At 37.6% G+C, this 144179-nt stretch overlaps 1 protein-coding gene across 1 annotated transcript; it reads left to right on the plus strand.

Annotated features, from left to right (window-relative positions):
* The first annotated feature begins 7690 nt into the window (after positions 1 to 7690).
* Positions 7691 to 91429, plus strand: LOC149213081 (inactive UDP-glycosyltransferase 79A6-like). The gene is made up of 4 exons (XM_089388913.1): positions 7691 to 7757; positions 68960 to 69094; positions 74154 to 74221; positions 90677 to 91429. The coding sequence occupies exons 1-4, from the start codon at positions 7691 to 7693 to the stop codon at positions 91427 to 91429; spliced, it is 1023 nt and encodes a 340-aa protein (XP_089245039.1).
* The last annotated feature ends 52750 nt before the right edge of the window (positions 91430 to 144179 follow it).

A 144179-nucleotide genomic window follows, 5' to 3' on the forward strand; every position in this document is an offset into this window, starting at 1 on the left:
CCCCATTCAGTACTTTGAAGCTTGCATGCCTCAATGGCAAGTTTCTCACTTTCGGTGATAGGTTTACGTCAATGACCTTCGACCGAGAGATTTTGTGTGGTGTTCGACACCAAGTCCTTTATTCACACCACATGAATTGTACTGCAGTACCTTGAGGATCATTATCATTAACGGTGATTCCTCTCGCGCTTGTTAACAATTTACATCATTGACTGGTAATCAAGCGATGTCTTTCCATGTTCGACTTCAAAACATTTCTCACATGGATCGACTTGTACTTCGAGTGAAGATCAGATGAGACTGAAGACCCCGGATGTAGTTTCATCCATCCAGACTGTGATATATATTTAGGGAAATAAAGACATTCAAATGTACAGCATTGCAGCACAGATAATCATCCTACCAAAAGGATGATGGCTCTATCAGAATCATCAGTCTACAATCAGACGATTGTCTGTCCTATGTACATGAAAATGAATTTATAAAGCTAAGCATGGGAATGCCCGCCTCAGCTAGATCATGAAAACAGTATGAAGATAATGTATTGTATTGTATCTTATTACAGGTCTCCTCCCAGCATTGAAAGGACTTCGGATCCTCATAATAAAGCATTTCACCCGATTAACGACCTCATACTTTAGGGGGCAACTGTTATAGACATTTTTGTGCCTTACAGCTCCAAGCATGAAATGTCCATAAACCAAGGGCTCCTAAGTCCCTAAAAGTGTTGTTCTAACCCCCAAAGGAACAAGGTCAACAAATTACAGCTTCTCCCAGAAGTTCTCCACCAAAAACTGCTCAGAATAAGTCAAAACAAGATCATTTCAGTTGATCCACTGGCTAAGTGTGTTGCATAGCACCTAAATCCACTGGCTAGGTGCGTTGCAACACACCTAAATGCACTAGGAGGGTGCGTTGGGCAAGAAATGACAAATGGAAATGTCATTCCGCGAGGTGGAGAGACAATGGAAGCTTCCAGAATCTTCTCGTATGACACTTGCCTCACTAAATTCGACCAAGGATGAGTAAGAGGCCTTCAGTCTCCAAGTGGAAGCAAGAACTGACAGAGAGAAGACACTAATCAAATCACAAGCTGACTCATCCTCCTTACACACATCTATATAAGGATTCCTCATCCCAGAGATCCAGAGGCTAGAATTTTGCACATTGTAAGGAATTGTTGTTGGTTTTGAGACAAACATCAAAGAATTGGGTGATCTATGCTTTGTTGGAGGTGAAGAGGGGCTTATTTGCTGGGAGGTTGATGCTGGGTCAGGAATCATCGGTTGTAACTCCTCCTGGATCTTCTTGTTTATCAATAAAAACTATTTGAGTTTCTCCTCCATGCTTTTTGTATCATTGATGCTTGTTACATTTGTATGGTTAACTTAAATATGATCCTAAGTTATTTATGAATATAGATCCATGTATTTGTATAGTTTTCTTCTTCTGTGATCTTACAGGTACTTGGTGAAGCTGGGCAAGTAAGGGAGCAGGTAGCTGGAAGCTGTCAAAGAAGAGAGGGATTGGATCAACGGATTAGCGCAAGACACAGGTTGGTTCTTTCTATTCCTCTCTATCTGTAGTTCATAAAGGAAATACAAAAGTAGTTTTCTTTGTTTGTTTCTAAGACAGCTGTCACACCTTAGTGGGATAGAGCAGTTCTAAATAGACACATTTCCCGGTAACAAACATAGAAATGTTTTCCAATCTAGATGAAAGTGTCAAATCTGAAGTGACATTAGGGACTGAAAGCAAAGTCTCTGTCATGAGAAAAGGAAGATTTAATATCCTAACAAAGAAGGGGGAGAAGAAGTACACCTCAAATGTTTACTTTGTCCCCGATCTGAAGAATAACCTCATAAGCATTGGACAACTCATGAAAAAGCGCTACAATGTCTTCTTCGAAAATGATGTGTGCACAATTTTGGATAGGCCTCCAAGTAGACAGATGATTTCAAAGGTTCAGATAACAAACAGTAGAATATTTCCCCTAAATATAAGATTAGATTTGATGGACGAAGGTGCACAAGCACAACTATCAATGAACTCACAAGAGGATGGAAGAAAAGATGCAACTGTCACACATGTAAACTTTCAAGCGGAAGTTAAAGATTAGATTCAGTTATGGAATTTGAGATTTGGTCATCTCATGATCTAGGTGGATCTCCAAACACTAGTGGCATGAAAAAAGGCTCAAATTTCAAAGTGGTGGAAAGTTGATTAACCTGACATCAGATCGAAGTGCTCGTCGCCCTCATTCCAACAACACTCCAATCCGAGTATGTATGAAGAATATAGAAGCAGTCAAAGTTTAGGGTTGACTTACTCATGTGGCAGGCTTAAGGAGGGTGCAATTTTGCAAGAATTCGGCACCAGAACCTGACTATTTTTTTTGGCGAAATTATGGGTCCATTAATTTGTCTAATATCCCCTAAGGTTCTAGAAAATTTTTAAATTGGGGGGCAGGCCATGAACCCCGCTGCCCTTGGTGGTAGCAATAACAAAATTATATTAAAAAAGGGGGCTGGCGTCCATGACCCCGCCTCCCCCGGTAACCACACATCACACACACACACACACACACACACACACATACATATATATCTATATCTATATCTATATATATATGGTGGGCGAGCTGTTAAACCTATCGTCCATTCATCATTCACCATATACCACGACGGAAATAGGGGGGGTGGGCCACCGGACTGACAAACCCATCACCCATAACAATCAATTAACTATTATCTAGTAAAAAAGGGAGGGGCGGGATTTGATACCCCAACCCCTCGGTAACCACTCTACATTTTTAACAAGCGCGCCACCGATTCCTCATGGGATATCCACCCGAAATATATATATATATATATATATATATATATATATATATATATATATATATATATATAAACCTTCCTGCACAGTGCATTGGGGGAGAGAGAGCGATGCGTTTTTCGAGGCAGATGATTTGCAGGAGGCAGAACCATGAGCAGGCATATAACAGAGGGCAGAAACTTGCTTGAGCACATTTTCCAAGGGGTCTGTTTTCGTTCAGTGTCAGAATTGGGCAAGTTTTATATCGATTTTGCACCTTTTGTTGACAGGAACTCAATGGTGATGCCAATTTCTGCAACATATCTCTCCATTTTCAGCCTTTTTCCAGATTGGAGGTATAAGACTCCTTTTTGTATATGTTGAGTGTACTTCTTTTTTCTCATTCCACTTAATGAATGAAGGCCTCCCCATTGATCGAGCAAGGCCTGAAGACGTAGTCCAAATTGGATTAACTTCGTTATCAAGTCTCTTGTCTTCTTTTCATGCTTTTATGCGTTTCTCCTCTTCTTTCATATGCACATTAAACTTCTATGGTTAAGCTACAATTTATCCATCTAAGAAACCTTTCTTTAAATTAGATGTCAAATTTGATCTTCCCATGTATAACGCTTAATGTAATGCAGAAAATATTAATAACTGGATTAGGAAGATTGAAATCTATTGTAGGATTCAGTAGATCAAATAGGACGAGGAAAAGATCTACTGAGCCTCTCTTCTTCTGAGTGGCACCGCTCTCGTCTTGTGGGATATTAAATTGCGAAGCAGTAAGAGTGCGGGTAATCTTCTTTCCTCATGGCCCAATTATATTTCTGCATTAAAGGAACAACTTTATCCCTTGGGTTATAAGCAAAAAGACTTAATGGATTGGAAATACTTAAGGCAAGGCAGAGGTCAGGATGTTCAAAGCTTTAGAGAGGAATTTACAAAACAAGCACTTAATTTGGTCATTGGACTTGACTCACCTGAAGTAGTAACTAAGTATAATGGATCATTATATAGTTACATTAGGCATTCATTATTATTGTTTGAACCAACTACTATTGACTCGGCCAGTGTAAAGGTCTTTCACCATGTTAATAGGGGAAAAAATGAAAGAGATGATCATTCCAAGAAACCATGTTTCAAACCTCCAAATGTAAAATACAAAGTGAAAGGAAAGTGAAAGGAGATGAGGACAACATCAACGAAGAAAGATGAAGGAGAAAGGCCTTATTTCACTCTCCACAAAAATTAAGGTCATGACGATGATCATTGTTGGAAATTGTACCCAGAAAAGAGACCAAATAAGTATGGAGGAAAAGGAAATCAGAAGACAGTGGCAACTGTGAAGAAAGACCTTGGATCCGATTCTGGAGATGAAGCATTGAGCATGACAGCAAGAACAAATTGTACTCTTACACCTCATGTTAATTCTGAATCACATGAAAGCACTAGTTCAACCAATGAGTCTCTTACTAATGAATGAAAGAGAATTGAGTGATTTCATATTAGATTTGTCATAAACAATACAAAAGTGGAGAAAAATGGTAGCAATAGGAAGCAAGATCAGTCAGAGTTTGAACCTGATTGACAACAACAAGAAGAAAGAGAAAAAGACAGCAGAAGCAAAACAGCAACAAGGGAAAAAAGCATGTGGACAGTTACAAATGTTCAAAGTGTGGGATCCAGGAAGACAAAGATCAGAAGACACATGATCAGGAGATCAAGAATATTTTCTACTTTGGGAGTCTGATGCAGTAGCATTCACCCAAGAGAAAATCATTGTAATTAAGTAGACATAGGTGGCTCATGTATCTTAGGAAGTTGGATTCCTAAGTGATAAATTGATGTAATTTATTTTTTTAAGTGAATTAATAAGATAATGGGAGGAAATTGTAAGTGCTCTCGAATAAATGAGAACATGAGTGGCAATAATGACAAAAGAGCCTAAAATCAATTAGGACTCTTAGAACAGTTCATGATTCGAGGAGCTAATGAGAGACTTTAGGAATTAATTAATTAGAAGTGGACATAACAGACAACGGATTTAGGAGTCAGTTCAGTAGATATAGGAGTCGAACCAGGACAGTTCAACAAAACTCCTTGTATATATGTAAGCCTACGGGCAGAGTCAAAGGGGAGAGGCCACGATATTGAAGAATAGGCCTATGCAAGACTTAAAGTCTCAAATATGTAATTGACTGTTTATATTTATATATAGAGGTGTTTATTCCTGACTGTGTCAACGTATTGAAGAGTATTTCATGAATGATTTACTATGAATTTGTAGGCTCTATAACAAGTTGCAGGCATAATTCTGAAGGACGCAGAGGAATGAAGTTGATTCAGAGGAATCGTAAAAGGATCCTTGAATTAAATTGAGGAAAAGAGCGAAGCTTTGGAGGGAAATCGAAGTGAGATTTCACAGAAGAATAGAAGCTCAGAGGTAGCTGAGCAGCCGAAGCAGAAGGCAAAGTTTTAAGAACTATACAATGAAGAAGAGTGAGTTGGAGGATCACAATGGATCTTTGCCATTTGAGAAGATTAAAGCCAAGATTAGGAGGAATCATGCATTAAACCAGCAGAAAGGCTAAAATCTTCGAAGAGGAGAAAACCACAGAAGAATTGAGGAAAACACGTAAAAACTAAGTAAAAAGGGACAAGCGAAGGAGTAAATTCAGTGCTCAGTGTTCGTGGGATCTTTAAGATCAATGGTTTGGTTTTAATCGCATCAGCGGAACCCTTTTTAAGTCATCGGGAGGAGCCATTGTATTATAGCGATAGCGATCATCCGATTAAGTGTGGATCGTCAAATCAAGATTTAGATCAATGGTCCATATCTAATCGCTAATCGCATTATAGGTGGTTTTAAGTGGAAGGCAAAGTGCTATGACCAACCGATTGTGATCATGTGAATAATCGTCGACCGTTGAATCACGATTCTGATCGACGAGCACGATTTAATCGGCCATCGCATATCGGAGAAGCGGAGATTGGAGCGATAGTGTGAAAGGCTCGAAGGAGACGAACCCGACGATAAATATAGTCGTGAGTTTAATGTTTTTGAGTTCCATCCTTTGTGTCCGGTCGGGTTTTCCTTTGTAACGAGATAGTGAAGAATTAAACATTGATATTGTATTCCCCGACTTTAAAGGGAAAGTCGCAAGTCAGATAAGGGATGAGGCATACATGTATGTATGACCCGCGAAAGCGCCGATAGCCGATTGCGATAGAGGTAGAGCCTCGGGATCTGTGCAGAAGTCGTACGGAAGGCGGAAAAGGGTATGTTTGCATAGATTTCCTTTATAAATGGTTTTATAAGGAAATTGCGCCAAATGAAGGTTTTTATGTGTTATATGTATATATATATATATAGATATATATATATATATATATATATATATATATATATATATATCTATATATATATATATATCTATATATATATATATATATATAGATGTAGATGTAGATGTAGATGTAGATGTAGATGTAGATGTAGATGTAGATGTAGATGTAGATGTAGATATAGATATATATATATATATATATATATATATATATATATATATATATATATATATATATATATATATCTGAGGCCGATGGGTTTAAAAAGGCTTAACTAAGATTTAGATGGGTTTTCGAGTCAAGATAAGGAATATTTGTGGAATGCTTTGATAAAAGGGAAAATGAAAGCTTGAGGATTGATTTAACTCTCAATAGGAGGTTTAGGCGGGGTGATTGGTTTCAATAACAAGGAATTGTGACTAAAAAGGGCCTTAACAGTGTATGGTTGGAAGTTTTGACTCCTTTGTGAGTCAAATACCTGGGACATATGTATTTATTGCATTGCTATGCACACTGTGGGTATGTGCGGGGATTTCACTGCACCAAAATTCTAGTTAACACATCATTATAACTTTCAGACCTTTTTTATGCTGTTGATGCATACTTAGAAATATATTTCAAGACAACATAGCGAGAAAGCCCTCAACAGGCAACCCTTCATTATTAGTTGCATTGATCTCAGATTCTTCAATATTGCAATCAACAAATTTAAGCTTGGAGGAGACATCTGTTGATCTTTCGGGCAGAGCATTCATTGAATCATAGTCAATTACAACATCTCGATAATATTTATCATGTTGGATTTTGAAAAGCAACGTAGCCATCACTCGAGATATTTTGACATAACATTCATAATATTTAGATTGGGCGTCTTGTCTCCTCAGAATTAAAAAGTCAATATCTTCAACATGTCGGGGAAGACTTTATACAATTGTAGAAATATCTTGAGGAAAGCTAATAGTATGACCGCTATACTTATATTTCCCACCTCGAGCATGTGTCACTTGCAAAATAGGATTCATGCGTGCTATTAGCATTTCTTCAACTTGAGTAAGAACTCTTAAAATAAGACGTTGCTCACCAGTATCCATGTTATTATATCGACAAAAATGATGGGCTCCTCTTTCACTCTTACATCATCTACAAAGAGGTCTTGAGAATGTCACAAAACCTGGATTCCATGATAGGACTCTTGGCAAATGTGGCACATTTGGACAATTGACACACTATCTATCTTTTCTCGAAAGATAGATAGGACCGGGGGCTTGTCATCCACCGCTGGGTACCGCAGGCACTGATCCTCTCGCATTCGTCGGTCCGTGGGTTTCTGAGGCATGGAGGATGGAGCTCCACCATCAAATCATTGAGCTTCAGAATACCCCTCATCTTCCTCCCAATTCAATATGATCAGGGTTTCAATGCCCGGCTAATAGCTACGGAATTGAAAGCGGGGATCGAAATCGAAAGGGGAGAGGATGGCTCTTTTCTGAGAGAAAAAATATCCAAAAGACTAACAGCAGTAATGGCGGGATTGGAGGGGGAGAAGTTGAGATCGAAGGCGGCCAAAGCCCGCGACATCCTAGCGGCCAGTAAGAAAAGTTATAATATCCATGATTTCATTGAAAAGCTTGAAGAGTTGGGCGAAGACTACAGGAGAAAAAACAAATGCAGTGTTGTTACTGAAAAAGCACAATAGATCAAATATATGAAAAGTGTGAAGCTTTTAAACATAATAGATAAAATATATGAAAAAATATATTAAAAGTGTGAAGATTTTAGAAGTGAAATGGTATGGTACATCAGTGCTACTAGCACTATTATCAACGTTTTAAATGGCGCTTACATTAAAGGATTTGAGGCTATAGCATTACTATGTTTCATCTTCTTCAAATTTCTCTGAAAGTTGAACGCCTGAGTTGTTCCTGCAGCATATATTGATTCTACGAGTGATTTTCTGCATATGTATACTATACATGATAATAAAGAACGCATTCTCCTTTACGTGTGAACTTCTTGAATTGATGATAGGAACAAGTTTATTATCTAGGCACCAACAGTGTGTGACAGAAGCTTTTCATCCGAAAGTAGCGATTCAACGTTATGCTGCGTCTGGTTTTTTTGTAATATATTAATCCATATGCCCACTCATTCATACCACATAAAAAACCGTTAAGTAAATACGCTAAAGTGGATTGATGATAGGAATTTCCTATTCATAACACATCAAAAACTGTTAGGTAAATATGATAAAGTGGATTGATCATAGGTAAATATAGATCTATTGTTATTTTTTATATTATTGAATTTAGAGAATCCTCTTTCACAACTAGTAATGCTCGCACGAAGAATAAGAACAATTAATCGTGAAAAATTTTCATTTCACCTTAATATTTTTCTATATCAATTATGGGTTAGACAAAGTCTAGATTTATCATATTTTTTAAATGATTCAAACTTAGAAAATCATCTTTCAAGAAGAAAAAGAATAATCAATAGTTAGAACTTTTCATTTCACCTTCACATTTTTGTCTATCAAGTAACATCAAGCACTAAGTAATTTTGATCTCTTGAATGTTAACAAATTTGTAAACCTATCATTCAAACAAAGAAAAAAATAAATATTTAATAAATATTTTATCCCAGTGAACACGATCATGCATAGTACTTGTGCTAAGTGAATTCGGTATTGGTTCAAATCTTAATAGATGCATATGTGAAGCACCTGAATTATTAATAACTCTAATTTTCACGTTCTATTTTTTGAATAAATATTAATATTTTTTTCGGAATATTCTATTAAGATTAATAAGCACATTTAATTACGTACAAATAGATTTTATATCAATATGCACAGCTTGAAATGGTTGATTAGATTACTTAATTCTTATTTTAGAAAATGAAAACAAAATAAAATTTGAAATATTGTTCCCATTCCTTACAGTTGCATACAAATAGATTTTATATCAATATGAACTTCTTGAAATGGTTGGTTTAGATTATTTAATTCACATAAACCATCTTTTCAAAACTGAATAGAAAATTAAACTTGAAATATTGTTCCCATTCCATACATATTTTGATTATCAAGCTTACTTTATTGTAATAATGATGACATGATTATTACAAGCCTCTTCATCATCACCTCTCCTCTAGAAAGCCATCAAATTCGATGAAATTGAAGTACTTGCAATTTATCAATTTGAAATGTGTCCATTAAAGTTTTAAGTTCTCCATGACTTTGCTTGCAGATTTTCACAACTAAAAATATTCTTTATTGGGGCTTGTCAATATAATCAAATTTTGAAACAATTTAAAGCATTAATTGCAACTAGTTTCTCACTATGTGCTACATAATGAATGCATAACAAATTATAGACTTCATGAAGTAATTTAGCTAATCAATTTCATGAATATCTCTCATAAATGAAGCTCCATCTCACTTAAATCCTAACATTTTATATTTTGACAAATTTATATAATGATTATACATTGATTGTGTAGTACCATTCTTAATCTCAATTTTTTTTTTTTTTTTTTGTGGATAAGACTCTTCCTCCATCTATTACATATATTATATAAAATAAAGTGCTTTTCCATTATTGTATGTGTTTCATTCCCAAAAATAAAATAAAATCAACTAAACAAATTCCTATTTTCCATCTTTACCAATAAAATATTTTCTCAAGGTAATATTAATATATGAAAAATCATCATGGGTTATAGGCATATTACATTTTAAATTGTATCTATCAAATTCAAATAAGCATTTGTACAAATTCCATCGCAATAATTATTTGGAATTTCTCAACATCCAATATAAATTCAAGAGGCTTAGTCATGGATAAAGATTATTTCTTTGATTCAATATCCATAGTTGAAATGAATGTTTGCGGGCCTTAAAAATAGTATGAACATTTAATCCACTTAATCGTATTACTACTTTTCGTGCCTATGGTGTATCATGTTTGAGTGTGGTATACAATGAACATTGATGAGTTCTTAACATACAACCTATTATAGGACACGCCCTATTTGTGTATTAAGTTCCACGTTTAAATGATTTTATAATTTATATTTTAAGTTTTAATTTTTGTAATAGATTGTTCTGCAATATTAATTTTGGCATCAAAATCAATATTCTTTTCAATAATAGTCTAATTATCTCGTGGCAATTTAAATGCATCAACTATTGTTATTTACCATCCATAATTTTTATACATTTCTTTTAGATAGATTATGTTATTTTTTTAGGAAAAGAAATTAAGAAATAAATAAAATACATTATATTATATATTCTTCTTATAAATAAAAAACTTCATATTAGTTTACAAAATCAACGATACATCAAATGGAAGCGAATATCTTGAGGGAGGAGGCATATTTCAACCTCTAACGTCTTATGATTCTATTACAAATTAACGAAACAAGGCACATATATCCCAATACATATAAATTAGGGAAACATGATAAGCCTTCAAAAAAACTTGAAGTGAGGCCTGCGCAGAAAATCCTATTGGCAAGCCCAATGCCTGACACCACCATCACACAGATACACAAAGGTAGGTGGTATGTATGCTAGAAAGGAAACCATTAGCTAGTAAGAGGAAAATATGTTCGGACCATCCCATATACTCATCATCGACCCAAAATGATGCATGCCAACCACTACATGCCTTAACATCAAAATCCAGTCTTAAGGCTTGAAGCCTAGAATCATAGGAAAAATATTAGAAGCACACAGACATGAAACACATGTCTCATATTCATGTCTCTATCATCTATTGAGAGGAAAAGCCATCGCATGGGCTTAATATGACCAAAATAAGCATCGATCGATCAGAACCCTGAGCAAAACCAACACTACCACCACCCGCTATTCATTTTCAAAAGAGGAAATATTGGTCAGGACATTAACACTAGATCCAGGAAGATCCATATGCTCTCCTCCATCAAACTATGTGGTTCTCGGCATGCATCAAATGGTTCCCTATTTTGTCCACAAAAATCCTAAGGTTCTTTAACATTCCTTTCGCATCTTGAAGTATTATATTTTTTCACTTGTTCTTCTCTTAATACTAAGCTCAATAGCATTTTCATTTTACAATGGAGTGCGACTAAGTTTGAATATTATTTATGCCTTCCCCTTGTGTTCCCTGGGTCCATAAATCACATTGAGATAACTTCAAGTAATTCTAAGTCTTAGAGAGAATTTCTCTCTTCATCCATTTTTATCTCCAATTCATGAATCTCTCAACGACTTCCCAGATTAATATCGTTAAATTAAGATGCCACAGAGTCACGGTAAAAGATATTAGCATCCCCACTGTCCTGGTTCAGATCTACCCCTCCTGTCCTCCTTCTCCCCTCTACCTTGGCATCATTGTAGATTCACAGGAAGGTCCTACGAACTCTTTGAAGGGGTTACTTCTATGTGCAAAAGGACAAAAAACATGACTTGATCCTACCTTAAGAAAACTGTGGTGCCAATAAATGATCTCGTTACAAAAACACTATAAGGTTACTTCTATGTCCAAAAAGACACAAAAAAATGACTTAATCCTATCTTAAGAAAACCGTGGTGCCAATAAATGATATCGTTATAAAAGCACTATAAAAAATACTCAACTTTGCTAGAGAGCCCACTAGACAAGGTATTGGACAAAGCTTCTTCTATAAGGTTCTTTGGTTTTTTTAATTATATAAACAAAGTTTTTGCAAAGTGTATAAGTATTTCTTTTATTCTCGCATATGACTTCGAAGTTTCTTTAAGTATATATTGTTTTCATTACAAAGTTGTATACAATTTTTTTATACAATTAGGCTTGACAATTTATTTATAAAATAATTTTTTACATAATTTTTATAGTATAAATAAAATTATCTAACAAAATTACATATTTTGATTTTCTAATTAAAATAAGTGAAAGTAGATTAGTTATTTTTAATTGAAATCATATTTACTCTTAAATTATTAATAGCGGAAATTAAAAAAAAAATTAAATAGAAATGAGAAGGTAGGGAAAAAGTAAAATAAATATTTCTTTTCCATATTATTAAAAATATTAATTTCTTGGCATTCAAATGTGGATAAAAATTTTGAAAAAATATATATAGTATTTTAGAGAGAACGTTTTCACAAATATTTAAAGACAAATTTTGTTTTCCTTTAAATTTTTCATATTAAAAATAATGTTAAACAATATTAAGGATATAATCCTAATATAACATTTTCTTTTTTATTGATTAAAATATTGAATAATAAGTGACGGATTAAAAATTAAATCATTATGAAATCTTCATTTAAAGTTTTAATGCTAAATCAACCATTTATGTATAAAAACTTTTCACTTTAATAATAATGACTCAAGAAATACATATATGAAAAACCACTAAAGTCAATAACAAGATTTTTAAAAATACTATTAAACTATTAATTTTTAGGCTCTAGAAAATGAAATGAAAAAGAAAAGAAAAAGATGCATTATATCTAGTGCAATAAATTAAATATTGAAAAGAAAATCATTTATTAATTTTTGTATTAAATTATAAAAAAATGAATTAAATCATTAATTTAAATTAATATTTTTCCAAATTTTTAGTAATATTTCATTGCTCCGTATTAAATTTCAGAGGCCATATTGTTAATTTTAACAAATTTAATTCAAAAATATATAAAATAAAAAATTTGTTTGAAAAATCATTTCTATATATGGAAAGATATTCGTTAAGCTTCAATCATATTTTCATATAATTGTTCTCTTTTGCATACAATTTTAATTGTTTATAAAGAAATAATACAGGAACATTTTTTTTTTAAATTTTTTGTTATTCTCTGTACGTCTTTCTGTTGTTTTTTTTTTTAAATCTAAAATAATCTGTAACTAGTGAAACTTATTCTAAATAAACCCAGAATCAAATCCAACTGACTACCACTATAAACTTAATTCTGCTATTATTAATAATCTCAACAAATTAGTCTCTTTCAATTGTCAGATCCTCCCACGTGGAGATCTTTCATTATTGCCCTCGGGTCTAAGTGGCCGCAGCTCCTTCGGGCACCACAATTCTGTTATTGTTAATAATCCCAACAAATTAGTCTCTTTCGATTGTGAGATCCTACCACATGGAGATCTTTCATTATTGTCCTCGGGTCTAAGTGGTCGCAGCTCCTTCGGGCACCACATCTCGCTCAAAAACACTTTTCCCGTTTTCATAACAGCTATAGCTTCGTTTCGTCTCTTCACAGGTTCTGCCCCCACGTTCGGCTTTTTTCGTATGTGAATTGTTAAGCGTTAGTTTTCACTGTCAGCCTCTGGTTTGTCGACCTTGGCGGACGCAATGATTGAAACGCGTCCAATAGAACCACCGAGAACCTGCTTTTTCGTCTTCCCACTCACCTGAGTAAAGTCCCTCATAACAGACAAAAAAGTCCATGTCTATATTGGCAAGAATATTTGTGATGCAATGGCACTAATAAATTTTCTTCCATATATATGATAAATTAAACCACGTAACTAATAAATGATGTCACTATAAATTAAAGAGGGTGAAGAAAAAAATTTACACATCTCACCAATAACATATTACTAACCCCAATCCCTTTTCTAATACACTAAACCATGGGACTTCATTATTTTTTTTCATGGAACATTCCTAAATTACATATTACTAACCCCATTACATATTACTAACCCCATTCCCTTTTCTGAAACACTAATCATTATTTGTTTTCATGAAACATTCCTTTACTCAGGAGGTATTGGATAGAACTATGTGTTGCCATTCCTTAGATGTGAGCTAATAGATACATAAAGTGCAACATTAAACTTTAATTTATATCCTTCAATTAAAAAATATCTCACCAATAACATATTACTAACCCCAATCCCTTTTCTAATACAATAAACCAGTACTTCATTATTTTTTTTCATGAAACATTCCTAAATTACATATTAGGAACCCCATTCCCTTTTCTAATACACTAATCATTATTTGTTTTCATGAAACATCCTTCATTCAGAAGGTATTGGATGGAACTATGTGCTGCCATTCCTTAGATGTAAACTAGTAGATACATAAGGTGCAACAATAAACTTTAGTTCATATCCCTACTTCAATTAAAAATATCTCTTTTCTTTAATATTAAAAAATATAGAAATTCCCCTTTCATAATATCTTAATCCCCATTTCACTTAAAAGGTACATAAATACCTCGTCTCTTTAACATTGAAGAATATATTAATTTTGTTTAATAATTGTAAAATCCCGTGAGAAGATATTGTTCTAATTTCTAGAAACCATTTTTAAATATTTGCAATTAAAAACCTTCTGATAAATAGTAGCTTGAATGTCTTCAATTAAAAACCTTACGATCAATGGTAGATTAAATGTCCGCAACTAAAAGCAAGTAAAATAGTAAGTTTTAAGAATTTTTGTATTGATTTATTTACTCATTTGCACCATAAAATATGATACTTAATATAGAGTGAATTTTCAAGAAATGATATATTACAATGAACCACATAAATTCCACATTATTAAGTATTTTATATTCATAAAATGGTATATTAAGTGTCTGCAAATAGTCTTTAAAAATATACACTTATATTATCAATTGCTAATTATTTATTTTTCAAATCAAACTCACCTATTTATAAGGTATAGTAACAACATCTATTATTTAGTATAATACAAAATGTTAATTTGTATAATTTAATACTGAATACTTACCCAAAATAATACAAAATGTGAATATGTATAGTTTAATACTTATTTAAAATCTTAATAAAAAAAATCCACTTAAAAAAAAATAAAAATCAATTTACTAATATAATTCATGCAATATTTCTACTTTTTACTAATATAATTTATGAAATATTTAAAATATATTTGTTTAAATTTAATAAATCTACAAATTTACAAATTATATATATCATATATATTTTTTTGCTTTAGTAAATAAACCCATAATTATGGCTGAAATTATAGAGTTTTATATATTTCATTAAAAACTTGCTAAATTTACTATAAATTTCTTATTGTAGATTTTTACATATTTCATTAAAAACTTACTAAATTTACTATAAATTTCTTATTGTAGATTTTTACATGTTTTATTAAAAACTTGTTGAATTTACTGTAAATTTCTTATAGCATAAACTGACATGTAACATTATCATTTAGTAACCATAATCTTATGCAATTTCCTAAATCGGAAAGGAGTTTTGAACTGTAAATTGGAAGCTAGAATCTCGATTAGAAATCTACAATAACATTGATGCATTAAACCACTCATTGATTACATTTAAGAGGTTCGTTGGACAAGCCTTTCACGAAATTATGAAAATGTGGGCTAGTACTAGTGTAAGAGTATAATGGTTTCTTTTTCTCAGAAGCAATGTCAGCACTAATTCCTCTACTTTCCCATTCCCGTCATGGGCGTGGATTCTTAATCTGTGAACCTAATATTCATTGCATTGTACCAAACCTTAATTGTCATATTAATTCGCAAATTGAATCAAACCAACGAATTTTCAAATTTTTTTTCGGGAGAACAGTGGAATTTGGTAACTATGGTATAAAGAGATGTGAGATCATATAATGCATGATCACAATGCGAAAAAGAAGCGCATGGTCACATAAATCCCTTTTTAGAAATGTCAAAGGCTCTAGAAATCCATGGCCACAAAGTCTCCTTCCCCTCCATGCCTCTCAACATTTCCAAAATGAGGTCTTTTGTACACCTTTACAAATGGCCATGCTGAATTGATCTGTTGGCACTGTCGTTACTGCCAACGGAGGGCCTCATACCCGGCGCAGAATGCAGCGCAGACATCCCACTAGAAATATTGTTTACTCCCTCCAAGGCAAACACCATGCATTCCCAGTTAACTACTACACTGTTGTGATTTTGTATGGTTGCGATTTTTTTTGTAGGTGAAAAGACTGAAGTTAGAACAGAAGTACATCATTGACCATTCCGCTTCACAACAGAGAATTTAAGGCATTTAATGTATTTTTGTAAATATATATGGGCAAGCATTCACTCTATGACTGTTGCCCACACTCCACAACACCTGCAAGTTCAAAAAACCAATTACTATGTAAAATCACCCATGTTGCATATTAATTATTTTCTCTATCATGTATTAATGTCAAATTTGTATGTTGAGATAAATATGGATGTAAAAGTCATTTTGTAAGTTGGGCAAGTTAGAGAGCAAGTGAGGAAAAAATGGTGGAGGAAATATTGGTGGATGCGTGAAAACCGGTTTGATGGAGGTTTACAAGAGTTTACTCTACAACCCCAGTGATGCGTAAATCACACTAAGTTGTTTTGTGTTTTTCACTTGGAGCTGCAGCCTCCATTTATCACGCCAATGCCAATGTAATTTCCTTATGTTTTGACATATAATATAAAGTGTGGCTAGTTGTGTTATGGTATTAATCTTTCAGAAGTAGATTTACCGCAACCTTTTTTGTTTTACTTTGTTTTGCCATGAATGACTTTTGTGCTTTAATTAAGCCCCTGTGTAGTTGTGATTTCCTTGCTGCAACTGAAGTTGACTCCGATGCAACCTATTTCTGAGTGAGACTCCTCTCCTCTGCCCTGTAGAATTTTTCTAACATGGTATCAGAGCGGGTTAAAATCTGTTAGTATAAAAACAAGTGTTTTTACTAGTAATTAAAAATTGTTTTGAGGGAAAAAAATTTAAGCATATTTATCAGCAGGTAGAAAACTTTTTTCTTCACCCAGAAATGGCAACATCAAGCACAAGCTTGACTAATCCTTAGGTACATAAGTTTAATGGAAAAATTTATGATTATTGGGCTATCACAATGAAGGCCCTATTTTCTTCTCAAGACATTTTGGATTTGGTGGAGAATGGTTTTCAAAAACTAGCAGATGCAAAATCATACAATTCCTTGTCTCAAGAAGAAAGAGATTTGTTGAGGGACAAAAAGAAGAAGGATTGAAAAGCCCTGTTCTATATTTTCCAAGCAGTTCATGAAATTATTTTCTCAATGGTTGCAACATCAACGAAGTCCAAGGAAGAATGGGACACCCTCCAGATAACCTACCAAGGCATGGAAAAAGTCAAGACAATAAAATTGCAAATGTTGAGAAGAGATTTTGAAACACTTTGTATGAAAGAGTCTGAGAATGTAGACTCATTTTTTACACATGTAATTGGGTTGGTTACTCAAATCAGCTCTCATGGTGAGACACTTGAAGAAAGGAGAGTAGTTGAGAAAGTTTTGAGAAGTTTTCTAGCAAGGTTTGATGCCATAGTTGTGGCCATAGAAGAAAAAAAGGATCCCTCACAGTTCTCAGTGGATGATCTTCATGCATCATTGGTTTCTCATGAACATGTACTGAATAGAGCAACAAGCTCCTCATTGGAGCATGCCTTCAAGACACAAGTTTTATTTGGTCAAGGTAGAGGCAGACGAAGATCATATGCTAGAGGAAGAGGAAGAAGCCCACACAGAGGTGGAATACGCAACTCGTCAAGCTCAAGTGGAAGGGGCAACAATCAAAATCCAAGTCAAGAACCAAGCCAAAATCAAGCACAAGGTTAGAGGTATGATAAATCTCAAGTTCAATGACATTACTGTAAGAAGTATGGTCATTATGCAAATGAGTGTAGAAAGAAGCAATATGACATTAGTAATAAACCAAGTGTAAATTTCACAAAAGAAAATTAAAAAAATGATAGCATGTTTTTAGCTTGTAACATAGCACAAGAAAAACAAAGTGATGTATGGTATCTAGATTCAAGGTGTAGCAACCACATGTCAGGGAACATAGAAATGTTTTCCAATCTAGATGAAAGTGTCAAATCTGAAGTGACATTAGGGACTGTAAGCAAAGTCTTTATCATGAGGAGAGGAAGATTTAATATCCCAACAAAGAAGGGGGAGAAGAAGTACACCTCAAATGTTTACTTTGTCCCCGGTCTGAAGCATAACCTCATAAGCATTGGACAACTCATGAAAAAGGGCTACAATGTCTTCTTCGAAAATGATGTGTGCACAATTTTGGATAGGCCTCCAAGCAGACAAATGATTGCAAAGGTTCAGATAAAAAACAATAGAATATTTCCCCTAAAGATAAGATTAGATTTGATGGATGAAGGTGCACAAGCACAACTATCAATGAACTCACAACAGGATGGAAGAAAAGATGCAACTGTCACACATGTAAACTTTCAAGTGGAAGTTAAAGATTAGATTCAGTTATGGAATTTGAGATTTGGTCATCTCATGATCTAGGTGGATCTCCAAACACCAGTGGCATGAAAAAAGGCTCAAATTTCAAAGTGGTGGAAAGTTGATTAACCTGACATCAGATCGAAGTGCTCGTCGTCCTCATTCCAACAACACTCTAATCCAAGTCTGTATGAAGAATATAGAACTAGTCAAAGTTTAGGGTTGACTTACTCATGTGGCAGGCTTAAGGAGGGCGCAATTTTGCAAGAATCCGGCACTAGAACCTGACTAGTTTTTTCTGCGAAATTGTGGGTACATTAATTTGTCTAATATCCCCTAAGGTTCTAGAAAATTTTTAAATTGGGGGGCAGGCCATGAACCCCGCTGCCCTTGGTGGTAGCAACAACAAAATTATATTAAAAAAGGGGGCTGGCGTCCATGACCCCGCCTCCCCTGTTAACCACACATCACATATAATATATATATATATATATATATATATATATATATATATATATATATATATATATATATATATATATATATATATATATATGGCGGGCGAGCTGTTAAACCTATCGCCCCTCCACTCATCGTTCACGATATACCACGACGGAAATGGGGGGAGTGGGCCACTGGACCGACAAACCCGTCACCCATAACAATCAATTAACTATTATCTAGTAAAAAAGGGAGGGGCGGGATTTGATACCCCGACCCCTCGGTAACCACTCCACATTTTTAACAAGCGCGCCACCGGTTCCTCTTGGGATATCCACCCAAAAAAATATATATATAAACCTTCCTGCATAGTGCATTGGGGGAGAGAGAGCGATGCGTTTTTCGAGGCAGATGATTTGCAGGAGGCAGAACCATGAGCAGGCCTATGACAGAGGGCAGAACCTTGCTTGAGCACATTTTCCAAGGGGTCAGTTTTGGTTCAGTGTCAGAATTGGGCAAGTCTTATATCGATTTTGCACCTTTCAGTGACAGGAACTCAATGGTGACTCCAATTTCTGCAACATATCTCTCCATTTTCATCCAATTTCCAGATTGGAGGTATAAGACTCCTTTTTATAAATGTTGAATGTACTTCTTCTTTCTCATGCCACTTAATGAATGAAGGCCTCCCCATTGATCGAGCAAGGCCTGAAGACGTAGTCCAAATTGGATTAACTTTGTTATCAAGTTTCTTGTCTTCTTTTCATGCTTTTATGTGTTTCTCCTATTCTTTCATATGCACATTAAACTTCTATGGTTAAGCTAAAATTTATCCATCTAATTCTTTAATACATCTATAAGCAAAAGATCTTGGATCAAGTGGTATCAGAGTAGGTCTTTGTAGATGTGAATTATGTTTCTATGCTAACAAGAAACAAGCTACGAAGAGGTGAAGGGAAACTAAAGTCTTTTGATCCCAAAGTGGGGCATGCACATCAAAGGTGAAACATGGAAGATGAAGAGGCTCTTTATGAAGAGGAGCACAATTACTGCAAAACCTACTATACAATGGAAGAAAAGGTCGATCAGTTTCTTTCAAGGCTGGAGAAAGAAGAAGAGAGAAAGCTAGAAGAACAAGGTTCAGTGCATGGAAATGGTGGAGAAGAACCCCCTCTTTCTCCTTCCATGAGTGAAAGTTATTCTTCCCCTCATCACCATCATCATAGGAATTCAAGGGATGCATCTAAGAAACCTTTCTTTAAATTAGATGTCAAATTTGATCTTCCCATGTATAACGGTGAATGTAATGCAGAAAATATTAATAACTGGATTAGGCAGATTGAAATCTATTGTAGGATTCAGTAGATCAAATAGGACGAGGCAAAGATCTAGTCAGCCCCTCTTCTGCTAAGTGGCACCGCTCTCGTCTGGTGGGAGATTAAATTGTGAAGCAGTAAGAGTGTGGGTAATCTTCTTTCCTCATGGCCCAATTATATTTCTGCATTAAAGGAACAACTTTATCCCTTGGGTTATAAGAAAAAAGACTTAATGGATTGGCAATACTTAAGGCAAGGCAGAGTTCAGGATGTTCAAATCTTTACAGAGGAATTTAGAAAACAAGCACTTAATTTGGGCATTGGACTTGACTCACCTGAAGTAGTAACTAAGTATATTGGATCATTATATAGTTACATTAGGCATTCATTATTATTGTTTGAACCAACTACTATTGACTCGGCCAGTGCAAAGGTCTTTCACCATGTTAATAGGGGAAAAAATGAAAGAGATGATCATTCCAAGAAACCACGTTTCAAACCTCCAAATGTAAAATCCAAAGTCAAAGGAAAGGGAAAGGAGATGAGGACAACATCAACCAAGAAAGATGAAGGAGAAAGGCCTTATTTCACTCACTACAAAAATGAAGGTCATGACGACGATCATTGTTGGAAATTGTACCCAGAAAAGAGACCAAAGAAGTATGGAGGAAAAGGAAATCAGAAGACAGTGGCAACTGTGCAGCAAGACCTTGGATCCGATTCTGGAGATGAAGCATTGAGCATGACAGTGAGAAAAAAATGTACTCTTACACCTCATGTTAATTCTGAATCACATGAAAGCACTAGTTCAACCAATGAGTCTCTTACTAATGAATGAAAGAGAATTGAGTGATTTCATATTAGATTTGTCATAAATAATACAAAAGTGGAAACTCTATTTGATACCAGATCCCAAGAAAATTTAATTTGAGAGTCCTTGGTAAAGAAGATAGGCTTAAAAACCCAACCACATCCAAAAAATTACCCTCTTGGATGGATACATGATAAATCAAAACTGAATGAAACTAAACAGTGCCAGGTTAAATTTGTGATTACTTCTAAGTAGTGGATGAGGTAGAACTTGATGAGATACCACTGGATATCCGTGGCATGGTGTTAGGGAGTCTATACTTATATGATAGAAAAGCAGTCTTCTTCTGTCATGAAAACAAATACCAAATCACAAAAGATGGGGTAGAATATATTGTAAGGGCTCATCAAACTAAAATCAATTCCAACCTTGTAAGTGCAGGATGAATGAAGAGGTTGGTGAACTCTAGTAAGGGTTGCATGCTTATGGTTGTAAGAAGGAAAGATGAAGAATTATCCGATGCTTTCCATGGTTGTGATATTGTTTATAAAAAGGAATTATGTGAATTAATTTCTAACTATGATGAGATGTTTCAGGAACCAAGGGGATTACCTTCAAAGAGGGAAATCCAACATGAGATCCATTTGCGGCATGACGCTCCTTTACCAAACATTGGCATGCACAGGATGTTGACTATTGAGATGGAAGAGATCAAGAAGTAGGTGTAGGAACTATTGAACCAAGGGGTCATCAGACTGAGCACTTCTCCATGTGTCTCACCGATTGTGTTAGTGCCAAAGAAAGATGCACATGGAGGATGTGCCTGGATTATTGGGCACTAAAAAAATTCATGGTGAAAAATCGTTACCCTCTCCTGCAAATTGATGATTTACCAGATCAATTAAAGAATGTTATCTATTTCACCAAATTGGATTTGCGTAGTGATTATCACCAGGTCCAAATTGCAGACTAGGATATGTGGAAAACTACCTTCAAGACCAAACATGGGTTTTTTGAATGGATGATGATGCCATTCGGACTTTGCAATGCTCCAGCGACTTTCATGAGGGTCATGAATGATCTCTTTAGGTATTTCATTGGTGAATTTGTTCTTCTATATCTAGACGATATTCTTGTCTTTATTAAAAATTGGAATGAACATGTATTCCATGTAAAGAAAGTGCTTGATGTACTGAAAAAAAAAAGAACAAATCTATGTAAAATTGTCAAAGTGTGATTTTGGGAAAACCTCTTTGGTTTACCTAGGGCATAGCGTTGGTCATGGTAAGTTAAAAAATTATCCTTCTAAGTTTGAAGCAATTGTAAATTGGCCTAAGCCTATTAGTGTAACCGAGGTTTGTAGCTTTTTGAGTGCACTACAGTGTTGGAGGGGATTTATTGCTAATTTCTCTATTATTGCAACACCTCTACACACATTGACAAGAGTAAAGCAAGTCATTCAATGGGGAGGAAAGCAGGAGGAGTCCTTCAAAGCATTGAATGAAAATATCAACACCACACTGGTCTTGGCCTTACCATATCTCCAACAGTGATTCGAGATCGAGATAGAGGCCAGCGGATATGCCATGGGAGATGTACTGATGTAGCAAAGGAAGTCGATTTTTTACCATTAAGAGAAATTCTCTTAGGATGTGATAAACTATCCCACTTATGACAAGGACTTATATGCCTTTGTCGAGAGTGTGAAAAAGTGGAAACACTACCTGATCAGCAAGGAGACCATCATCCATATGGATCATCAGCCCTTGCAGTATCTTCAGTCACAAACGAAGTTGCAACAAGCTCGTCATTTTAGGTGGATGGGATTTCTTCAGCAATTTCATCTGGTAATAAAATATAAGAAGGGCACTAGCAACAAAGTGGTTGATATGCTATCTCGCCCTCCTATTTCTTAATCTGTTATGTTGCATAATTCTTTGTTATCTTTTGAAAGTTATGTTGAACAATATGCTAACGATGATGAATTTAAGGATATTTATCCAAAACTAACCCATGGTTAATAGGTGGACAGCTATCACTTGCAAGGGAAACTGTCGTATCACCTTGGAAAATTGTGCATACCCATAGGGGAAATGGTACATGTAATCCGGGAGGCCCACACCTCCCTTGTGTCTGGTGATTTTGGTGTTGAAAAAACCTTGTGTCATGTACAAAGATTTTTCTTTTGGCCTCATATGAAGAACATTGTGACTTGCTATGTAAAGGGATGTGTGATGTGTTCTATTTCAAAGCCCTCTAATAGAAAACTCGGGCTCTACACACCACTCCCTATTCCGAGTCATCCATTGGTAAGTTTATCGATGGATTTTGTAGGAGGTTTCCCTTTGTCTAGAAAAGGTTACGACTATTTGTATGTCGTCGTTGACCGTGGGAAATGGGCAGAGCCATTCTTTCGGGTTGTAGAGACCTCAACCTCCCTCTCTTTCGTAAGTGCTCATCATTGAAGCACTGATCTTGGAGATAGGTTTACACATTTATGCATTGACCTCTCATATAGGTTATCTACCCAAAAATAAGAGATCTTGACAAACGAGATATCTTTGAAAGGGGTTACCTCTTCAGGAAGACGGCCTGATCACCAACTCTTCTTGACCTTGTGGACGGGTCAATATGATTCGGGATAAGGGACGGAGTCACTCACTATTCATATGATGAGGGTGCGTTAGTAAAATGTGTATTTTAATGCCTTGTAAAAAGCATATCACTTCAGACAAAGCTTCTTATCTTTTCTTTCAGCATGTTTGGGTCCAGGGTTGCCCACATTGATTGTGTCCAATCGGGACTCTCGCTTTCTCGGAGAGTTTTGGACTAGCTTGTGGAAGATGGACACCAAGTTGAAAAGAAGCACAACATCTCATCCACAGACTGATGGGCAGACAAAGGTTGTCAACCACACCGTGGTACACTTGTTGCGAGGCAATTGTGGAAAACATCCTAAGTTGTGGGATGAGCATCTTCCATATGTGCAGCACTCCTACAATCGAGCGGTGCACTCATCTACGCATCATTCACCATTTGAGACATGTTTTGGCTACCTACGCAAAGATTCTTTTGATATGGTCTTTGGAAGGGAATATGACTCCAGTGGACGAGATGATAGGGATAAAGCACAATGGTTCATTCAACGGATCTAGTTGATTCACCAAGCAGTATAGTAGAAGTTGGAGAAAAGACAAGCTCGATACAAGGCTCAACATGAGGAACACCAAGTCGACAATCAATTTCAAGTGGGCGACAAAGTGTGGTTCCATATCAGTAAGGATAGAATGAAGGGAGAAGGGAAGAAGTTGTGACCAATCTGATATGGTCAATTTACCATCTTGGAGAAGATTGGAGACAATGCCTTTTATCTCGATTTGCCAACATATATGCAGATGTACTCCATAGTGAATGTGGAAAACTTAAAGCTTTATGAGCCCCCATTGATTATGAACACCGAACATGTGGAATCAATTCCTACAGTTGATGAATTTTCACCAGAGTATCTCGATGAGTTGCCTAAAGATATCATCCTTGATAGAAGAACCAGGACTTCACGACGAGGAGATGTCAATTACCTTAGAGTTGGTTTCAAAGGGATGCACCCTAGCAAGGAAAGATGGATGGAAAAGGAAAGGGTGAGGGAATAATTCCCTCACTTGTCAATTGAATGATAAAGCTTTTGGCAGTCCAAAACATCCTCAATGGGGAGGATTGATCTAGATGGATTTCCAGACACCGGTGGCATGAAAAAAGGCTCAAAATTCAAAGTGGTGGAAAGTCAATCAACTTGACATCAGATCAAAGTACTCATCACCCTAATTCCAATGGTGCAAATGACGCTCCAATCCGAGTCTGTATGAAGAAGATAGAAGCAGTCAAATTTCAGGGTTTAATTCCCTATGTGACAGGCTTAAGGAGGGCACAATTTGGCAAGAATCCAACACCAGAATCTGGCCAGTTTTCCGGGAGAAATTGTGGGTCCATTAATTCGTCTAATATCCCCTAAGGCTCTATAAAAATTCTAAAGTGGGCGGCAGGCCATGACCCCCGCCGCCCTCGATGGCAGTAATAACAAAATTATATTGAAAAAGGGGGCAGGCGGCCATGACCCCGCCACCCCCAGTACCCACACATCACATATAATATATATATGGAGTGCAGGTTGTTAACCCTGCTGCCCCTCCACTCATCGTTCACCATATACCACGACAAAAATGGGGGGAGTAGGCCACTTGACTGGCGGACTTGCCACCCATAACAATCAATTAACTATTATGTGGTAAAAAAAAAGGAGGGGCAGGATTTGATCCCCCAACCCCTCCATAACCACCCAACATTTTTAACCAACATGCCACCGGTTCCTCTTGGGATATCCGCCCAAAAATATATATATATATATATATATATATATATATATATATATATATATATATATATATATATATATATATAAAACTTTATGCACACTATTCGCGGGGAGAGAGAGCGCGACACATTTTTCGAGGCAAATGATTTGTAGGAGGTGGAACCATGAGCAAGCCTGTGACAGGGGGCCGGACCTTGCCTAAGCACATTTTCCAGGGGGGTCAGTTTTGGTCTAGTGTCCGAATTGGGCAAGTTTTATATTGATTTTTCACCTTTCAGTGACAGGAACTCAATGGTGATGCTAGTTTCTACATTAGATCTCTCCATTTTTCAGCCATTTTCCATATTGGAGTTATAAGACTCCTTTTTGTAAATGTTTATTGTACTTCTTCTTTCTCATGCCGCTTAATGAATGAAGGCCTCCCCATTGGTCGAGCAGAGCCCGGAGACGTAGTCCAAAATAGACGAATTCCGTTAGCAAGTCTCTTGTCTTATTTTCATGTTTTTATGTGTTTCTCTTCTTTCATGTGCACATTAAATTTCTATGGTTAAGATGAAATTTATCCATGTAATTCTTTAATACATATATAAGAAAAAGATCTTGGATCATCGCAACTTTCGAGGTTTGAATTTGCTGCATAGGAAATGCATGGTGAAGCGATTTCCACTCATAGAAATACCAAACAGTCTATGTGAAGGATGCATCTTGGGCAAGCAACATAGAGAGACATTTCCAATAGGAAAGCCAGTAAGGGGAAAGGCACCTTTGGAGATTATCCATTCAGATTTATGTGGACCAAGGCAAACACCATCAATTGGTGGCAGTCGTTATTTAATGACCTTCATAGATGAGTACACAAGGAATACATGGGTTTATCTCCTAAAACATAAAAGTGAAGTGTTTGAGCGCTTTCACCAATATAAATCTCTTGTTGAGAAGCAAATTGGACACTACATCAAAGTCCTCAGGACTAACAAAGGTGTTGAATACATCTCAAAGGACTTCCTTTGATTTTGCAGTGAGCATGGAATTCACAAGCAATTAACAACAAGATATACACCGTTGCAAAATGGTGTGGCAGACAGGAAGAATAGGACCATTATGGAAATGACAAGGAGTATGTTGATGGAAAAACATTTGCCAAATGATTATTGGGCTGAAGTTGTTGCATGTGTAGCATATATCTTGAATAGATGTCCAACCAAAAGCATACAAAACGTGGTTCCTGAAGAGTCACGGAGTGGAAGAAAGCATAGTGTCACTCACATGAGAATATTTGGATGTGTTGCGTATGCACATGTGATGCAGCAAAGCCGCATCTTACCCCACAGTATGCAAATAAAATTGCATGTCACACTATGTCCCAAGAATAATCACTTGATCCATGGTGAGAACCCTCTATAACCAAGGTTTAATGTTCTTAATTAAACTCTATGCGGAAACGTTTAATTAACTATCCAAAGTCTTAAACTTTAATAAACCTCTGATTAATTCTTAATCATTATAACTTAACCCTTCGGTAATCAACCGCACATATTAATCATACCACTGTCTTTAGACTTGGATAGACTCAACTTAACCGATAATACATTATTCTGCTCATTTCTATTATAACTCTCCTATAATAAAAATATTCCATAAACCAACTTAAACCTTACTGTTGAACCTCAAAATTAGCCTCTCCTTCACAACTTTTCTCACTTCCTTCCCTTGTTTTTCCATAATATTACAGATCCCCATAAATGGTAACTGATAGGTTTTGTATTCAGGAGAGAATTAAATGATTGACATGTTATATTTTTATGTTTTTGCTATTTGAATAATTTTTTTCAAATTAGCTACAGAATGCAACCTATTCTGCAGCTAACTGTGTATTCTGTAGCTACTTCCATGGTCTGGCAGGTTCCAGCTGTCAAATCAAGAAACTAGCTACATGAGCATCTCTGGAATTGTCTCCACATGGATTCTATCCTAGTCACTCAGCCCAGATCGATAAGAAAGCAAGATCAATATCGTAGTCAAAGGTGGCGTCAAACATATGACACCCAGAAGCAATAGGACTCTTCGTCTACTCTTTCATGGTTAACTAATAGATCCAACAATTATGTTGAAGCATTAACTCAGATCAGCCACCTGTGTTAACGATTCTGTTGTAAACTTCTCGCTCGAATTCAAGTCACCTATAGCTGATAAGACATTTATGTTGTCTGGTTGTAATACTTATAGGCCACTTGTAGCTAGTTTTCCTCAAAGACAATTATGATTATTTCCTTTTAAATACTGGTTGTACAGAACCGAGAGGGGTTCGAAGAATTTGATGTATTAAGTTCAGACTTTCAGCTCTATATTTTTGGACTTTGTTCCTATTTATAATATAAAATCATGTGTTGATAAATGATAGTTTGAAAGGAGCATTTTCAATTAGTTAGCAGCTCAACTCAGTCAGTTGCAGAGGGCCCCTGCATTGAAGGAGGTTTTCTTTCCATTCGTTTTCTGTTTAGTTTTAACTTCACCATTTGATTTTAGCAGTATTTCTAACTTAGGTTGATTTCTTTAGTTTCATTTATTTTAGTTTTGATCAATATCATAATGTTAAAACTCAATTGTGCAGTCTTGTTTCTCCAACATATTTAATGAAAGGAAACGATTTTGTTTCTAAATAGAGTAAGGTTGAAGTAATGAGAATGCATTGTTGACTACTTTACTCACTGTTTTGTTATTTATTTTCTAGTTTAGATTTCCAATACACTGCGTTAATGAATGTTTTTTCTCACCATTTCAAGTTGATACTCATCCTAAACTAAATGGTTAAACATTCACTTCACACAATGGTTGAATTCAATCAGTTACCTTCTGCATGTTTTCATTTAGTTCTCTATATCATAATGTACAAAAAGTTGGTTGCATTCCATCTCAAGAAGGTTATCTTTCAAAATTTGAAGGTTAGAGTAACTAGAAGTACTTTAGTTGATTTCATTCTCTGTATTTATTTCAACATGCATTACAACTTCACCTTTTTAAGAATTAGATTCATGACATAGGACTAATGACAAGATAGCACATTGTTGAATTGAGGCTTCTGTGATCCATATCAATTTTATGAGATATTTTTCAACGTAGATCAGATGAAATTTCATTTGTCGACGCATTTCTAACCCACTAATGTGGTTCATCGTCAGGACAAGTTGCCCGGTCGATATAGCCATTGAATGTTCTGCTCTGAGTATTTAACATGCATGCTGGATCTGATTCTTCAACTTGTCCTGACGATGAACCCCACTAGTGGGTTCAAAACTCGTTGACAAATGAAATTTCATGTGATTTACACCGAAAAATCTCTCATAAAAAAGATAGGACATATGCTATGTTTTTCCTTCCTTTATACTAGATTTTGACTAGTTTTAGCTCTTGGTTCACCATTAGGAAGTTTAGATTTAGTTCCTCATAGTTTAGATTGTATATCATTACGAGTCAAAGAACAGAAACCCCCAAAACAATATAAAATAAAAAAACAACGAAGTAAGAAGGGTTAGCTAAGCACATATAGTGCACTACACTTCATCAGCTTACAAACCTCGGTTGATAATTTATGCAAGCAATTTAGGACACTAAATAGAATTTACACTTACCTTTCCACCATTCCACGGACCTTTGCATGTATACAAATGCTCCATTTATCGTGTTCAATCTGCACCATTGATCTGTCTCCTCGATCCAACGATTATCACGTCGTCCACTCATTCAGACTGACTCCTTAGCGCATTAAATCTCCATTGTTTATTCCTCGCACCTCAATCCAGCGCTGATCATGTAATCTCACGTAAATTACATGCACGATCAATATTAGATTGAGAGCACGTGAGAAAAGTGGTTTTCTCTTCCCGCCGTGTGCTACGTGTCAACCCCTAAGGCTAATCGCGTAGAATTCAGAAATACCGTTTACAGCCTTGAGCCCACGCGAGAAACTACTTACTGCCTATGAAGACTACACCACTATTCAGCTAACATGTGGCTTAATCTGATCCCTTCACTTCTTGACTTTATTTTGCGCGATAAGATATTTTCCATTCATCTCACACAATCTCGTCCATTGTACTGACTAATCCAACAGTTCCTGTGCACAGTTAATTCATTTCTTCGTGCCTTTCCTTTCCTTCATCTTTATGCGATTTCACAGTGTTTTGGTATATTCACCTGACTCAGCTATATTTTCCTTTGTGCATTTATCCCTTCTGAACTTGTTCAATCACTTCCGATTTCTTTACTCCTCCTCTGTGCATTGTCCCTTCTTTGTTCTTCTATGTATTAAGTGTTCTCTAGGGTTTCTGGTATTTGGTTTTTCCGCAACACAACTTCGTCCTGAACTTACTTCCGCATACTCTTAAACACTTTCACTCAGTTTCAACTTTGATCCTTCAAAGGGATTCAAAGGATCAGATCACAATCCTTCATCCTCCACTTCTTCTCCGTGTTCTTCTTAATTCCACCTACATACATATATTATGTAGAATTACTCTAATTCACACACAATCTATAATTCCACCAATCAACATGCATCACACACTCAGGAATTGAAGTCTCTATGTATATATAAAAAAATAATTACATAATGAGTCTCTCTCTCTCTCACCTGATTTTCTAATCTGTGGCCTTTTCCCTTTCCTTCCCGTAGGCTTACAGTCAAACTCTATCTAACTCACTACAAACTCCTAGCTAGCTCACCCTCTTCTATGCCTTTTAGGCTTACATTTATACAAAAGGTTTTGTAACCCATTTCTGGTTCAGATCCTTAATCTGTTCATCAAGTCCTAAAATCTCTCAATGATCCCTTGAGGATCTCAACAACTTAACTAAATCCTAAGGATTGTCTTTAGTCCCCAAAATCATGACACCAATTCCTAATCTAATATTTACAATTCATTTTCAAATCTCTCAATCCCTATGGAAGCTTAACTAGTCTAAATCTCTCATGTTCTCCAACATTCGAGCACATTTACAATATGTCTCACAATATCTAATTAATTTCTATTCTAAATATCTCTTATTAAAATCACTCAAAAACCTTAATAATTACATTAATTTAATACTCAGGAAATCAACTTCCTTAAAACACAAGACCCCCTATGTCTACTAAAATACAATGATATTTGTGAGCCGAATGCTCCTGCATCAACATGTCCTGGATGAGTTGAGGAAGAAGTTCGATAGCAAGTGGGAAAAATGTATATTTGTTGGATACAGTGATGAATCCAAAGCATACAAAATCTACAATCCATTAACCAAGAAGGTCATAATCAATAGAGATGTGCAGTTCATAGAAGAGGAAGCATGGGATGGAAGTTTAGAGAAGACAGTCAATGTGAAAGCATGTATACCGCATGAGGACAAAGAGGAATTGACAACAATAAGTAATTCCTTGACTATGACTCCCTCTACTTCTATTCAAGCGCAAAAAAGAAGGCAACAAGTAACACCATCAACAAATAATAGGACGGTGTCATGCAGTCAACCAGGTGCTTCTCCAAGCAAGCTACAAAGTGCAACACCGAGTGACATGTCAAGCTCTTCTTCAGCAAACACAAGAAGACCAAAATTCAGAAATTTAAATGAAATTTAGGAGCAAGATGAAGTTGATAGAAGCGCTGGTCTAAATTCCTTAGTTGCATTATTTTTTCGTCTAGATGACCCAATCCATTTTGAAGATGCAGTCAAAGACGAAAAATTGCTTGTGGCAATGGAGGAAGAAATAGAAGCAATAGAAAAGAATGACACATGGGAGTTATTGAACCTTCCTAAAGGAAAACAAGTCATTGGAGTGAAGTGGGTCTATAAGACCAAGAGCAATGTGAACGGTAAGATTGAAAGGCACAAAGCAAGGCTAGATGTCAAAGGATACAAGTAGCAGCATGGAGGAGATTATGCAGAGACATTCGCGCTAGTCGCGAGGATGGAGACAGTGCGTACAGTTGTGGCGATTGTCATGCAACATAAATGGAAAGTGTATCAAATGGATGTAAAATCAGCATTCTTGAATGGAGTGCTGAAAGAGGAAGTATATGTTGCACAACCACCTGGTTATGAGGTAGAAGGAAAGGAAGACAAAGTGTATTGGTTGAGGAAAGCTCTTTATGCGCTAAAGGAAGCACCACGTGCATGGTATAATAGGATAGATGCCTACATGTTGGACAATGGTTTCAACAAATTTGATGGTAAGCCCACCCTCTACATCAAAGAGAGCGATGGTAAGATTCTTATTGTCGTCTTATATGTAGATGATTTAATTTTTACAGGAAGTGATGATTAGCTCATCATTGATTTCAAACAAGTCATGAAGAATGAATTTGAAATCACTAACTTGGGGTTTTTAAGATATTTTTGGGCATATAAGTGAAGCAAACAGAAAATGGTATTCTTATTTCTCAAACAAAGTATGTAGCAGACATTTTGGAGAGGTTTAAAATGCAGAACAGTAAGCCCGCACCAACTCCAACTATGATGGTGTTGAAGTTGAGGAAAGAAGATTGCAGCAGCGATGTCAATATGACATTATACAAAAGTATTATAGGCATCTTGATGTATTTGAGCGTCAGTAGGCCAGATATAATGTATGCAGTAGTTTGGTGTCGAGGTTCATGGAGACAGCCAAGGAGACTCATTGGCAAGCAGCGAAAAGGATTCTAAGGTATGTTAATGGGACAAAAGAGTATGGCATTTTGTACAATGCAACAGATGATTTCAGGCTGGTTGGTTACACTAACAGTGATTGGGCAAGAAATGTTGATGATAGAAAGAGAACATCAGATATCTTTTTCATTTGGGTTCTGGAGCCATTTCATGGGCTTCCAAGAAGCAAAGAGTAGTGTCATTGTCAACAATAGAAGTTGAATATGTTTTCGCAATAGCAGTAGTGTGTCAGGTAGTTTGGATGAGAAGGATGTTGAGGGATCTTCTCCATGAGCAAGAGGGAACGACAACTATTTTCTGCGACAACACATCAGTAATTGCATTATCAAAGAATTTCGTTTTTCACAAGAGGACCAAGCATATTGATGTTAAATATCATTTTATCAGAGAGTTGATTAACAATGATGAGATTGTATTACAACACTGCAGGTCACAAGAACAATTTGCTAGTATTTTCACAAAGCCATTGGCATATGAAATTTTTTATTATCTCAGAGACGATTCGGGAATTGTCAATGGCGGTAGTTGTGATTCAGGGGGAGTGTTGAAATATTAATCCCAACCACCACCTTAAATACACTGACAAACACCATGCTTGCCCATTCAACTACTACAATATTGCGATTTTGTTTGCAGGTGAAAGGATTGAAGTCAAAACAGAAGTACATCGCTAACCATTCTGCGACATAGTAGAGAAACTAAGGCCTTTAATGTTTTTTGGTAAATAGATATGGACAATAATTCACTCTCCGACTATGGCCCACACTCCAAGACATTTGCAACTTCAGAAAACCAATTACTATGCAAAATCACCCATGTTGCCTATTAATTATTTGCTCTGTCATGTATTAAACCAATTAATATGTAAAATCTCCCATGGTGATTATTAATTATTTGCTCTGTCATGTATTAATGTTATTAATTTTTTGCATTGTCATGTATTAATGTCAAATTAGTGTGTTGAGATAAATATGGATGTAAAAGTCATTTTGTAAGTTGGGCAAGTTAGAGAGCGAGAGTCTGTGAGGTAGTGAGGAGGAAATCGTGGAGAAAATATTGTTGGGTGCATGAAAACTAGTTTTAGGGAATTTTACAGAAGTTTACTTAGCAACCAAGTGATGTGTAAATCGCAGTAAGTCTTTTATGTTTTTCATTTGGAGCTGCAACCTCCATTTATCACGCTAATGTAATTTCCTTTTCACAAGTAGATTTACCGCAACTTTTTTTTGTTTTACTCTGTTTTTCCGTGAATGAGTTTTGTGTTTTAATTAAACAGATATATAGTTGCCAGTTCCTTGCCGCAACTGAAGTTGACTTCCCCGCAACGAGTAAGACTGGAGAACCTGTTCCAAACCCTTCTTAGACAATGATCGCAGGATTATCTTGTCCAAGACCACCAACAATATTGGACGTGGAATGCCACTACGGAGATGCACATCCTGGTCAATTTTTTTTGAACCCTTTCCACTTCATTCTGTTTTCTTGCATTCCACCCTTGTAAATTTAAGAACCAAGAAATTACCACAGAGGAGTTGGCTACTCCACCCCGGGGTTCCCGTCGTCGGTGATTATGTTGAGGCCGTATGAAGCGCGCAATTTGTTAATTATGTACAGAGGAATTCTAGAACACACTAGCTCGATGTATCGCTTGGCTAGATCCTTGGACGGATGCATGGCGGTATCGTGAAATCCTTCTTTCAAGATGAAGAAAAGTATATTCGTTATCTTCGTGATGCCATTGGAAATCCCATGTTGGTCCACTCACACCCGGTGTCTAGCCCGGTGGTGAGGGAATAAATGTCTTCGATCTGCTGGAATGGTTGGATCGAAAAATGATGGTTTCGATTGTTTTTGTGTCATTCGGCAGCAAGTTGTTTTTCTCGAGAGGCCAAATCTTGGAGCTTGCGCTAAGGTAGGAGGTGAGCGGGTTCCCATTTCCGTGGTGTCTTCGTTTTCAATGATATTTGGACCCTACCGAAGATAATCCACAGATATTCCTTCCGTATGGATTCGAAAGTCGAACCTAGGACCAGGGGCTTCTCGTCCAGCGTTGGGTACTGCAGGCATGGATCCTCTTGCATTAGTCGGTACGTGTGTTTTTGTGCCATGGATGATGGAGCTCCACCATGGAATAATTGAGCTTTGGAATACCCCTCATCTTCCTCCCCATTCAATACGATCAGGGTTTCAATGCTCAGCTAATAGCTACAGTATTGAAAGCGAAATCGAAATCGAAAGGGGAGACGATGGTTCTTTTCTGAGAGAAAAAATATCCAAAACACTAACAACAAGAATGGCGAGAGTGGAGGGGGAGAAGTTGAGATCGAAGGCGGCCAAAGCTTGTGACATCATAGCGGCCAGCAGGCAGAGTTATAGTATCCATGATTTCATTAAAAAGCTTGAAGAGTTGGGCAAATACTAGAGGAGGAAAAACAAATGCAATGTTGTTACTGAAAAAATCATAATAGATCAAATATAGGAAAAGAGTGAAGCTTCTGAACATAATAGAGAAAATATTGAAAAAATATATAAAAGTGTGAAGATTTTAAACAAGCTTAGAGAACTGAAATGATATGGTACATCAGTGTTACTAGTAGCATTATCAGTGTTTTGAATGGCTCTTCCATTAGAGGATTTGCATCTATAACAAATTTCTAAGAGTTGAACGACTGAGTTGTTGCTGAAGCATGTAGTGATTCTACGAGTGATTTTCTGGATATTTATATTGTACATGATAATAACGAATGCATTCTCCTTTAGGAAAGGGGATACTGACTAGGAAAAATATTCGGAGGGAGCGCGCGGGCGATTATCTATGGTTACAGGATTTTGCAGAGGGTGTTCTCCATGGAAGGATGCAAAGGAGGGAGCTCCACTCCCTCCTACAAGCAGGCTATGGATAGTAGAGGTAAAAAACCAATAGTATATGACAGAGGTCCTTCAGAAGGAAGGAAAAGGATCAGTGAAGAGGAGCAAGATGCACTAAATCAAAGGAGAATAATAGAACTAATGAAAATGAGGAAGAAGACAAGGAATAGGGAACAAAAGACAAAGCACAAAATGGACCATGTAAACCCAAAGCTACGATCAAACCCAGAGTAGTTTTAAATGATCCTGCTCTGCAGGTGCACAGAGACCACATTCAGACATATGCAATCATTTGTAAATTCATGGGCCTATGGCCCACTACAAAAGCTTTACAGACGTGGATTAAATACCACTAAAAACCAAAAGGAAATATAGACCTGCATCTTGGGTCAAAGGGATTCTTTACTGTGGTCTTTGCAAATATTGAAGATAAGGACATCGTGTTTGAAGGAGGGCCCTACTTTTATGCAGTAGCAGACCTTTATATGCGACCATGGCTTATAAATTTTGTCCCAGAGCATGAGACTTTTACCTCGGTCCCAATTTGGGTTAGACTCTACTCTGTACCTCTTGATTACTAGCAAACGGAATCCATATCTGCCATAGGAAATAAGTTAGGGCGTTTTGTCAAAGATTCTGAGGCTACTAGAAGGGGAAAATATACATCCTTTGCAAGAATATGTGTGGAGATGGATCTCTCTGGAGCTCTACCGGATGAGGTAATCTTGGAAGTGTTTGATGAAGAATGGGTGTAAACAGTGGATTATGAACATATTACATTCAGATGTCACAAATGCCATGAGCATGGGAACCTATTTAGAGACTGCCCTCTGAGTAAAATACAAAACAAGAGTAAAGCTAACACCATGAAAGATACTGAAAGCTTTCACAGAGTGGTACATAAAGGAAAAGGAGGCCAAAGGGGACCAAAGCTACATCAAACAGAAGGGCAACATGACATTTAGAACAGGTTCCAAGTTCTAGAAGAAGAAGAAGAGATAATAAAAGTAGATCAGGCAAAGGGAGGAAGTCCAGTGGAGGAGGAGAGTGAAGAAGAGGGTGAACAATAAACAAAAAGAAACTATGATGAGTGATACAAAACTGGATATGGACCAGGAAATGACCCAGAGTGAGATGGAGATGGAGGGCCATGAACTAGAAGAGATTCTCGATAAAGAGAACTTAGATCTGGAAGGATTCTTGAAACAAGGAACCAGGGAGAGGGTAGACTCGTTACCTCCAGAGGAGTTCAATATAGTTCAACAACGGTTTATATGGAAAAATCAGACCAAAGGGTTGGAGAAGCAAAGAAACAATGAAAGGAAGGGCAACGAAGATGTGAAAACCATGAAAAACACACCAGGATTAGAACCTAGAAACCCAGGAAAGAAACGAGGCAGGAAAAAGCAGAATGAGCTATTGATGGAATGTGGAAAGCCAATGATAGATTCATGTAAGATGAAAGGCCTAACCAGCTACTCCTTTACAAATCTTTAATAATTAAGTTCACTTCTTGGAATATTAGGGGTCTAGGCAGTAAAAGAAAACAAAGATTACTTAGTAATAGAATGAAACAAGCAACATCGGATGTGATCTTCATCCAGGAAACTAAATGTTCCATTCAAAAAATGAAAGAAATTCATAGCAAATGGCTCAATTGATTTGAGTTTTTGGAAGTCAAGGAAGAGAATACAACAGGAGGCATTCTCACTCTTTGGAACCCCCAAAATTTGGCGTCATAGATGCGGAGGCATCTAGGGATTATTTATCAGTGGTCATTCAGCCTATGGGAGATAAGGAAACCTACCTGGTCACGAATGTGTATGCCCCCCAAAGAATGGATGGCAAACTCAAGTTTCTAGATTCTTTGGAGGATCTCAGAGATAGACATGCAGGAATACAATGAATCTTCGGGGGTGATTTCAACATGATCAAATCACTTTCGGAGAAAAAAGGGGGAACGAGAATAGTGTCTCATTGGAAAAAATATGATAAATTTCATTGTGTCAAGAGGCCCATTCTCCAGGCCAGTATGATGTGTAAGGATGTCAGTTAATCACCAAAGTTGAAATTTTGCTCATGTCTGCCAAAATAATAATAATAATTAAAAAAATGTTTTGTATGGTTATTTAATTTTTTATTCAAATTCAACACATATGATAAAATAACTACTAAACACATAAGGTAATTGTACTATTTTTTTTTATCAAAGAAACCAATGAGAAAACTAGTATACTATTATATTATGATTTTCATAGTTAACTTATCATATACGTTATATTTGAATGGATTATAAATTTAGCTTGAACAAAAAAATTACCACATTAAAACTATAAACAAGGTAAAATTTTAAACATATTTACTCTCTACTAAAGTCAATATCATTTCTTAAATTAAAGCAAAAAGTTTAACTCAACACAAAGAATAAAATCTTCCTCCAAAATATTTTAATGTTTCATTTAAATAAATATTTGTAAAATGAATCTTTAAAAGAAAAGACATATCCTATGGATATATTAAAAAATATAAAGAAATAAATATTTCCATGTCAAAATTGTAATATTTGAATTTTATTTATCATGTCATGCACAAAATATCATTAAATCTAATATTAATATTATAAATTTAATAACTTATGATTAATACAATATTAAATTTGTTATATTATAATATATATTAATATATCACGATATATATTAATTCTAGATATATATGGGAGGGAACAACAAAGACATAGAGTGATCTAGGTGGATAGATAGAGGGAATGAGAGGAAGGATGAGAGAGGACATCAGAGGGGGGAGGAGAGAGGGATGGATAGAGAAATGGAGTTAGAAGGAAACATAGGGAGGGAAGAAGAAACACATAGATAGAGAAAAGTGGAGAGAGAGAGAGAGAGAGAAAGAGAGATAATGTATATGTTTTGGGGTGAGATAAAGAGATAAAGAATTAGAGATAGAGACAAGAGTGGGAGAGAAGTAAAGATAGTGACATAGTTCGAGAAAGGAGAGATAGAGCGACAGAGAGATAGACAAAGTGATGAGGGGGAGAGATAGAGGAGGACGAAGAGAAAGGGAGAGAGAGGAAGGAAGAGAGCGAGGATGTGAGAGAGAGGGAGGAAGGAGAGAAAGGGAGAGAGAGGAAGGAAGAGAGAGAGGATGTGAGAGAGAGAAGGAGAGAGGAAGGGAGAGAAATAGGGAGGTAAGAAGAAAGAAACATAGAGAGAAAGGTGGAGAGAGAAAGAGGGAGTGATAAGGGAGATGGAGAGGGAGGGAGAGAGGAGAGTAGGAGGGAAGAGAGAAATTGAAGGGGGGAGGGGGGGAGAGAGAGGGAGAGCAAGAGGGAGAGAGAGATACATACATATAGAGAAAGAGTATGTATGTTTTTGGGGTGATATAGCGATACATAAGAGATACAAAAGAGAGATAGAGAGAGATATATATCTAGATGGAAGGTGAAGAGAGAGAGAGGGAGAGATATATAGATATGGATAGAGAAAGAATGTGCATTTGTGGGGTGGGTGAGATAAATAGACAAAGAAGGAGATATGGAGGGAGATATAGATATAAATGGAGGGGGGAGATAGGGAAGAAGAATTATTTCACTAGATGCATTGACTTTAGTGTAGATGGTGATTGATAATCCTATTTGATTTCTTGCATTGAATGAGATAAAATGAAGGAGAGGGGAGAGGATGACTAAAAAGAGAGAGAAAGAGAGGAGTGAGAGAGGAGATAAGGGTAACAAATAGAGAGAGATGGAGGGGGGTAGTCACAGGATTGGAGAGAGAGAGAGAGGGAGAGAGAGAGAGGACTTGAGAAGGAGGAAGAGAGAGGGAGGGAGAGAGAGGAGGAGAGAGGGAGGACAAAGAGATGGATTTGGAAGGGGAGAGAGGGAGGGAAGAGGAAGGACATTGAGAGAGAACAGTGGAGAGAGAGAGAGAGAGAGAGAGAGAGAGAGAGAGTATGTTTGGGGGCGAGACATAGAGAGATATAAATATAGATGGAGGGGGGAGATGGAAGAATATTTCTTGCACTACATGCATTGAGTTCGTTGTAGATGGTGATTTATAATCCTATTTGATTGCTTGCACTAGATGCATTGATTTCAGTGTAGATGCTGAGCTCTAATAATATTTGATTGCTTGCACTAGATGCTTTAATTTCAGTGTAGATGTTCATTCCTAATCCTATTTTATTGCTTTCATTAGATGCATTGATTTAAACATAGATTTTTGCACTAAATACATTTATTTCAGTGTATATGTTGATTTCTAATTTTATTTGATTGCTTCCACTAGATACATTGATTTTAGTGTAGATGGTGATTTCTAATTCTATTTGATTGCTTGCACTAGATGCATTGATTTTAGTGTAGATAGTGATTTCTAATCCTATTTGATTGCTTGCACTATATGCATTGATTTCAGTGTAAATGGCGATTTCTAATCCTATTTGATTGCTTCTGCAAGATCCATTTATTTCAGTGTAGATGTTGATTTCTAATCCTATTTGATTTCTTGCACTAGGTGAATTGTTTTCAGCGTAGATGTTTATTTATAATCCTATTTGATTGCTTGCACTAGATGCATTGATTTCAGTGTAGATGTTGATTTCTAATATTATTTTTTGCTTGCACTAGATGCATTGATTTCAGTGTATATGGAGGGGGGCTTCACTCAATGAATCTCTAACATATCACATGTCTTCATGGCATACTAAACAATACCCCTAATTTAACTATATATTGGAAAATACATCTAAAAATCACATTATTTAATCCCCTACCAATACAAACCCAATACACCTTCCCAATTTAAAAAACCCCTACTTTCCCTAGATATTGTAGGTCAATTTTTCATTAACATTGTTTACACCCCTTTATATTTTTTCATTTATTTGAGTTCCATTTTTATACCTACATATATAAAAGCCCTTTACCCCCTATTATATGCTCAATATATTATGTCATTTTTTCCTCAATATATAACCCCCAATATGAACCCATGTGGTAGGTTATTCTTCCCCCAGTGAAGCCCCTGTAGATGTTGATTTATAATCTTATTTGATTTCTTACATTATATTCATTGATTTCAGTGTAGATTTTTTCTAATCTTATTTGGTTGCATGCAATATATGCATTGATTTCAATGCATATGATGATTTCTAATTTGATGTAACTGAATGTATGATGGTGCATTAACTTAAAGTGATTGGATTAACAATGTGCATTGATTTCAATGTAAGTAAAAAATAATAATTGACAATGTGTATTGTAATTTTGTTAAAGTAATTCAATCTATTAATATTAGAGAGCAAAAGAGACAAGATATGATGTTTACTACAATAGTTTGAGTTAAAGAATTAAATGGTTTACAATCTAAACTACCATTTTCATATAATCGATATGACAAGATGGAAAAATTAACAAATAATGTAAATAATTTGTAAATCATACCACTCATTAAAAAAATTCAAAATTACATTATTTCTTAACTTTTGCAAAATAAACTAAAGATATAAAAAAATCATGAAATAAATTATTTCAAACATAATGAAACAAATTATTTCAAGAGTAATATTGATGCAGTAAATTATTAAAACTACTCTTCAAGATATATTTAGTAATACCTAGAGGGACACTATTAAGAATTAATTAATTGTCAACTTTTGATATCTAAAATTAAATGAAATAAATGTGTAGTATCAATCCTCTTGCAAACTATTGACAAGATTATCTCCCTTCTTCATCACTAACTAATTACTAACAGATAATTAAATACCCATATAGAAAAACACAACAATTGTAACATTCACAAACATTACCATATAAATCGAAACACATAAACAAACACACTGCTCAAATCATCCAAGCACGGATGTACAAACTGTTCAAGCAAGCAACAAAAACAAAATTAAAGAAGAGAATGATATATTCATGTCAAACAAATAAAACATATTATAAATTTCAAAGTATAAAGTTTATCTCAAGCATATACATAATAATGATAATCTAAAAATGTGTCATTGTCTCCCTCAACTGGAACCAGCATAGATCCATCTAACTTTGGATCTATCATGTGTCGAGAGGGATCAAATCCCTCGTAGTGCAAACCTTTCCTCAAATTCTACACCATAAAAGAAGGTTTACACCTCGAGGGACTTGATCCCTCTCGACGCATGATAGATCCAGAGTTGGATGGATCTAGGCTCATATTTAATGAATTTATATTATATTAAAAATCATATATTGTTATTTATAATGTTGGGATATCTAATTTTTTGATCCAATTCATTACAAGAATGTGATACTTAATTCTCATTTATCACCACATCAAACACATAACGAACACTTATAATTATAAGTGAAGATATATACTCATGCAGTGGCATGTCTCGGCAAGGACACTTGATTTTAGTTTTCATAGATTTTATTGTGAGTGTTCCAAGCAATTTCAAAACAAGATTCAAGATTTAATAAGTAGTTTGCGTGTTATGGTCATTTTGCTTTTTTTGCAAATTTTTTTAACATCACATTGAAGGGCAACTTTTTAATGAAACCTTTATTGGTAAAGTGTCCATTTATTATCAAAATATCACTTTGGAAAAGAAACATTTTAAAGATATCGTTCCTTGACTAGAAGCATAAAGACCCAAAATATTAAAATAAAATTGTATAATAAGTAAAGAAAAATCCAATAGGTCATAACCTGATTTAACATAAGAGTAACATAATAGCTTCCACTTCGTGTTGACTAACATATAACTACATATCAACTACGTATCAATTAAATGCTCCAACTAGGGGGTGAAGTGGCAAGCCCATCAATCCCAACGTAACCTTGTTCGACCACCCCATCAGGGTGTGAAACCACAACTTTAATAAAGAAAGATTTTCAACGTTAAATTTTATATTTTTAAATCCATAAAGAGAATAAAAATCGTTGTGATTCAATAGAATGAGTCCATATAGTAACAAGTAGTTTGTAAATATGTGTTGACTAGTTTTTATTTTTATTTCATTATATTAAACAAATTACTAGCAAAAGTAAGATGACAAACCTCATTACAGTATTGTTGTTATTACGTATATTTTAATTTTAATTTCTTAACTAATTAATATTAGGCTGAATTTTTTTAATTAAAAAATATTATTATAAGAAAAACACAAAGGGTTATATTGAAAAGAATTTAAATCAACTAAGTACAAAATCTAGAGATAATTTAGTGAAAATCAATGGCACTTTTTAAATTAAACTAGCAGCGGTAGCAGAAAACTCTTCTAAACGGTAAGTTATTTCTGTTTCATTCTTGAAGTTCGCATGGATTGATGAAAGATGACGTGGAAGATGTTAAGAAAAATATTATTTCTCAAAGAAAATATCTCAACAAAGTTTGTTTACAATTGTGCGTTGCATTTTCTATTTGACGTGATAGTTGACGACGAGTGACTGTTTCATCTTGCTGGCCAGCTGTTATGTGTAATGATTAATCTTGCATCTCTTTTTTCATCGAAAAATTAAAATTCCCACATCGAAATGACCTTTCAAATTAGATTTTGCCTCAGTGTTATCAAGGCAAGAGGTAACGAATGTGCCATAGGGCATTAAATATCTTTTTAGCTGCCCTATGGCACATTCGTTACCTCTGGCCTTGATAACACTGAGGCAAAATCTAATTTGAAAGGTCATTTCGATGTGGGCATTTTAGTTTTCGATGAAAAAAGAGATGCAAGATTAATCATTACACGTAACAGCTGGCCAGCAAGATGAAACGGTCACTCTCAACTATCACGTCAAATAGAAAATGCAACGCACAGTTGTAAACAAACTTTGTTGAGATATTTTCTTTGAGAAATAATATTTTTCTTAACATCTTCCACGTCATCTTTCATTAATCCATGCGAACTTCAAGAATGAAACAGAAATAACTTACCGTTTAGAAGAGTTTTCTGCTACCGCTGCTAGTTTAATTTAAAAGGTGCCATTGATTTTCACTAAATTATCTCTAGATTTTGTACTTAGTTGATTTAAATTCTTTTCAATATAACTTTTTGTGTTTTTCTTATAATAATAATTTTTTAATTAAAAAAATTCAACCTAATATTACTTAGTTAAGAAATTAAAATTAAAATATACGTAATAACAACAATACTGTAATGAGGTTTGTCATCTTACTTTTGCTAGTAATTTGTTTAATATAATAAAATAAAAATAAAAACTACTCAACACATATTTACTATATAGACTCATACAAAATACAAACTACTTGTTATTATATGGACTCATTCTATTGAATCACAATGATTTTTATTCTCTTTATGGATTTAAAAATATAAATATTTAGGTTGAAAATCTTTCTTTATTAAAGTTGTGGTTTCACACCCTCATGGGGTGGTCGAACAAGGTCACGTTGGGATTGATGGGCTTGCCACTTCACCCCCTAGCTGCAACATTTAATTGATACGTAGTTGATATGCTTAAGAGCGAGTCAGGAATAATCTAGGACTCGGACGTGAGGTTTAAGTGTAAGTGGAAGCTCATTGAAGTGAATTTTGTTTTTGTTATGGGAGTTAGAGAGGGAGGAGGAAGATATGCTTCGAATACCTAGGTTGGTAGTGTGTGTATGTGCATCAAGACATGGCATCTCAGAATGAAGTCGGTGAGCATTACAATGGAAAATTGGCGTGGAGGTGGGTAAACAAAAAAAGTTAAGAGGTAGGGAATTTGGGACTCGGCACAGGGACCTTTTCAGCGCTCCTCTTGGAGTGTGTGTACAAATCCCATGCAACAAATTCTTTGCATGGTAGCCTTCTGGGAAAATCTCACATGCATTCTTGTCGCTGGACTTCGCTAACGTTTTTTTAGGCCCAGAACATGGTTTATCAACACAATTCTTATAATTTGTGATGAGCTTATGTTTTCTAGATTAGCTACGTTTGTCTTCGAGATTTTTAGCTGAGTGTGGTAATATAGAAGTGTGGAAGCTAGGGTCTCTAGAGGGAGGTGATCTTGTAAACCTATTTTTACGGATTTTGTAATGTCCCTCGAGATTATTTTATGGTTATCATGTTATATTTTTAGAAATGGGTATGCATATGCCTATTTTGGGGTGGTAGGCCGGTTTTTAGAGTGTTATGTTGGGACTAAGGTTTTTAGACTTGACAATCGCTGTATTGGTGGAAGTTTCTACGGTTTCAGTTAATATTTCATTATTTCTATTCGCTAAGATGTTTAGGGGACAAGGTGAGATTTTTAGAACGTTCTTTGCTCAACCAATGTTTAAGGGAGTTAACCCTAGGGTCTTGGTGCTCTTTGTGTTACTGGGGTCTGTTTGATAGCCTTGACGGGAATAGAAGTTTGGTTGGTAGTCAAGTGAGTTGATTAACGTCGAGGGTTTAAACATTGTCTTGTGGGCGTAACCCTATGGGTGGTCGATTGGGCCAAGGGTTGGCTTGCACATTCCAATCTAGGTATGTGTTGTTGAGCTTTCCATAGAGTTTTTGCTCCCTCAATAATTTTAGCACTGCAACCAAATGTTTTCCATGTTCTTCTTATGTCCATGAGTACACTAATATGTCATAATCAAACACAGTGACAAACTTGTCCAAATAAGGGTGCAACAAGCTATTCATTAAGCACATCAATGTGGCAAGGGTATTAGTAAGCTCAAAGGGTACCACTATAAACTCATAGTGCCCATTCCTTGTCCTGAAATTAGCCTTGTGAATGTCCTCCTCTTTGATCCTTATTTTATGATGTCCTGACCTCGCGTCAATCTTGGAGAAGGTCGTTTCTCCTCTCAACTGAGCAAAGAGATCATCAATCATTAGCAATGGGTACTTGTTTTTTATGTCACCTTAATTAATTCCATGTAGTCAATGCATAATCTAAGGATTCCATCCTTCCTCCTTACAAACAATATACGTGCTCCCCATGAAGATATGTGCGGCCTTATGTAGCCCTTGTCTAGCATCTCCTTTAGCTGCAATTTTAGCTCCACTAGATTAGGAGTACTCATCCTATAAGGTTCTTTGGATGTTAGTCTTGCTCTAGCTACCAACTCAAAAGAGAAACCTCTCTCTCTATGAGGAGGTAATCTAGGTACTTCCACTAGAAAGACATCTACAAACTGTTGGCGAACTAGGCAATTGTTCAAAAATTCACTTTCCTCACTCCCAGCATCACTTTGAGCGTTCTCATGACTTAATATTTTCGCCACAAACAACACACACCCTTTTATGTTGTTTCTCTTGCATTGTCATGATCAACCTTACTAAAGTAGGATTTCTCCTGCCCTGCAAAACATTTTTTTCCTTGCCCATCTGATCCAAGATATTTTACTTATAAATGCATCATAATTACATGAAACAGAGCTTATTAACCATGAAACTTAAAAGCACATAAAATAATGCAGAAATAACAAGATAAGCATGAAACCATGACACAAGGATTTGATTATGGAGTTCGTCCAATTTGGACTACGTCTCCGGGCCTTTCTCAATAGTGGGGAGGCCTTCTTTCATTAAGTGGCATAAAAAGAGATAAAGTACAAGCAACATTCATTTATAATCCTTATACCTCCAAGTTGGAAGATGGACAAAGAATGGAGAGACCAGCTTGAGAAATAGACAATACCACTAAAATCCTGGCGAAAAATTGGGCAGAATCGCCTATCTGAAGACCCAATTCGGAGAAATAAAACTTCTACACCCTCTTGGAACCTCCCTTTTGCTCAAGGCGAGGCCCCAACCTATTTCTAGGTCAGGGTACTGTTGTTCAATGGTTTCTGAACTATGCTAGTCTCTGCCCTTTTTTCAATGCGGACAGTCCCTTATATAAGCTAGTGGCTAACTCCTCAATCCCCAGGGAGTTCTTGAACAAACGACAAGTTTAGCAAGCGGTGATTCCTACACCAAGGTTCTTTGGCATGCGATAGCATGTACATGACAAACCTTTCATATATGGAAAAACCTCCAGAACCTCTTAACCACACATTAATCCTGGTGGATTTTAACATCGGTGCTTGAATCAACATTTTTAATCAGTAGTTTTCAATTAGTGGATAGACTCGTGCCTTTACCACAAGTGACCTGCGATAAAGGTGAACCCAATAGGTTGTTAGACCATAGTACATAATATATCAGGTCCAGAAGAATCATCGCGAATCACAATCGGTTGGATCAGGGTGGTACTCTATGCGACTGCTTCCCTTTGTGAACTCCGACTGCAATATTGAAAATTGCAACCTAACTTTTCGATTACGATATATCACATCGCAACCTGGCTTTGCTCCGAGAATGATTATTTAACTCTTCCCTCTTTTGCAATCTATGATTTATCGCATCAAAACCCTGACTCGCTTGGGGCCGATTTTCTGAAGGTGCAACTTCTTCCTTTTGTGATCTATGATATTTGGGGCCAATTATGGCTTGCCACTTGCCGCTTCCCCATTCGCTGGGAGTTCTTCCATCTCATCTTCTCCAGCCACCTATCCATGTCAAACATGAACTTTTACTTACTCTAACCTCTTCATATGAGCTCGGATTCGAGTGTCGTTTACATCGTTGGAATCAGGATGACAAGCACTTTGATATGATTCTCAGTTTATCCATATTCTGCCACTTTGAGTTTTGAGCCTTTTTACCATGCTATTGGTACTTTTCAGAGATCCACGTGGATCAATGCTCCCCACTAAGAGCTTTTGGACCGCCAAAAGCCTCTTTAGTAAATTGGCAAGTGAGGAAATTTCTCCCTCACTTTTTCTTTCTCCATCCATCGAGCTTTACTCGGATGCATTCCTTTGAATCCAACACGAAAGTACTCCACATCTCCCCATCGTGAAGTTCTGGTTTTCCCTGCAAATAATAATTGTCCACCTGCGATCCACGAGTCAATTTTGCATAAATCTCTTTAAAATCATCATTAGCATATTTTTCAACATTACTTTCTAACGATAAAGAAACATTTTGAAAAACTACAGATGTGGAAATAAGAGGGCAAGAAAGCATATCTGCTACTCTGTTGATGGCACCCTTCTTGTATTTTATTACCAGATGAAACTGTTGGAGGAATCCCATCCATCTAAAATGACAGGCTTATTGAAGCTTGGTCTGTGCCTGAAGGTACTGCAAGGGCTGATGATCCATATGGATGATGGTCTCTTTGCCGATCAGGTAGTGTTTCCACTTCTTTACACTCTGAACCAAGGCATACAACTCCCTGTCGTACGTGGGATATTTCACAATAGCCTCGGAGAAAGTCTCTGAATGGCAACATACAAGCTTCCTTTGTTTCATCAATACAGTGCCCATGGCATATCCGTTGACATTTTTTTCAATCTCAAAAGGATTTTGAAGGTCTAGTAAGGCTAACACTGGTGTTGTGTTGATATTCTATTTTAGCGTGTCGAAGGATTTCTGTTGTTTTCCTCCCCATTGAAAGGTGTCCTTCACACTTGTTAATGCATGTAAGGGGTTTGCGATAACATAGAAGTTCACAAGGAGCATTCTCCAATACTATACCACACCCAAAAAGCTTTGGACCTCTATAACATTTGTGGGCTTAGGCCACTTCATAATTGCATCTACATTAGAGGGATCTATTTTCAATTTCCCATTACCGACTATGTGACCTAAATAAACTAGAGAGGTCTTCCCAAACTCACACTTTGACAGTTTTACATACATTTTTTCATTTTATAGAACATCAAGCACTTTCTTCACATGACATACATGTTCATCCCATGTCCTACTATAATCAACAATATCGTCCACATATACAAGAACAAAATTATTAAGAAAAAGCCAAAACAGATCATTCATTGTAGAATTTCTTGCAAATTCTCTACAAATCTACCTCCGAGATGTATGTAGGAAATCTGACTGTAGAAATTTCTCTGTAGATCAGCTAGCTCTGATACCATGTAAAAATTCTCATTGTAGATCACCTCATAATGCAATATACTAAAGAAAAATACTTGATCTACTTCTACTATCAAACTTTGTGGAAGCTTAATCAATTTGAGCAAGATCAATCAGAACACATACAATAGAGAAGAAGAAATCATACACTTGAAACAAAGAGGAATACTCTGGGGAAAGCCTCAGCTAAAAACCCCACTATCTGTATTATCATACAAGTGGAAATGTCTCAGGATTACATAAAGCTTTAGCTCACAAGCTATCCAACTCTCAGTACAATCCCTCACTACTACTCATAGACAGAATAAACAACACATATGCCTTCCTTCAGTCCTCGAAGCCTCCTATTTCCTTGCGCAGTTTCTCCTGGGTCCTCAAGCTGCCACCTGTGTGTAATAATCCCTCACACACTGCTCTAACCTCTGAAATAACTGCCAATCCTGAAGGAGTTAATTCCTTCTACATGGATGAGTTTCCTTTATAGGAAATTCCTCCAGTTGATAGTACAATGTCCTTTCATTTATTCTTGACTGGGTCTCTGTCTGAACTGACATGCATGAGTTATTTATGAGAGAATATTCAGTTATCTGGAGAACACTAGTTGCATGCATGCATGCATTAACTGATTGAACTCACAATCAGTTCCACAAACTGTTTGTAACTAATCTAATTGGACTTAACTCAGTTAACTGAGCTAACTAATTACAACTCAAATACAACTCATCCTTATCTCCTTAATTAAGGGATAACTTCCTCAATCAAAGGGATAACTATTGCATGTCTTCACAAATACTTCATGTTTGATTTTTTCCAACTAATTAACTCAAGATGAATTAATTAATTATTTTTCAAATAGCTGGTGAGACTAAATTCGAATTTTAATTCTCAATTTTGATTCAAGGACAAATCAAAATTTGAATATATCCTGAAATGCTATTTATAGCAATGCTATTTTTTGCTATTTCTAATAGAGTTGGAGTATATTCTGAAATGATATTTATAGCAATGCCATTTTTAGAATTTCTATTTTTAGAATTTCTTGTTGCTATTTTCAACATTCATTACCCTCATAAACATGGTAGGAGCATTGCACAGTCTGAATGGCATCACCATCCATTCAAACAACCCTTCTTGATTCTGAATGTAGTCTTCCAAATTTCTTGTTCTGCAACTCTAACCTAGTGATATCCACTACGAAAATCTAGTTTTGTAAAATAGAAAAAAAAATTCAATTGATCTAATAATCCATCAATGTGAGGGAGAGGGTATCAATTCTTCATTGTAATTTTGTTTAGTGCCCTGCAGTCTATGCACATTCTCCATGTGCCACCTTTCTTTGGCATCAACATGATCACTGAGTTGCACGGAGAAGAACTTGGTCTGATGACCCCTTGATTTAGCAATTCCTGCACATGTTTCTTGATCTCCTCCATCTCGATAAAGGCCATCCTATACATGCCAATATTCAGTAAAGGAGCATCCTGTTGTAAATTGATATCATATTGTATTCCCCATTTTGGGGGAAATCCTCTTGGTTCCTGAAATAATCCATCAATGTCAGAAATAATTTCAAACAATTATTTATTATGATCAGGATGACAACCTTTGAAAGCATTAGTCATCTCGGCCTCTTTCTCTCTCAATACCATGAGCATTCACCCTTTGTTGGAATTAACCATTCGTTTAATCTATCCTGCACTTACAAGGCTAGCACTAACTTTCATATGATGAGCTTTAACTATATATTCTACCCCATCCTTCGTGAGGTGGTATTTATTTTCGTGTCGAAAGAACACTTCCTTTTTGTCATGTAGATATGGAATTCCAAAGATAATTCCACAGATATCCAAAGGCACAACATCTATCTCTACCCCGTCAACTAATTTGGAAGCAATAACAAATTTGGCCCTACACTTCTTGGTTACTTGTAATTTTTCTTTATCGCTTACCCAACTAAGCAGGTATGGACTCATATGCGGCTTAGTTTCGAGGCCTAACTGTTTAACTAAGGACTCTGAGATTAAATTTGCTTGGGAACTTGAATCAAAGAGAGTTTCCACCTTTGTATGTTTTATAATAACCCTAATGTGGAATAATTCAATTCTCTTTCGTTCATTACTTATAGGCTCATTTAAAGAACTCATACTTGCAATCAAATCATAATTATTATTAATAGAAAGAGTACCTATTGCGCCCATGGTTGTGGTCAATGTCTCATCCCCAGAATCTGATCCAAGGTCCTGTTGCGTTGTTTCCACCATCTTCTTCTTTCTCTTTCTATTTATTCTCTTTGGTCTCAATTTTGGATGTAGCTTCCAACAATGGTCCTCATCATGGCCTTCTCTCTTGCAATGACTGCAAGATGGTGTTGCTCCATCCCCTTTCTTGGCTGTGGCTATCTTTATATCCTTCCCCTTGTCTTTCTTCTGGAATTTGCCATGCTGAGGTTTGAATGGTGTTTTCATGTCTTGATAATCTCTCTCATTCTTGCCTCATCTTTCAATATGAATCGCCTTTACGCTAGCCACATCAATTGTAGTAGGCTTGAACAATAATAGTGAGTGTCTTATGTAAACTATGCAGTGCACCAACATGCTTAGTTATCATCTCAGGTGAAGCTAATGAGATGCCCAAATTCAATGCTTGTTTCTGAAATTATTCAGTGAAGCTTTGCACATTTTTTCCTTTACCTTGGCTTAGATATTTCCATTCCATTAGTGCCTTTTGTTTATAACCCAAAGGGTAAAATTGGTCTTCCAATGCAGAAATGAAAATGGACCAAGAGGAAAGAAGGTTACTCGAATTTTTGTTGCCCTTATACAACTTTCTCTCCACCAAACGAGAGGAGTGCCACTCAGTCGGAGAGATGTTGACTAGACCTTTGCCTCATCTTCTTTGATCTGTTGAATCTGGAAGTAAACCTCTATCTGTCTTATCCAATATTAACTTTTTTCTGCACTACACTCTCCATTGTACATGCGTAGGTCAAACTTTACATCTAGCTTGAAGAATGGTTTCTTAGATGTATGTTTGGAATCACGATTAGAGTGATAAGAAATATCACTTGAAGAAGAAGAGGGAGGAGGCTCTTCTCCACCACCATCATGATTTGCTGATCTATTGTCATCGACATCTTTTTTCTCGTGCCCAAGTTCCTTTTCATACTTTGAAAACATCTTGTCCACTTTCTCTTCAGTATTTTAGAATACCTTGCGGAGAGTATGTTCCTCTTCCCAACGAGCTTCTTCATTTTCCATCTTTCTTCTTCATTGTGCACGTGCTACTTTGGGAACAAAGGACTCAAGATTTCCTTCATATTTTTGCAACTTGCTCTAGGTTAGCATATACTCATGCAATTTTCATCAACAAAGACCTACTCTGATACCAAACTTCATCCAAGATATTTTACTTATAGGTGCATCAAAATTACATGAAACATAGCTTATTAGCCATGGAACTTAAAAGCACATAAAACAATGCAGAAATAAGAAGATAAGCATGAAACCTTGACAAAAGGATTTGATTACGGAGTTCGTCCAATTTGGACTATGTCTGCAGACCCTGCTCAATAGTGGGGAGGCCTTCTTTAAGTAAGTGGCATAAAAAGAGATAAAGTACAAGCAACATGCATTTACAATCCTTATACCTCCAAGCTGGAATATGGATGAAGAATGGAGAGCCCAACTTCATAAATAGATAGTACCACTGCAATCCTAGCGAAACATCGTGAAGAATCGCCTATCCAAACACCCAATTCAGAGAAATAAAACTTTTTCACCCTGTCAGAACCTCCCTGTTGCTGAAGGCAAGGCCCTGGCCTACTACCAGGTAAGGTTATTTTTGTTCAATTTTTTCTGAACTATGTTAGTCTCTGCCCTTTTTCCAATACCGACAGTCCCTTATATAAGCTGGTTGCTAACTCCCCAATTCTCGGGTAGTTCTTGAACAAACGACAAGTTTAGCACGTGGTGGTTCCTAGACCAAGGTTCTCAGGCTTGGGTATCATGCAGAGCACAAACCTTTCATATATGGAAAAAACTCCAGAACCTCTTACTCGCACATTAATCACGACGACTTTTAAAATTCATGTTTGAATTGACATTTTTAATCAGCAGTGTTCCATCGACGGATAGACCCCTACGTTTACAACAAGTGACCTGCAATAAAGGCAGACCCGATGGGCTGTTAGACCAGAGTACATAATATATCGGGTCTAGAATAATCATCACAAATCGCAATCGACAGCACTAGGGTGGTACTCTATGCGACTGCTTACCTTTGTGAACTGCGATTGCGATATTGCAAATTGCAACATGACTTTGTGATTATGATATATCGCATTGCAACCTGGCTTTGCTCCGAGGCTGATTCTTTAACTCTTCCCTCCCTACGATCTGGGATTGTGACTTATAACATCGCAATCCTGAGTTGCTTGGGGCCAATTTTCTTAAGTCGTGGCTTCTTCCTTTCACGATTTGTCATATGCGAGGCTAATGATGGCCTGCCACTTAGCGCTTCCCCATTCGCTGAGAGTTCTGCCACGACATCTTCTCCTACCACCTATCCAATTCAAACATGAACATTGACTTGTTCTAACCTCTTCATATGAGCTCAGATTCAAGTGTTGTTCGCATCATTAGAATTAGGATGTTGAGAACTTTGATCTGATGCTAAGTTTATCTAGATTTTTCCACCTTGAGTTTTGAGCCTTTTTACCGTGCCACTAGTACTTTTTAGAGATCCACCTTGATCACCATCTGAGCATTCAATTTATTTTTCAAAACATTGATTTTGGTCCCATACAGGCACAACTAATCCATACCCAATAATATGTTATATGCTCCCAACGGAAATATATTTAAATGATACTTGGGGGCATACCATTGAGCTCAAATGCATATGATCTCAACCAATGATGAATCTTTCTTTTAGTTCTAGTTTTCAATTGAACCATCCAGGATTCTCCATGTAATTTCTCGACTAAATTCTATCATTCTACAAGCTTTAGGCTGATATAAGTTTAATTAGAACTTGGATCAATTAGAATAGAAACAATTTTATTGCACAACTTATCTTCCATCTCAATGATGGATGCCTCATGGTCTTCCTAGTAGTTGTCTACGACTGCATAGATTCTAGGAGTACTTTGAGGTACCTCTCTCACTTTGTGAGCTTCTTGGGCGTTGTAAATATATTTTCCAGCAATTTTCTGGTGTGGACAATCCTTTTCCCTATGGTTTTCACCACATGTCCATCATTTTAATTTCTCCCTTTCTTCAAACTTGTGTTGCTCTAGCATCAGATGCTACACATTTCCCTTAACAACAACATTATCCTTCTACTGAATTGATTTGAAGTGGTTGGATGCTTAACTTCCCCCTTTTATAAGCTTTTTTTTGGCCAATTCTTCCTAATTCCATCTCCATTCATTTCCTTTCAGTCACTCTTGATTTTTGGTTTGCATTTTCCCTATTGATAGCAGTGTTTTATCTTTTTAATAGAATCCATCAAAGTTTGTGGCTCCAACAACTCAATTACGTCTCTGAATGTCATAGGAAACCCACAAATGAACCTCTGAATCTTGGCTTTTTCATCCTTGTCAAATGGTACGTATCTTAATAATTCTAAGAGCTTGGTAATATATTCATCATATGTCAATTGTCCCATCTTGAGTTCATAGAACTCTTTCCATTTTCCATCATAATAGTACTAAAAAAAAAATTGTTCTTTGAAGAGCTTTTCAAATTCATCCTAAGTCATCTCCTTCTCAACAATGCCACTAACAGTCTTTAAATTGTCCCACCATATATTTGCCTTTCCCTTAAAGCTATATGGCCTTCATATTTTCAGAATAATCATGAACTCTGAAAATTTTCCTCATGTCCAACAACCAAGCTTCTGCCTCTTTCGGTTTCTCCATATCTCCATCCAATGTGGAAGGTTTGGATTTGTTAAACTTCATAGGCATGTAATCCCTTTCCTTCCTCTTCTGGTGATGACAAGGTTGAAAATGAGAGGGATGATGATGCCTTCTAGTAGAGGAACTAGATGGTCTTCTTCAATGAGGCACATGGGGTTGGCTCTTTCGCTTGGGGTACTCAATTATGCATTTCCCCACATAGTTTCCTCACTTTCATGCCTACGTATCTTCCTAGATATACTAGTATTTTCCCCATTTGTATTATCTTATATTTCCCTAGAGCTCCTCTTATCTCTGTGACTGGCCCTCATCTCAGAATACCTCTTCCTCTGAAAATATTATAGACTTTGTAGAATGACTACAATGATCCCATATTATCTCTCTTAAGCTCTTACCAACCCCTCATTATCTACCTTGAAGCTCCTAACTTTATCCCTTATGCTTCTCAGAGCATCCATCCACTCTGGAGAGTGATCCCCTCCCCCTTGGTCACCTGATCTTTCTTCTTCGTTGGCCCTGACCCTTTCACTTCCATGATGTGATTGGTCATATTTGTAGTGCACCATACTAGTCCTCATTGTTGTGTTTTGTATCTATCTTATCATGCTTGTGATGTGTTGTCAATCACACAAATTGTTATATACTTCATGTGATAAATAAATAAACACAAAACATGACCATGAACTTACATTCATGGAGTTTTCATGGAGATATCTACTGTGACAAAAAAACCATGTTATTATGCCCATGCTACTCAATAATTCATATACATCAATCAAATTTCAAGTGACCTCAACTATTAATGCATGATTTAAAAAATAAATAGAAAAATTATGCCCATGTTCCTGCTCTTACATAGTTGTTGTAACAGTCTGTCTTCAACAACTCAACATTCCCCCATTCCTTGAACTGCACCTAGTGTTCAATGTGGACCGCCTTCGACCATACCTCCCATCATTTCTAGACACATTAGACATTGCAAAACAGCTCACACCTACAGAGTTAAATCCAAATTGCATGGAACAAGCCACAACTAATCAAATCATGGACATGTAGATCAAGAACACACGAGAGAAAAGGATCTGACTATATCGAGTTATTAAAGCAGGAAAAATCCTTCACCAGGGCGAGTGGCTCACCAAGGACCAAGTTCAGCAGAAGTTTCCTCATCTCATGGACGAAATCAATGCAATAGGGACCATTGCTTCCTAAGGGGGGTGGAATGATCCAGGTGGATATTGGTGGCCACCTGCCTATTCCACTTGGACACCCCCAACACTATCTATTTCAGTTTTTCAGTTTCCTTAATTATAGCACAGTTTACTATTTTTGGCAGATTTTCGGGTCTTAAACTTCCAGTGTCGTTTTGAGGCCCTAAATGGCGTTTTTAGGGAAAAAGGAGAGACCAAAAGTATGTCAAAGTAGCATGTCAATTTGTTGTTGGCCTTCTCTTCGACATCTTCGAAACAAGGTATTATGATAGGCAAATAGTGATTGTATGCCAAAGTTACAACCCCGGGAAGTTGATGTACCAATTTACCCAAACAAGGCCCACAGTTGTGGCGCTTCATATCCTAGGGTTAGGTTTTTGGATGTTTAGGGTTTTCCATTTTTTCTCAATAATAAATAGGCCTTTGAGCCTCATTGTAACATAGTTCTGAGCCATGTAGCCACCACTAATAACGCAGGGTTAGCCCCGCACATACCCACAATATGCATAAATAGCTCTGTCCCATGTAATTGACTCTCAAAGGAGTCAAATCTTCATAATATCAATGGTTAAGGCCCTCTTAACATTAGTTCCTTTGTGTCAGAACCAATCACCCCACCTAAACCTCCTATCGGGACTATTCACCTTCTTATAACATTCATTATCCCTTTTGTTAAAGCCTTTCTCAAATGTTTCTTATCGGGACTCTAAAAACCCTTCAGAACCTTTATATAACCCCTTAAGCTACATATATATATAACACCACCCTCTTAACCTTTGGTTAATATAAATTTAACACATAAAATCCTTTTATTGGCGCTATTTTCCTTAAAACCCTTTTACAAAGGAAAATGCCCACAAACATACCTTTTTCCACCTTCCGTACAGCTTTGGCACAGATTCTGAGGTTGTACCTCTATGACAATCACTATCAACACTTTATCCATGGGTCCTCATTGCCCCTTCCCTTTTGTTATGTGACTATTGGAACGTAATATATATATTTTAGTCTTAAAAGACTCGGGACCACACTTTACATAGATACATGGAATACATAGGAAATCTGCTCCAAATAACATATAACAGATCTCAAATATTATAGATTCGCCACTATATATGTCGTTGGGTCCGCATTATATGTTAACCTTCTGCCACGCCACTCCTCTGAACTCCGATAAGCGATCACCCTAACCTCCGATCGTCGATCGTCTTTATTGCTATCGGCGTATCACTGGTCCTTGCGCTTAACTCTTCTACCTTCAACCTCTGATAATGCAATTAGTGATTAGATCTGGACCGTCGAGCTGAATCTTGATCCGACAGTCCACGTTTAATTCACTGGTCTCTATTGCTATAATTCAATGACCTATTCTGATGACTTAAAAATGGTTCCGCCTACGCGGCTTAATCCTAGTCGTTGATCTAAATGATCCAATGACAGTTGAGCATCAATACTTCACTTATCGCTCTTCCTTTTAGTTGGGTTTTTATGTTATTTTTTTAGCGTTTCCTATGTGGGTCGATTCTTCAAAAGGTTCTGGTTCCTTGTTGTTTCCACTGTTCAACTCTTTCTGAGCTATTCTCCTCGAACTCTCAACTTCATTGTCTCTCTAGAGCTCCGCTCTAATGATTCAATTGGACTTGAAGATCCATTATGATTCTTCTGAATCATTCTCGTCTCTCTGTGTGTTCTTCACCAAAACTCTGCTTGCAACCACAGTTACAGAACCTACAAATTCACCATTTATATGTAATTCAATCATTCAATATAATTTCACGCATTCACACAGTTCGGAATAGACTTCTGTATATATAAATATGAACAACGATTACAGAATAAGGCTCTCCGTCTCTCACAAGCTCGTTCCTCGTCATCAGTGGCCTCTTCTTCTTACTCTGCCCGTAGGCTTACATATATGCCACTGAGCTCTGTTCAACTCATCCTGGTTCGACTCCTATATCTACTGAACTAACTCCTAAATCCTTTGTCCATTATGTCTGCTTCTAGTTTCAATTAATTCCCAAAATCTCTCCCTCTAGTTCCTTGAATCATGCAACGGTTTAAGAGTTATAATTGACTTTGGACTCTTCTGTCATTACTACCCGCTCATGTTCTCATTTATTTGAGAGCATTTACAACATCCTCACGTTATTTGATTTATTCCTATTCTATGCACTTAAAAGCCTAAATTACATTAATTCATCACTTAGGAATCCAGCTTTCCTAAAAATACATGACCCCCTATGTCTACTTAATTACAATGGTTTTCTCTTGGCTGAATGCCCCTGCGTCAACATCTCTCCTCGGAGATGAGCTAACATTGCCCCAGCTAGTCCTATTTCCATTCTGTTTGTAAGCATATTTCAGTATTTGATATTAATGAAACAAAGTGTTATTTCTACTGCGTCTTTCTATTTATGGTTATATCTGTAATTTGTTGTGTTCCTGTTTAAATCTAGATCAATTACTTGCATATAAAGGCTTATCTCTCATAGGAGGCAGCTGACCAAGGTCACCCACAAGGATGATGGATCTTCCACCAAAAGGACAATTCTTTTTCTCTTGAAATGGTTCTCGTAATCGAGCATCTATTTTCATAAACAACCTTGATCCTAGAATTATCATTTCATCAATCCATATATATCCAACATGTCTCATTTCTTCTTGGAATAATGCAAGTGAATGCCCTTATAGCGGCTGCATATCTTTAATTGGAATTTTTAGATCTGAATGTATTGTTTTTGCATGTACATTAAAAGCAGTTATTCCTGTCGGGGCAAGAAGAAGAAAAGGGATTCTTCCATTGCTTGACAAATTAGAAAGAGCTTCAAAAATACATTGGAGAAGGAAAGACATCCTAGTGCCCGTAGTGCCCTGAACAATCATAAGAAGAGCTTCACGAATCTCATATTCAACAAAGTTCCTTAAAACAATTTCAAAAGCAAGTCGTTTTTTTTGTGACAATGAATATGCAGATGCAAATGTTTCGTTTGAAAGGTCAACAATATCACCCCTTGATTTTTCATTCCTTATAAAATTAATAGCTTCTTCTGAAACATCATCATAAATAGTTGTACTTTCCCAGTCAAAGGATATATCAAAGTCCCTTCGACCAGGGGTGTGAAGATAAAAAACATTCACATCATTTGGTGGAACCAAGGGAGAAAAAATTTTCCATTCTTCAAAATCATCTTCAAGATTCTTGAAAATATTCTTCAAGATTCATTTCATGGTTAGAAAATCACCATCTTCCTCATATTCAATATTGTCGACAATTGATAGATTTCGATCAACATGCCATGCTCGATATCATAAATTCCTCCAATTTTCACTAATAATATCAGTTGAAAGGCCAATTTGTGCAGGAATGTCACGAAATGGCTTGTAAAAGAGCAATTCTATCCAGCAAAAGGTTCAAAATTCATTTGAAGCCTTCCCAGGAATAGAATAGAATTGTGGCCAAACCTGAACAATATCATGAACATCTCTAGGCATCCATGGATCTTGTTTACGCTTGCTATCAAATGTCCAAGATCTTGTTGTTTATATCAAAGATATATATTCAAGGAAAAAGGTATCTTCTGATAATGTTGAACAAAATTATTCTCAAATGAACATTGCAAGCCATCCCTTGAGATTTTCCTAAAAACATTTCTTCCGACATTTAAGGAAACAAATTTCTGACTACAAGCAACAAGAGTTAGCTTAAGCAACATATGACACGTTTCTTGTGCTCCAGTGTCACGGTTAACAATCGTTTCTGCAAGAAACCTTCTATATTCACATAAAGAATGATCCTCAGAGCCAATAGAGTTTGAAATTTGATACAGGAGCATTCACCCAAGAGAAAATCAATGTAATTAGGTATACATAGGGGTGTCACGTATTTTAGGAAGTTGGATTCCTAAGTGATAAATTGATGTAATTTAAGTTTTTAAGTGAATTAATTAGATAATGGGACGAAATTGTAAGTGCTCTCGAATAAATGAGAACATGAGTGCAATAATGACAAAAGAGCCTAAAATCAATTAGGACTCTTAGAACAGTTCATGATTCGAGGAACTAATGAGAGACTTTAGGAATTAATTAATTAGAAGTGGACATAATGGACAGAGGATTTAGGAGTCCGTTCAATAGATATAGGAGTCGAACCAGGACAGTTCAACAGAACTCCTGACATTATGTAAGCCTACCGAAAGAGTCAAATGGGAGAGGCCACGATATTAAGAATAGGCCTGTGTGAGACTTAAAGTCTTAAATATGTAATTGACTGTTTATATTTATATATATAGGTGTTTATTCCTGATTTTGTCAGTGTATTGAAGAGTATTTCATGAATGATTTACTATGAATTTGTAGGCTCTGTAACAAGTTGCAGGAAGAATTCGGAAGGATGTAGAGGAGCGAAGTTGATTAAGAGGAATTTTAAAAGGATACTTGAATCAAATTGAGGATAAGAACGAAGCTCTGGAGTGAAATCGAAGTGAGATTTTGCAGAAGAGTAGAAGCTTAGAGGTAGCTGAGAAGCCGAAGCAGAAGGCAGAGTTTTAAGAACCATACAACGGAGAAGAGTGATTCTAGAGGATCACAATGGATCATTGAATCCATTTGAGAAGATTAAAGCCAAGCTCAGGAGGAATTGCGCATTAAACCAGCAGAAAGGCCGAAATCTTCGAAGAGGAGAAAACCACAGAAGAATTGAGGAAAATGTGGAAAAAAATAAGTAAAAAGGGATGAGCGAAGGAGTAAATTGAGTGCTCAGTAGTCATTAGATCCTTAAGATCAATTGTTGGGATTTAATCGCATCAGCGGAACCCTTTTTAATTCATCGGGACGATCCATTGTATTATAGAGATAGCGATCATTCGATTAAGCGTGGATCGTCGGATCAAGATTTAGATCGACGGTCCAGATCTAATCGCTAGTTGCATTATAGGCAGTTTTAAGTGGAAGGCTAAGTGCTATGGCCAAGCGGTTGTGATCGTGCGATTAATTGTCGATCATCGGATCACAATTCTGATCGACGGTGACAATTTAATCAGCCATCGCATATCGGAGAAGCGGAGATCAGAGAAATAGTGCGAAAGGCTCGAAGGAGGTGGACCCGATGATAAATATAGTCGCGAGTTTAATTTTTTTTAGTTCCGTCCTTTGTGTTCGGTGGGGTTTTCCTTTGTAAATGAGATAGTGAAGAATTAAGCACTGATAGTTTATTTCCCGGCTTTAATGATCTGAAAAACACTCATGAGTGATCTCAGTTAATTAATTAATGAATGAAGGTATTAGAAACTCATGTGTTGGTGTGTGTCTATGTTATCTTAGGCAACGGATTGATCAGATTGGAAAATCCACAGACACTGGAAAAGGGAAAACAGTAAGAGAAACACAGTGAGCAAATGCAAAACACAACAATTTAATAAGGAGTTGACGTAATCCTCATGGGCTATTTCTCCAGTCCAGCTTTCAGTGGTGGAATTTTCTTATTGTGTGTTTAAGTAGAGTTTTTACAATGAGGAGCTCAATTTGAGTCTTCTGAAATAGATGATGCTTAGCAGGGTGGTTCTTCGATTCCCCAAGCCAGTAGAGTGCACAAACTCCCCGTTACTAAGTCTCGACCTCAACTGGTCTTGACGGGATGAGTCCCATTTGGTACTCAGTTCCCAACAGATATCCTCACAAGGATTGCTTGAACCTCTCAAGCCTAGCTCTGTCTGCTAGATGCTAACCTAGCTCTATAGGTCAACTCAACTCTTTGTTCTCTGCTTGCTTTTTCTATGTTCTATCTCTCTCTCTCCTTCTTTCTTACAGTGATCTCTCTTCTGTTTTTTGTTCGTTCTCTGTTCATGGCTTAAAGCCAATTTGTCTCATGACTGTTCGCTTCCTCTTACGCCTCTTTGGATCGCCTGCTGCTGTTTGCTTGGAGTTCCCCACCTCTGTGTCACTTCCACTGTGTAACATCTCACAGGTAAGTGGCCACTTGTCCTCTCACGGACTGCGCAAACTCTTCCTCAAACGATTCGGTAGTTCGGTTACTCTATGTAATGATTCATCCGCTAACTATGCGGTCCAATCGAACTTCAAACTTTATGTGTTGTAGTTATTTCCTCCCTCTGAATCTAGTTTCCCATCGGGCGCAATCTTCGTCGTTAGATCTGGAGCCCCTAGATCCTACGGTGTTCGCTCTTATCGTGCGGTTGACTTGCTTGACTGTTAGCCTGCAATGAGAGGTGGATTTCTCTCTCATCCGCCAGACATGGATCATGCAATGTGTGGAATCACTCCTCCTGCCAAATCCGCTTACTACCCAAAACGCCTCCAATATTCTGCTAGTTTTGGAGTGCAAGACCCACCTTTCAGTTTAGTGCTTTTTCCCATAGTTTCTTGGCTTCCTTGTGACCGTGTGCTCGGGGCCTTTCCTTCTTGAGGGGTTTTTCCCAACGATGCACGATTAGCACTTTGCATTAATCGCGCATCAGAAACGACCTCTGTTTTCTGATCTAGACTTCTTAATTGCTAGTTTGCATCCTGTGCAGTCTCCATGGGCCTTAGTCAACGCACTTTGACCGAGGTCCTCGTCATTCCTCACTGGCTACAAACTGCCACTGTCCAAAGGTCCTTCCTGATATCTCTTTGTTCACAAGTTTTTGAAGTCTGTCATGATTTGATACAACCATAGAACTCTGATAATTTTCATGGATCCAATTCGGATCACGGCCTTCCCACAGAGAAAGCTTTTGAACCACCAAAGGTTAGTTTTCAAGAATCGACTAAGTGAGGGTACAATTGTCTCACTTGTCCAATCTCTATCCATTTTGCACTTCTCGGCTTTGAGCCCTTGAGCCCAACTCTGAGGTACTCAACATCTCCCTTGTGCGTCATCCTCACCTTCCTGTCTAGAACTGTTTCTTCATGCAATTCATTAAGATATTCAGGTAAGGTGTCATCAATAGAATGAAATTGACTCTGCTCTTCAGGATCCTCAATTAGTGAAGGCTCAAACAATTTCAAGCAATCTTCATTCACGACTAAGTAGATGTGAATGTAAGCTGGTAGATCAAGGCGAAAAGCATTCTCACCAATTTTCTCAAGTATCTTGAAGGGTCCATACCTTATAGGCTTTAGATTTTTACCTTCACCATGCATTCTATCCTTGCTGATATATAACCATACTTGGTCACCAACTTGGAAACTATGCTCCATCAGATGCTTGTCATGCCTTGCCTTGTATTTGGCTTGGCTCTTTTCCAGTTGTTCCTGTACTGTCTCGTGGATCTCTTGGATTTGTTCAATGAACCTAGCTGCGTTGTCCACATCACTATGTCTCTCAACTGTGGTGTCTTTACCAAAGACAAAATCGAAAAGGAGACCTTGGTGTGAAACCAAAATAGGTCTCAAAAGTAGATCTCTGTGTAGAAGAATTTTTTGCTCGGTTGTAAGCATGTCACACATAAGATAAATGTTCATCCCAAAGCTTAGGATTCTTGCTGCAATATCCCCTGAGCAACTGGATCATTGTCCTCTTGACTACTTCGGTCTAGCCATCGGTTTGTGGATGGAAAGTTGTGCTTTTCTTTAGTTTGGTGTCCATCCGTTCCCACAGACATGACCAAAACTTCCCCACAAATCGAGTGTCTCGATCAGATACAATGGAAGTGGGTAATCCAAAATGAACCCATACATGTTGATAGAAAATTTTTGCAGTTTATTCAGCTGTAATATGTTTATTACAAGGTATCAAAATACACATTTTGTTGAACCTATCCACAAAAACATACAGATAATCATTACCTTTCCTAGATTTAGGCAGTCCTCCAACAAAATCCATGGAAAGACTTTCCCAAGGGTGAGAAGGAACTAGTAATGGAGTGTACAAGCCTAGTTTTCTATTGCTGGGCTTGCTTTTAGCAGACATAGTACACCCTCTTACATATCTAGAAACTGTCTCATTCATTTTTGGCCAATAACAAAATTTTTGCAACTGTGCCACTGTTTTACTTACCCCAAAGTGACCTGATATTAGAGAAGTGTGTGCTTCTCGAATTATCTTTACTCTTTCAGTTTGTGGAATGCATATCTTCCCACAATGATATAGGAGTCTATCCTTTACATGATAATACAATTCTTCTATTCGTTTGCCTTGACTTAAAGTTGCATATACATCTTTGAAATCTATATCTTGAGCATATTGTTCAATGTAGCTCCCATGTAACACAGAATTATGCTGAAGTATAGTAGATGCATTTATAATGGGTCTAGATAACATATCTGCAACTTTATTGTGTATGCCCTTTTTGTATCTCATGACTATATAAAACTGTTGTAGAAAACAAATCCACCTATCGTGTCTTGATTTCCGCAACTTAGTTTGGGAGTGTAGATATTGAAGTGGTTGATGATCAATATGTATTACTGTCTCTTTTCCCATTAAGTAATGTTTCCACTTTTTCACACTTTGTACCAATGCATACAATTCTTTATCATATCTAGGATAGTTAACCACTGCAGACTTAAATGTCTTAGAATGATAACATATGGGTTTACCATGCTATGTCAACACTGCTCCTATGGCATAGTTGTTGGCATCCGTTTGGATCTCAAATGGTCTTTGAAGATTAGGCAGTGCTAGTATAGTCGATGTACTAATCTTTTCTTTCAAGGTGTCGAAGGCTTTTTGCTGTTTGCCTCCCCACTAGAACACCTTGTTCAATATTGTTAAAGCATGTAAGGGAGCTGCAATTAAGGAAAAGTTAGAAATGAACTTTCTCCAATATTGTGCTTCTCCTAAGAAGCTTCTAACTTCTCTAGCAGATTTGGGTTTAGGCCAGTTTAAAATGATTGCCACCTTAGAGGGATCTATCTTCAATTCACCACCCCCTACTATATGACCCAAATAATTCAAAGATGTTTTGCCAAATTCACATTTTGAGAGTTTAACATAATGTTTTTCTCTTTTCAAAACGTCTAGTGTTTTCTTAACATGCTTTAAATGTTCTTCCCATGTTTTATTAAATATCAGAATGTCATCCAAATACACACTAACAAAATCATCAAGAAAAGGTTTGAGTACATCATTCATTAATCCCATGAAAGTAAAAGGAGCATTAGTTAAGCCAAAAGGCATAACTAGCCACTCATGCAATCCCTACTTTGTCTTGAAAGCAATATTTCATGCATCTTGTTTTGCAACTCTGACCTGATGGTATCCACTATGCAAGTATAGCTTGGAAAAATAAACAACTTCTTTCAATTGATCTAAGAGATCATCTATGCGAGGAAGGGGATAATGATTTTTGATTGTTATCTTATTCAGTGCTCGGTAATCAATACACATTCTCCACGAGACATATTTCTTTCTCACCAAAATGATTGGTGACCCATATGGTGATGTGTTAGGTCTGATGAACCCTTTCTCGAGCAACTCGTACACCTGCCTCTTGATTTATGTGTTCTCTAAAGCGGACAACCTGTACATTCCAATGTTAGGCAATGGAGCATCTTGATGCAAAATAGTATCATGCACTATTTACGTTCTGGGTGGCATACCTTTAGGTTATTGAAACAAGATATCATACTCTGAAACAACATTTTCTAATTCAGCTTATTGTTTAGCATTACAACCCTCAAATACATTGGTTTTATCAGGTTTCTTTTCCTTTACAAACATCAGTAAGAATTGTTTGCAGGAATTTATCATTCGTTTCATCTGTCCTGAGTTTATGAGAGTATAATTATTCTTGAGCTTATGAGCTCTTACAAAGTATTCAATTCCATCTTTAACAAGTAGATATGTGTTCTCAGCTCTATAGAAAATAGCTTTTCTATCATACAAGTAAGGACTTCCTAAAACAATTCCACATATATCCAAAGGAATTATATCTAACTCAACCTCATCTACAAATGCTGACCCAAAAGAAAACTTGAGTTTCCATTGTCTAGTCACTTGTAGTTGTGCTTTATCATTTAAGCATCCTAATGGGTATGATTTCTTGTGAGGTGTAGTCACTAATCCCATCTTCTTTACAATTTCTTCAAAAATTAAATTTACTTGTGAGCCACTATCAAACAAAGTATCAGTCTTTTGATGTTTGGAAATAGCTCGAATATGGAAAAGCTCATGTATTTTTCTCTCATTTTCTTCGTCAATAGTAGATTGTGTAGAATTACTAGTATTTGCTTCAGAATTCTTACCTTTTATACCTATGGCTGCAATAGTTGCTTCATTTCCTGATTCTAACCCCAAATCCTTTTGAATAGCTGCAGGAGTCTTCTTCTTCTTGCCCTCAAACTTCTTAGGTCTCAACTCCGGATGCAGAATCCAACAATGCTCATCATCATGCCCATCCTTCTTACAGTGAGTGCATGAAGACTTTCTCTTCTGTGTAGTGTTAGCCTTCCTTGCTTTCCATTTCTGCTTTCTTTTCTCCTTATTATTGCTTGTAGTGGGTTGGGATGATCCCCCAACTTCTGGACTTCCATTCTTTCCTCGAGCTTCTAGATGAGTAGCTTCTATAGATACCTCATCTATACTAGTGAGATTAAACATGAGGATAGTGTGCCTCATGTAGCTGTGTAGATCACCAATGTACTTCAACAGAGTCTCGGATGAGTCTAATGAGATTCCTCGAATCAATGTTCTCTTTCTAAATTCTTGGGTGTATCCTTGTACACTTTTCCCTCTCAACTGTGGAAGATTCTTCCAGCTCCTAATGGCTTAGTACATGTAGGACAATGGATAGAACTACTTTTTTATTGCAGAAACAAATTCACTCTAGACAGAAATGGTCTTACCATGTCTCTTCAGGTCAGCTTGGGTCCTGCCTTCCCACCAAACTAAGGCATTGCCTCCAAGGCGTAAGCTTGCTAGTTAAATCTTGCTCTTGTCTGAATCAATACTCTGCACTCTGCAATAAACATCAATTTGTCTAATCCAATTGTCCAACTTTTCTCATTCAACTCTCCATCATATATAGGTAAGTCAAATTTAAAATCTAGTTTAATCAACGATGTCTTCTTTATGTGTTTAGGGCTATTAGGAGGTGGGAGAAAGCTTTCTTCTTTCCCTTTTCCTTTTGAGTGGTCATGGAGGAGAGACTCATCTTCTCCTTTATCTTTCTTGGAGCCTGATGAATATTCATCCTTGTGTTTTCTGAAGTCCCTATATGTTTCCTCTACCATGGACCTTATGGCTAGGAAACTATCTATGAATTGAGGGTCTAGCCCCGTAGAACCTTCCTATGACATTGTCTTCTGAGGATAAACTCTCCCAATTTAAGGATTAGTTTCGACCAACTCTCCTTATCCTAATTTGAGCTTTGATCTAGTTAGAATTCAACAGATAAATCCAACACAAGCTTGTCTAACCTTATCAGCCTAAAGCTTTGATACCACTTGATCTGAAAATCACTCGTGAGTGATCTCAGTTAATTAATTAATTAATGAAGGTATTACAGACTCATGTGCTAGTGTGTGTCTATGTTATCTTAGGCAATGGATTGATTAGATTGCAAAATACACTAGTGAAAACAGTAGGAGAAACACAATGAGCAAATGCAAAACACAACAATTTAATAAGGAGTTCACCCAATCCTCTTGGACTATGTCTCCGGTCCAGCTTTCAGTGGTGGGCCTTTCTTATTGTGTGTTTAAGCAGAGTTTTTACAATGAGGAGCTCAATTTGAGTCTCCTGAAATAGATGATGCTTAGTAGGGTGGTTCTTGGATTCCCCAAGCCACTAGAGTGCACAGAATCCCCCTTACTAAGTCTCGACCTCAACTGGTCTTGATGGGATGAGTCCAATGTGGTACTCAGTTCCCAACAGATATCCTCACAGGGATTGCTTGAACCTCTAAAACCTCGCTCTGTTTGCTCGATGCTGCCTTAGCTCTGAAAGTTAGCTTGGCTCTCTGTTCTCTGCTTCTTGCTTTTTCTCTGTTCTGTCTCTCTGTCTCCTTCTTTCTTACAATGCTCTCTCTTATGTTTTATGTTCATTCTCTATTCGTGGCTTAAAGCCAATTTGTCTCATGATTGTTCGCTTCCTCTTCTACCTCTTTGGATCACCTGCTATTGTTCACTTGGAGTTCCCCGCCTCTACATCATTGCCATTTGCAATGTCTCATAGGGAAGTGGCCACTTGTCCTCTCACGAACTGCACCAGCTCTTCCTCAAACGGTTCAATAGTTCAGCTATTCTGTTTAATGATTGATTTGCCAAATCAACGGTTCAATTGGACTTCAAACTTTATGTGTTGTAGCTTATTTCCCCCCTCCGAATTCGGTTTCCCATCGGGTGCAATCTCTGCCGTTAGATTTGGAGCCCCCAGATCCTACGGTGTTCGCTCTTATCGTGCAGTTGACTTTCTTGATCGTTAGCCCGCGGTGAGAGGTGATTTTCTCTCTCATCCACTCGACACGTGTTGTGCAATGTGTGGAATCGCTCGTTCTCCTGTCAAATCCACTTACCACCCAAAACGCCTCCGATATTCTGCTGGTTTTTGAGCGCGGGACCTGCCTTTCAGTTTAGTGCTTTTTCCCATGGTTTCTTGGCTTCCTTGTGACCGTGCGCTCGGGGCCTTTCCTTCTCGAGGGGTTTTTAATCATGCATCAAAAATGGCCTCTGTTTTCTGATCCAAACTTCCTAACTTCTAGTTTGCATCCTGCGCGGTCTCCATGAGCCTCGGTCAGTGTGCTTTGACCAGGTCCTCGTCATTCCTCGTTGTCTACAAACTACCAATGTCTAGAGGTCCTTCCTGATAGGTCATTAGGTAGGGTGATTGGTTCCGATAAAAAAGAACTATGACTCAAAAGGGCCTTAACCATGTATGGTTGGAAGTTTTGACTCCTTTGTGAGTCAAATACCTGGGACAAATGTATTTATTGCATTTTTATGCATAATGTGGGTATGTGTGGGGGTTTCCCTACACCATTAGTTGTATCAGAGAAGAATTGAAATTAGAGCGAGGAAAGATTTTTGCGAAAGGGAGTTTGCACAAAGAAGAAGGTCATGTGCATAGGTTAATTAAAGAATGATAGAGAATACAAAAGAAGATTGTAAGGGGAACTTTTGAAGTTCTTCGATGACTGTAACAGTTCCAGTAGAGGCTTGGAGTAGATAGGAACAAAGGAAAGAGAAAGCAAGTTCTGAAGGAAAGAGGACTTAGAAACAAAAATAGAGGGTAATCCACTCAAAGTACAGGTGGAATGGTGAAACAAGATCATGCTGAGATCTTGAAAGTCAGGTAATATGTTCTGTTTCAAAATGAGAATGTATGTTTATATACTAATGCACAAGTGACAACAAGAGAAGCTATGAGAGGAGAACCAGATGCGTTCTTGAAGAAAGAATAAGGAAAACACTCTAAAGGAAATTGGCAGTGAACCTGAGGAATCCAACAAGAGATTGGACAGAGAGGACAACTGAAGTGTTTTCAAGAGAGAGTGAGATATTACAGAAGCCTAGAAGGAGAGAAGGTGTTGCTTAAGAGGAGGTTCCAGACAGAGGACCGTGCTTACCAAAATACTGAGTGAGGATAGCTTAGTGAGGTAAGATTGCAGCGAGGAGGACTAGTTGTTGCATAGGCTTGTTGTAGATAAGTGAGGAGCTCATGAAGTAAGAGAAGAAGATGACTACTGATTGTCATAGCAGAGGTTCAGAAAGAAACCACAACACAAGATATGAGAAAGAGGATGCCAAAGTAGATGGAAAGAGGTTGAGTCAAGAGGAAATTGACAATGAGATTACAGGGTTGAAAGAACAACTCGATGCATTAAGGATAATACTTGAGGAAAACCAAAGACTAGGTTGGGTATTAAGGAATAAGCCAGTGGAATGGCATGAGATGCAGAGAAGGCTACAGCAAAAGCAAGTAAACTGGCTGAGGGGAAAACTCAAGGAAGCTGAGTTGGAAATGGAAGAATCCATTTGTGAACCAGAACAGGGAGAAATTCTGGGAGAAATTGAAGATGAAGACTTGACGACTGAAACTTCGAGTGAGGCCAAAGGGTCACCTAGTTTTAAATATGACAATTTGTGTATGTTTGCAGGTGAAATAGATGAAGGACAGTTTGTTGATATTGTCATAAAGGAGGAAGAAGACAAGCATAATCTAGATTTTGTTATGGAAGAAGATGAGATAGATAGGTCTCATATTCAGTTAGAGGAAGATATCAAGCAACAAAGTGAAGGGCTTGAGGAGATTGAAGACGAGACCATCGAAGAATTTATGAATCATATGAAGGATTTGGAACAGCAAGGAGACATGATGACTGAAGCATCAAGTGAGACCACAAGGTATTATGTTTTTAAAACAGATAGTTTGTGTATAATGACAAGTATTGCAGGAAAAAAAGAGCCTTTTGAATATATCTTCAGAGTAGATGAATATCTAGAAGTCAAAGGTGACATAGAAAACTTCTCAGAAGAAGAAGAATTTGATTGCATACAGAAGAAAAAGTCTATGGATGACTCTAAAGAAGTTGTCATAGAGATGAAGAATCATGATCTTATTTTGATGAATAGTGAAGGAATACTATCTTAGAAAGGTAATCAAATGAGTTTGTTTAATGTTATTGATGAAGACAAAATACAATAGAATGTTAATGCAGATGTTGAGACAAGTATAGCTCTTGGAGGAGGTAAACAACAATAGATTAAAGGCAAACTTGAAGAAGAGAATATGCTAGCTGAAAACATAGTAAAGGATCATCAATTCACCATGATGATAGGCACAGTGGAAATAGCCATGAAATCTATTGAGATAGTCAGTAAGAAAGAAGGACATTTATTGAAAGATGTTAAGATGGAATAAGTCTATGCAAAAGACTTAGCAAAGGGAGAAAGAACACTAATAAAGGAGTGTTTTGCAAAGGATGAGCAATGTGTTGAAGCTGTCAGAAATATGAAGTATCTTTTAGAAGATAAAATCTTTGAAGTAAAGGAGGATGAAGAATGTCTCTTAAATGAGAGAAGCAGTGAATTATTGCAGCAAAAAGAACTTAATAATGCCTTGATATTTGAAACTGTGACAACATAGGAAGAATTTCTTGTGGAGGAAGGAGATGAAATTCAGTTTGAAGAGCTAATATGTGAAGCAACAGTTGAGACTATTGAACCTTATGATTTCCAAACTAATAATTTGTGTATAAATGCAAGAAACATAAGTGATGATGAAATACTTATGAAGTGTCACAAATAGATTGCATTGCTAGAGTATTTGCTGAGAAATTCAAAGTATGATAGTGTGATTACGAGGGAAGGAGTTCACTATGGTGAACAAGGGAAGGAAGGCATCATTAGGACAGATGGTGTGGAAGAGAGACTAATGGACAGTCTTATGAGTTCTTTTGAGAATTCAAAACAACATGTTGATGAGCTGACAGAGGTAAAAGAAATAGAGCAGCAAACTTAATTGTTGTCAAAGGAAGATAAGGCACAAAAGCCTTGTGTTTTTTATTTTAACAAGTTTTTATGAGTGCGGGTTTTGTTGCAAATGCTGAGGGAAATTTGGCACAGTTGAACAATGAAATAAATATGAGAGAAGAAGATTTTGTGGAAGAATTCAATCCATGGAACAAAGATGTTAAGGATGATAGGGAGGTAAGCAGTACAGCCAGCATAGGAGCAAACAAAGCAAAATTTAGCGTAAGAGACAACATAAAAGTCAACAAAGAAAGCAAGGCAAAAGTTGGAGCAAGTAAAGGAAACCAACAACAATTTGAAGAAATAGTGGACAACAACATCAACCTGAAGCAAAGAGGAAGAGGATGAAGTAAGAAGCAGAATATGGACCAGTCTAAAGATGTACTGGAAAAATAAGTTGAAGAGATGTGGAAATTGATGATGAAACAGATCAAATGGAGAAAAATGGTAGCAATAGGAAGCAAGATCAATCAGATTTTGAACTTGATTGAAAACAAGAAGAAGAAAGAGAAAAAGATAGCAGAAATACAATAGCAACAAGGGAAAAAACATGTGGACAGTTACAAATGTTCAAAGTGTGGGATCCAAGAAGACAATGATCAGAAGACACATGATCAGGAGATCAAGAATATTTTCTACTTTGGGAGTCTGATGCAGGAGCATTCACCGAAGAGAAAATCATTGTAATTAAGTAGACATAGGGGGCTCATGTATTTTAGGAAGTTGGATTGCTAAGTGATGAATTGATGTAATTTATTTTTTTAAGTGAATTAATTAGATAATGGAAGGAAATTGTAAGTTCTCTCGAATAAATGAGAAAATGAGTGGCAGTAATGACAAAAGAGCCTAAAATCAATTAGGGCTCTTAGAACAGTTCATGATTCGAGGAACTAACGAGAGACTTTAGGAATTAATTAATTAGAAGTGGAAATAGGATAGAGGATTTAGGATTCAGTTTAGTAGATATAGGAGTCGAACCAAGACAATTCAAAAAAACGCCTTGTATATATGTAAGCCTATGGGCAGAGTCAAAGGGGAGATGCCACGATATTGAAGAATAGGCCTGTGTGAGACTTAAAGTCTCGGATATGTATTTGACTACATTTATATTTATATATAGAGGTGTTTATTCCTGACTGTGTCAGCATATTGAAGAGTATTTCATGAATGATTTACTATGAATTCGTAGGCTCTGTAACAAGTTGCAGGCATAATTCTGAAGGACACAGAGGAATGGAGTTGATTCAGAGGAATTGTAAGAGTATCCTTGAATTAAATTGAGGAAAAGAGCGAAGCTTTGGAGGGAAATCGAAGTGAGATTTCACAGAAGAGTAGAAGCTCAGAGGTAGCTGAGCAACGGAAGCAGAAGGCAGAGTTTTAAGAACTATACAGCGGAGAAGAGTGATTTGGAGGATCACAATGGATCTTTTCCAATTGGGAAGATTAAAATCCAAGCTTGGAGGAATCATGCATTAAACCAGCAGAAAGGCAAAAATCTTCGAAGAGGAGAAAACCACAGAAGAATTGAGGAAAATGCGAAAAAACTAAGTAAAAAGGGATGAGTGAAGGAGTAAATTCAGTGCTCAGTAGTCGTGGGATATTTAAGATGAACGGTTGGGATTTAATCGCATCAGCGGAACCCTTTTTAAGTCATTGAGACGAGCTATTGTATTATAGCGATAGCGATCATCCGATTAAGCGTGGACGTCAAATCAAGATTTAGATCAACGGTCCAGATCTAATCGCTAATCACATTATAGGTTGTTTTAAGTGGAAGGCTAAGTGCTATGACCAACCGATTGTGATCGTGCGAATAATCGTTAACCGTCGAATTGCGACCCTGATCGACGAGCACGATTTAATCGGCCATCGCATATCTGAGAAGCGGAGATTGGACCGATAGTGCGAAAGGCTCGAAGGAGGCAGACTCGACGATAAATATAGTCGTGATTTTAATCTTTTTGAGTTCCATCCTTTGTTCCCGATGGGGTTTTCCTTTGTAACGAGATAGTGAAGAGTTAAGCACTGATAGTGTATTCCCCGGCTTTAAAGGTAAAGTCGCAAGATGGAGAAGGGATGAGGCATACATGTATGTATGACCCGTGAAAGTGCCAATAGCCAATTGCGATAGAGGTATAGCCTCGGGATCTGTGCAGAAGTCGTACAGAAGGTGGAAAAGGGTATGTTTGCATAGATTTCCTCTATAAATGGTTTTATAAGGAAATTGCGTCGAATGAAGGTTTTCATGTGTTTTATATATATATATATATATATATATATATATATATATATATATATATATATATATATATATATATATATATATATATATATATATATATATATATAGATGAGGCCGATGGGTTTAAAAAGGCTTAACTAAGGTTTAGATGGGTTTTAGAGTCAAGATAAGGAAGATTTGTGGAATGCTTTGATAAAAGGGAAAATGAAGGCTTGAGGATTGATTTAACTCCCGATAGGAGGTTTAGGCTGGGTGATTAGTTTCAATAACAAGGAACTGTGACTAAAAAGGGCCTTAACCGTGTATGGTTGGAAGTTTTGACTCCTTTCTGAGTCAAATACCTAGGACAGATGTATTTATTGCATTGCTATGCACACTCTGGGCATGTGTGGGGATTTCCCTGCACCAAAATTCTAGTTAACACATGATTATAACTTTCAAACCTTTTTTATGCCTTTGATTCATACTTAGAAATATATTTCAAGACAACATAGCGAGAAAGCCCTCAATGGACAACCCTTCATTATTAGTTGCATTGATCTCAAATTCTTCAATATCGCAATCAACAAATTTAAGCTTGGAGGAGACATCTGTTGATCTTTCGGGCAGAGCATTCATTGAATCATAGTCAATTACAACATCTCGATAATATTTATCATGTTGGATTTTGAAAAGCAATGTAGCCATCACTCGAGATATTTTGACATAACATTCATAATATTTAGATTGGGCGTCTGTTACACTAAAAAATGTCACCATGGTTATATACAGTTAGTATGGCTCTATCAACAGTCATGCTATCCTCCTGGGAAAGTCTTGTCCCTCTGCTTGTCATGTCAAACTCCAAAAAGAGAGAAAGTCTTTGTAAATGTGTTTATCTCTGGGTACGCAGGTTCTCTCAGCCTTGGCTGTGGGGACGCACCCAATGTTCACAAAAGCTGCGTCCTTGGACGCTCTGTATGTAAAGGGGCAGGTGCGTCCTCCTGTAAAGGTCAAAATGCACAAGTTTCATCTTTAAAAAGTTACTTGTGGTCATTTCTAGAGCATTCTAGAAGGTTGTTCGACGTGTATTGAGCGCCTCCAGATGGTTCATGTATCCCTATGAAGGAGGAACTTATCCCATCAAGAGGGGAGCTATCCCATCCAAAGAGGGGCTTATCCCATTGATGGTGGACCTGAATAACTTCCTCTTAAGCACTATAAATACAGGCATTGGGCCAGAAGGAGGGGAGGTTGAAAGCTATACATTTCTAAGGGTAGATGTTGCTGGAATTAGGACTTCCATTTAGAAGCTTGTGAGGAGAGATTACCATCTTTACTTGTTCTACTTGGAAGCGGGGTGAGCTTTGTCAAAGTAAAGGAGAACTCTTGAAGGACCCTGGGAGGAACTTGCACAACACCAAGGCTCAGGTTGTAATTGTTCCTTTTGTTACCTCTTAATGCAAATAAACTTATTTTTCTCAACAGATTGTTATTCATGGTTTGTTTCATATACTCCTTGGTCAATATGATGAATATGTATTGTTTTATAAGTTTATCAGGTGCTATTTAATCTTTTGGCTTGTTGGTGAATGCAGGTTTCGAAGATAAGGAGGAGTTCATCCGGATCGGCGAGACTAGAATACTACGAAGCGTTGGACTAAAGGTATGTTAAAGATCCCCTGATTACTTGTATTTGCAATGCATGTTTAGAGAAAAGTAGTGTTTATTTGGTTTGTTTGTCACTAGAGAGTCTTAGGCTCCTAGGGAGGTTGATTGTGTCCGCACTATCAACTCTTTCCGCCTGACAAAATGGCGACTCCACTGGGGAATCCATTGATGTGAAAGTTTTTTCCTTTGTATGAACTTTGCTCTGAGAAAATTGGTTTATTTTTCTGGTTTTTGACTGTGTGAATTTGTATTTGGGTGGATTAGCTTAGCATTAAATTAGATTTAGTTTTTCTTGATTTTTACAGTAGGACGCACCCTCTTAGTATTGCACAGTGCGCACAGAGCGGGCACGCACCTGTTCTAACGGGTTGCTTGCGTCCCCTACTAAAATTTAAGAAAATTTCATTTTTTTACATTTGTCCTCTTAGATTTTGCTTTTTCTTGGTTTTTACTGCCCAGATCCATTAGTATCCTGTCAAAGATCCTTCACCTGAACTTGTTTTGATAGCATAAGTGTTTTAGTGGATTTCATTGAAATTTAAGTCTAGGGTTTGATTTTTGAGTAGGTCCTGTAGTGACTTTGACGGTAGAAGTTGTCAAGCCTTAGATCTCTCTGGTTTTGTCAGCCTTCTTAGAAGTCGGACCTGTCATAAAGTCTACCCGTGTGAGCAACCAACCTGTTGAGTTGTCTCTTTGGTCAAATTTCAAAGTGCTTGTTGATTGAGTGTTGATTTCCATTTTACAAAAAGAACAAAAAGATTTGAGTTTTGTTTTGATTAGTTCTTGATTCTGCGTTAGCTGGTCCTTGGCTTGACTGTGGCCAAGTAAAACAACCTAGAATCATCCTTGTAGGCTTTTGCCTCGTTAAGTTTGCTTTAGAGTAAATTTCCTTTTTGGTTTGCTTGTGAGTAAATTTTCGTAGATTTTATAGTTTTAAAGATTGATTTTTGGTAAAATAGAGTTATTTGCTTTATTGAAAGAAAAAATAAAAAAACATCTTCTTTGAAAAGTCTCGTTTCAAGTAGCTTTTGGATTTTTGAAAGAAAAAGGATTTTTCCGTGCACGTAATGAGTGGTCATGTTTGTATGCTTGGAAAGATAAAGAGCTTTATTTCTTTGATTTTCGTTGCAAAGAGAGTTGTTTTATAAATTTTCATTCTCTAAACTTTCTTAGCTAAGAATTTCATTGAAAAAAGAGAAAGTAGTGTAAATCATCCTAAGTGCATCTTTGTAGTGGTTTGAGTCGAGTCTACACACCATTAGTTTCACTTCCGCTACCTTTTGTCTTTAAAGAAAAACCATAAAAATTAACGCTTAAAGTAAAATCAACGTAGTAACTTTTCTTTTACTAGGGCTCTGAAGCACCAACATAGCTTAGGCTAGTGTCTTGGAGTAGGAGAGTAATTAACTCTCCAAGACAGTAAAACCAAACAAGTAGCTTATCTTGTGATAGAATAAATCCAATTGTTACATTTACACTCTGGGAAAGCTCCTCTTAAAGGAGAAGCACGAGCTCGTGTCCGAACCAGTGAGGGGATCAATCCTCCCTCGTTGGGAACGACGCCAGACACGCACGTATTACAAACGGTAAACCTCGGATTAACCATTGTCGAGGAGCCAGGGGTCACTTATCGGTAAACCTTGGATTATTGTCAAGGAGCCGGTAAGGGGATTGAGCTTGATACTCTGCCCTTGCGTGCTGTCGGAGTTTAGACTGTTCCCCCAGGTGTACTTGTTGCCGTTGGTAACCTTAGTGACCATTATCTTTAGGATTCTACCCAAGGTGACGGTGGAGGGAAGATCCCACTGTACCTGGAGCAGACGTCGGTTATACTCACTTGGATTTTCCGGGGGGTTCACTTCACTCGAGACGGTTAAAGTGGAGGAACTTGTGCCGGTCTATTCATTAAGCAGGTTGCCGGGGTAACTGTTCCACCCTCCACTTCTGTACTGAATTCGGCGATGTTGGGTTTCATCTCCAACTAGTGTTTTCGGTCCGGAAGGCTACTGTTTGTGCGTGGTTTGATGCCCTAGATTCTTTAGGCGTGTGCTTCAAAATTTGATTGGTTCTTTAGCGACTTTAGGTGGTTTGATTTGAAATTTTTACTTTGTTTTCGTGTGTAGTAGTTAAAAGTTTTAACTGTGGCGGAATTACCGAGACAGTCCCGTAGACTTCGGGGCAAGTCTCCTGAAGTTGTTTCTGTGGCCGAATTGTTGAGGAGATCCCGTAGACTTCGGGGTGACCCTCCTTGAGACGACCCCAGTAATCTAGAAGGTTTAAAGGTCCTTGTAACTCCTCCCAGTGGCAGTAGAGTAGGTTCACCAGAAGAAGGAGAGTCTTCCTTGGTAGTCCATCCGTATTACCAAAGTCTAGAGACAGGTTATAATCCCGAAGCTGTTACAGTTTCCAAGCTTGCTGGTAGTTTTTCATCTACTAGTGATTTAGGTGAGGAACCTGAAATATCTGAGCCTGTTACTCCAACTTCTAGTGTTCCAGATTCACCAAGAATAGAACGAGTTATCACCGAAAATCTCCATATTGGTTTGATTGCTATTGTAGAACTTACTCCAGAGGAAGCAATAGGTGTCTCTTACCTTGAAGATCAAATTACTATTGATCTAAGGGAGCGTGAATCCATATTTTACAGTCCTCCTAGGAGTACTACTTGGTACCTTTCGTTAACTAATTATCTGGACAACTCAGGGTTAAGTTTTTCTCCACCTCGTACTCCTTTTCCACCCGGAGGTTTTAATACTCCTGTAAATATGTCTGGTCAGCTTGAATCTTTCTTGCACGGTGGTCCTTCTGTTCCCACTGGGTATCAGTCTTTGACTGGAACCTTTGCGGGGGCATCTCCTCAACCCATTGATCATGGGTTATTCATTGGAAACAATGGCAGTCAACCATTGGGTATAGGCGACATTTATATGATGTCAGGTTCAATTCCCGGTTCTCAACCTCAAGGTGGTCAGTTACCGCCTGGGGGGCAGCCTCAAGTAACGCCTGGGGGGCAACCTCAAGGTACTCAAGTTGCGGCTGGGGGGCAGCCTCAAGGACAGTATGTACCCATGGTACAATACATTCCTCAAGGTCAACCCCAACCTCAATATGTACCCCAAGGTCAACCTCAGTATCAATATTTACCTCAAGGGTATCAACCTCAAGGGTATCAACCACAAGGGTATCAACCTCAAGGTCAAGGTCAACCCCAGTATCAGTATTTACCCCAAGGTTATCAACCTCAAGGTCAATACTCGAGTCAAGGTTATCAACCACCTCAAGGTCAATCTTACGGTCAAGGTATGGGAAATGTGCCTTTCAATTACCAATCCTATCCTCAATCCGGTTATGGATCCCCATATCCTCAACCCGTCATGGGTCAAACGGGTCAATACCTTGGAATGTTAGTGTGGGATCCATCCCAAGGTCAACAGGTGTTGCAGCCAAGTATACAGTGGTTACCTCAAACTGGACAACCCGTAGTTTCTGGTTCACCCCAGCAACCGCAACCTGTCCAGTCAAATGTTCAAACTTTTGTAACTTCGGTAGTTACTCAGCCGCCAATTGCACCTAGTACTCCATCTCAAACAGCTGCTGCAACTACCGCAACGTCTGCCACACTTACTTCTGGAGTATCGACAGCTCCTGTTTCTACTGTCCCTGTAACTACTCCTCAGACATCTGTACCTTTGTCTGGATCTACGGTTCAAACTACGGTTCAGATGCCTGTAGGTCAGCCTGGTATAAGTACGGTTGTCACTTCTCAACCACAATTTGTTCAGCAACCGTACCAGGGACAGTACCAATATGGGCAAGCTGTCCAGCAACCGGCTTACCAGTATCAACCGTATCCTGGGTACACTTATCAACAACCTCAACAACCCCAGTACGGTCCGGTTAATCCTGGTTTTCCAGGAGGATACAATATCCCGAATGCAACGCCTATTCCAAGTTATCCTGGATATCCTCCTCCTGGGGCTGGTGTAATGACTCAGAGTTTTAGGGATCCGAACCGACAATTGCCGTTTATCGCAACTTTGGATTTACCAGACTTGTCGCGCCTAACGAACGATCCAATCAACTATCAACCGTTTTGGCCGGCAATGCCCAATAAGTTGCCCAGTGATATACCTAAGTTCGAGGGTAAGCCTGGAGAGGATCCGTCGAATCATGTGATGACTTACCACCTCTGGTGTGCTTTAAATTATATCTCGGATGATTCGATCCGCTTACGTCTTTTCCAGCGTACACTCATTGCTCTCGCGGCCAAGTGGTACATTGAGTTACCACGGGCCTCTTTTTACAATTTTAGCCAGTTAGCTACCTCGTTCTTAACTCACTTTCAGTTGCCGGTCAGATATGATAACGGCACGGAGTTATTAACTTCACTAAAACAATCTACGTCCACGTATATTTCTGATCACATTCATGAGTGGAGACGTAGAAGAAGGTTAGTGAAAGTTTTTATTCCGGACCAAATCTTAGCTGAATGGTTTGTCAAATCATTATTACCGAAGATTACTGAAGATGTAGCTAAGGCCGGAGTAGTTACTGAGGAGCAAGTCATTGCTCAAGCACAGTACCTTGATTTAGTTTACACTCAGTCGGGTACGTTACACGAGAAGATCCCAGATCTTCCAAAATCGAATCAAATCGCTGCTGCTCCTTCGGGATCTCATGCCGCTGATGGTATGATTGGTACAGTGAACACAAAGAGCAAGAAGAAATCTTCCAAGAATTCTACTACTCCTATAATCACTTTGCCTGATTCCCCGACAGGAGAGTCTTCCCCTGAACTTTCTGCCGATATTCACGCTGTAGAGTCATCTACGGCCAAATCAAAAAACGGTGGAAAGAAGAAAGGTAAGAAGAAGGATAAAGCAGACAAGGCTCCGAAGGAGAAAAAAGAAAAGTCGGAAACCAATGACGAAAAGCGCAAACCTCGATATCCTTGTCTTATTTGTGAAGAGGATCATTTTACAAGAGATTGCCCTCATCGGGCCGAGGTTGTGAAAATAGTCAAAGGTTCTCCCACTCCTGCTGTGTTGAAGGATCCATTTCCAAAGCAGGAGAGTAAAATGATAGGTTCTTCCTCGACTGCCAGTGAAGAACCCATTTTGATGATGTCTCATGTGAGGATTGCGACTCGATCGCAAGATTATGGTAGTAAGAATCCTGTTGATGGTAAGGAAGCAGAATCTTCTCATTCTAATCCATCAACCTCAGCTCCTGGTTCCGATCCACTACAGATCGAAAAACCTAACCCAGACTTGGTAATCAAACCGCCCACCAAGGGTGTACTTCGAAGGTCTGCTTTCAATCCACATGCAAGAGCGGCCCAGAATTACAACATTGTTGAGGACTTAGCTGTCTCACCCTCAGCAATGTCGGCTTTAGAAGTGCTGCAATCATGCCCAGCACAATGAAAATTACTTTTGTTGGCTATCGGAGTTTTTGATGTTCAGGACCCGAATCTGATAATCTTCGATCTAGAAAATAGTACACCGCGCCTACCCCATCAAATGGCTTTCCAGATTCCAGTGATAGTCAAAAACAGACCTATTCATCAGACTGTAATTGATGAGGGAGCTTCCACGTGTATTATGTCGATTCAGTGTTGGAGATCGCTTGGTTCTCCTTCACTGAACCAATCCCCGACCATCCTTAAGGCCTTTGATGGCCGTGGGTTCCGTCCGTTTGGTATTCTACAGGAATTGCCTATAGGGGTGGAAGGTAAAACCGTTAGTCTGGATGTGGAGGTGGTTGATGCCCCTCTAGACTACAACCTTCTTTTGGGTCGAAGTTGGTCATATGCTATGACAGTGGTCGTTTCATCGGTCTTCAGAGTAATAAGGTTTCCACATAACGGCAAGATCGTGAAAATTGATCAGCTGTCATACTTTGCATCCGACCCAGCCTCTTCAGAGAGTATCCAGCATGTCGGTAAAACGACAATCCCTTATAGGGACATTGGCGTAGGTTTAGTTAAAGATTCCGGTTTACTGGGAACTTTTCCTTTCCCTCCGGTCAATGCAGACCCTTCATTTGCATCAATTCATATGATTACATCAGACACCATTATTTACGATGATCCTTGGATTGTCCCATCTGAATCTGAAATAGACTCATTCGGTGATGCTATGCCTTTGAGTCCATATGAAGTTGCTTATGAAGCCGTCATGTCTTTTACCGACTCGCGTTCAACCCAAATCGACCAAATGAATGTGGTCAGTGAAGAATCACTTTTCACATCAACCTCAGAACGGATAGCGTTTCCCGAAGTCGTGTCATCTGACGAACAACTTCGCGAAATCCTAAGTGTAGATGATCTACCGTGGGAAGATCTCCATCATAGATCTTCGTTTTTACCTGAGAATGATGCTTTTGAAAACAATTTTTCATCTATCTTTACTGCTGAATATGTCAAAGATGCTCAGAGTCCAACGAAACATCCTGATTCAGAGTTGAATTTAGGGAATATTTCTCGCACTATTCCCATTGACATTTCAGTGAAGTCCGGAATTGAGGAGAACATTCATATAGGTGCCTCGTGTACAGATCACGAAATTCAAATTTACAAGGCCCTATTCCAAGAATTCCGCGATGTGTTTGCCTGGTCTTACGAGGAAATGCCAGGAATCGATCCGGCCATTGTTGTTCATGAAATCAAAACCTACCCGGATGCTAAGCCCGTCCGGCAACGGTTGCGTCAGATTCACCCTCGAAAAGCGGCTGCCATTAAAGCAGAAGTCGAAAAGCTGTTGAAAGCAGGTTTCATTTATCCGATCCCGTTAACGGATTGGGTATCGAATATTGTTCCGGTTAACAAGAAACAAGGAACAATAAGAATCTGTATCGACTATAGGGATATAAATCGAGCTTGTCCAAAAGACAACTACCCTACGCCCTATATCGATCAAATAATTGATGATTGTGCCGGAAGTGAAATGTTTTCCTTTATGGATGGTTTTCCGGGCTATAATCAAATCAATATTCTACCTGCCGATCAACCAAAAACGGCATTCATTTGTCCATGGGGGACATTTGCTTATTGCAAATTACCTTTTGGGCTTAAGAATGCTGGAGCTACTTTTCAACGGGCAATGTCTTATGCATTTCATGACATCAAGCACATTGTGCAACCGTACCTCGATGATTTGCCTGCTCATTCTTTACATCGAGCTGATCACCTTGTCCATTTACGAGCAATCTTTATGAGGTGTAGGCATTATCGTATTCGGTTGAATCCGCACAAGTGTGTATTCTGTATAGAAGCGGGTCGATTGCTGGGATTTGTTGTTTCAAAAGCCGGCATTCGCGTCGATCCCTCGAAGGTCGAAGCTATCATCAAATTGCCTCCTCCTTCGAGTTTGCGCCAACTCCAAAGTTTGCAAGGGAAAGCAAACTTTTTACGCCGATTCATTCCAAACTACGCCGAGGTCACTAAGGGTTTTACCCGGTTGTTGAAACAGAACGCTCAATTCTCTTGGGATGAGATTGCTCAACAATCTTTCGATGCACTTAAACACGCGTTGACCCATGCACCGTTGTTGCATCCTCCCAACTACAACCAGGACTACTTCTTATACCTCGCAGCGTCGCATTCCACCATTGGAATGGTGTTAGTTCAGGAAGACGAATTCGGAACGGAACATGTGATATATTATCTTAGTAGGACATTAAACCCCACTGAGCTAAAATATTCGCATGTGGAGAAATTGGCCCTGGCAGCCGTTCAAGCTGTCCAGCGTTTTCGTCACTACATTCTTCTCCGTAAAACTACAGTTATTTCGGATTGCAACCCTATGATTTATATTTTGACGAGACAACTGCTAGGGGGCAAGTACTATAAATGGATCGTGATCCTGCAAGAGTTCGATTTGGAGTTCGAAAAGTCCAAGTCTAAGAAATCCTTGGTTTTTGCGGAACTAATGTGTGATTTCCCGCGTGCTGACACAGAGACTGTGGCAGAGGAGTCTATTGCGGACGAATCTTTGTTTCTTATCAGTATTTTAGATCCGTGGTATGGGGATATAATCATCTATCTCCAAACCCAAACCTTTCGGCCTGAAGCTTCAAAGTCGGAGTGTCGAAAAATTCGGTTTCAATCCCAGCAATACAGAATTATTGGAGATACACTTTATCGCCGGGGGGCAGACTTAGTTTTTCGACGTTGTTTAACTCACGAAGAGGCTGAGAGGGTTTTGAATGACTGTCACTCTAGAGCGTGTGGCGGTCATATGTCTGGGTATGCCACAGCTCAGAAGGTGTTGCGTGCTGGCTATTTCTGGCCATCCATGTTTAAAGATTGTATCATTGCGGTCCGAAAATGCCACAACTGTCAAGTGTTTGATCGCAAGATGCGCGCACCACCTGCTCCTCTCCACCCTATAATTGCCGTTGGTCCTTTCACCAAATGGGGTATCGACTTTATTACTTGTCACCCTCACTCGGCCGGGGGGCATGCGTATATCATCCTCGCGGTTGATTATTTTACTAAATGGGCCGAGGCGATGCCTACATTCGACGCAAGCGGCAAAACAGCTGCAGTTTTCGTATTCAATCACATTATAACTAGGTTTGGTGTCCCGCAAGCAATCATCACAGACCATGGGAGCCATTTTCGAAACATCATGATGACTGAGCTTACAAGCCAGCTTGGTTTGCGCCACGATAACTCTACTCCTTATTATCCGCAAGCCAACGGTTTGGTTGAGTCTATCAACAAAGTTCTTGTTATCATGATCCGACGAATCATCGGCATTCATCGGTCGAATTGGCACAACATGTTATTTTCAGCGCTATGGGCATACCGAACTTCAGTGAAAACTTCTACAGGTTTCACTCCTTTCCAGCTAGTTTATGGCTTGGAAGCTGTGTTACCTATTGAATGCGAAATCCCATCACTTCAAATGGCTGTCGAATTACTCCCAGCTACTTCCGAAGAGGAGAAACGTTTATTAGACTTAGCTCAATTAGATGAGACTCGACGTGACGCTGCATTAGCAATCGAGACTCACGCGAAGCGAGTGAAAGCTCAGTATGATAAAAATGTGACTCCTCGAAGTTTTTCGGAGGGAGACCTAGTGCTATTATATGATCAAGCTAACGATAAGCTAGGTGCTGGAAAATTCGTTCCTATGTGGCATGGACCCTATATTGTCAAGCGAAAGCTAGCAAAAGGGGCCTATGAGCTAGTTGATTTTGACGGGGACTCTTTGGGTAAACCCAGAAATGGACTTTACCTAAAGAGGTATTATGCTTAAATGGTGGGTATGGAGAATTTTTAGTTAGGTTAGATTTTCTTTCTAGCTAGTGTGTTTGTGAGTTTAGACAGTGTGCTTAGCTTAGAAAGTGTGTTTTTCGTCGTTATTCTAGCTTATCTTGGTTTTACTCTTGATATTGCAGATGTCGACGCCTCTCCAAACATACATTGGATTTGCTGATGGTGCTTGTCGTAGTACACGGAATATCTCTTCCGCAGCTTGGGTTATCTATTCGCCCTCTGACGAGTTAGTTTCTATGCATGGGGTGAGCCTCGGTCAAACAAAGAACAACATTGCAGAATACAGTGCAGTGGTTGAATTATTATCTGAATCTATTTCGTTTGGAATTCGACGTTTGATAGTGAGGTTAGATTCTGAACTCGTTGTATTACAGCTTAATAGAGTATATGCCATTAGAAATCCTGTGTTATTAAGATTGTTTTTGAGAGTGCGTCTCTTGGAACGTGAGTTTGATTACATTGAATATCAACATATTCCAAGGTCTCTAAATACATTAGCAGATGCAATTGCTTCTCGAATGTTGGATAGACATTTACGATAATCATACAAGTAAATTTAAAAACATTTCATCACACATGTTTAACAAGATAAGCCGGTAATAGTGGTATATATATAGATAGGAGTGTGTCAAAAAATATACATCGTCTTCGATCATAGGTTGAAAAACACCTTATGATCGGAAAAAATGATAAGTACAAAAAGTCAAAAATGTCACATGTGTCTACAAAGTGACCGTCCAATCACTGGTGGTGCTCCCTATACGACACCACTACACGGGCTACTTTACATAAAAACCTCCTAAACAGTCCAGGGACTGCAACTACATAGCGCTGAAGTCTGATAGGAATATCATCTATGGTAGTCTCAGGTATATCCACCGTCAGACGCTCTAGATCCTGCTCCAACTCAGCTAGTGACTCTGCAGCCGCGTCCTGTGGGGCCGGTACCGGTGCAGCTGGATGTCTCCTATCAAAAGGCCGGAGATTGGCTGGGCGCTGTGGACCAACATCTGCATTTTGAAAATTTTTACTGTCAGTTTTGAGACGATAGATATATAGAAAAAAAAAAAACAAAAAAAAAAAATAGATAAATTAAAAACTTGTGAAAAATAAAATACCTCTGTCGTCCCATTGTTCTCCCTGTGGAAGAACCATGTCCGGATCACCTCGGAAATCTACTCCGGCGTATGGAAAGTCCTGGATCGAAAAAACCTGGTCCTCTAACTAGTGAAAATAACCAGCAGGGAATCGAACAACTGCCGCGCCCTCGTCAGGATGCCGAGCCATCACCGTAACCCATCGTATCAACTTTGGCTCCCGAGGACCCAAGATATCAACAGTGAGATGCTGAGGGATCAGCATCGGAACTCTCTCTATGGCAAAGCTCACAACTAGAGGCCCATATCCAAAGGTCTTCAGTTGTCCATTCTTTGCCCTAGTCAGTTGGGCCTTCATGTTGGCCGACACAGCATCACACCAGTTGAAGATGGTGCCTCGGAAACAGTCAATCGCCATCCGCATTTGGGACCCGGTGGCGATATGTAAAGTGGCTGAGCCGCAAATTCTAGTGACTGTGAAAGCTATCACCATGAGTTCACGCCGAGAGATGTATTTGATTTCTATGCCTTTCGCATGGTGTTGATTGGGTATGCACCAATCTTCCCGGAGACTAGCAAGGGATTGGCCACCCGGCCTAGTCCCGGCTAGATTGAGTTGCTCGCCCCTATTTGGCAAGCCAGTGAGAAAGTATATGTCAGAGGGCTCTATCTCGAGCTGGTGCCCTCCGATGTAAAAGCATTGCTCATGAATGTTCCATCTCTCAACCAGCCACTCCAAGAATCTCACCTGAGCCCTCATGCCAGGTATGCCCCAGTATTTATAAAGTCCACATGCTTTTAGGGCGTCAATGGAAGGTTGATGATTGATTGCAGCTAAATCAACGTCCTCGTGCTCTCTTTCTCTCCAATCCAACATGGTGAGTGCCCTACACACCAAGAAATGATGATTAGAATTAATTTGGGAAAATATAAATGGTTATTTTTGGGGTTTGGGGTTTCAAATTCCGCCCTTCGCGGGGGACGCACCCCGCGTTTATAACACAGAGCGTCGGGACGCAGCTTACCTGAAGGTGGGCTGCGTACCCCGACCATTTTCCTGTGTAGGAAAAGGTCGGGGTACGCAGGTCACCCATAGGGCACCTGCGTCCCCCGAAAGGCGGTCTTTAAAACCTAAAACCCCCCAAAAATCAAAACTAAAACCTAAAACAAAATTTTAATCGGATGAAATTGAAGAGGAGGATGTTGTGAAATACCTGGAAGAGACGGCGTTCGATTCTGACGGTCGGATTCTCCGCAATGACCACGGGAAGTTTCTTGCCAAAAGCCCTTTTCTCAACCTCAACAGTAAAATGGTAAAAATGACATGGTAAAATGTCTTTTTATAGGTTTTTTGGATGAATGAATGCTAGGTTTGTTTATTTTTCACCATGGAAGGATATTTTACGATGCATTTTGCCTATCTTAAACAGGTATGAGTAATGTGTTGTTTTTGTGCAGGACAAAGGGACTATAGGGTAAATTACCATTTTTCACGTCAGAGTCATCTTTTAAGCCCTTTTCTGACTCCTAAAATATGAAAAGATTGCCGAGCGTTTCTTTTACACTCGTTAAAACGGAATTAAAAGACGGTCCCCTTATAGCCCTTTTCTGACCGTAAAAACAGGAAAAGATTGCTGGGTTTTTGTCGTTTCAAACTCGATACTGGAAATAAAACGACATGTCCTTGATCGCTTTTTACTTTTCATGTCAGTGGCACTAATTATGAAAGTACTCCTTGGTCGCAAGATCAAGCGGTTCCCCCAGGTATTATTTTATACTTTTTCGGGCTTGAGGGACACAAATCTACGAAAAAGTTCAACTTGGAGTCTTCTTAAGTTTTTTCAGACTCTCTAAAATTGAAAAACGCCGAGTTTCTCCTATACTGGACTCGTTAAAATTTCACAGTAAAGGACCTGTTCAATTACAAACAGGAACGAACCGCTCCTTCCTAGGGTTCGAATCAAAACTAGGTTGGACTCATCCGAAGGATGAGCTTATAATCAAGCATATGTTATCCTCCTCAAGCTTGTTAAAAATAAAGAGGTACTTGCCAGAAATGGTGGGGGAAAAGAGAGAAAAATGAGCCTATTTGTTATCCTTTGTCACAGAAGAAACTTTATAACCACTCTTGAACACGACACTTTTCATTCACCTGGGTTGGGAAATCTTTTGCCTCACAGTTGATCAAGCTACATTGAAAGTCTTTAACCGGGTTTCGGGGATTAACTTTGAGTCATTCGTCACCAAAACATCTGTTGTGTCGTTATGTGTTCAAGAGGTCTGCAAACAAAACTTTCATCTGCAAAATACCTTGTCATCCATTTGACCATCCCTGAGTCAGTCCTTACAGCAACATTTTCTTCAACTTGAACTATGATTTCGTGTTGTGGGCTTGCCTGCAACGAGTCGCTTTCTATCGACATCAGCACATTATCTAGAAAGATGACTTAGAAATCGTCAGTACCTTGAAGTCTGCATGCATCAATGGCAGGTTTCTCGCCTTTGACGCCAGTTTACATCATTGACTTTCAATCGAAGGACTCCATGAAATGTTCGACATCAACTCATCCATTCACATCTCATGGATTGTACTGGGTATTTTGAGAACCATTGACATTACTGGTGGTCTCTCTCACACTTGTTAACAGTTTACATCATCGACTGGTAATCAAGTGGTTTCTACCATGTTCGACATCAACTCATTTATTCGCATGGCTAGAATCGTACCAATTCGGGAAGTAGAAATGAAGACCCTGGATCTAGTTTCCACCATCCAGGCTGCGAGGAGTTTTGTATTCATTATATAGTAGACCAATTATAAACAGATGGCTGCGTCCATACTGTGTCTACGCAAGTCTATGATTATGATGTACTGCAAAATCATTCCTGTATCAGAGTAGTTAGTCTGTTAGTTAAAGTTTTTGATCTGAGTATGGGAATGCCTACCTCAGCGATGATATAATCTTATACATGTATTTTGTGTTGAAAATTGCAGGTTCTGACCAGGCTCTCCTCGAGACAATCCTTGAAATGATAAAGCGCTTCACCCTTCCTAGATAAAACAAAACCCTAATCTACTACAGGCTTCGCACTTTAGGGGGCAATCTGTTACACTAAAAAATGTCACCATGGTTATATACAGTTAGTATGGCTCTATCAACAGTCATGCTATCCTCCTGGGCAAGTCTTGTGCCTCTGCTTGTCATGTCAAACTCCAAAAAGAGAGAAAGTCTTTGTAAATGTGTTTATCTCTGGGTACGCAGGTTCTCTCAGCCTTGCCTGCGGGGACGCACCCAATGTTCACAAAAGCTACGTCCTTGGACGCTCTGTATGTAAAGGGGCAGGTGCGTCCTCCTGTAAAGGTCAAAATGCGCAAGTTTCATCTTTAAAAAGTTACTTGTGGTCATTTCTAGAGCATTCTAGAAGGTTGTTCGACGTGTATTGAGCGCCTCCAGATGGTTCATGTATCCCTATGAAGGAGGAACTTATCCCATCAAGAGGGGAGCTATCCCATCCAAAGAGGGGCTTATCCCATTGATGGTGGACCTGAATAACTTCCTCTTAAGCACTATAAATACAGGCATTGGGCCAGAAGGAGGGGAGGTTGAAAGCTATACATTTCTAAGGGTAGATGTTGCTGGAATTAGGAGTCCCATTTAGAATCTTGTGAGGAGAGATTACCATCTTTACTTGTTCTACTTGGAAGTGGGGTGAGCTTTGTCAAAGTAAAGGAGAACTCTTGAAGGACCCTGGGAGGAACTTGCACAACACCAAGGCTCAGGTTGTAATTGTTCCTTTTGTTACCTCTTAATGCAAATAAACTTATTTTTCTCAACAGATTGTTATTCATGGTTTGTTTCATATACTCCTTGGTCAATATGATGAATATGTATTGTTTTATAAGTTTATCAGGTGCTATTTAATCTTTTGGCTTGTTGGTGAATGCAGGTTTCGAAGATAAGGAGGAGCTCATCCGGATCGGCAAGACTAGACTACTACGAAGCGTGGGACTAAAGGTATGTTAAAGATCCCCTGATTACTTGTATTTGCAATGCATGTTTAGAGAAAAGTAGTGTTTATTTGGTTTGTTTGTCAGTAGAGAGTCTTAGGCTCCTAGGGAGGTTGATTATGTCCGCACTATCAACTCTTTCCGCCTGACAGCGGCATGTCTCCTCAGAATTAAAAAGTCAATATCTTCAACATGTTGGGGAAGACTTTGTACAATTGTAGAAATATCTTGAGGAAAGCTAATAGTATGACCGCTATACTTATATTTCCCACGTCAAGCATGTATCACCTGCAAAATAGGATTCACGCGTGCTATTAGCATTTCTTCAACCTGAGTAAGAACTCTTAAAATAAGAGGTTTCTCACCAGTATCCATGTTATTATATCGACAAAAATGACGGGCTCCTCTTTCACTCTTACATCATCTACAAAGAGATCCTTCAGAATGTCTCAAAACCTGGATTCCAGGATAGGACTCTTGGCAAATGTGGCACATTTGAACAACTGACACACTATCTATCTTTTCTCGAAATATTTTATGCGCTGCAATCATGTTCTCATGAAAATGAATATGATCTTTATCAGTCGGACCATGTTGAGAACCGTTTCGAAGAGATAAATTTCTTCTAAGATGTTCTTCATCTTTAGGAACATGAGATTCCCTCCCAAAATTTGAAGCATGTGGAATGGATCTATGATAGGGTCTTTCCAAATTTACTTTCTGCATTTTGGGAACCTGAGAGAATGTTAAGTTCTCTTTGTCATACAATATTTTAAAATTTAATTTCCAACCAATTATAAATGAAAAAAATGAAAAAATAATCAAATACATTCAGAATTTACATTTTGTTTCTTGATGTGGGTGAGGGTTATCAGATGGTTTCTCTTCGCTTCTAACATGAGTGGATAGGACATCTTGGGAGTTAGTTTCTTTGCCTCTATTTAAATGAGCTGTTTCTTGTTTCAAAAAAATAAAATACATTTTTATAATCCTTGATATGTATGATACCATAGATATTTCAAAAAATATTATTTATTTGTATATTTATAGAGATTATCTTTGTACTTTATGTAATTGGTCTTCTTGATGAAACATTCACGTATTTCCTATCATTAAGATTAAAAGAGACTTTTCCTGGTAGAGATATAAGATATTGTAATCATATGGCTCAATTTAACTTAGAGTCGTTCTTATTGTACTAGAAGTATAAATTATCTCTTTCTTTCTTCGGATTTATAACTATATTATATTTGTTTATATATATTAATTTAATCACTTTTTTTCGTTTATATATTAGGAAGTAAGAGATGTGTATAGATATTTACATGTTAGTCTTATAATATAAGAAATGTATTAGAATAAATAAATATGTGATGATTTTAGTTGGTGCTACAAATTTTACAAGATCTATTTTAAAACTAGAAGTGCAAGTTAACTTTCAATTTCAATACACAATTATTTCAAGTACTTGCATTCTACTATTGAGAAGTGTTAATGGATTAAAAATGTAGTCATTAATATAGAGTTAGATAATTTTTTACATGTTTGAAGTAAAATCTCTTATAATGGACCAGACACAATTATTTCACATACTTGCATTTTACTCTTGAAAAGTGTCAATCAATTCTATAACATAGTCTGCAGGGTTGATATTTTTTACATATTTGAAATAAAGTCTCATATAATGGTCAAAAGGTCCATGAAAATTTGGCTACAGTATTTCGGATGCAATGGCACAAGTAAATTTGCTTCCATATGTATAATCTTACTGCAGGGTTGATAGTTTTTAAATGTTTGAAGTAAAGTTTCATACCATGGTCAAAACGACCATGCAAATATTGGCAACAATATTCCTAATGAATGGTAGTTGGTACACTGCTCTAGATGGATGGTAGCTGGTACACAGCCCGTTATTCTTTATATAGTCCGTGATGTCCGAGCCATAGAATGCATCTTTTTCATACCATCAATCTGCATAAGGAGGTGCGCGATCATATGATGGACGGCCACAATGGCAAAAAGAAGCTACACTTTCTGATGTTTCCATGGTTGGCGCAGGGTCACATAATTCCTTTCTTAGAGCTCTTAAAGGCTCTAGCAGTCCATGTCCACAAAATCTCCTTCCTCTCCATGCCTCTCAACATTTCCAGAATCAGGGCTTCCTTACACCTTCAGGAGTGCCCAAGCCGATTCGATCTGTTGCCACTGTCGTTACCGCCCACGGAGGGCCTCACACCCGGCGCGGAATGCAGCGCAAACATCCCACCCGAAATGTTATTTCCGCTCTCCAAGGCGCTGGATGGAATGGAGAAGCCATTCCACAGCCTTCTCAGACAGCTCTCGTCGGATTATCTCGTCCAGGACCACCAACAGTATTGGACACGGAATGCTGCTGCGGAGATGCACATCCCGGTCATTTTTTTCTCAACCCTTTCCACTGCATTCAGTTGTCATGCATTCCACCCTTGTAAATTGAAGAACCACGAAATTACCTCGGAGGATTTGGCTGCTCCACCCCCGAGGTTCCCTTCGTCGGTGATCACGTTTAGGTCGTACGAAGCGCGGGATTTGTTAATTCTATACAGGGGAATTCTCGGATATATCAGTCTGGTGCATCGGATGGCTAGATGCCTGGACAGATGCTTGGCGGTAATCGTGAAATCCTTCTTTCAAGATGAAGATAAGTATATCCGTTATCTAAGTGACGCCATTAGACTTCTCGTGCTTTCCGTTGGCTCACTCAGTCCCGCTGTCCAGCCTGGTGGTGAGGGCAGCGAGTGTTCCGATCTCCTGGAATGGTTGGACCGATAGAGCGCGGCTTCGGTTGTTTTTGTGTCATTCGACAACGAGGTGTTTTTATCCAGATACCAAATCCAGGAGCTGGCACTAGGGTTGGAGGCGAGCGGGTTCCCATTCCTCTAGTGTCTTCGTTTTCCATGATATTCGGATGTGGGCCAAGATAATGCACATGTAGAATATGAAATGAATTATTTCAAGCCAATTGAGAAGCCACAGTACTATGAATAAAAATACATATAAAAAAAAGGATAAAACAATTAAAAAACACAGTTCGTGTGAGCTAAGAAATGCTGCAAATCTCATATATTAATTCAGCCATTAACTACATTCTTATATAGTAAAACTTATTACTAAAATCTACTCTGAAACAAATCTACTGACATCACAACTAATTTTCAACACTTTCGAGCAGTGACCACCCTAACAATCTGCTCCTTTAATTTTGCAGAGAACACAAAATCTGCTAGTTACATTGTCAACGATTTACATAACTAATTAAGCATTATTCCCAACACTCCCCCTTAATGATTAATGAGGATTTACTATCTTATCTCGTAGTGCTAAAAACTGATCTTTTGCAACTGCTTTGGTGAAGATATCTGCTAGTTGATGCTGAGTATTTATATGCTTCAATTCAATATCCTTCTTCTGCACCAAATCTCTAATGAAGTGATATTTCAAGTCAAAACACTTTGTCCTGCTGTGATGAACTGGATTCTTTTCTAACTTGATGGCACTTACATTATCACAATAAATCACTGTAGGCTGAACTTGTTTTTCTCCAATTTCTTCCAAAAATTTTCTGAGCCAAAGAGCTTGTGTACCTGCTGAGGTAACTGCAACATACTCCGCTTCTGTGGATGAGAGGGCAACAATGCTTTGTTTTTTTGAGCTCCATGTAATCAAACCAGAACCAAAAGAGAAAAAATTTCCAGATGTGGACTTACAGTCATCAAGACTACCTCCCCAATCTGAATCACTAAATCCAACAAGATTGAACTTTTCAGAAGAGTAGTAATGAATACCAAAATTTAGAGTGCCTTTCACATACCTTAAAATCCTCTTGGCTGCCTTCATATGTATTTCAGATGGATTTGTCATATATCTTGAAACAAGTGAAACTGAATATGTAATATGAGGCCTTGTGTGGGTTAGAAATATCAAGCTCCCCACAATACTTCTGTAACTTTTCACATCAATTAAATCAGTGCCATCATCTCTACATAACACCTCTCCATGAGCACTTGGAGTAGGGGACGGATGACAATCAAGCATATCAAATTTATTGAGCATATCCTCTGCAAACTTTGTCTGAAAAATGAAAATATCATCCTTACTTTAATAAACCTCCATTCCTAGAAAATATTTCATGATGCCTAGATTTTTCATCTCAAATTCATTCATCATAGCAACTTTGAATTTATCATTCATCTTAGAACTAATACCCATATACAATAGATTATCAACATACAAACTTATGATTAAAATATCAATACCTTCTTGTTTGTAGTAAAGGGTAGGATCATTGTTACTTCTCTGGAAGCCATTTTCCTGAAAGTATCCATCAATCCTTGCATACCATGCTCTTGGTGCTTTCTTAAGGCCATACAAAGCCTTCTTCAACTTGTAGACATTATTCTCCTTTCCTTCCACTTCAAAACCTTGTGGCTGCTCCACATATACTTCCTCTTCTAAGTACACATTCAAGAAGGGACTTTTCATGAGCTGCTAATGAAATCAACATTCTAATGGTCTCCTGTCTTGCTACTGGTGCAAATGTCTCTTCATAATCAATTCCGTACTTCTGTGTGAATCCTTTAGCAACTAATCTTGCTTTGTGTCTTTCAACACTCCCATCAGTGTTAAATTTAGTCTTATAGACCCATTTGGTGCCAATCTTTTTCTTGTCATGTGGAAGCTCCGGAAACTTCCAAGTGTCAATCCTTTGAATGGAATCCATCTCTTCTTGCATGGCTTTCATCCAAACCTCATTAGTACATGCATCTTCAAAACATGATGGTTCAAATTCAGCCTTGGCTAATAAAGCAAAATTGACTATCTCACCTATCAGGCTTTCTTCATGTGCTTGATTTGCACTCCTCTCATAAATATCACTCAATCTTCTTACCTTCCTTGTAGAACTTGGAGAAGAAGTTGGACTTGAACTTGATGTTGAAGAAATTGATGAAGAGCTTCTTGGTGGAGTTAAGCCACTAGTTACAGAAACATTAGTTGGCTGCTCATGATCATTATCAACAATTATATCATCATTCAAAACAGATTTTGTCTTCTCAACATGGCCTTTTTGATGACCATAAACTCCCCCTTCATAAAAAATTACATCTCTTGAAACAATAAGCTTGTTAGTTAGAGGATTATACAATTTATAAGCCTTGCTTGTCTCGCTATACCCAATAAAAATACATAACTCACTCTTTGCATCTAACTTTTTTCTATTCTAATCAGGTACATGCACATAAGCCAAACAATCAAAAACTTTGAAATGATTAATATTAGGCCTTTTTCCATACCAAGCTTCATAAGGAGTCATATTTTCTAGTGCACTGGTGGGGCTACGGTTGAGGATGTATATTGCTGTAGCAATTGCATCTCCCCAATAAGTGTTGCTCAATCCCTTAGTTTGTAGCATGCATCTTGCCATTTCAACCACAGTACGATTTTTTCTTTCAGCTATGCCATTCTGCTGGGGGGTGTATGCTGTAATATGCTGCCTCCTGATGCCATTCATATCACAATAACTCTGGAAAGATTTTGAGCAGAATTCTCCCCCACGGTTAGTCCGCAAACATTTGATCTTGCACCCTCTCTCATTTTCTACAAGGGCTTTGAACTTCTTGAATGTATCCAGGGCTTCACTTTTGGCCTTCAAAAAATATACCCAACAATTTCGTGAGTAATCATCAATAAAAGTGATGAAATATGATGACTTACCCAAAATCTTAGTCTGCATAGGACCACATATGTCTGAATGAACAAGCTGAAGTGGGTAATGATCCCTCCATGCACTTCCCTTTGGAAACCTTTCCCTTGCATGCTTTCCTTTAGCACATCCTTCGCAAACCTCCTTATGCTCTTCTACCTTGGGCAAACCATAAACTAATTCATGTGAGGTTAGAAACTTCAAACTTTGAAAATTTAAATTCCCATACCTGAGATGCCATAACCAACTTGAATCCTCGTAAGCCATATTAGCAAGATTGTTGTTATGTTCATCAAACCTCAAGGGAAACGTCCTATTTCTTGTCATAGGAACAACAGTGATCACCCTATTTCCCTTATTCTTATCATAGATAGTACATGTCTTATTTTCAAAGACTACTTTATAATTTTTCTCACAGAGCTGCCCAACGCTCAACAAATTATGCTTCAATTGTGGATTATAATAAATGTCATGAATACTCTTTATACCTTCTTTTGTTTGGACCTCCATAGCTCCTTTGGCAGCAACCTCCATGTTATAGACATTTTTGTGCCTTACAGCATTGAGCATGAAATGTCCATAATCCAAGGGATCCAAAGTCCCTAAATGAGATGTTCCTACCCCTAAAGGAACAAGGTCAACCAATGACAGCTTCTCCCAGAAGTTCTCCACCAAAAACCACTCAGAAATGGTCAAATCAGGATCAATTCAATAGCTCCACTAGCTGTCTACGCTGAAATGCAAAGTCTGCATTGTCTACTTGCACTGCAACGCAGGTAGAAGCACTACCAGGGTGCACTGAGCGGGAATTTCCAAATGGCAAGTTCATTCAACGAGGTGTAAAGACCCTGGAAGCTTCCAGAATCTTCCTCAATGACACTTGCCTCAATGAATTCGACTAGTGATGAGTAAGAGGTTCTCAACCTCCAAGTGGAAGCAAGAACTGACAAAGAGAAGCCACAAGTCAAAACATGAGCTGACTCATCCTCTCTGCTCACATCTATATATGGATCTCTCACCCAGAGGTTCAGGAGGCTGGAATTTGGTATTTTGCAGAGAATTGTTGTTGGTTTGAGATTGAGATTAGTACATTGGGTGATTTATGCTTTGTTGGAGGAGAGGAAGGGATTCTTTTGTTGGGAGGTAGATGCTGGATCGAGACTCACTTGGTTGTATCTCCTCTTGAACCTTGTTTATCATATCAATAAAGCTACTTGAGTTTCTCCTATATGCTTGTATTTCAATGATGTTTTGTTATATTTGCATATTTAGTTTATATCTGATCCTAAACTAGTTATGAATGTGAATCTATATCTTTCGTGTAGTCTTCTACTCTTGTGATCTTGCAGGAACCGTGTGAAGCTGGACCAGTGAAAGAGCAGGTAGCGGGAAGCGAACGAAAGAGAGAGAGTGATTGGATCGACAAACTAGCGGAAGACACCGGTTAGTTACATCCTTCTTTCTCTATTTGCATCTCATAAAGAAGAATACTCAGATAGCTTTCCTTGTTTGTTGCTAAGGCACTATCACCTCTTAGAGTGGGATAGGGGCATTCCGAATTGGATACTTTTCCCAACAACAAATTGGCGACTCCGCTGGGGAGAGTATCTTGTTAGTTTATTTGTGTTTCTATTGCTATTCATTCCATAAACTCAAGAGTGCTGAATCGAACTGCATTTGCCATTTACAAATGCAAAGTAGAGATCAGCTACTCTAGTCCATTCGCTGGTCCTGTTTATGATCTGAACAACTGATCCACAAGTGCTCTAACAGCCCTTTGTGATAGATCTTAGTCCTCCTATAAATCATCCTCCTAATTGTACCTAATTGATAGCTTTTATCCGGCCAAAAACTGTAGATCAAACTGCAAACCGTAACCCAGAACCCAGAAACAACTCTCGTTTCTGCTTCAGCGCAGACTCTGTGAAGAGGTTCTGCATTTCAACGCAGGTCTCGTGAAGGCTACCTGCGCTGAATGTCAAATCCTCTGTGCTGGGGGTGTGCTGATCAGTCTTTGCCTTGTGCAGCTGTGGTTCCCTGCTTCCTTTTGCTCAGTTTCATCTCTGTTTTTTGCAGCCTGTTATCAGTCAGTGTACCTATCTGAAACCCCTTTTCTTTGCCTCAATTCCGCCTCAGTTGTATAAAGAAACTGTATTTGTTCTTTGTGTATTTGTTACATCATTTGCAGTTTCCCATTACAAAAGTAAACTAGTCATACTGTCGCCCTTAGATCTAGACCTGTCGTAAGTGTCGTTTTGATCTTAGGAGTGAGTTTTTTTGTTGTTCACAGTTGATTTAGCTTTTACTTTTTTCTTTTGGTTTGAATTTATGCATTTCTAGTGTCGAAACAAGTAAATCATAAACTGTCGTAATCATCTTTTTGATTTTGAAAAAGGAACTTGTTTGTGTTTTCACTTGAAATTGAATTCAAATTTATATAACAGCTTTCTTTTTAGGCATCAATATTAAGAAAGAGAAAACAAATACATGCATATGTGCATTTGCATTTTGACAGTTTGCATGCTTTGATTTAGGAAAAGTGCATTACAGTGTGCTCTATGCTCTTTGAGAAAAGATGGTGTCTTTCTTTTCCCTTTGTAGCTAGGATTTTCATTGTTGAAAAGATATAAAAGCTTGCTTATCATCTTTAGACTGCATTTAGGAATTGTATTATACATCTCGCGGTGATCCAAAAAGGCAAACTTCTAAGAAAGATCAACCTAAAATAAATTGAATGAACTTAACAACGCTTTGTAACTTAACGCACAACATAGAGGTCTAGGCTAGAGACGTGTTCTGGCGTCGTAAAACCTGGTCACTGGTCGCCTCACTGATGGTTGGGTGATTCCTCCTGAGAGACGATAAGTACCAGTACGGATTGTGCTCCCACGTACCGTCGCGTATTTATTGGGAGACCCCTATAGGAATATAACCTTTATCCATAGGAAGCCGTGTCGGCTGCCCTACTGATCGCAATGCACTGAACACAGCATTCAGGAAGATTGACCGCCCGTACCCTAAAAAGTATTCTGCGGTTTTGCGAAACGTTTGGCACACCCTCTACCTAGAACTCCAGAGCAGTTCCTTTTGGCCTTTTTCAGACTCTATAACGGAAAAAGTCCATCCGAGCATTTGTCACTTCGGGCTCGTTAAAACATCGAAGGAGACTAGAGTCATCTTTAGCTTTTTCTCGACTCTTTAAAATTGAAAAAGCAAGTTGTTTCTAAGCGTCGTTAAAATTTATTTTAAATGGAACAATCACCCCTTCTTCCTGCGTTGATCTTTAGGTTGAGAAAATGGAGCCCACCAACCAAGGAATTCCCCTTGGTGGAAATCCTAGTCCCTTCTCCTCTTGGGGAGATGTTGGTGCACCCCATATGGCCACATTGTCGCTTCCAGGACTGACAATTGGCCTACCTGTCTGGCTTTTCTCAACCAATGTCGTTCAGAACACCACTATTCCTGAACAGTCGAATCAGCAATTAGACGAGTCCAGAATTTCCCACCAACCTTCTACTTCTTCTAATTCTTCCTCTCTTCCTTCCTCTTCGCATGACGGGACTGGTAAAACTAAAAACCAAGTTCCTAAGGAGAAAAAGGAAAAGAAGAAGAAAGAGAAAAAGAAGAAGGAGCCAAAGGAAAATAAGGGAAAACAAGTGTCGTCTAGTGAAAATCCACACACAGCACTGTCTAAGCCTAAATCACCATGTGTCATCTGCAAGGGAGACCACTTTCACAGAGATTGTCCCTGCATCCCTCGGATACTAAGGGACTGGTCTCCCCGTTTGCACAATCCGGTGTCGTCAACCTCTGATAGCCATGTTGAAAGTACACGTCAACTAGCGAAAGTGAAGTTCCAGGACAAAAAGGGAGAACTAGACCTCCCTGTAGACTGTGCGAAGGCGACCATGCCCTCCACCGTTGTCCCTTCTTAGACAAGGCTAAAAGAGTCTTGGAAGATTGTCCGGTTTCACCGTTACGACTTCCTCCTGGATATAAAAAACTCTTGCCAAGTCCTTCGTTAGTTGAAAATCCAGCTGGCCCGCTCAAGTGGTCAGCTGAAGCGCCGGTCATTGAAGATGAACTAGCTGAATCCATACCCGACGAAAGTCAAAAGGTCGATGCGGCAGTTGACCCGGTCTTGCCTTCAGAGGATTTATCTTCGAATGATACAATCACTGAAGAGGATAAGGATGACACCATCCAAATTCTTTTCATCAGCACAGACTCCGACGAACACGGGGGCAACCCACCCATTCCTTTATCGCGGGAAGGAAGTTCGTCAGAGCGATACCCGGCCGTCTACTCGGTCCCACCACCAAGCAACCTAGTTGTATCCTTTGACTGGAACCAACTAGGCAGACCCCGTTTGCCAGCAAGCATACCATTTCGAATTATCTTTCAAATATACAGAATGGTCATGGTTGGCACCATCATTGATGAGGGGGCATCTGTGAGTATCATTTCCTCTATTGTTTGGAAAGCGCTTGGTTCGCCAGCGCTTTAGCCTGAAATGAGAAATCTGACAGGCTTCGATAAAGGAACCAGTCGACCTTTAGGGATCCTCCCCAATGTGCCTATCACATTGAGATGGAAGACCGTTCAAATGAACGTGATGGTCGTTCAAGGACCCTTGGATTATAACCTACTCCTTGGACGAGACTATATATATTGCATGGGAGCCATCGTCTCCTCACTCTTTAGAGTAATGTGTTTTCCGCACGAAGGAAGAGTGGTCAAGCTCGTGGACCAACTTTCATTTCCCGGATCACGCATCGCAAATAGTCACATACCATCCCTAAATGGTCTCTTCACACAAGAAATGTCTCAACCCATGGTCCGTCCTCCCGATGAGCGCGAGTGATTCAGAAAGATATGACTGGAACCCAGGGGTCATGCGTCCTGGTCTGCTTCGGCAAGAAAACTTTGGGTATAGGGTAGGTTTCTGTGGGAGAATATGACTAGTCCGTACCCCGTCCGTGATTGGAAGAGGGGTTGTTCTAGAATAAGATTCTTTTGTCAAAGTTATGTGGGTTGGCAGAGCTAAGTCACTCACCTTTGTCTGCTTCGGTAGGCATCGCCGAAGAAGTGTTTTGTTTGCACCGCGAATAGAACAATCTTTGGGTAACCTGTAAGAGGTAGTACCCTTCCTGATAAAACGAATGTTTTGTCAGCTCGAATAAAGGGTGACCCTTCCTGATAAAACAAATGTTTTGTCAGCTCGAATAGAGGGAGACCTCGAAACTCTGTTTTATACCTGGGGGCATGCAAACCTTTTGGAATGCAAGCAAGGGGCGGCTATTTATTTTTTTAAATTTTTAGGTGTTCCCTTTAAACCTGTAGGTCTAACCCTTTAAACTCGTAGGATTAGTCGTTTCCGAACTTGCATAAAGAAAGGATGTGGGGCAAAAATCCAAAAGTTGCCGTTTTTATATGAGACATTCTTATCATATGATTGGATAATCGAGCAGTTTTAGCACATAGTTCATGCTCGTTAAAAAATAAACATAAGATCGAGCAAGTGTTTCAATCCGCGTTTAAGCTCGTTAAAAAATGAACTACCCGGTAAATAACCACTGCGAATGTAAATTATCAGCCATTAAAGCCTTGGTCGTGTTTGCACCATCACCTCCACTTTTCCATTGGCCAATCATTCACCTCCATTTGATTGTTTACCCATTTTGAGGAACAGCTGCGAAGAGTGATTTCACTTAGCCATCCTTGTGACAATGCCGTGATTGGAAAATTCAAACCCTTACCTGGAATCAGCTGCTACCCGTTTGATCACTCGTTCCTCAAAAGACGAGTCTTCTTTAAGCTCTTTTCATCTGACTCGTAAAATATGAAAAGATTGCCGAGTCTTGGCCTTCCAGCTCGTTAAAGCAACCGGAAGTGCTATCCCTCCTCTAGATTTTAATCTTTTTGGACCTGAGGGATTATTGCAGAAAAAGATCGAGCGCTTGTTCTGTTCGGCTCGTTAAAACTATCGAAAACTCATCCCTTCTGTGTTGTTTTATACTTTTTCGGACTTAAGGTATTAGATGACGAAAAAGGAACTTTGGAGTTATCTTTACATACCTTTTTAGACTCTCTAAAAATGAAAAGGGACCGAGTTATCTTTGTCGTTAAACTCGTTAAAAAACATTAATAGCGACAAACTTGTCTTTAGACGAGAACGAGTTTCACTATCGCTAGGCTCGTTAAAACATAGCGATGGGTTTGCCCGAAGGGAAAATTATAGAACAAGCATATGTTATCCTCCTCAAGCTTGACAAAAATAAAGAGGTACTGGTCAGAAATGATTGGGGAAAAATTGGGAAGAAACTCAAAGAACTTTTGTTGGTAGCAAAGTCGCTCTTGAACATGACACTTCCGCTCCGTGCCCGAGTCGGGTTGGGTTGTTTCATTCACCGGTCACATCACCATGGTCTCGCCATACCATCCACCTTTGGGGTAAATGCTACCGATCCATCACACAAGTGTCGCCGATATGTTCAAGAGAAGTCATCCAGAGAAGTCAACCGTGTCCCATCCACTACCGTACATTATCCTTCATCCTTTCATGACCGCCATCCTGAACCATATATCATCAGATTGTTTTCATCTCCATCAAAATCATTTGCTCCGTTCCGTGTCATTGATGTGGGATACATTAAGGCCCTCCTTTGACGGATCGCTTCTTGTCGACATCAGCTCATTATCCAAGAAGTTGATCTAGGAACACACCCTTCAGTACTTTGAAGCTTGCATGCCTCAATGGCAAGTTTCTCACTTCTGGCGACAGGTATACATCAATGACCTTCGACCGGAAGATTTTGCGTGGTCTTTGACGCCAAGTCCTTTATTCAAACCACGTGAATTGTACTGCAGTACCTTGAGGGTTATTATCATTATCGGTGATTCCTCTCGCGCTTGTTAACAGTTTACATCATTGACTGGTAATCAAGCGATGTCTTTCCATGTTCGACTTCAGAACATTTCTCACATGGATCGACTTGTACTTAGAGTGAAGATCGAACGAGATTGAAGACCCCGGATCTAGTTTCATCCATCCGGGCTACGATATATATTCAGGAAAAATAAAAACATTGACATGTACAACATTGTAGCAGATAATCATCCTACCAAAAAGATGATGATTTCATCAAAATCATCAGTCTACCATCAGATGATTGTCTGTTCTATGTACAGAAAAATGAATTTATAAAGCTGAGCATGGGAATGCCCGCCTCAGCTAGATCATGAAAGCAATATGAAAAATAATGTATTGTATTGTATATTATTACATGTCTCCTCCCAACATTAGAAGAACTTCGGATCCTCCTAATAAAGCATTTCACCTGATAAACAGCCTCATACTTTAGGGGGCAACTGTTATAGACATTTTTGTGCCTTACAGCATTGAGCATGAAATGTCCATAATCCAAGGGATCCAAAGTCCCTAAATGAGTTGTTCCTACCCCTAAAGGAACAAGGTCAACCAATGACAACTTCTCCCAGAAGTTCTCCACCAAAAACCACTCAGAAATGGTCAAATCAGGATCAATTCAATAGCTCCACTAGCTGTCTGCGCTGAAATGCAAAGTCTGCACTGGCTACTTGCACTGCAACGCAGGTAGAAGCACTACCAGGGTGCGCTGAGCGGGAATTGCCAAATGGCAAGTTCATTCAACGAGGTGTAAAGACCCTGGAAGCTTCCAGAATCTTCCTCAATGACACTTGCCTCAATGAATTCGACTAGTGATGAGTAAGAGGTTCTCAACCTCCAAGTGGAAGCAAGAACTGACAGAGAGAAGCCACAAGTCAAAACATGAGCTGACTCATCCTCTCTGCTCACATCTATATATGGATCTCTCACCCAGAGGTTCAGGAGGCTGGAATTTGGTATTTTGCAGAGAATTGTTGTTGGTTTGAGATTGAGATTAGTACATTGGGTGATTTATGCTTTGTTGGAGGAGAGGAAGGGATTCTTTTGCTGGGAGGTAGATGCTAGATCGGGACTCACTTGGTTGTATCTCCTCTTGAACCTTGTTTATCATATCAATAAAGCTACTTGAGTTTCTCCTATATGCTTGTATTTCAATGATGTTTTGTTATATTTGCATATTTAGTTTATATCTGATCCTAAACTAGTTATGAATGTGAATCTATATCTTTCGTGTAGTCTTCTGCTCTTGTGATCTTGCAGGAACCGTGTGAAGCTGGACCAGTGAAAGAGCAGGCAGTGGGAAGCGAACAAAAGAGAGAGAGTGATTGGATCAACAAACTAGTGGAAGACACCGGTTAGTTACATCCTTCTTTCTCTATTTGCATCTCATAAAGAAGAATACTCAGATAACTTTCCTTGTTTGTTGCTAAGGCACTATCACCTCTTAGAGTGGGATAGGGGCATTCCGAATTGGATACTTTTCCCAACAACACTCCAGTGACTTATCATCACCAAGCTGGATCTTGGATTTGAAACTTCCATCCTTTGCTGAAAACAACTTCTCATTCCCTGTCATATGGTTAGAGCATCCAGAATCTAGGTACCAAACATCTTTACTAGTATTTTCACCTTTGGCATAAGATAAAAATAAGTGATCTCGAGGATACTCACCACTTTCTTGAGCATGATTAGCATTTTTACCTTCTTTCAATCTGCATTCTCTTTCAAAGTGACCATACCTGTTACATTGGTAACATTGAACATTTCTCTTATCAAATCTACCTCTACCTCTTCCTCTGAAACTACCTCTTCCACTTGAGCCACCTCTTCCTCTACCTCTTGAATAACTTTGCCATTTACTTTGACCTTGATGGCTTTTGGTACTACTGCTACTTGCATCTTCATTCTTTGTAATTTGTAATTTAGAGGAAAAAGTTTTCTCTACAGCTTCAAAAGTTTCCTTCAACCTTTCTTCATGAGACATCAAAGATCCAACCAATTCATCAAACTGTAGTTTTGTCAAATACATACCTTCCTCCATGATTAATGAAACATGATTCCATCTACGTGTTAAAGATCTCAATACTTTTTTAATTAAAACTTCATTACTTACAGCTTCTCCAAGTGTAGCGATTTTATTGACCACATCTTTGACTCTCACACAATAGTCACTGATACTTTCAGCTTCTTGCATCTTCAAATTCTCGAATCTCGCTTCAATGTCTGAAGCTTGACCACCTTAACTTGATCACTACCTTGGTAAGCTTCTTGTACAGTCTCCCAGGCAACTTTGGTAGTTTTTGCTCTTGATATTCTTGGAAATAAGCTCTTATCAAGAGCTATTTGAATGTGAAACAAAGCTTGAACATTCTTCTTCCTTGCTTCTTTTCTTGCTGTTCTTTCATTAGCTGTAAGAGCATTCCAATCAGCTGGCTCCTCATATAGTGATTCAACAATCTCTCACAAATCTTTTCCAATAAAAAAGGTTAGCATCTTAATGCACCAATAATCATAATCGTTGCCATCAAATTCTGGAACTAGCATCTCGTTAGAATTTGACATGATTAACTTTGGCGAAATTCCAACAATACAAAATTAATCAAAAATAATTTTACCTGCTCTCAAATTGTGGAACTAGCATCTCGTTAGAATTTGACATGATTAACTTTGGCGAAATTCCAACAATACAAAATTAACCCAAAATAATTTGCTCTGATACCACTTGTAAAATATGAAATGAATTATTTCAAGCCAATTGAGAAGCCACAGTACTATGAAGAAAAATACATATAAAAAAAAAGGATAAAACAATTAAAAAACACAGTTTGTGTGAGCTAAGAAATGTTGCAAATCTCATATATTAATTCAGCTATTAACTACATTCTTAAATAGTAAAACTTATTACTAAAATGTACTCTGAAACAAATCTACTGACATCACAGCAAATTTTCAACACTTTCCAGCAGTGACCACCCTAACAATCTGCTGATTTAATTTCGCAGAGAACACAAAATCAGCTGGTTACATTGTCAGCAATTTACATAACTAATTAAGCATTATTCCCATTCCATATATATTTTGATTATCAAGCTTATTTATTGTAATAATGATGGCATGATTATTACAAGCCTCTTCATCATCACCTCTCCTCTAGAAGCCATCAAATTCGATGAAATTGAAGTACTTGCAATTTATCAATTTGAAATATGTCCATTAAGGTTTTAAGTTCTCCATGACTTTGCTTGCAGATTTTCACAACTAAAAATATTCTTTATTGGGGCTTGTCAATATAATCAAACTTTGAAACAACTTAAAGCATTAATTGCAACTATTTTCTCACTATGTGCTACATAACTAATGCATAACAAATTAGAGACTTCGTGAAGTAATTTAGCTAATAAATTTCATGAATATCTCTCATAAATGAAGCTCCATCTCACTTAAATCCTAACATTTTATTTTTTGACAGATTTATATAATGATTATACATTGATTGTGTAGTACCATTCTTAATTTCAAAATATTTTTATTTTTTTTTGTGGATAGGACCCTTCCTCCATCTATTAGATATATTATATACAATAAAATGTTTCTCCATTATTTTATGTGTTTCATTCCCAAAAATAAAATAAAATCAACTAAACAAATTCCTACGTTCCATTTTTACGAATAAAATATTTTTATTGCCAATCAAAATTATTTTCTCGGTGTAATATTAATATATAAAAAATATTCATGGGTTATAGGCATAATACATTTTAAATTGTATCTATGAAATTCAAATAAGCATTTGTACAAATTTAAAAGTAATTCTTTTATAATCACGCAATGCAAAATTTCCATCGCAATAATTATTTGGAATTTCTCATCATGCAGTATAAATTCAAGAGGCTTAGTCATGGATAAATATTATTTATTTGATTCAATATCTATAATTGAAATGAATGTTTGCGGGACTTAAAAATAGTATGAACGTTTAATCCACTTAATTGTATTACTACTTTTCTTGCATATGGTGTTTCATGTTTGAGTGTGGTATACAATGAACATTGATCAGTTCTTAACATACAACCTATTATAGGACACGCCCTATTTGTGTATTAAGTTCCATCCACGTTTAAATGATTTTATAATTTATATTTTAAGTTTTAATTTTTGTAATAGATTGTTCTACGATATTAATTCTGGCATCAAAATCAATATTCTTTTTAATAATAATTTTATTATCTCATGGCAATTTGAATGCATCAACGATTGTTATTTACCATCCATAATTTTTATACATTTCTTTTAGATAGATTATGTTATTTTTTATGAAAAGAAATTAAGAAATAAATAAAACACATTATATTATATATTCTTTTTATAAATAAAAAATTTCATATTAGTTTACAAAATCAGCGAATATCTTGAAGGAGGAGGCATATTTCAACCTCTAACGTCGTACGATTCTATTACAAATTAATAAAACAAGACACATATACTCCAATAGATATAAATTAGGAAACATGATAATCCTTAAAAAAAACTTGAAGCGAGGCCTGTGCAGAAAATCCTATTGACAAGCCCAATGCCTGACACCACCATCACAAAGATACACAAGGGAAAGTGGTATGTATGCCAGAAAAGAAACCATCAGCCAGTAAGAAGAGTTCAATATTAACAAGCAAGAGGAAAATATGTTCGCACCATCCCATATACTCATCGTCCACCCAAAAAGCTAAATATGTTCGTACCATCCTATATACTCATCGTCCACCCAGAAAGCTGCATGCCAACCACTACATGCCTTAGCATCAAAATCCAGTCTTAAGGCTGGAAGCCTGGAATCATAGGAAAAATATTAGAAGCACACAGACATGAAACACATGTCTCAGATTCATGTCTCTATCATCTATTGAGAGGAAAAGCCATCGCATGGGCTTAAAGAAAATCATTTATTAATTTTTGTATTAAATTATAAAAAAATAATAAAATTGAATTATAAAAAAATGAATTAAATCATTAATTTAGATTAATATTTTTCCAAATTTTTAGTAATAATTTATTGCTCCCTATTAAATTTCAGAAGCCATATTGTTAATTTTAACAAATTTAATTAAAAAATATATAAAATAAAAAAACTGTTTGAAAAATCATCTCTATATATGGAAAGATATTCGTTAAGCTTCAATCGTATTTTCATATAATTGTTCTGTTTTGCATATAATTTTAATAAAATTGTTTACAAAGAAATAATACAGGAACATTTTCTTTGTTTTAAATTTATTTGTTATTCTCGGTATGTCATTCTGTTATTGTTTTTTTTTCATCTAAGATAATCGGTAACTAGTGAAAGTTATTCTAAACAAACCCAGAATCAAATACAACTGGCTACCACTATAAACCTAATTCTATTATTGTTAATAATCCCAACAAATTAGTCTCTTTCGATTGTGGGATCCTCCTAGATGGAGATCTTTCATTATTGTCATTGTCCTCGAGTCTAAGTGGCTGCAGGTCCTTCGGGCACCACATTTCGCTCAAAAACATTTTTCCCGTTTTCATAACAGCTATAGCTTTGTTTCGTCTCTTCACAGGTTCTGCCCCCACGTTCGGCGTTTTTCGTATGTGAATTGTTAAGCGTTAGTTTTCACTGTGATTAAGCTTGACGGCTGAAACAGACAAAAAGTCCCTCATAACAGACAAAAAGGTCCATGTCTATATTGGCAAGAATATTTGTGATGCAATGGCACTAATAAATTTTCTTCCATATATATGATAAATTAAACCACCTAACTAATAAATGATGTCACTATAAATTAACTAATAAATGATGTCACTATAAATTAAAGAGGGTGAAGAAAAAAAATTACACATCTCACCAATAACATATTACTAACCCCAATCCCAATACACTAAACCATAGGACTTCATTATTTTTTTTCATGGAACATTCCTAAATTACATATTACTAACCCCATTCCCTTCTCTAATATACTAATCATTATTTGTTTTCATGAAACATTTCTTCATTCAGGGGGTATTGGATAGAACTATGTGTTGCCATTCCTTAGATGTGAGCTAATAGATACATAAAGTGCAACAATAAACTTTAATTTATATCCTTATTTCAATTAAAAAATATCTCACCAATAACATATAACTAACCGCAATCCCTTTTCTAATACAATAAACGAGTACTTCATTAATTTTTTTCATGGAACATTCCTAAATTACATATTAGGAACCCCATTCCCTTTTCTAATACACTAATCATTATTTGTTTTCATGAAACATCCTTCATTCAGGAGGTATTGGATGGAACTATGTGCTGCCATTCCTTAGATGTAAACTAGTAGATACATAAGGTGCAACAATAAACTTTAGTTCATATCCCTACTTCAATTAAAAATATCTCTTTTCTTTAACATTAAAAAATATATAAATTCCCCTTTCATAATATCTTAATCCCCATTTCACTTAAAAGGTACATAAATACCTAGTCTCTTTCACATTGAAGAATATATTAATTTTGTTTAATAATTGTAAAATCAGGTGAGAAGATATTGTTCTAATTTCTAGAAACTATTTTTAAATATTTGCAATTAAAAATCTTGTGATAAATGGTAACTTGAATGTCTTCAATTAAAAACCTTACGACCAATGGTAGATTAAATGTCCACAACTAAAAGCAAGTAAAATAGTAAGTTTTAAGAATTTTTGTATTGATTTATTTACTCATTTGCACCATAAAATATGATACTTAATATAGAGTGAATTTTCAAGAAATGATATATTACAATGAACCACATAAATTCCACATTATTAAGTATTTTATATTCATAAAATGGTATATTAAGTGTCTGCAAACAGTCTTTAAAAATATACACTTATATTATTAATTGCTAATTATTTATTTTTCAAACCAAACTCACCTATAATTTATAAGGTATAGTAACAACATCTATTATTTAGTATAATACAAAATGTTAATTTGTATAATTTAATACTTAATACTTATCCAAAATAATACAAAATGTTAATATGTATAGTTTAATACTTACTGAAAATCTTAATAAAAAAAATCCACTTAAAAAAACAATTTACTAATATAATTCATGCAATATTTCTACTTTTTACTAATATAATTTATGCAATATTTAAAATATATTTGTTTAAATTTAATAAATCTACAAATTTACAAATTATATATATCATATATTTTTTTGCTTTAGTAAATAAACACATAATTATGGCTGAAATTATAGATTTTTATATATTTCATTAAAAACTTGCTAAATTTACTATAAATTTCTTATTGTAGATTTTTACATATTTCATTAAAAACTTGCTAAATTTACTATAAATTTCTTATTGTAGATTTTTACATGTTTTATTAAAAACTTGTTGAATTTACTGCAAATTTCTTATAGCATAAACTGACATGTAACATTATCATTTAGTAACCATAATCTTGTGCCATTTCCTAAATCAGAAAGGAGTTTTGAACCGTAAATTGGAAGCTAGAATCTCGATTAGAAATCTACAATAACATTGACTCATTAAACCACTCATTGATTACATGTAAGAGGTTGGTTGGACAAGCCTTTCACCAAATTATGAAAATGCAGGCTAGTACTAGTGTAAGAGTATAATGGTTTCTTTTTCTCAATGTCAGCGCTAATTCCTCTACTTTCCCATTCCCATCATGGGCGTGGATTCTTAATCCATGAACCTAATATTCATTGCACCTAATATTCATTGCACCGTACCAAACCTGAATTGTCATATTAATTCGCAAATCGAATCAAACCAACAAATTTTCGAATTTCTTTTCGGCAGTACAGTGGAGTTTGGTAACTATGGTATAAAGAGATGTGAGATGATATAATGGATGATCACAATGTGAAAAAGAAGTGCAGGGTCACATAAATCCTTTTTTAGAAATCTCAAAGGCTCTAGAAATCCATGGCCACAAAGTCTCCTTCCCCTCCACGCCTCTCAACATTTCCAGAATGAGGTCTTTTGTACACTTCACAAGTGGCCACGTCGAATTGATCTGTTGGCACTGTCGTTACTGCCAACGGAGGGCCTCACACCCGGCGGAGAATGCAGTGACATCCCACTAGAAATATTGTTTCCTCCCTTCAAGGCACTGGACGTGTTGGAAATATTAATCCCAATCACTGTCTTAAACACACTAACAAACACCATGCTTTCCCAGTTAACTACTACACTGTTGTGATTTTGTTTGTAGGTGAAAAGACTGAAGTCAGAACAGAAGTACATTGTTGACCATTCCGCTTCACAACAGAGAATTTAAGGCATTTAATGTATTTTTGTAAATATATATGGGCAAGCATTCACTCTGTGACTGTTGCCCACACTCCACAACACCTGCAAGTTCAAAAAACCAATTACTATGTAAAATCACCAATGTTGCATATTAATTATTTTCTCTATCATTTATTAATGTCAAATTTGTATGTTGAGATAAATATGGATGTAAAAGTAATTTTGTAAGTTGGGCAAGTTAGAGAGCAAGTGAGGAAAAATGGTGGAGAAAATATTGGTGGGCGCGTGAAAACCGGTTTGATGGAGGTTTACAAAGGTTTACTCTACAACCCCAGTGATGCGTAAATCACACTAAGTGTTTTGTGTTTTTCACTTGGAGCTGCAGCCTCCATTTATCACGCCAATGCCAATGTAATTTCCTTATGTTTTGACATATAATATAAAGTGTGGCTAGTTGTGTTATGGTATTAATCTTTCACAAGTAGATTTACCGCAACCTTTTTTGTTTTACTTTGTTTTACCATGAATGAGTTTTGTGTTTTAATTAAGCCCCTGTGTAGTTGTGATTTCCTTGCTGCAACTAAAGTTGACTCCAACGCAACCTATTTCTGAGTGAGACTCCTCTCCTCTGCCCTGTAGAATTTTTCTAACATGGTATCAGAGAGGGAAAATTTAAGCATATTTATCAGCAGGTAGAAAGCTTTTTTCTTCACTCAAAAATGGCAACATCAAGCACAAGCTTGACTAATCCTTAGGTACATTAGTTTAATGGAAAAATTTATGATTATTGGGCTATTACAATGAAGGCCCTATTTTCTTCTCAAGACATTAGGTATTTGGTGGAGAATGGTTTTAAAAAACCAGCAGATGCAGCATCATACAATGCCTTGTCTCAGGAAGAAAGAGATTTGTTGAGGGACACAAAGAACAAGGATTGAAAAGCCCTGTTCTATATTTTCCAAGAAATTCATGAAATTATTTTCTCAATGGTTGCAGCATCAACGAAGTCCAAGGGAGAATGGGACACCCTCCAGATAGCCTACCAAGGCATGGCAAAAGTCAAGACAATAAAACTGCAAATGTTGAGAAGAGATTTTGAGAAAGTTTGTATGAAAGAGTCTGAGAATGTAGACTCATTTTTTACACATGTAATTGGGTTGGTTACTCAAATCAACTCTCATGGCGAGACACATGAAGAAAGGAGAGTAGTTGGGAAAGTTTTGAGAAGTTTTCTAGCAAGGTTTGATGCCATAGTTGTGGCCATAGAAGAAAAAAAGGATCCCTCACAGTTCTCAGTGGATAAGCTTCATGCGTCATTGGTTTCTCATGAACAAGGACTTAATAGAGCAACAAGCTCCTCATTGGAGCATGCCTTCAAGACACAAGTTTTATTTGGTCAAGGTAGAGGCAGACGAAGATCATATGATAGAGGAAGAGGAAGAAGCCCACACAAAGGTGGAATACACAACCCGTCAAGCTCAAGTGGAAGGGGCAACAATCAAAATCCAAGTCAAGAACCAAGCCAAAATCAAGCACAAGGTTAGAGGTATGATAAATCTCAAGTTCAATTTCATTACTCTAAGAAGTATGGTCATTATGCAAATGAGTGTAGAAAGAAGCAATATGACATTAGTAACAAACCAAGTGTAAATTTCACATAAGAAAATCAAAACAATGATAGCATGTTTTTAGCATGTAACATAGCACAAGAAAAACAAAGTGATGTATGGTATCTAGATTCAAGGTGTAGCAACCACATGTCAGGGAACATAGAAATGTTTTCCAATCTAGATGAAAGTGTCAAATTTGAAGTGACATTAGGGACCGAAAGCAAAGTCTCTATCATGAGAAAAGGAAGATTTAATATCCTAACAAAGAAGGGGGAGAAGAAGTACATCTCAAATGTTTACTTTGTCCCCGGTCTGAAGCATAACCTCATAAGCATTGGACAACTCATGAAAAAGGGCTACAATGTCTTCTTCGAAAATGATGTGTGCACAATTTTGGATAGGTCTCCAAGCAGACAGATGATTGCAAAGGTTCAGATAACAAGCAATAGAATATTTCCCCTAAAGATGAGATTGGATTTGATGGACAAAGGTGCACAAGCACAACTATCAATGAACTCACAAGAGGATGGAAGAAAAGATGCAACTATCACACATGTAAACTTTCAAGTGGAAGTTAAATATTAGATTCAATTATGGAATTTGAGATTTGGTCATCTCATGATCTAGGTGGATCTCCAAACACCAGTGGCATGAAAAAAGGCTCAAATTTCAAAGTGGTGGAAAGTTGATTAACCTGACATCAGATCGAAGTGCTCGTCGCCCTCATTCCAACAACACTCCAATCAGAGTCCATATGAAGAATATAGAAGCAGTCAAAGTTTAGGGTTGACTTACTCATGTGGCAGGCTTAAGGAGGGCGCAATTTTGCAAGAATCTAGCACCAGAACCTGACTAGTTTTTTCGGTGAAATTGTGGGTCCATTAATTTGTCTAATATCCCCTAAGGTTCTAGAAAATTTTTAAATTGGGTGGTAGGCCATGAACCCCGCTGCCCTTGGTGGTAGAAATAACAAAATTAAATTAAAAAAGGGGGCTGGCGTCCATGACCGCGCCTCCCCCGGTAACCACACATCACACATATATATATATATATATATATATATATATATATATATATATATATATATATATATATATATATATATGGCAGGCGAGCTGTTAAACCTATCACCCCACCACTCATCATTCACCATATACCACGACGGAAATGGGGGGAGCGGGCCACCGGACCGACAAACCCGTGACACATAACAATCAATTAACTATTATCTAGTAAAAAAGTGAGGGGCGGGATTTGATACCCCGACCCCTTGGTAACCACTTTACATTTTTAACAAGCGCGCCACCGATTCCTCTTGGGATATCCACCCGAAAAAAAAAAAAAAAAAAAAAAATATATATATATATATATATATATATATATAAAAACCTTCCTGCACAGTGCATTGGGGGAGAGAGAAATGCGCTTTTCGAGGCAGATGATTTGCAGGAGGCAGAACCATGAGCAGGCCTATGACAGAGGGTAGAACCTTGCTTGAGCACATTTTCCAAGGGGTTAGTTTTGGTTTAGTGTGAGAATTGGGCAAGTTTTATATCGATTTTGCACGTTTCGGTGACAGGAACTCAATGGTGATGCTAATTTCTGCAACATATCTCTCCATTTTTAGCCATTTTCCTGATTGGAGGTATAAGACTCCTTTTTATAAATGTTGAATGTACTTCTTCTTTATCATGCCGCTTAATGAATGAAGGCCTCCCCATTGATCGAGCAAGGCCTGAAGACGTAGTCCAAATTGGATTAACTTCGTTATCAATTCTCTTATCTTATTTTCATGATTTTATGTGTTTCTCCTCTTCTTTCATATGCACATTAAACTTCTATGGTTAAGCTACAATTTATCCATGTAATTCTTTAATACATCTATAAGCAAAAGATCTTGGATCAAGTGGTATCAGAGTAGGTCTTTGTAGATGTGAATTGCATGATTATTGCTAACAAGAAACAAGCTACGAAGAGATGAAGGGAAACTAAAGTCTTTTGATCCCAAAGTGGGGCATGCACATCGAAGGTGAAACATGGAAGATGAAGAGGCTCCTTATGAAGAGGAGCACAATTACTGCAAAACCTGCTATACAATGGAAGAAAAGGTTGATCCATTTCTTTCAAGGCTGGAGAAAGAAGAAGAGAGAAAGCTAGAAGAACAAGGTTCGGTGCATGGAAATGGTAGAGAAGAACCCCCTCTTTCTCCTTCCATGAGTGAAAGTTATTCTTCCCCTCATCACCATCATCATAGGAATTCAAGGGATGCATCTAAGAAACCTTTCTTTAAATTAGATGTCAAGTTTTATCTTCCCATGTATAACGGTGAATGTAATGCAGAAAATATTAATAACTGGATTAGGCAGATTGAAATCTACTGTAGGATTCAGTAGATCAAATAGGACGAGGCAAAGATCTAGTCAGCCTCTCTTCCGCTGAGTGGCACCGCTCTCGTCTGGTGGGAGATTAAATTGCGAAGCAGTAAGAGTGTGGGTAATCTTCTTTCCTCATGGCCCAATTATATTTCTCCATTAAAGGAACAACTTTATCCCTTGGGTTATCAGCAAAAAGCCTTAATGGATTGGAAATACTTAAGGCAAGGCAGAGGTCAAGATGTTCAAAGCTTTACAGAGGAATTTAGAAAACAAGCACTTAATTTGGGCATTGCACTTGACTCACCTGAAGTAGTAACTAAGTATATTGGATCATTATATAGTTACATTAGTCAGTCATTATTATTGTTTGAACCAACTACTATTGACTTGGCCAGTGTAAAGGTATTTCACCTTGTTAACAGTGGAAAAAATGAAAGAGATGATCATTCCAAGAAACCACATTTCAAACCTCCAAATGTAAAATCCTAAGTGAAAGGAAAGTGAAAGGAGATGAGGACAACATCAACCAAGAAAGATGAAGGAGAAAGGCCTTATTTCACTCACTACAAAAATGAAGGTCATGACGACGATCATTGTTGGAAATTGTACCCAGAAAAGAGACCAAAGAAGTATGGAGGAAAAGGAAATCAGAAGACAGTGGCAACTGTGCAGCAAGACCTTAGATCCGATTCCAGAGATGAAGCATTGAGCACGACAGCGAGAACAAAATGTACTCTTACACCTCATGTTAATTTTGAATCACATGAAAGCACTAGTTCAACCAATGAGTCTCTTACTAATGAATGAAAAATAATTGAGTTATTTCATATTAGATTTGTCATAAATAATACAAAAGTGGAAACTCTATTTGATACCAGATCCCAAGCAAATTTAATTTGACAGTCCTTGGTAAAGAAGATAGGCTTAAAAACCCAACCACATCCAAAAAATGACCCTCTTGGATGGATACATGATAAATCAAAATTGGATGAAACTAAACAGTGCAAGGTTAAATTTGTGATTACTTCTAAGTTAGTGAATGAGGTAGAACTTGATGAGATACCATTGGATATCCGTGGCATGGTGTTAGGGAGTCTATACTTATATGATAGAAAAGCAGTCTTCTTCTGTCATGAAAACAAATACCAAATCACAAAAGATGGGGTAGAATATATTGTAAGGGCTCATCAAACTAAAATCAATTCCAACCTTGTAAGTGCAGGATGAATGAAGAGGTTGGTGAACTCTAGTAAGGGTTGCATGCTTATGGTTGTAAGAAGAAAAGATGAAGAATTATCTGATGCTTTCCATGGTTGTGATATTGTTTATAAAAAGGAATTATGAGAATTAATTTATAACTATGATGAGATGTTTCAGGAACCAAGGGGATTACCTTCGAAGAGGGAAATCCAACATGAGATCCATTTGCAGCATGACGCTCCTTTACCAAACATTGGCATGCACAGGATGTTGACTATTGAAATGGAAGAGATCAAAAAGTAGGTGGAGGAACTATTGAACCAAGGGGTCATCAGACCGAGCACTTCTCCATGTGTCTCACCGATTGTGTTAGTGCCAAAGAAAGATGCACATGGAGGATGTGCCTGGATTATTGGGCACTAAAAAAAATCACGGTGAAAAATTGTTACCCTGTCCTGCAAATTGATGATTTACTAGATCAATTAAAGAATGCTATCTATTTCACCAAATTCGATTTGCATAGTGGTTATCACCAGGTCCAAATTGCAGACCAGGATATGTGGAAAATTGCCTTCAAGACCAAACATGGGTTTTTTGAATGGATGATGATGCCATTCGGACTTTGCAATGCTCCAGCCACTTTCATGAAGGTCATGAATGATCTCTTTAGGCATTTCATTGATGAATTTGTTCTTGTATATCTAGACGATATTCTTGTCTTTATTAAAAATTGGAATGAACATGTATGCCATGTAAAGAAAGTGCCTGATGTACTGAAAAAAAAGAACAAATCTACGTAAAATTGTCAAAGTGTGATTTTGGGAAAACCTCTTTGGTTTACCTACAACATAGCGTTGGTCATGGTTAGTTAAAAAAGTATCCTTCTAAAGTTGAAGCAATTGTAAATTGGCCTAAGCCTATTAGTGTAACCGAGGTTCATAGCTTTTTGAGTGCACTACAATGTTGGAGGAGATTTATTGCCAATTTCTCTATTATTCCAACACCTCTACACACATTGACAAGAGTAAAGAAATTCATTCAATGGGGAGGAAGGAAGGAGTAGTCTTTCAAAGAATTGAATGAAAATATCAACACCACACCGGTCTTGGCCTTACCATATGTCCAACAGTGATTCGAGATCGAGACAGAGGCCAGCGGATATGCCATGGGAGATGTACTGATGTAGCAAAGGAAGTCGATTTATTACCATTAAGAGAAATTCTCTCAGGATGTGATAAACTATCCCACTTATGACAAGGACTTATATGCCTCGGTCGAGAGTGTGAAAAAGTGGAAACACTACTTGATCAACAAGGAGACCATCATCCATATGGATCATCAGCCCTTGCAGTGTCTTCAGTCACAAACCTAGCTGCATCAAGCTCGTCATTTTAGGTTGATGGGTTTTCTTCAGCAATTTCATCTGGTAATAAAATATAAGAAGGGCACTAGCAACAAAGTGGTTGATATGCTATCTCGCCCTCCTATTTATTAATCTGTTATGTTGCATAATTCTTCATTATCTTTTGAAAGTTATGTTGAACAATATGCTAACGATGATGACTTTAAGGATATTTATCCAAAACTAACCCATGGTTAATAGGTGGACAATTATAACTTGCAGGGGAAACTGTTGTATCACCTTGGAAAATTGTGCATACCCACAGGGGAAACGGTACATGTAATCCGGGAGGCCCACACCTCCCTTCTGTCTGGTGATTTTGGTGTTGAAAAAACCTTGTGTCATGTACAAAGATTTTTCTTTTGGCCTCATATGAAGAACATTGTGACTCGCTATGTAAAGGGATGTGTGATGTGTTCTATTTCAAAGCCGTTTAATAGAAAACTCGGGCTCTACACACCACTCCCTATTCCGAGTCATCCATTCGTAAGTTTGTCGATGGATTTTGTAGGAGGTTTCCCTTTGTCTAGAAAAGGTTACGACTATTTGTATGTCGTCGTTGACCGTGGGAAATGGGCAGAGCCATTCCTTCGGGTTGTAGAGACCTATTGAAGCCCTGAAAATTGGGTCGACAACAAGGGGGATACCCACCTGGTCCGGACCTTGGTTGGTAGCTCCTTATCTGTTTTGTATAGCGGGTCCGACTGGGGATAATGGGACCAGTTTCCCAATCTAAGGGTTGTGTGTGTGTGTGTAGAGTTGGATGATGCTGATCTAGGAGTATTTTAAGCTGATTTAATTCAAACTTCTAAACTAACTCTATGCTATTGTAATCTAATGAGAAACAACACATCTAATATACGCTAACCCAGGGTGTATTTCTTCTATTATGCGATCTAAAGAGATTTCGAACAATAACTGGTAATAAAGATCATTCAGCTATCATAAGAATAGAAATCGATTAAGATAAACCATTCTGCATAAAAAGTTAGGCAAAACAGTTGTGAACAACATATCGAATAATACGTTATTCATATATCAACCACAAATAAATGACTCCACCATACAGAAGTGCCAAATGGTAACCCACACATTCATGTATTAACATATAAACGACTGAAAACTACATATCACTTTAAGAATATAAGCAGAAATTGGTCAAGAGATAAAAGTACCATTTATGACTGGTTTCACTCATAAGCTTCAAGCAATAACGATTTATCCCTACTTGTTCTAACATCTACTAAGAGTACAAAAGTGCAACATCAGTAGCATACTTTAAATGCAAACATTAATAAATCTCGATCCATTCATTCATCAAAACCTCCTCTGAGGGTGCAGAAGTGCATGTTCCGAGGACAAGTTTTTGACAAATTTCTGGACCCTTCTCTAAATGCATGAGAATGGTTAAAATACTACTTCCTAATTCTAATAATAGTATTATTACAAAATTTAGGATGCGGTTTTCAAATGACCGTCCTTTTTCTAATCTAGTTAAAAGAAAAAACAACATTCTAAGTAAGGTTATTTCTGAACTTGGTCCTTAAAGTTGCAAGTGTTTAGCATGGGCTTGAGGAGAGTCAACTGACTGATTTCGGCACTGAGCTGGGCTGCGAAAACAACATCTATGAGAGCTGGCACTACTTTTTCGGCCGCGTTTGTGATGCATTTCACCGTCATCCATTGGCTGTGCGGCTTGACCAAGTACGTCCAGTAACATTCCCAATTCAACCTGGCTAATGCTTGGATTGCTCTCCCCTTTGCCTACGCTTTCTGCTTCCATTCTGCTTCCAGTTGGAACTTATTTGGTAGGTACCCCGGAGTGGTCTCTGTGATTAAATTGGCCCTGTGTAAATTCTCATTTACACAGTCGATAAGAATGATTTCCTGTGTAGCCGCTGCCTCCGCTGCTCGCTCCGCCTGCCTGATTTGATCGTCCCATTTATTAAAGAGAAATTCTTTATGATTTTCGTTTATCCTGGGTGCACCTGCTCTTTTCCCTTCATCATCATCCTCCCAAGTTAAATATTCCGTCACCCTTCTATCACTCTGATCATAGTCACTTCGCAAGTCTACCACCTGATTGGTGATTTTATCGCTCAGCTCGCAATAGTGACTCCACTGTGATATTTTACGTCCCAACTATTCCTGTTGCTGCAGTAGTTGCTCATTTAAGCAAATAGTTTCTGAAATAAATTCTACCAGCTTAGGCTCATCTTTATGAATTTCTGGTAAAGTCTGCAATTGTTTGCCCTTCTCGTCTAGACTTCTTTGATAGCCTATATGCATATGTTGAAAGTCTTCCTGCAGCTTCTCGAGCTATTTGGAAGCTTCAATGTTAGTATTGGCTTGTTGCAACTGTTGTTGTAGTAGCTGTATCTGATCTTCTTGTTCTTTCAATAGTTTCTGAACTTCTGATGCCTTATCAATAGTTGCAGAAGCATATGCTCCTGCGATCTGAGACAACTTAGTAAGGTTTTCAGTCGGGTTATTGTTGGGGTCTTTCCATAAGACGTCCAAATGTTTAGCATCTTGCGACAGTGTATTTTCTAGTTTTCTTTTCCTCCTCTGTCTCCTTACAACTGCTTTGTGTTGGGGACTATAGAATACATCCAGTGGGGGAATTTCTTCTACATTAAGTAGAAGCTCAGAAGGTGGAGCGATAGGAATGTGCTCCGTTTCTGTGACATTGCTGATTATGGTCAGAACCACTTCTTGCACTACCTGTGTATTGTTCACAGGTGTTTTCGGGGCTTGCCCTTCAAGATTGATCAATTCATTGAAGGTTTCCCATTCTTTGTCCAGTTCTGTTGTAACGAGTGGTGCTTCGATGACAGGAGGGGGGACATCTCTTGGCGGGGAGGCCATAACTTGTTGTTGAGACATTGCACTTGACTGAGCTGTACCTTTAGTTGTTTCTTCATTTTTTCCTTGGTCGTATCCAGACTCTATAGGATGCTCAGGCACTCCTTGCACAACATTGGATTTAGATCTGGAAGTGCTAGAGTTTTCGCTGAGGCTAATGCTTGGAGTTGGTTCTCTAGCAGGCAGTCGCAGTTTCTCTAGAGGAATACTGGCCAGCCTTCTTTCCCTGTATAACATGAATCTTTGGAGGTCATCTGGAGATAACCTCAACCGAGCTTCCCACAAAATTTCTTGGAGCGAACTTTTACTCTGAAAGAGATCATCAAACAAATCTTTCTTTCCAGAGAACACTTTTATTTTGGTGTTCATTGCGAACTCTTGGGCAACATCATTTGGGTCAAATGGCCTTGCTGGGAATTTAAATAATTGAAGACACGTCACATTCTCCACTTCGCCGAAAGCGTGTCCTACATCGAACAATGAGAAGGCCCCACAAGCTACAGGGAATTGAGGCCATATGGCCTTCTTTTTGTCCTTTAGGTCTTTGGTCAAGCCGCCTTCTGAACAGGTCTGGTAAACAATTTCCCGAGCCAAAAGTTTATCAGGGATATATAGAGGTAGGACATGTGGAGGCACGGTGCTTCCAAAAACTCTAATGTAGGTAAACCATTATTCCCCAAACCATCTCGCGATGGGGATGATGTCAATTTGTGCCTCGGGATAGCACCTCGGGGGTCTTTATCATACATTATTCTATACAAGGGAAAAATAAGCCCGTGGCAAATCTCGTAGAAGTGAGGGATGAACTGAGAATCCCATAACACCTTATGATAAACATGGATAGGCAATGGGTCCTGGGTAGTCCATTTCTAACCCATAATAGGGAATTAGACACAAGACAAACATAATCCATAACATATGCAGACAGATAAAAAGGAGGATAGATCCTTTGAGACAAGGATCTTTTAGACCGGTAATTGATAACAACTGTGTATAGATTATCAGAAAGGATTTTGGCCCAATCTATAATATCCGCGTTTGTAGCAGCATCAATTAATGGTAGCCATTCAGACGAAAACTTGTTGATATCTGGCATCCCAAATAACCTACAAAGCATGGCCGCAACAAAACAATATGGAGAAGTGAGGGAACCAGTGCTGTACATACCGTTTTTGTCCTTTTTGAGTGGCTCCTCTTTTCTAGACCAATATTTGGTGGTCTCTAATAGGTCTGGGTTCTACGCCGCGAATTTCTTAACGAATTGTGTGTTATAGGTCGCTTGCGGTTCAGGAAGATGATACATAAGCTTCAAATCTTGCGCAGCAAACGATCCGATGAGCCCGTGTCCTTGAACTTTGAATTGTCTGTTGTTCATGTCTGCATCATCCAGTATCCACTTGATCATATCCATATATGGTAGAATTTTGGGTCTTGCCGCTATCCTGTGAAGGAATGAACATGCTAGGTCCTCTAAGGACGCCTCAGAAGAGCGGTGTGAGCCTGCGGCAGCAGTAACCTTCATTATTCTAGGATTTTCCTCTTCTAGCAGCCTGTACATGCTTTCCCATGTTGATATCCCAGCGTCTCTGTTACAGGCTGTGTCTGTATACAAAGGCGCCATCTCCTTCGTCTTTTCCTTCGCTTCGGAGCTTTGAGCTTTATTTTTCTTTCCCATTTCTTCCTGCGTTTGTGTTTGAATCGTCTTAGCTCTTCGTTCCTGCAGATTATGAGTGAAATGGAAATGACTGATCCAGAAAGGTGATGGGAGAGTTTTAAATGCAACAAATGTATCGAATATGCCACCTTACGTGAAGTAAATCTCTACAAAGGCACGCATCTTTAATTAACTTAATAACTGACAACTAATTCATTTACTATCATTAAAACCGCATGATTTCGAGTCAGATTATCGTAAGTGGCTTTTCTTTGAATGGCGTGCCCGAAGGATTCGTAATGAAGTGATTTATGATTTGCTTATGTAACCTCGCATATCGCGCGATCGCAAATCGCACCATCGCAAACCACACTATCGCAAATCGCAAGGGTGCAATATCGCAGCGATCGCAACATCGCAGATCGCAGAAGTTTGATGTTTGCCAAATCTTGTCGGTTCATTTCTGCGATATGCGATCTTGCGATCGGCGTTATCGCAGATCAGTGAATTTTTAAGTTTTTCTTTATGAGTATTACTTTGTTTCGACGCGGTGTTATTCTTAACAGGAGGATCTTGCGCATACTGGTATTTAAAGAGAAATGGAGGTATTTCGTATCTTTTTGCAAGGCGACTTTAAAGATTTTCTCCTTATCATAGACTTAGGTTTAAAAATATTCAAAAGACTTACCTAAGCCCATGATGGTAACCTTATTTTGAGGAAAGGAAATTCTTGTTTTTTCTAAAAGTTAACTAAGGGTCCCCATTCATTTAGTATTTTGATCAACACTTAGATGAACAAAGGGGGGTTGTTGCTGGCCACAACAAGACCTCGACCTCCCTCTCTTTCGTAAGTGCTCATCATTGAAGCACTGATCTTGGAGATAGGTTTACACATTTATGCATTGACCTCTCATATAGGTTATCTACCTGAAAATAATAGATCTCGACAAACGAGATATCTTTGAAAGGGGTTACCTCTTCAGGAAGACGGCCCGATCACCAACTCTTGTTGACCTTGTGGATGGGTCAATATGATTCGGGATAAGGGACGGAGTCACTCACTATTCATATGGTGAGGGTGCGTTAGTAAAATGTGTATTTTAATGCCTTGTAAAAAGCAGATCACTTCAGACAAAGCTTCTTATCTTTTCTTTCAGCATGTTTGGGTCCATTTTGGGTTGCCCACATTGATTGTGTCCAATCGGGACTCTCGCTTTCTCGGAGAGTTTTGGACTAGCTTGTGGAAGATGATGGACACCAAGTTGAAAAGAAGCAAAACATATCATCCACAGACTAATGGGAAGACAAAGGTTTTCAACCACACCGTGGTACACTTGTTGCGAGGCAATTGTGGAAAACATCCTAAGTTGTGGGATGAGCATCTTCCATATGTGCAACACTCCTACAATCGAGCGGTGCACTCATCTATGCATCGTTCACCATTTGAGACATGTTTTGGCTACCTGCCCAAAGGTCCTTTTGATACAGTCTTTGGAAGGGAAGATGACTCCAGTGGACGTGATGATAGGGACAAAGCACAATGGCTCATTCAACGGATATAGTTGATTCACCAAGCAGTACAGGAGAAGTTGGAGAAAATACAAGCTCGGTACAAGGCTCAACATGAGAAACACCAAGTCGACAATCAATTTCAAGTTGGCGACAAAGTGTGGTTCCATATCAGTAAGGACAGAATGAAGGGAGAAGGGAAAAGGTTGTGACCAATCTGATATGGTCAATTTACCATCTTGGAGAAGATTGGAGACAATGCCTTTTATCTCGATTTGCCAACGTATATGCAAATGTACTCCATAGTGAATGTGGAAAACTTAAAGCTTTGTGAGCCCCCATTGATTATGAACATCGAACAGGTGGAATCAATTCCTACAGTTGATGAATTTGCACTAGAGTATCTCAATGAGTTGCCTAAATATATCATCCTTGACAGAAGAACCAAGACTTCACAACGAGGAGATGTCAAGTACCTTCGTGTTGGTTTCAAAGGGATGCACCCTAGCAAGGCAAGATGGATGGAAAAGGAAAGGGTGAGGGAATAATTCCCTCACTTGTCAATTGAATGATAAAGCTTTTGGCAGTCCAAAACATCCTCAATGAGGAGAATTGATCCAGATGGATTTCCAGACACCGGTGGCATGAAAAAAGGCTCAAAATTCAAAGTGGTGGAAAGTCAATTAACTTGACATTAGATCGAAGTGCTCATCGCCCTAATTCCAATGGTGCAAATGACACTCCAATCCGAGTCTGTATGAAGAAGATAGAATCAGTCAAAGTTCAGGGTTTAATTCCCCATGTGATAGGCTTAAGGAGGGTGCATTTTGGCAAGAATCCAGCACCAGAATCTGGCCAGTTTTCCGGGAGAAATTGTGGGTCCATTAATTCATCTAATATGCCCTAAGGCTCGATAAAAATTCTAAAGTGGGCGGTAGGACATGACCCCCGCCGCCCCCGGTACCCACACATCCCATATAATATATATATGGAGCGCAGGTTGTTAACCCTGCTGCCCCTCCACTCATCGTTCACCATATACCACGTCAGAAATGGGGGGAGTAGGCCACCCGACTGGTGGACCTGCCACCCATAACAATCAATTAAATATTATGTGGTAAAAAAAAAGGAGAGGCGGGATTTGATCCCCCAACCCCTCCATAACCTCCCAACATTTTTAACCAACGTGCCATCAGTTCCTCTTGGGATATCCGCCCAAAAAAATATATATAAACCTTTCTGCACACTGTCCCCGGGGAGAGAGAGCGCGACAGATTTTTCGAGGCAGATTATTTGTAGGAGGTGGAACCATGAGCAAGCCTGTGACAAGGGGTCGAACCTTGCCTAAGCACATTTTCCAGGGGGGTCAGTTTTGGTCTAGTGTCCGAAATGGGCAAGTTTTATATTGATTTTTCACCTTTCAGTGACAAGAACTCAATGGTGATGCTAGTTTCTACAATAGATCTCTCCATTTTTCAGCCATTTTCCAGATTGGAGGTATAAGACACCTTTTTGTAAATGTTTATTGTACTTCTTCTTTCTCATGCCACTTAATGAATGAAGGCCTCCCCATTGGTCGAGCAGAGCCCGGAGAGGTAGTCCAAATTAGATGAACTCCGTTATCAAGTCTTTTGTCTTATTTTCATGCTTTTATGTGTTTCTCTTATTTCATGTGCACATTAAATTTCTATGGTTAAGATGAAATTTATCCATGTAATTCTTTAATACATATGTAAGAAAAAGATCTTGGATCATCACAACTTTCGAGGTTTGAATTTGCTACATAGGAAATGCATGGTGAAGGGATTGCCACTCATAGAATTACCGGACAGTCTATGTGAAGGATGCATCTTGGGCAAGCAACATAGAGAGACATTTACAACAAGAAAGTCAGTATGGGAAAAGGCACCTTTGGAGATTATCCATTCAGATTTATGTGGACCAATGCAGACACCATCAATTGGTGGCAGTCGTTATTTAATGACCTTCATAGATGAGTACACAAGGAAGAAATCGGTTTATCTCCTAAAACATAAAAGTGAAGTGTTTGAGTGCTTTCGCCAATATAAATCTCTTGTTGAGAAGCAAAGTGGACACTACATCAAGGTCCTCAGGACTGACAAAGGTGTTGAATACATCTTAAAGGACTTCCTTCGATTTTGCAGTGAGCATGGAATTCACAAGCAATTTACAACAAGATATACACTGTTGCAAAATGGTGTGGTGGAAAGGAAGAATAGGACCATTATGGAAATGAAAAGGAGTATGTTGACGGAAAAACATTTTCCAAATGATTATTGGGTTGAAGTTGTCGCATGTGTAACATATATCTTGAATAGATGTCCAACCAAAAGCATACAAAACGTGGTTCCTGAAGAGTCATGGAGTGGAAGAAAGCATAGTGTCACTCACATGAGAATCTTTGGATGTGTTGCGTATGCACATGTGATGCAACAAAGCCGCATCTTACCCCACAGTATGCAAATAAAATTGCATGTCACACTATGTCCCAAGAATAATCACTTGATCCATGGTGAGAACCCTCTATAACCAAGGTTTAATTTTCTTAATTAAACTCTATGTGGAAACGTTTAATTAGCTATCCAAAGTCTTAAACTTTAATAAACCTCTGATTAATTCTTAATCATTATAACTTAACACTTCAGTAATCACCCGCACATATTAATCATACCACTATCTTTAGACTTGGATAGACTCAACTTAACCGATAATACATTATTCTGCTCATTTCTATTATAACTCTCCTATAATAGAAATATTCCATAAACCAACTTAAACCTTACTATTGAACCTCAGAACTACCCTCTCCTTGACAACTTTTCTCACTTCCTTCCCTTGTTTTTCCATAATATTATAGATCCCCATAAACGATAACTGATAGGTTTTGTCTCAAGGAGGGAATTAAATGATTGACATGTTATATTTTTGTGTTTTTTCTATTTGAATAAATTTTTTCAAATTAGCTACAAAACGCAACCTATTCTGCAGCTAACTATGTATTCTGTAGCTACTTGCATGGTCTGGCAGGTTCCAGCTGTCAAATCAAGAAACTAGCCACATGAGCATCTCTGTAATTGTCTCCACATGGATTCTATCCTAGTCACTCAGCCTAGATCGATAAGAAAGCAAGCTCAATATCATAGTCAAATGTGGCGTCAAACATATGATACCCAGAAGCAATAGGACTCTTCGTCTACTCTTTCATGGTTAACTAATAAATCCAACAGTTATGTTGAAGCATTAACTCAGATCAACCACCTATGCTAATGGTTCTGTTGTAAACATCTTGCTCGAATTCAAGTCACCTATAGCTGATAAGACATTTATGTTGTTTGGTTGTAATACGTATAGGCCACTTGTAGCTAGTTTTCCTCAAAGATAATAATGATTATTTCCTTTTAAATACTGGTTGTTTAAAACCGAGATGGGTTCGAAGAATTTGATGTATTAAGTTCAGACTTTCAGCTCTTTATTTTTGGACTTTGTTCCTATTTATAATATAAAATCATGTGTTGACAAATGATAGTTTGAAAGGAGCATTTTCAATTAGTTAGCAGCTCAAATCAGTCAGTTGCAGAGGGCCCCTGCACTGAAGGAGGTTTTCTTTCCATTCACTTTCTGTTTAGTTTTAATTTCATCATTTGATTTTAACAATATTTCTAACTTAGGTTGATTTCTTTAGTTTCATTTATTTTAGTTTTGATCAATATCATAATGTTAAAACTCAATTGTGCAGTCTTGTTTCTCCAACACATTTAATGAAAGGAAACGATTTTGTTTCTAAATAGAGTAAGGTTGAAGTAATGAGAATGCATTGTTGACTACTTTACTCACTGTTCTGTTATTTATTTTCTAGTTCAGATTTCCAATACACTGCGTTAATGAATGTTTTTGCTCACGATTTCAAGTTGATACTCATCCTAAACTAAATGGTTAAACATTCACTTCACACAATGGTTGAATTCAATCAGTTACCTTCTGCATGTTTTCATTTAGTTCTTTAGATCATAATGTACATAAAGTTTCTTGCATTCCATCTCAAGAAGGTTATCTTTCAAAATTTGAAGGTTAGAGTAACTAGAAGTACTTTAGTTGATTTCAATCTCTGTATTTATTTCAACATGCATTACACTTCACCTTTTTAAGAATTAGATTCATGACATAGGATTAATGACAAGATAGGACATTGTTGAATTGAGCCTTCTGTGATCCATATCAATTTTATGAGAGATTTTTCAGTGTAGATCACATGAAATTTCATTTGTCGATGCATTTCTAACCCACTAATGTGGTTCATCGTCAGGACAAGTTGCCCGATCGATATAGCCATTGGATGTTCTGCTCTGAGTATTTAACATGCATGTTGGATCTAATTCTTCAACTTGTCCTGATGATGAACCACACTAGTGTGTTCAAAACGCATCGACAAATGAAATTTCATGTGATTTACGCTGAAAAATATCTCATAAAAAAGATAGGACATATGCTCTGTTTTTCCTTCCTTTATACTAGATTTTGACTAGTTTTAGCTCTTGGTTCACCATTAGGAAGTTTAGATTCAGTTCCTCATAGTTTAGATTGTATATCATTACGATTCAAAGAACAGAAAACCCCAAAACAATATAAAATACAAAAACAACGAAGTAAGAAGGGTTAGCTAAGCACATATAGTGCACTACACTTCATCATCTTACAAACCTCGGTTGATAATTTATGCAAGCAATTTAGGACACTAAATAAACTAAACACTTACCTTTCCACCATTCCACAGACCTTTCCATGTATACGAATGCTCCATTTATCGTATTCAATCTACACCATTGATCTGTATCCTCGATCCAACGATTATCATGTCGTCCACTCATTCAGACTGATTCCTTAGTGCATTAAATCTCCATTGTTTATTCCTCCGACCTCAATCCAGCGTTGATCATGTAATCTCACGTAGATTACATGCATGATCAATATTATACTAAGAGCATGTGAGAAAAGTGGTTTTCTCTTCCCACCGTGTGCTACATGTCAACCCCTAAGGCTAATCACGTAGAATTTAGAAATACCGTTTACAGCCTTGAGCCCATGTGAGAAACTACTTATTGCCTATGAAGACTATGCCACTATTCAGCTAACACATGGCTTAATCTGATCCCTTCACTTCTTGAATTTATTTTGCGCGATAAGATATTTTTCGTTCATCTCACACAATCTCGTCCATTGTTCTAACTAATCCAATAGTTCCTGTGCATGGTTAATTCATTTCTTCGTGCCTTTCCTTTCATTCATCTTTATGTGATTTCGCATTGTTTTGGTCTATTCACTCAACTCGCCTATATTTTCATTTGTGCGTTTATCCCTTCTGAACTTGTTCAATCACTTCCAATTTCTTTACTCCTCCTCTGTGCATTGTCCCCTCTTTGTTCTTCTATGTATTAAGTGTTCTCCAGGGTTTCTGGTCTTTGGTTTTTCTGCAACACAACTTTATCCTGAACTTACTTCCGCATACTCTTAACAGTGTCACTCCTCAGTTTCAACTTTGATCCTTCAAACGGATTCAGAGGATCAGATCACGATCCTTCATCCTCCACTTCTTCTCTGTGTTCTTCTTAATTCCACCTACATACATATATTATGCATAATTACTCTAATTCACACACAGTCTATAATTCCACCAATCAACATGCATCACAAACTCAGGAATTGAAGTCTCTGGGTATATATAAAAAAAAAATTACATAATGAGTCTCTCTCTCTCTCACCTAATTTTCTAATCTGTGGCCTTTTCTCTTTCCTTCCCGTAGGCTTGCAGTAAAACTATATCTAACTCACTACAAACTCCTAGCTAGATAACCCTCTTCTATGCCTTTTAGGATTACATTTATACAAAAGGTTTTGTAACCCATTTCTGGTTCAGATCCTTAATCTGCTCATCAAGTCCTAAAATCTCTCAATGGTCCCTTGAGGATCTCAACAACTTAACTAAATCCTAAGGATTGTCTTTAATCCCCAAAATCATGACACCAATTCCTAATCTAATATTTACAATTGATTTTCAAATCTCTCAATCCCTATGTAAGCTTAACTAGTCTAAATCTCTCATGTTCTCCAACATTCGAGAACACTTACAATATGTCTCACAATATCTAATTAATTTCTATTCTAAATATCTCTTATTAAAATCACTCAATAACCTTAATAATTACATTAATTTAATACTCAAGAAATCAACTTCCTTAAAACACAAGACCCCCTATGTCTACTAAAATACAATGATATTTGTGAGCCGAATGCTCCTGCATTAACATGTCCTAGATGAGTTGAGGAAGAAGTTCGATAGCAAGGGGGGAAAATGTATATTTGTTGGATACAGTGATGAATCCAAAGCATACAAAATCTACAATCCATTAACCAAGAAGGTCATAATCAACAGAGATGTGCAGTTCATAGAAGAGGAAGCATGGGATGGAAGTTTACAGAAGACAGTCAATGTGAAAGCATGTATACCGCATGAGGACAAAGAGGAATTGACAACAATAAGTAATTCCTCGACTGTGACTCCCTTTACTTCTATTCAAGTGCAACAAAGCAGGCAACAAGTAACACCATCAACAAATAATAGGACAGTGTCATGAAGTCAACCAAGTGCTTCTCCAAGCCAGCTACAAAGTGCAACAACGAGTGACATGTCAAGCTCTTCTTCAACAAACACAAGAAGACCAAAATTCAAAAATTTAAATGAAATTTATGAGCAAGATGAAGTTGATAGAAGCGCTGGTCTAAATTCCTTAGTTGCATTATTTTTTCATCTAGATGACCCAATCCATTTTGAAGATGCAGTCAAAGACGATAAATTGCTTGTGGCAATGGGGGAAGAAATGGAAGCAATAGAAAAGAATGACACATGGGAGTTATTGAACCTTCCGAAAGGAAAACAAGTCATTGGAGTGAAGTGGGTCTATAAGACCAAGAGAAATGTCAACGGTAAGATTGAAAGGCCCAAAGCAATGCTAGCTTTCAAAGGATACAAGCAGCAGCATGGAAGAGATTATGCAGAGATGTTCACGCTAGTCGCGAGGATGGAGACAATGCGTACAGTTGTGGCGATTGTCATGCAACATATATGGAAAGTGTATCAAATGGATGTAAAATCAGCATTCTTGAATGGAGTGCTGAAAGAGGAAGTATATGTTGCACAACCACCTGGTTATGAGGTAGAAGGAAAAGAAGACAAAGTGTATTGGTTGAGGAAATCTCTTTATGCGCTAAAGGAAGCACCGCGTGCATGGTATAATAGGATAGATGCCTACTTGTTGGACAATGGTTTCAACAAATTTGATGGTAAGCCTACCCTCTACATCAAAGAGAGCGATGGCAAGATTCTTATTGTCGTCTTATATGTAGATGATTTAATTTTTATAGGAAGTGATGATTAGCTCATAATTGATTTCAAACAAGTCATGAAGAATGAATTTGAAATCACTAACTTGGATTTTTTAAGATATTTTTTGGGCATAGAAGTGAAGCAAACAGAAAATGGTATTCTTATTTCTCAAACAAAGTATGTAGCAGACATTTTGGAGAGATTTAAAATGCAGAACAGTAAGCCCGCACCAACTCCAACTATGATGGTGTTGAAGTTGAGGAAAGAATATTGCAGCAAGAATGTCAATATGACATTATACAAAAGTATGATAGGCAACTTGATGTATTTGATCATCACTAGGCCGGATATAATGTATGCAGTAGTTTGGTGTCGAGGTTCATGGAGATAGCTAAGGAGACGCATTGGCAAGCAGCGAAAAGGATTCTAAGGTATGTTAGTGGGACAAAAGAGTATGGAATTTTGTACACCGCAACGGATGATTTCAGGCTGGTTGGTTACACTGATAGTGATTGGGCAAGAAATGTTGATGATAGAAAGAGAACATCAGGATATATTTTTCATTTGGGTTCCGGAGCCATCTCATGGGCTTCCAAGAAGCAAAGAGTAGTGTAATTGTCAACAACAGAAGTTGAATATGTTTCTGCAATAGTAGTAGTCTGTCAGGCAGTTTGGATGAGAAGGATGTTGAGGGATCTTCGCCACGACCAAGAGGGAACGAAAACTATTTTCTGCGACAACACATCAGCAATTGCATTATCAAAGAATTTTGCTTTTGACAAGAGGACAAAGCATATTGATGTTAAATATCAATTTATCAGAGAGTTGATTAACAATGATGAGATTGTATTACAACACTGCAGGTCACAAGAACAATTTTCTAGTATTTTCACAAAGCCATTGGCATGTGAAATTTTTTATTATCTTAGAGACGATTTGGGAATTGTCAATGGTGGTAGTTGTGATTCAGGGGAGTGTTGGAAATATTAATCCCAACCACCACCTTAAACACACTGACAAACACCATGCTTTCCCATTCAACTACTACGTGATTGCGATTTTGTTTGCAGGTGAAAGGATTGAAGTCAAAACAGAAGTACATTGCTAACCATTCTGCGACATAGTAGAGAAAATAAGGCATTTAATGTATTTTGGTAAATAGATATGGACAATAACTCACTCCGCAACTATTGCCCACACTCCACGACATGTGCAACTTTAGAAAACCAATTACTATGCAAAATCACCCATGTTTCCTATTAATTATTTGCTTTGTCATGTATTAAACCAATTAATATGTCAAATCTCCCATGGTGATTATTAATTATTTGCTTTCTCATGTATTAATGTTATTAATTTTTTGCATTGTCATGTATTAATGTCAAATTTGTATGTTGAGATAAATATGGATGTAAACGTCATTTTGTAAGCTGGGCAAGTTAGAGAGCGAGAGTCTGTGAGGTAGTGAGGAGGAAATCGTGGAGGAAATATTGGTGGGTGCATGAAAACTAGTTTTACAGAGTTTTACAGAAGTTTACTTAGCAACCCAGTGATGCGTAAATCGCAGTAAGTATTTTGTGTTTTTCATTTGGAGCTGCAACCTCCATTTATCACGCTAATGTAATTTCCTTTTCACAAGTAGATTTACCGCAACATTTTTGTTTTACTCTATTTTTCTGTGAATGAGTTTTGTGTTTTAATTAAATAGATATATAGTTTCCAGTTCCTTGCCGCAACTGAAGTTGACTTCCCCGCAATGAGTAAGACTGGAGAACCCATTCCAAACCCTTCTTAGACAATGCTCGCTGGATTATCTTTTCCAAGACCACCAAAAATATTGAATGTGGAATGCTACTATGGAGATGCACATCCTGGTCATTTTTTTGAACCCTTTCCACTTCATTCTGTTTTCTTGCATTCCACCCTTGTAAATTTAAGAACCAAGAAATTACCACAGAGGAGTTGGCTACTCCACCCCGGGGTTCCCGTTGTCGGTGATTATGTTGGGGCCGTACGAAGCACGAAATTTGTTAATTATGTATAGAGGAATTATAGAACACATTAGCTCGATGTATCGCTTGGCTAGATCCCTGGATGGATGCATGGCGGTATCGTGAAATCCTTCTTTCAAGATGAAGAAAAGTATATTCGTTATCTTCGTGATGCCATTGGACATCCCATGTTGGTCCACTCACACCCGGTGTCTAGCCCGGTGGTGAGGGCATTAATGGATTCGATCTGCTGGAATGGTTGGATCAAAAAGGGTGGTTTCGATTGTTTTTGTGTCATTCGGCACCAAGTTCTTTTTCTCGAGAGGCCAAATCTTGGAGCTTGCGCTAGGGTGGGAGGGGAGTGGGTTCACATTTCCCTGGTGTCTTCATTTTCAATGACATTCAGACCCTACCGAAGATAATCCACAGATATTCCTTCCAGATGGATTCGAAAGTCGAACCCAGGACCAGGGGCTTCTTGTCCAGCATTGGGTACCGCAGGCATGGATCCTCTCACATTCATCGGTATGTGTGTTTTTGTGCCATGGAGGATGGAGCTCCACCATGGAATAATTGAGCTTCGGAATACCCCTCATCTTCCTCCCCATTCAATACGATCAAAGTTTCAATGCTCGGCTAATAGATACAATATTGAAAGCGAAATCAAAATCGAAAGGGGAGACGATGGTTCTTTTCTGAGAGAAAAAGTATCCAAAACACTAACAACAAGAGTGTGGAGTGTAGGGGGAGAAGTTGAGATCGAATGAAAACAAAGCCTGTGACATCATAGCAGCCAACAGGCAAAGTTATAATATCCATGATTTCATTAAAAAGCTTGAAGAGTTGGGCAAATACTAGAGGAGGAAAAACAAATGCAATGTTGTTACTAAAAAAAGCATAATAGATCAAATATATGAAAGGGGTGAAGCTTCTGAACATAATAGACAAAATATTGAAAAAATATATAAAAGTGTGAAGATTTTAAACAAGGTTATAGAACTGAAATGATATGGTACATCAGTGTTACTATTAGCATTATCAGTGTTTTGAATGGCTCTTCCATTAGAGGATTTGCATCTACAACAAATTTCTGAGAGTTGAATGACTGAGTTGTTACTGAAGCATGTAGTGATTCTACAAGTGATTTTCTGGATATTTATATTGTACATGATAATAATGAATGCATTCTCCTTTAAGAAAGGGGATACCAACTAGGAAAAATATTCGGGGGGGGCGGGGGGGGGCAGCGCGCGGGTGATTATCTAGGGTTACAGGATTTTGCAGAGGTTTTTCTCCATGGAAGGACGCAAAGGAGGGAGCTCCACTCCCTCCCACAAGTAGGCTATGGCTAGCAGAGGTAAAAAACCAATAGAATATGATAGAGGTCCTTCAGAAGGAAGGAAAAGGAACATTGAAGAGGAGCAAGATGGAACTAAATCAAAGGAGAATAATAGAACTAACGAAAATGAGGAAGAAGACAAGGAATAGGGAACAAAAGACAAAGCACAAAAGGGACCATGTAAACCCAAAGCTACGATCAAACCCAGAGTAGTTTTAAATGATCCTGCTTTGTAGGTGCACAGGGACCACATTCAGACAGATGCAATCATTTGTAGATTCATGGGCCTATGGCTCACTGCAAAAGCTTTACAGACGTGGATTAAATACCACTAGAAACCAAAAGGAAATATAGACCTACATCTTAGGTCAAAGGGATTCTTTACTGTGGTCTTTGCAAATATTGAAGATAAGGACAGAGTGTTTGATGGAGGGCCCTACTTTTATGCAGTAGTAGACCTTTATATGCGACCATGGATTATGAATTTTGTCCCAGAGCATGAGACTTTTACCTCGGTCCCGGTTTGGGTTAGACTCTACTCTCTACCTCTTGATTACTAGCAAACAGAATCCATCTCTGCCATAGGAAATAAGTTAGGGCATTTTGTTAAAGCTTCCGAGGCTACTAGAAGGGGAAAATATACTTCCTTTGCAAGAATATGTGTGGAGATGGATCTCTCTGGAGCTCTACCGGATGAGGTAATCTTGGAAGTGTTTGATGAAGAATGGGTGCAAGCAGTGGATTATGAACATATTCCATTCAGATGTCGCAAATGCCATGAGCATGGGCACCTATTTAGAGACAGCCCTCTCAGTAAAATAGAAAACAAGATTAAAGCTAACACCATGAAAGATACTGAAAGCTTTCACAAAGTGGTACATAAAGGAAAAGGAGGCCAAAGGGGACCAAAGCTACATCAAACAGAAGGGAAACAGGCCATTCAGAATAGGTTCTAAGTTCTAGAAGAAGAAAAAGAGATAATAAAAGTACGTCAGGCAAAGGGAGGAAGTCCAGTGGAGGAGGAGAGTGAAGAAGAGGGTGAACAATAAACCGAAAGAAACTATGATGAGTGATACAAAACTGGATATGGACCAGGAAATGACCCAGAGTAAGATGGAGATGGAGGACCATGAGCTACAAGAGATTCTCGATAAATAGAACTTAGATCTGGAAGGATTCTTGAAACAAGGAACTAGGGAGGGGGTAGACTCATTACCTCTAGAGGAGTTCAATACAATTCAGAAGTGGTTTATATGGAAAAATCAGACCAAAGGGTTGGAGAAGCAAAGAAACAATTGAAGGGAGGGAAGCGAAGGCGTGAAAACCATGAAAACCACACAAGGATTAGCACCTAGAAACCCAAGAATGAAAAGAGGCAAGAAAAAGCAAAATGAGCTATTGATGGAATGTGGAAAGCCAATGATAGATTCAAGTAAGATGAAAGACCTAACTAGCTACTCCTTTACAAATCTTTAATAATTAAGTTCACTTCTTGGAATATTAGGGTTCTAGGCAGTAAAAGAAAACAAAGATTACTTAGTAATAGAATGAAACAAGCAACATCGGATGTGATCTTCATCAAGCAAACTAAATGTTCCATTCAAAAAATAAAAGAAATTCATAGCAAATGGCTCAATCGATTTGAGTTTTTGCAAGTCAAGGAAGAGAATACAACAGGAGGCATTCTCCCTATTTGGAACCCCCAAAAAATTGGCATCATAGATGCTCAGGCATCTAGGGATTATTTATCAGTGGTCATTCAGCCTGTGGGAGATAAGGAAACCTACCTGGTCACGAATGCGTATGCCCCCCAAAGAATGGATGGCAAACTCAAGTTTCTAGATTCTCTGGAGGATCTCAGAGATAGACATGCATGAATACCATGGATCTTCGGCGGTGATTTCAACATGATCAAATCACTTTCGAAGAAGAAAGGGGGAACCAGAATAGTGTCTCATTGGAAAAAATATGATAAATTTCATTGTGTCAAGAGGCCCATTCTCCAGGCCAGTATGATGTGTAAGGATGTCAGTTAATCACCAAAGTTGAAATTTTGCTCATGTCTGCCAAAATAATAATAATAATTAAAAAAATGTTTTGTATGGTTATTTAATTTTTTATTCAAATTCAACACATATGATAAAATAACTACTAAACGCATAAGGTAATTGTACTGTATTTTTTTTTATCAAAGAAACCAATGAGAAAACTAGTATACTATTATATTATGATTTTCATAGTTAAATTATCATATACATTATATTTGAATCGATTATAAATTTACCTTGAACAAAAAAATTACCACATTAAAACTATAAACAAGGTAAAATTTTAAACATATTTACTCTCTACTAAAGTCAATATCATTTCTTAAATTAAAGCAAAAAGTTCAATTCAACACAAAGAATAAAATCTTGCTCCAAAATATTTTAATATTTCTTTTAAATAAATATTTGTAAAATGAATCTTTAAAAGAAAAGACATATCCTATGGATATATTAAAAAATCTAAAGAAATAAATATTTCCATGTCAAAATTGTAATATTTGAATTTTATTTATCATGTCATGTACAAAATATCATTAAATCTAATATTAATATTATAAATTTAATAACTTAGGATTAATACAATATTAAATTTTTTATATTATAATATATATTAATATATCATGATATATATTAATTCTATATATATATGGGAGGGAACAACAAAGACATAGAGTGATCTAGGTGGATAGATAGAGGGAGTGAGAGGAAGGAAGAGAAAGGGAGAGAGAGGAAAGATGAAAGACGACATGAGAGGGGGGAGGAGAGAGGGATGGATAGAGAAATGGAGTTAGAAGGAAACATAGGGAGGGAAGAAGAAACACATAGATAGATAAAAGTGGAGAGAGAGAGAGAGAGAGAGAGAGAGAGAGAGAGAGAGAGAGAGAGAGAGAGAGAATGTATATGTTTTGGGGTGAGATAAAGAGATAAAGAATTAGAGATAGAGACAAGAGTGGGAGAGAAGTAAAGATAGTGACATAGTTCGAGAAAGGAGAGACAGAGCGAGAGAGAGAGAAACAAAGAGATGAGGGGGAGAGATAGAGGAGGCAGGAGAGAAAGGGAGAGAGAGGAAGGAAGAAGAGAGAGGGATGTGAGAGAGAGGAGAGAGAAGAGAGAAGGAGGGGGAAGGAGGAGAGAGAGAGAGGAGAGAGAGAGAGAGAGAGAGAGAGAGGAAGGAGAGAGAAATAGGGAGGTAAGAAGAAAGAAACATAGAGAGAAAGGTGGAGAGAGAAAGAGGGAGTGATAAGGGATATGGAGAGGGAGGGAGAGAGGAGAGTAGGAGGGAAGAGAGAAATTGAAAGGGGGGGGGGGGGGGAGAGAGGGAGAGGAAGAGGGAGAGAGAGATACATACATATAGAGAAAGAGTATGTATGTTTTTGGGTTGATATAGTGATACATAAGAGATACAAAAGAGGGATAGAGAGAGATATATATCTAGATGGAAGGTGAAGAGAGAGAGAGGGAGAGATATATAGATATGGATAGAGAAAGAATGTGCGTTTGGGGGGCGGGTGAGATAAACAGACAAAGAAGGAGATATGGAGGGAGATATAGATATAGATGGAGGGGGGAGATAGGGAAGAAGAATTATTTCACTAGATGCATTGACTTTAGTGTAGATGGTGATTGATAATCCTATTTGATTTCTTGCATTGAATGAGATAAAACGAAGGAGAGGGGAGAGGATGACTAAAAAGAGAGAGAAAGAGAGGAGTGAGAGAGGAGATAAGGGTAACAAATAGAGAGAGATGGAGGGGGGTAGTCACAGGGTTGGAGAGAGAGAGAGAGAGAGAGAGAGAGAGAGAGAGAGAGAGAGAGAGAGGACTTGAGAAGGAGGAAGAGAGAGGGAGGGAGAGAGAGGAGGAGAGAGGGAGGAAAAAGAGATGGATTTGGAAGGGGAGAGAGGGAGGGAAGAAGAAAGACATTGAGAGAGAACAATGTAGAGAGAGAGAGAGGGAGAGAGAGTATGTTTGGGGGCGAGATATAGAGATATATAAATATAGATGGAGGGGGGAGAGGGAAGAATATTTCTTGCACTACATGCATTGAATTCATTGTAGATGGTGATTTATAATCCTATTTGATTTCTTGCACTAGATGCATTGATTTCAGTGTAGATGCTGATCTCTAATAATATTTGATTTCTTTCACTAAATACATTTATTTCAGTGTAAATGTTGATTTCTAATTCTATTTGATTGCTTCCACTAGATACATTGATTTCAGTGTAGATGGTGATTTCTAATTCTATTTGATTGCTTGCACTAGATGCATTGATTTTAGTGTAGATAGTGATTTCTAATCCTATTTGATTGCTTGCACTATATGCATTGATTTCAGTGTAAATGGTGATTTCTAATCCTATTTGATTGCTTCTGCAAGATCCATTTATTTCATTGTAGATGTTGATTTCTAATCCTATTTGATTTCTTGCACTAGGTGAATTTTTTTCAGCGTAGATGTTTATTTATAATCCTATTTGATTGCTTGCACGAGATGCATTTATTTCAGTGTAGATGTTGATTTCTAATCTTATTTTTTTTCTTGCACTAGATGCATTGATTTCAGTGGAGCTGGAGAGGGGCTTCACTCAATGAATCTCTAACATATCATGTGTCTTCATGGCATACTAAACAATACCCCTAATTTAACTATATATTGGAAAATACATCTAAAAATCACATTATTTAATCCCCTACCAATACAAACCCAATACACCTTCACAATTTAAAAAACCCCTACTTTCCCTAGATATTGTAGGTATTAGTTTTTCATTAACATTGTTTACACCCCTTTATATTTTTTCATTTATTTGAGTTCCATTTTTTATACCTACGAATATAAAAGCCCTTTACCCCCTATTATATGCTCAATATATTATGTCATTTTTTCCTCAATATATAACCCCCAATATGAACCCATGTGGTAGGTTATTCTTCCCCCAGTGAAGCCCCTGTAGATGTTGATTTCTAATCTTATTTGATTGCTTACATTAGATTCATTGATTTCAGTGTACATTTTTTCTAATCTTATTTGGTTGCATGCAATATATGCATTGATTTCAATACATATGATGATTTCTAATTTGATGTAACTCAATGTATGATGGTACATTAACTTAAAGTGATTGGATTAACAATGTGCATTGATTTCAATGTAAGTGAAAAAAAATAATTGACAATGTGTATTGTAATTTTGTTAAAGTAATTCAATCTATTAATATTAGAGAGCAAAAGAGACAAGATATGATGTTTACTACAATAGTTTGAGTTAAAGAATTAAATGGTTTACAATCTAAACTACCATTTTCATATAATCGATATGACAAGATGGAAAATTTAACAAATAATGTAAATAATTTGTAAATAATACCACTCATTAAAAAAAATCAAAATTACATTATTTCTTAACTTTTGCAAAATAAACTAAAGATATAAAAAAATCATGAAATAAATTATTTCAAGAGTAATATTGATGTAGTAAATTATTAAAACTACTCTTCAAGATATATTTAGTAATACCTAGAGGGACACTATTAAGAATTAATTAATTGTTAACTTTTGATATCTAAAATTAAATGAAATAAATGTGCAGTATCAATCCTCTTGCAAACTATTGACAAGATTATCTCCTTTCTTCATCACTAACTAATTACTAACAGATAATTAAATACCCATATAGAAAAACACAACAATTGTAACATTCACAAACATTACCATATAAATCGAAACACATAAACAAACACACAACTCAAAGCATCCAAGCACAGATGTACAAACCGTTCAAGCAAGCAACAAAAACAAAATTAAAGAAGAGAATGATATATTCATGTCAAACAAAGAAAACATATTATAAATTTCAAAGTATAAAGTTAATCTCAAGCATATACATAATAATGATAATCTAAAAATGTGTCATTGTCTCCCTCAACTGGAACTAGCGTAGATCCATCTAACTTTGGATTTATCATGCGCCGAGAGGGATCAAATCCCTCGTAGTGCAAACCTTTCCTCAAATTCTACACTCTAAATAGAAGGTTTACACCTCGAGGGACTTGATCCCTCTCGACGCATGATAGATCCAGAGTTGGATGGATCTAGGCTCATATTTAATGAATTTATATTATATTAAAAATCATATATTGTTATTTATAATGTTGGGATATCTAATTTTTCGATCCAATTCATTACAAGAATGTGATACTTAATTCTCATTTATCATCACATCAAACACATAACATACACTTATAATTATAAGTGAAGATATATACTCATGCAGTGCCATGTCTCGGCAAGGACACTTGATTTTAGTTTTCAGAGATTTTATTGTGAGTGTTCCAAGCAATTTCGAAACAAGATTCAAGATTTAAGAAGTAGTTTTTGTGTTATGGTCATTTTGCCCTTTTTCAAATTTTTTTAACATCACATTGAAGGGAAACTTTTTAATGAAACCTTTATTGGTGAAGTGTCCATTTATGATCAAAATATCACTTTGGAAAAGAAACATTTTAAAGATATCGTTCCTTGACTAGAAGCATAAAGACCCAAAATATTAAAATAAAATTGTATAATAAGTAAAGAAAAATCCAAATTCCAAAATCAGCTATCGTTCATAACCTGATTTAACATAAGAGTAACATAATAGCTTCCACTTCGTGTTGACTAACATATAACTGCATTAATAGGTATTAATAACACAGCAAGAGCTAACAAGCCTGGCATAGGGCATTAAATGCCCGCTTAGCTGCAGACTTGATAACCCGATAACACACCGCCATTATTTTTTATTTATGTAGACACCGCGCGCGCGTGTTATCAGGTTATTGGGTCTGCGGCTAAGTGGGCATTTAATTCCCTATGGTAGGCTCATTAGCTCTTGCCTTGATAACACTAATGCAAAATCTAATTTGAAAGGTCATTTCGATGTGGGCATTTTAGTTTTTTGATGAAAAAAGAGATGCAAGATTAATCATTACACATAACAGCTGGCCAGCAAGATGAAACGGTCACTCGTTGTCAACCATCACGTCAAATAGAAAATGCAATGCACAGTTGTAAACAAACTTTGTTGAGATATTTTCTTTGAGAAATAATATTTTTCTTAACATCTTCCACGTTAGCTTTCATTAATCCATTTGAACTTCAAGAATGAAACAGAAATAACTTACCGTTTAGAAGAGTTTTCTGCTACCGCTGCTAGTTTAATTTAAAAGGTGCCATTGATTTTCACTAAATTATCTCTAGATTTTGTACTTAGTTGATTTAAATTATTTTCAATATAACTTTTTGTGTTCTTCTTATAATAATAATTTTTTAATTAAAAAAACTCAACCTAATATTAATTAGTTAAGAAATTAAAATTAAAATATACGTAATAACAACAATACTGTAATGAGGTTTGTCGTCTTACTTTTGCTAGTAATTTGTTTAATATAATGAAACAAAAATAAAAACTACTCAAACATATTTACTAGACTCACACAAAATACAAACTACTTGTTACTATATGGACTCATTCTATTGAATCACAACGATTTTTATTCTCTTTATGGATTTAAAAATATAAAATTTAAGTTTGAAAATCTTTCTTTATTAAAGTTGAGGTTTCACACCCTCATGGGGTGGTCGAACAAGGTTACGTTGGGATTGATGGGCTTGCCACTTCACCCCCTAGCTGGAGCATTTAATTGATACATAGTTGATATGCATAAGAGCGAGTAAGGAATAATCTAGGACTCGGACGTGAGGTTTAAGTGTAAGTGGAAGATAGAGAGGGAGGAGGAAGATATGCTTCGTATACCTAGGTTGGTAGTGTGTGTATGCGCATCAAGACATGGCATCTCAGAATGAAGTCGGTGAGCATTACAATGGAAAATTGGTGTGGAGGTTGGTAAACAAAGAAAGTTAAGAGGTAGAGAATTTGGGACTCGGCATAGGGACCTTTTCAGCGCTCCTCTTGGAGTGCGGGTACAAATCCCATGCAACAAATTCTTTGCATGGTAGCCTTCTTGGAACATCTCACATGCATTCTTGTCCCTGGACTTCGCTAAAGTTTTTTTAGGCCCAAAACATGGTTTATCAACACAATTCTTATAATTTGTGATGAGCTTATGTTTTCTAGATTAGCTACGTTTGTCTTCGACATTTTTAGCTGAGTGTGGTAATATAGAAGTGTGGAAGCTAGGGTCTCTAGAGGGAGGTGATCTTGTAAACCTATTTTTACGGATTTTGTAATGTCCCTCGAGATTATTTTATGGTTATCATGTTATATTTTTAGAAATGGGTATGCATATGCCTATTTTGGGGTGGTAGGCCAGTGTTTAGAGTTTTATGTTGGGACTAAGGTTTTTAGACTGGACAATGGCTGTATTGGTGGAAGTTTCTACGGTTTCAGTTAATATTTCATTATTTCTATTGGCTAAGATGTTTAGGGGACAAGGTGAGAGTTTCAGAATGTTCTTTGCTCAACCATTGTTTGAGGGAGTTAACCCTAGGGTCTTGGTGCTCTTTATGTTACTGGGGTCTGTTTGATAGCCTTGATGGGAATAGAAGTTTGGTTGGTAGTCATGTGAGTTGATTAAGGTCGAGGCTTTAAACATTGTCTTGTGGGCGTAACCCTATGGGTGGTCGATTGGGCCAAGGGTTGGCTTGCACATTCCAATCTAGGTATGTGTTGTTGAGCTTTCCATATAGTCTGTGCTCCCTCAGTAATTGTAGCACTGCAACCAAATGTTTTCCATGTTCTTCTTATGTCCATGAGTACACTAATATGTCATAACCAAACACAGTGACAAACTTGTCCAAATAAGGGTGCAACAAACTATTCATTAAGCACATCAACATGGCAAGGGCATTAGTAAGCTCAAAGGGTACCACTACAAACTCATAGTGCCCATTCCTTGTCCTCAAATCAGCCTTGTGAATGTCCTCCTCTTTGATCCTTATTTTATGATATCCTGACCTCGCATCAATCTCGGAGAAGGTCGTTTCTCATCTCAACTGAGCAAAGAGATCATCAATCATTGGCAATGGGTACTTTTTTTTTACGTCACCTTACTTAATTCCATGTAGTCAATGCATAATCTAAGGATTCCATCCTTCCTCCTTACAAACAATATAGGTGCTCCCCATGGAGATATGTTCAACCTTATGTAGCCCTTGTCTAGCATCTCCTTTAGCTGCAATTTTAGCTCCACTAGATTAGGAGTACTCATCCTGTAAGGTGCTTTGGATGCTAGTCTTGCTCTAGCTACAACCTCAAAAGAGAATCCTCTCTCTCTATGAGGAGGTAATCTAGGTACTTCTACTAGAAAGACATCTACAAACTATTGGCGAACTAGGCAATTGTTCAAAAATTCACTTTCCTCACTCCTAGCATCACTCTGAGCATTCTCATGACTTAATATTTTCACCGCAAACAACACACACCCTTTTATGTTGCTACGCTTCTCTTGCATTGTCATGATTAACCTTACTAAAGTAGGATTTCTCCTGCCCTGCAAAACCATTTTTTTCCTTGCCCATCTGATCCAAGATATTTTACTTATAAATGCATCATAATTACATGAAACAGAGCTTATTAACCATGAAACTTAAAAGCACATAAAACAATGTGAAAATAACAAGATAAGCATGAAACCATGACACAAGGATTTGATTATGGAGTTCATCCAATTTGGACTACGTCTCCGGGCCTTTCTCAATAGTGGGGAGGCCTTCTTTCATTAAGTGGCATAAAAAGAGATAAAGTACAAGCAACATTCATTTATAATCCTTATACCTCCAAGCTGGAAGATGGACAAAGAATGGAGAGACCAGCTTGAGAAATAGACAATACCACTAAAATCCTGGCAAAAAATTGGGCAGAATCGCCTATCTGAAGACCCAATTCGGAGAAATAAAACTTCTACACCCTCTTGGAACCTCCCTTTTACTCAAGGCGAGGCCCCAACCTATTGCTAGGTCAGGTTACTGTTGTTCAATGGTTTCTGAACTATGCTAGTCTCTTCCCTTTTTTCGATGGGGACAGTCCCTTATATAAGCGGGTGGCTAACTCCTCAATCCCCCGGGAGTTCTTGAACAAACGACAAGTTTAGCAAGCGACGGTTCCTACACCAAGGTTCTTTGGCATGTGATAGCATGTACACGAAAAACCTTTCATATATGGAAAAACCTCCAGAATCTCTTAACCACACATTAATCCTGGTGGATTTTAACATCGGTGCTTGAATTGACATTTTTAATCGGTAGTTTTCAATCAGTGGATAGACTCGTGCCTTTACCACAAGTGACCTGCGATAAAGGTGAACCCAATAGGTTGTTAGACCATAGTACATAATATATCAGGTCCAGAAGAATCATCGCAAATCACAATCGGTTGGATCAGGGTTGTACTCTATGCGACTGCTTCCCTTTGCGAACTGCGATTGCAATATTGCAAATCGCAACCTGACTTTTCAATTGCGATATATCACATCGCAACCTGGCTTTGCTCCGAGATTGATTCTTTAACTCTTCCCTCCTTTGCAATCTGTGATTTATCGCATCACAACCCTGACTTGCTTGGGGCCGATTTTCTGAAGGTGCAACTTCTTCCTTTTGTGATCTATGATATCTGGGGCCAATTATGGCTTGCCACTTTCCGCTTCCCCATTCACTGGGATTTCTTCCATCTCATCTTCTCTAGCCACCTATCCATGTCAAAAATGAACTTTTACTTACTCTAACCTCTTCATATGAGCTCGGATTCGAGTGTAATTTGCATTGTTGGAATCAGGATGACAAGCACTTTGATATGATTCTCAGTTTATCCATATTCTGCCACTTTGAGTTTTGAGCCTTTTTACCATGCCATTGGTACTTTTCAGAGATCCACCAAGATCAATCCTCCCCACTAAGAGCTTTTGGACAGCCAAAAGCCTCTTTAGTCAATTGGAAAGTGAAGAAATTTCTCCCTCACTTTTTCTTTCTCCATCCATCGAGCTTTACTCGGATGCATTCCTTTGAATCCAACACGAAAGTACTCCACATCTCCCCATCGTGAATTTCTGGTTTTCCCTGCAAATAATAATTGTCCACCTGCGATCCACGAGTCAATTTTGCATAAATCTCTTTAAAATCATCATTAGCATATTTTTCAACATTACTTTCTAACGATAAAGAAACATTCTAAAAAACTACAGATGTGGAAATAAGAGGGCAAGAAAGCATATCTGCTACTCTATTGAT

This window comes from Pinus tabuliformis, chromosome 1_1, assembly GCF_031772625.1.
Source record: "Pinus tabuliformis cultivar Carrire ecotype Pingquan chromosome 1_1, CPIR1, whole genome shotgun sequence".
In the NCBI taxonomy this organism is placed as follows: Eukaryota; Viridiplantae; Streptophyta; class Pinopsida; order Pinales; family Pinaceae; genus Pinus; species Pinus tabuliformis.

Excerpts from the sequence above, each read along its gene's own strand:
- LOC149213081 (XM_089388913.1), top strand. The coding sequence starts at position 7,691 with ATGGCGGGATTGGAGGGGGAGAAGTTGAGATCGAAGGCGGCCAAAGCC. Across the intron at positions 7,758-68,959 it reads CCGCGACATCCTAGCGGCCA|GTGAAATAGATGAAGGACAG; the intron begins GTAAGAAAAGTT and ends GTATGTTTGCAG. Across the intron at positions 69,095-74,153 it reads GGAAGATATCAAGCAACAAA|GTTTCGAAGATAAGGAGGAG; the intron begins GTGAAGGGCTTG and ends TGGTGAATGCAG.